We start from the raw sequence: 144179 nt of genomic DNA on the forward strand, positions 1-144179 counted from the left end.
TCAGTTCCAATAAATATTCTGACCAACCAAACCGTTGCTCAGAAATTCGATGGTGTGACCAATGCTGCATCTTTGTACACAAGTGGCAGATTAGCGATCCCATTAATGGCCATCTCTGTACAAACTGGCTGTATCAATAGCATCATTTTTTAGTTCCACTATGTACTAAGAGCCTGATACAGAGATGGACACTGCACCGTTCTTGTTTGTCTTTTGCAGGTCTAATGTTTGCACCTTAAAGCAAATACCGCTACAAGCCCTTCCCTGTGTATGGCTGTGCTTTAAAATGTACAAGGACTTAGACAAACAATGAGAACTGCATCATCAAAACTTGCACCAGTCCCATGTTAAGTGCAAATTCTCCATCAGACTATGGCCACCAACTATAGTGATAAGATGTCAGCGACACAAACCCCATAACATGCCCATGGGACAGAACTTGCCTGTGTGCGTAATGAGCCACCTCCCAGGAAAGCGCTGCCCATTTCTGCAATAGTGCGTCTCAATCTGTACTGTGAGTCTGTGACTCTGAACCAGTGGCCGCTGCTGCTACCTGTGAGCTGCAGCTCCGTCCACATAAAGCAGGAGGGGAGGGAGCAGGGGTGTTTTAAGAGAGTAGCAGGTCTGTGTGCAGCCTCCTCCATCCTGGCTCCCTCCTCCATGCCAGCAGTAGCATTGTGCAGCACAGTAGAGTGTGGGCACTGGAGTCTCAGATCCTACTCTGCATATACCGATCGCTGGAATAATGACGTGGCTGCCATTTTTTCCAAGGATTACCGTATCGAATACTCGCTACAATACAACTCACTCTTATTCAGGCCCCGTATTTGAAAAGTAAAGGGGTTTCTTTGATTCCGCACAGGGCTACTCCATAGGTTTATATCGTATAAGAAGTGGCCTACTATATTGTATTATATTGGGTAATCCCTACCCTGAATATTTGTGTGTTGGTGGTGCTCCCAAGAGTCTTAAGCCCCATACACACTAGGCGATATTGTTCAGAATATCGCTCAGATTGGGCTGAGCGATATTGTGGACAATATCACCCAGTGTGTACGGATGCCTGCGCACTGTTAACGACCCCCTCCCTTGTTCAGCATGTCCAGACAAGGGAGGTCCTCATTACCGCAGCTGCAGAACGGCCATTGCTCCCTCAGCTGGCTCCTAGCCGCCGTTCACCTGGTAGGCGGCATCAGCAAGTCTGTATGCCAGGTGTTCCAAATTTTTCAGGAATCACGGCACCCTAGAGTATAACAATATATTTCATGGCACCCTTAGAGAAATTTTGAAAATAATATTAAATTAAGTAAATTGTGTTTATATGACATTCTTAGGGATAGATGTATGAAGCAGTAACAATGGAGGAGAAGTGATAAAGTGCCTGGTCCTTCATCACTGGCCAATCAGCTCCTGACTGCTAAGTTACAGACTGGGTTTAAAAAGGGACAGTTAGGAGCTGATTGGCCAGTGATAAAGGACCAGTCACTTTATCACTTCTCCTCTCTTATCACTGCTTGATACATCTACCCCTCAGGGTCAGATATGTGGTGAGGGACAGGATTTGCTTCTCTTTGTTCACATATTTTATTATTGGAAGCCACAAACACTGTTTTTTTTCTATTACATTGACCATAAGTAAATTAAATTTGTCCTGGTCCACCAACTCAGGGCAACCCTGCAGCAAGTGTAGGGATTGGTGGCCAATCCGGGGATCGGCAGAATCCCTGGATTTGGCCCCAAAATCGCAGGGATTTCAATCCTGAGATTGAAGGTTCCAATCCCAGGATTTTGGGATAAGACTGTGATTCACGGCTGCATCCCCACCGCTCAATGCCTCCCGGCCATACAGCTCGTCTCTCTCCTGCGCACCCCCTGCCTGCCACTTGACTGCCGCTCCACTTGGGTCCCAGGATCCTGGTGTTTTTTTTTTTAATAGGAAAGCCAATCCTGATGTTGAAAAAATGCCCCGGGCACACAGTTTGGGAACCACTGTTGTATGCACTTGCCGAGGGGCGAGGGGCAACAGCAAGTGTGTATATGGGCTTTAGAGTAACTGTACAACATAATGAAAGTAGAAAGCATCTTCTTCAAAAGTTGAAAAAATTATGGTACTTATGTATTATCTGGGTGCCCAATTTTTTGATTGGGTCGGAAAAATCGGGTCGATCGCATCGCATGCAACCAAATCTCATGCGATGCGATTTTTCCATTGGATTTAATGTTAAATGGTCCCTGTTCACACCCCCACTATCCAAGTGGGCATGGAGTTGATTTTATATAGCGTGGCGAGCACAGCGAGCCACCGAGCCCGAAGCGTGGCGAGCGGATGCGGAATACATGTTAAGTAATCCGCATCCTCTCGTGGGGCTCGCTGCGCTCGCCACGCTTCGGGCTCGGTGGCTCGCTGTGCTCGCCACGCTATATAAAATCAACTTCATGCCCACTTGGCTAGTGGGGGTATGAACTGGGACCATTTAACATTGAATCCAATGGAAAAATCGCGTCGGTCACATCGCATCGCATGGTTGCATGCGATGCGATCGACCTGATTTTTCCGAAAAAATCGGGTCCATCGCATCTGATTGTATGCCTTAAGTTAAGGCATACAATCAAAAAATCGGGGTACTCTTTACCTAGCACGGCGCCCACGATCTTGATCGTGGGCATCGTGAGGTAAAAAATCGTGTCGGTCGCATCGTATGCGGGCTAAACATGCCCGCACGCGACGCGATGCTCACGATTTCCCATTGAAACCCATGTTAAACATGGACATCGCGTCGGTCGCGTCGCGGCCGGCTATAAATGTGCACACGATGGCCCCGACGCGATGCCCACGATTTGCCATAGGAATTAATGTTAAAAGACCCGATGGACACGATTTTAATGTTAAATGGCTCAATGGACCCGATTTTAGCATAGGAAACAATGTTAAATGGGCCTTAGAGCCCAAATAATTACCCTGAACTCTGAAATGGCCCCCCCAATTTTGTACGCCACCCCACGATCAACGTGAACCCGAAGCATGGCGAGCGCAGCGAGCCCGCGACGGGCGGCGGTACGCGTCCTCCGACCTTTTCATACCCCCACTATCCACGTCGGCGTGGAGTTGAGAATAGAATAGTGTGGCGAGCGTAGCGAGCCACCGAGCCCGAAGCGTGGCGAGCCCCGCGAGGGGACGCGGATACCTTCACAGGTAAACGCGTCCTCTCGCGGGCTTCACAGGTGTCTGCGTCGCCACGGACACCTGTGAAGCCCGCGAGGGGACGCGTCTAGCTGTGAAGGTATCCACGTCCCCTCGCGGGGCTCGCCACGCTTCGGGCTCGCTCGCCACACTATTCTATTCTCAACTCCACGCCGACGTGGATAGTGGGGGTATGAAAAGGTCGGAGGACGCGTACCGCCGCCCCTAGCGGGCTCGCTGCGCTCGCCACGCTTCGGGTTCACGTTGATCGTGGGGTGGCGTACAAAATTGGGGGGGCCATTTCTGAGTTCAGGGTAAGTATTTGGGCTCTAAGGCCCATTTAACATTGTTTCCTATGCTAAAATCGTGTCCATTGAGCCATTTAACATTAAAATCGTGTCCATCGGGTCTTTTAACATTAATTCCTATGGCAAATCGTGGGCATCGCGTGCACATTTATGGCCGGCCGCGACGCGACCGACGCGATTTCCATGTTTAACATGGGTTTCAATTGGAAATCGTGAGCATCGCGTCGGTCGCGTCGCGGGCACACATAAATGTACCCGCGATGCCCGCGATGGGCGCCGTGCTAGGTAAAGAGTACCAAAATCGGGCACCAAGATATTACATAAGTACCAAAATTGTTTTTATCCATAGTGATCCCGATGCCTTATGGCTTATTTTTGCTAGATTCTTGTGGGAATTGCCCTTTAGTTCATGGTGTCTCACTAACAATCAGGAAGAGTTGGTAAATATGGTTTAAATAATTCAAAACCTGTGCAAACTATTACTGACCATTGTCATGTAGGTGAATGCCTGTTACTAGGCAACAGTGAATGCAAGGTGTTTCCCAATGTTAGTTGACAGAACTCGGCTGTGACGTCGCGATAACCAGTAGCTGATGATGGCTCGCAGGATGGTGAGTGTGTAGCCGACATCAGACGATTTTATAAACTGACTGCAGCATAGCAGCATCTCTCTCCCTTGGGGAAAGGGGCTAGTAGTGACGGCAGCAGGCGACGTTCAGCCAAGAGCTGGGTTCTCCTACACAGCTGAGAAGGAACCAATCATCTGCCGGGGGTGTAGATGCGGCCGCAGCAATCTCTATCTGCATATGAGGCTGGGCTATTATCTCGCCGCTGAGCAGCAGGGAGGCCCCTGTGCTGCACATTCTTAGCCGTGGACTGTGGCAGATGCCTGGGTGTGGGCACAGCGGCTCCCTGCAAGCTTGCATCTTGCTAAATTGGAAGGCTATGGAGGTACAGAGGACGCAGCTGATCATTTCATAAAGGCGAATCTTCCATGGGAACAATGCCTGGGCTGCTCCATTCAGTGCATCTGCAGTGTGAGCCATGATCTGTCTCCCTGTATGCAGAGGCAGCATTGTCTCCAGGCACCGCTAGATCGCTGTCCTCCTCCCTGGGAAAAGCACACTATAAAGGGGGATGCTGCTGCTGCTGCTGAAAAGGACTGGCGGGGGAGTGACAGTGACACCTCCAGCCCCACGCACGCCTAGTGACAAATAGACATCTCATGCCCCCTATTGCACCTTACACTACTGCATGCACCATGCTGCCCATCGGGGGGATCTGACAGAAACAGCTGCAGGGTGGATTGTTTGGTGACAACAATCTGACCAGCGATTATTTTGCAGAGGTGTTGCCCGGCCATACATCGCCATGGCCAGTGCAAGGAGCATTGAGCTGGAACATTTCGAAGAGAGGAAGAAACGGCAGATGCCTTCCAGGAGAGGTGGGGGAGGAACCAGCGGCGGCTCAGTATCAGGATCCAGGGGCAATGGACTGGTCCCCAGCCCGGCACATAGCGCTCACTGCAGCTTCTACCGCACCCGCACCTTGCAGGCGCTCAGCTCGGAGAGGAAGGCCAAGAAGGTGCGCTTCTACCGCAATGGGGACCGCTACTTCAAGGGGCTGCCCTACGCCGTGTCCGCGGAGCGCTTCAGGTCCTTTGACGGGCTGCTGATGGAGCTGACCCGCTCCCTGTCTGACAATGTCAGTCTCCCCCAAGGGGTGCGCTGCATCTACACGCTGGATGGCACCAGGAAGATCACCAGCCTGGAGGAGCTGCAGGAGGGTAAGGTCACAGCCTGACTACTAGCACCACTTACTCACTAGTATAATATATCTATATTGTGATGTACATAATATGCTGTGTCTGCAGAACAACCTGTCTAATCACTTATCATCGGCATATCCAATCAGGCGCCCAGCTGAAGGTGGTCTCTCAGCAAAATGGCTCTGCCTTGGCTTTAGTGGTGTAAGCATTAGTATTCTGGGACTTGCTTCTGGCAGGAGTGAGTGACAGGCCAGGGAATACAGTATGCATGGCCCGGGTTCCACATGATTCTTTGGATTCCAGTGAATTTACTAGCTGCATGGGTTACATAAAATAGCTAGTCCTGAGATGTCACACAGCCCAGCTGCTAAGTACAAACAAGATGTTTCCTCCTGGGTTCATGTATGACTACATAGGTTTCCCCACACTCACCATGTGAAGGGAAATCAATAACAGGGAAGCCATAGCTAGATGCTGGTTTATGCACCAACAGAGATCCACTGACATCACAGGCAATTAGAGAAATCTCCAGTGGATAGTACAGATTAAACAAATCCATTTATGGGTCTTAAGCACTAATTGGATGTGGTACGTTTTTGCACTTTTTCTGTATTTCTTCCCATAGATAGCTCTTGCATATTGGCAGGCAGAAACCAGAAATGATGGTGTTTGTGCGCCTGGTCCTTTTTATCGCATCATGCTTTCCTTTTACTGAAACTTAACAAATCATCTTCCTGTAATCCTATAACCAGCAGGTGGTCCTGGAAGCATCTGTCAGCCTTTGTTTTTATATACAGAAGCTTACACTATCTCAATATGAACATTTTATATTTGTAATCTCCATTCATTGTGGCCATCAGGAAACACTGAGCTTCGTGTTGGGTATAGAGAAGTGTGAAATCCTTTAAGTCTCCTGCATATGTAATCTTTTATTTATATCTACATCAGTTATTTTCTTATGTAAAGGGTTTGTTCACTTGCGCCCTCTGACCAGACTACAGGAAACTGCAAAACCTTCCTTATTACATGGTGCGTGGACTATAACAAATCTGACCTTTTATCATTTGTCTGTTACCAGTGGTGGCTCTTCCCCTTGCGGAGGAGGGGGGCTACCGTGATGCGCCCCCCTCCGCTGCTGCCGCTGTGCTCCCTGCTGCTGCTGGTCCCAGCCGCCGATCTCCTGCACAGGGCCATCGCATGTGCAGCAACTTCATACATACTGTGCATGCGCTGGCCCAAGCCTCCATGGGCTGTCTTTGTAGCAGCCCCCGGAGGCTTAATCGGGTTCCCTAGTCCGGCGCATGCGCATTGTCGTCCGCGGTACTGCGCATGTGCAGAATCCGTTTTTGGGGCTGCCTCGCATTTGTGCACAGAGAGGGAACACCTCCCAATGGGACTGCCTTGAGTGACTGGCAGGTTGGACTTCCAATAGGAAGTCACTGCCAGTCACATTGAAGCCAGAGCAGGCTCACAGACTGCATCTGGCTTCATAGGCAGAGAACAGTGGCAGATTTTTCCTTAGCGGGGGCTGCAGCCCATAGGTAAAAGCCGCCACTGTCTGCTACCCTGTTTGTAAAGACCTACAGTAGCTATAGTAACCACAGCTTAAGACACATGCCAGTATGCAAGGCTATGACCACTATAGAGTCAGCCTGTCCCATATGCGGACAGAGGAAATCCCAGGTGGGCCAAACTGCATGAGGGCCATTTCCCCTCATTTATGGGTCATGTTCCTTATTCCATAAATACATTATTGTTCTATTAGAGCAGGGGTCCTCAAACTACGGCCCGCGGGCCAGATGCGGCCCGCTGAGGACTTTTATCCGGCCCGCCTGGTTTGCCGCTGCCCAAGCGGCAATCACTCTCACTTGCCTCACTTGCTGGGAGGATGGACGCCGGGCAGGCTGGCTGGCAAATGGACGGGCGGGTGAGTGGCCTGGGACATCAGGGGAAGCAGCAGTGTCTGCTGGTCCATCCTGTCTCCCTGCATAAGCTTCTCCTATGCGTGTGACGTCATCACGTCACACGCTGCGGCTGCAGAGAGGAGAGTAGCTTACAGAATCCGGAGAGAGGAGCCGGACGAGAAGCCAGCAGGGAGGGAGCAGTGGCACTGACTGAGCAGACACTGACAGTGTCCCAGTCCGCACACAGTCTACTCTTGACTGTGTTCTTATTGTTAGAGGTGCGTTTTTTTTATACTAACATATTTAAAATTATATATATATATATGTATATATATGTACATATATATATATATATATATGTACACTGCGCAGCATGCACTGTACATCCCCGCCCCTGTCTGTTGTGGTGGCTGCCGTTACTGTGTACAATTGTACACAGTAATGGCAGCCACCACAACAGACAGGGGTGGGGGATGTACAGTGCATGCTGCGCAGTGTACATATATATATATATATATATATATATATATATATATATATAAATATGATTGATTCGATCCAACCCTCCTGCGTTCGCCTTTCTGTTTGAAAAAAATGGCCATACACACCCAAGTCCGGCCCTCCAACAGTCTCAGGGACAGTGAACTGGCCCCCGATTTAAAAAGTTTGAGGACTATCAATAACTCCCCTCTTAAAACATTGATCCAGGGGATTTCGGGAGGGCACCTGGTATCTACCCTATACTCGAATATACAACAAAAATCGCATTCAGACCTTCTCCCCCTCATTAGGTCGAAGTGGGAAGCTGACCTGGGAACCATGACAGACGAAATATGGTCAAGCGCCTTGGAGGCTCACAGATTGTCCACAACTAGTATCAGATTCCAGCAGATACAGTATTATATTTTACACCGGGTATACATGACCCCGACATTACTACACCGTATAGGAGGATCCTCATCCTCGGTATGCCCCAGGTGCAATGCAGCAGAGGGTACCTTTTTCCACTTACTATGGTCATGTCCTAGCATAACTACATACTGGGAAGCTATCACTGACTTTCTGAGGGATGCGGGCATCCCCGGGAATGCGATCACCCCTGGTTCCTGCCTACTCTCAGCTTTTGATGAAGAGACCCTTACTGCTACGGATAGGCGGTTTGTGATAAACATATGTGCTCTAGCCAAGGTGATCATAGCTAGATTGTGGATGAGGAGTGAAGCCCCGAGTATATCAGCTTGGACCTCACTGGTCAATGAAACAGTGAGTCATGAAAAATTTGTTTACCTGTCCAGGAATAGTGAGAAAAAGTTCCACTCCATATGGTATAAATGGTTGGAGTCTACCTATTCAACAGGAATTACTCCCTAAAACCAACGCCTTGGGGCTAATGCCCTATTATACTGCAAATCTTCTAAAGAGGGTTGGGACTAACAATAATACTTTGTCGTTAGTTAATACGTGAATACACACCCCGTCTATTGGTTGTCGATGCCGAGTGCCTCCACAATTACAGATGCTCCCCAGGTATCGAGGTATTGTGGCCTGCCACAGAAAGAGCCCAACACATTCCTTGTACCTTTCTCTTGAAATACTCCCTATAGATTACCTGCACGCGGTGCGCCTAAACCACACCTGAAGCTAATCTACTCTCTAGAGATGTTTGTTGCTCTTTAACACCATGAACCTTATATTGATTGAATACCAATATATATACTGTACCACTGTATGTGTATATAGCTATTACCCTTTATATTTCTGTACAATGTAACCCTCTAATGGATGAGGGATTTTGCACTTATGTACTAAGTCTTGCTTGTATGTACGCGTTTGTTCTTGTTTTGTTTTTTGTTACTAATGCATATATAAAAAAAACAATAAAAAATTTATTGAATTAAAAAGTTTGAGGACCCCTGTATTAGAGGGTATAGGGTCAGTTACTTGGTAGTGCAGGACCATGGACTGGTGCTTGGCCACATTGCACTAAGCATACCCCTGCCTCCTGCATGCCCCAAATACATATAAAGGACTCTTTAGTTCTGCAGGATATATAAATGCGCATGGACAATGATTTCCAGGGACAAATGTAATCAACCTGGTATTATCCCTTAACATAGGAAGAATTGGTTGCAGCACAAGATATACAGTAGGTCGCGTGACTTCACTTATGATGCATACATGCAGGATTTCAGTATGATAAGATTTACCCCCCCCCCCCCCTGTCTAAACCCCAACAATGTAAATTTCCAGATGGTAACTATGAAACTAAGCTAAGCGTGTCAGTCTTAAGGCTCCCATTTATCACTTAATATTTGCTAATAGCGGCTGTGTTCCAGGGTTAGCAGCAAATATTAAGTACCGCAGGCATGTATCCCAGGGAAACCGTAGCAGGAATCTCCAAAACCCGCTGCAATACCTCCTGTCCTGCTCGCAGCCGCATCCCCCATAGGTTTCTATGGGGGATGCGCAGAGGGCCCCCGCTGATCGTGCATGTGCAGACCCTCTGGAACCTGGCTGAGAAGTCTGCAGGGTCATTTTGGAGCTCCTGTCCCTATGTGTGCTCCATTGTAAATGCCACCGATGGGATTGCATATTGCAATGCCATCCGGGGTGGTAAGAGCCTGCCCAGATCGCATTGAATACGCAATCCATGTCGTTTTCTGCTCTGGTGCTTCTAGCACATTCTGGTCTTGATCTGGTATTTAGATATTGACCAGAGTGTAATAAAAGCATCGGGGCAGAGATGGGATACCCCAGGCAGGAAAGAGGAACAAGTGCAGAATGCTAGAATGAACACTAGTCAAGATTTGATACATGTAAAATAAGAAAAAAATACTGCTGTCATTTGAACTGCTGGGAATCAACCAATCATTGCAGCACATTTTTTTTAAAACAAATTTAGAAGTCTGTCATTCTCCCTTTATATGCACTGATAGTGTTGCACCTGCTCTCTACATGACAACCTGCAAAAGTTATGTGAATGATGACATGATGAACATTTAATTACTGTAAATATGACCACACCTGTAATTTCACATTTTGGGCAGGATGCGCGAAGGTTAAGAACCTCCAAAGATGCTTTTTTCGGAGGTTTGTTCACCATGTATGGTCCAAGCCCTGGAATGCTGACAGGTGGAGGGCTGGGGCTGCATATATAATATATGATGTGCTTACCAAGACATATACCTCACCACTAGTCACCGAATCTTATTTTGTACTAAAGCAAGTTAAGAATTTTTTTATCATGGAAATTAAAAAAAAGTTATGTGAATATAGTAGACAGTGATGAAATAGACTAGAGTGGATTGGATTTGGTCCTGTCATGACTGTGATAGAAGACATGACACCTGACAGGTTAAGCTGCGTACCCACGGTAAGATATAGTGCACAATCTAGCACACTATCTAGCCAGTTTCGAATAGCATGCTAGATAGTGCACTATATCTTACCGTGTGTATGCACTATCCGACGTACGATGCGCGCTCCTGCAGGTCGTAAGGGAGGGAGCTGATCGGGTGAACATGCAACCCAATTCTGTCTAGAAAGCATAAGATAGTATAGTGTAGTACAGCTGTGACGTCAGATCGTTTGCTATATCTTATGCACATTGTACGTTATTTTAAGCACAAATCTTATGCTTTTTAACCACCAGGACTTTTCTGGGGAATTGTATATGATATCTTACGGAACATAAATCGTGCCGTGGGTACGCACCTTTAGTGCTATGAAGTCTGACGACTGCTGTACACGATTAAATGTTGCTTTTTCTGTTTTGATTTTCTAGCTCTGCTGATTCTACCAAAGACGACAGTCTCATATATATTACATGTCACACTGTATACTTTCAAAGATTTTTGTCAATTTATAAAATCGACAGATGTGACTAATGTGGGGTACACTCCAGGATGATTTGGCCCAAAATGAGCCAATTTAGATACAATCTCAACCGATTGTATGTAAGTTGGCCATGTTTTGGGCCATTTCGCTGCCGTTTTGATGTGATCCCGATTCGATGTGCGGCCACGCGGGTCGTTAGGTCTTTTCTGAGATCCTACCTGCAGCAGGTAGGATCTGAGAAACGACCATTGTAGTGGGTGCGGGTCGCGATCACATCAGGTGGCTTTTCTGTGCGGGTCGGCGGCTCTGTCAGCTCGTGAGCGGGTGGTACGTTCCTGTGACGACCCGCTCACGAGCAGCATCGTGCCGGTGTGTACCCAGAATTAAGCTGTGTACACACGATGCATTGTATTGCTCAATGTCCTGTTTTCTTCAGTGATCAGAGATGGTCGCTGATAAAAGGGAAACTCTGCTGAGGGAAACAGCTGATCGCAGGAGCATGCTCCTGCAACCATTAGGGGCTGAACAAGGGAGCACATACAAATCACTGGCAATATGGTCGCTCAGCGACCATATTGCCAGCGATATGTGCTTAAAATTGCCCCGTGTGTACACAGCTTTACATGAATATTATTCTTCTTTAGACTTTTTTTTTTTTAACAGAATGGGAATTTTTTTGTTAAAATGCAATGCTGTTTCTATTTCCATACGTATAATTGTGTGTGTGTGTATGTTCCACGATAACTCTTGAACGCTTTAACTAATCGTCTTCAAACTTTGAAATGTGAGATGAGTGCTGTGAGAACAGAAGGGAAAAGGGCCCTGCTTCAAGGAGCTTACAGTCTACAGGGAGGGGAGGGAGTATGCGCACTTAAGTGCATAACAAATCAATATTACAAGGTTGTCAACTCTTATTACTAAGTAAAATTAAATTTGGAATGTAGATTCCCAAATTTATAGTTTCTGGTTGCAAATTCAGTTTCGGGGTGTTGGTTGAATCATAACTCACAACTGACAATGTATTCTGTCAGTATCTTAAAATGGATATGTGAACAAGATGAGTCAGAAACACCTGGAGGATAGCTGCAATTGTTATGTTTTGTGTTGCCAACTAACTGAGCTCATTAATGCATACTGTTATTAATATAACACATTAATATGGTCCATTAGAATTAACTGCCTAGTTACATATCGTAATCATATTATTGAATGCGTTAAATATCCTGCAGATATCATCCATCTTCCCAATATCACTAATGTTAATCTCTTTGGGACCTGTTTTAGCAAGTCTCTAACACAGGAGATACTGTACCTTCTGCCTGAATGGCAGAATCACATACGCAGGAACATTGTAAGTCCGAAAAGCACAGCTAAATCTGGCCATACATCGGGATGACCAGCATCAGATCCTAGTGATCTATCGATTTTCTCCAGCAGCTTCCCAGACACATGATAGATCTTATGTGTGTCATTTCACATAAGATCTATCGTAAGATCTGGAACTCCCAGCATACTGATCATTATCAGCATCCTCAGATCTCAGGTACAACACATAAGATCTAGGGATCGACCTGCGGGCCCATGCATCGTACCATATCACCTCACAATTTGCATTCAAAACACACACAATATTTAGCACAACCTGTCGAAATCCTGCATTTGTGCCTGACATCGTTCTAATGTTTGATTAGCTTTAAAGAATATTGGGGCAGATATATTAAGCCTGGAGAAGAGATAAACTGGAGATAAAGGGGGGATGCTCTAACATCCGCTCCCCAGCTCTGCCACACATCGCCACACTTCGCATTCATAATTATTGCATATGCAATAACATATGCGATAATTATGGAAAAGGACAGCTCTTGCGTTAAGAGCTGTCCTTTGCGATAGAGTCAGCGGGTCCCATGGGGACCCGGCGGCTCTCCCCTCCTTCCCTTACCCGGCGCTGCTGCGCCAGGCTCTCCTCCTCCCTGCACCCGGAAGAGGATCAGTGCAGGGAGGAAGAGGTCACAGGTCTGGGCAGCACAGCGCTGTGCTGCCCGGACACAGGTGATAGAGGGGGCGATGCGAGGCGACGGGGGTCGGTGCGGGGTGGCGGAGGGTTGCAGTAGAAGCCCATTGGCTTCTATGGGGCATCGCCAGATTTTTCTGGCGATGCCCCCCGCCGCGGTAACCCGGTGAGGGATGCTTACAGCATCCCAAAATGCGGTAAAAACCCCGATAACAGGTGATAGAGGGGGTGATGCGAGGTGACGGGGGTCGGTGCGGGGCGGCGGAGGGTTGCGGTAGAAGATTTGCGGTAGAAGCCCAACCGCAATTCTACCGCATTTTTAGCTTAGAGAATCTCCCCCAAAGTGGAGATAACATGGAAGAGATAACGCACCAGCCAATCAGCTGTGTTTGAAATATGACAGTTGGGATCTGATTGGCTGGTGCATTATCTATTCACCAGGCTTAATACATCTGCCCCAATGTCCAAACTGGTTGGTTGGAACAAAAATCTGGTAATATCTGAATGACCGTTTGTCAGTTTTGCAGCATTTCGAAGCAAATGGTCAGCTGTCATTTTGTTCCAGCCAGCCACATTGGACAAAAAATCTTTAGGTGTATGTGCATCTGAATGTAATCTGTGCATCTGAAAGTACAAGCCCATCCCACCCACTGTTCTAGCATCCACAGATGCAGTCAGCCAAATGCTAGGTGTAAGGGATCCATTAAGCAGCCATCTTCTTCCCATACACACTACTCACAATCGCATAGATCTTCACATAAATACCAATTGCATTGCCACCAGAAATGGCTACTCTGTACATCCATGTGCTCTGTACATCCCGATCATCGACACCAGAAACACCTATTTCACACTGGAGTTCAACGTTTAGAAACTTCGTGCAGTACATGTGCACCCCATGGGGGTTATTCAGACCTGATCGCATGGGTGGAAATTCACAGGTCGGGCGATAGTCGATTGACTGTGCTTGCGTACAGCTCATAGTACGCATTCCTTGGCTACGCACACACTGCTCTCACTGGAAATATCATCAGATTGTGATTGGATTTCAGCTATCACATTGTAGCTTATCACAGCCTTGCACAGGGCGGATTTCACTCTGGTTGGGCGACGTATCACAGGGCTCTGCAAAGTAGCAGCTGTGAAATAAATACCCATGTTTGAAAACCGAAGATAACCCCAGCTCAAAATCAGGCCTATACTGATGAGTATTTGGAAATAATATTGGCCCTTATTCTGGTTGGTGCGGATATGTCCGCGTGCGTTCATTCCGCCGATGTTTTGTGTTTGCGCATGTGCAGAGGCATATCTGCGCATGTGCGAAAGGGACATACGTCCAAATTCCGCATGAATTGTTTACACTACGAACAGGGGGAGGAGAGGGGCGTGAAGGGCTGTTTGGCCTCATTAACATATGCATACGCCCCGCGTTTCATGGGCGTTCCCATGAAAACGCTGGGCGTACGTATGGTAATGCGGCCGTGACGCACGTGTAGGGGGCGGACATATGACATTGCCGGATGTCAGCTGCCCGCCCAGATCCCTGCTTTTGCACGGAGAAATGCCCGAGTGGTCTGAGCTCGCGGGAGCTGCCTGACCACTCGGTCCTGCATTCGATGGTATGCGACCATTGAATGATGGGGGAGGTTCCCAGAGATGTAGGAGGTGTATACATGAGAAATCCACTCGTGCTCCGTGCGGTCAGCGGCTTACCGCATTCGGATGGAGTGAGCGATCCGTACGGAAGGCTCAGTTTAGGACGCATGGTCCTGGCCGCATATTCGGCTCCGGCCGCACAGTCTAGAATAAGGCCCCTAGTGAGGAATTATATATTCAGGGCAGTATAAATCTTCAAAAAAATCTTATTTTATTTTATTAAACTGTTTGCCTTGCACTTTGGGCTGGGTTTGATGAAGTATGTAGGCAAAACCATGCCTTTTAAATGATTTCTCCTTTAAAATAATGTCCGGCATCTGGCAGGTCCACTGAGCCTGGACTTCATTTACATCTCACCCAGTGGTGGAACTTGTAGGTTGTGGGCCCAGGTGCAAAAATATAATTTGGACCCCCTCATCCACCCCAACCTAAGTTCACAATAAGCAACATTGCAGTGGGTGACGGGGAGAGGCAGAGGGTGACCAGAGCCGCAGTGGGCCCCTTAGTCCTCAGGGGCCCCAGTGCACTGCACCTACTGTACCAATGGTAATTCTGTTTCTCATCTCGCCCTATATTTTGGCATCTTCTATCTTATGGACAGTACAGAATCTAACACGTATCTGTTCAGCTATATCTGAAACTGACTTCACGTTGGGCTGAATTCATACCCGATTCGGGGGCAAATTTTCTCTCAAAATTATCAGCAACCACGCGCACTGCAGGTGTGGCAAATGTAACGTGCAGAGAGAGGTAAGCTGGCCATACCCTTACATGATTTGGGCCATTTATACCCAATTCTGATGGATTGAGCTGAGAAATTGGGTGAAAAGTGCCCAAATCGTATGTGCCTGACCTCTGAGTCCAATCTGATACGTGGTCCCGTGCCCATCGAAGCGCATCTGAAGATCTCAAGTGCTGTACATAAGATTTGTTGGATATGGTAGTACTTTCTGGGGGTCGCATACAATAGATTGTGTGTCCAACATGGTGGGAAGTTCTCAAAGTATCGCTTGCAAGGCGGGAGTTATTTTGTTTCTGTGCAGGGTAAATACTGGTTGCTTTATTCTTACACTGCAATTTAGATTTCAGTTTGAACACACCCCACCTAAATCTAACAAATCATGTTACATTGGCCCCACCTGCAGTGCACATGGTTTTGCTAATTTTGAGAACAAATTTTCCCTGTAATCAAGAATGAAATGAGGCCCCTTTATGGCAAGAGCTGTCCTTTTGCGTTAATAATTGCATATGTTAGTGCATATGCGATTATTAACTATGCGCTAACCAGCAAATGTTAGGCGGCAGATGTTAGTGCACCCCCTTATAACTTTACCGTCAGGTAAACACTGTTGATTTAGACCACATGTCTTCAACCGGTAGATGTTGATTTAGACCACATGTCTTCAACCTCCAGATGTTGTGGAACTACATTTCCCAGCATGCCCTGACAGTTTTGGCATGTTCTTATAGGAAAAAATGTGGCAATGCATGTTGGAACATGTAGTTTCACAACATCAGGAGGGCCATAGGTTGAAGACCCATGATTTAGACCCTTTTTTTTTCTTCTTAGCTCAGATGTTGGGTATGGAACTTTCTGTGGTGTGACTTTGTCCATTAAAGATGCAACACGCAACACCAAAAATGCCATATTGCTATAGCCCTGTCTTACCCAATGGAAACTACTTTACATGAATTACCCTATTAAAGAGGCTTATCCTCATCACAGCTAAAATGTCCTCCCATGTGGTCAGTTTAGGCTCTGTCATAACCAGCCTTACCATGGATCACTTGAAATAATGATTTCATCAACTTTTGTTTTCAGGTGAAAGTTATGTTTGTGCCTCAAATGAGTCTTACCGGAAAGTAGACTACAACAGAAACACAAGTCCAAACTGGTCTGTGAATGTAAGGATGGGATCTGGGCGCTCTCTTTCGTCGCTGACTACATTGAAGAATGACATGAAAGAAAGCAAGGATTTCATTAAACCGAAGCTGGTGACGGTCATCCGGAGTGGAGTGAAGCCACGGAAGGCTGTTCGCATCCTGTTGAATAAAAAGACTGCTCACTCCTTTGACCAAGTCCTGACAGACATTACAGATGCTATAAAGCTGGACTCCGGTGTTGTCAAGAGACTGTGCACTCTAGACGGAAAACCGGTAAGAGATATTTTAAAGTTGTTAATGTTGGTATTACTTAGAAATGTATTGGTTCTGCTCCAGTTCTTAACGTTGACACACAATTTATAACATATGAGGAAACCTTTTTTTTACATTTATGCTCATTATTAGGGAAAAACAGTTCTCTTGAAAGTTTTGCAGAATTCATCCCTCACGATTTATCACATAATATAATTAAGAACTAATTATAGGCATACCAGCCATCACTTGTGTATCAGATGACATTTTAAGTTTACGGTTATCCACCGTATACCAGGTTTAAGGTTAAATAATAAAGGGCTGTACATACTGATACTGGGGGAGTATGGATGGCGTAATGGTTAGCATTACTGCCTCAGTCACAGCACTGAGGTCATGAGTTCGACTCCCACCATGGCCCTAATTGTGCGGAGTTTGTATATTCTCCTTGTACTTGCGTGGGTTTCCTCCGGGTATTCCAGTTTCCTCCCACAATCCAAAAATATACTGGTAGGTTAATTGGCTCCCAACAAATCAACCCTGTAATGTCTGTGTACATGTGGTAGGGAACAGATTGTAAGCTCCACTGGGACAGGCGCTGCAGAATATGTATGCGCTATATAAGCAACTGTTAATAAATAAATAAATACTGGTGTTAAGCTAGTATATACCTAGAAATCCGATTTAGGATACTAACCATGCCATAGGCGCCTATGGCCGCACCAAATGTCCCAGGTGTTACTAAGAGCAGTGCTATTCTCAACGCTAAAATTGCTCTTTGTGGCTTTATCTGCCTCTGCTCACTGGAGAAGTTTTGTAATTTTGCCCAATTGTGAATAACGTTTTTTCACAAAAAAATATTTTTCACTGCAGTTGCTGTACATTGGGGACTAGATTCACCAGGCTTCAAAAAATTATAAAGTGGGGAGTGATAAATAACTGTATTATTTTTTTTTTATTATTATTTTTTACTTAGCTTATAACATGGTAGTTAGGAGCTGGTTGGCCGGATGTTTATTACTCTCCACTTTATCACGTTTTGAAGCTTGGTTCATCTGGCCTTGGGAGAGAGGGTTTTCAGCTGTTTCCATTGACGAGTGACATAATGGTCCCTATCCTCGGCAGTAGTATTCTCCTGATTTGCAGGAGCATTCGGTGAAGCATAAGTGGCTTTGGGCAGGGTGTTCTAACATCCGCTGCCCATTTTCGCCCCCCTTCGCCGGGCACCGCATTCTTAATAATCGCATAAGCGATTATTAACACAAGGGACAGCTCTTGCGATAAGAGCTGTCCCTTGCGATGCGGTGCCGGCACTGGACTTCCGGGTCAGGGACCCGGGAGTCCGTCTGTGCATGCGCAGAGTGACATGGACGGCGGGGGGCATGCTGGGAGGGATCCGTGACGGATCCCTCACAGTAGCGCTGCGGTAAGAAGCCCATAGGCTTCAACAGGGAATCACCAGCTATTGCTGGCGATTCCTTCCACAGCACTGTTACTGCGGAGGGCCATTGGAGCATACAGAAATGCTGTAAAAACCCTGATAACGGGGTTTTTATTGCATTTCTGCTTTAGAGAATATCAACCTTTTATCTCTATGCTAAGTGGAGTGCTAGTACATAGACCCCAATGTGAGGTGGGAATTCTTCCAAAAGGGCAGGTGCAATATATATATATTTTTTTTAAATGACCCTGAGGCCTAGACAGAAATGTGTCTTAAAACTTCATCAAGAGCCCAATCATTCCCCCCCCCCCCCCCCCCCCTTTGGTCATCAACACCACCATAGTTGGCTTTCATTCTCTGCGGTGTTCATTATGAGACCGTGCATTCAGGAGTATAATGTGCTTTACCTATTTTTTCTTTCTAGCTAATCAATGTTGCTAGGAGACAGTAATGAGAAAGGGGTCTCCTGTTTGCCGTTTTCAGATCATTCGGTACTTGTGTATTTTGGCGGCGCCCCCGATGTCCGTCGTACGACGAACAGATCGCATCGCATGCCATGCACCCGATGGCATACGATGCGATGCGACGCGATTTTGAGCCCCTATACGACCAAAAATCGTATAAGCACCCTAAAGGGTGCTTTTGAGCACCCAAATGGGTGCTTACAATGTTAAATGCACCCCCACGCCACCCCCCCCCCCCCCACTATAAACGTGAACCCGAAGCGTGGCGAGCGCAGCGAGCCCTCAAAGGGCGGCGGTACGCGTCCTACGACCTTTTCATACCCCCACTATCCACGTCGGCGTGGAGTTGAGAATAGAATAGTGTGGTGAGCGCAGCGAGCCACCGAGCCCGAAGCGTGGCGAGCGGACGCAGATACCTTCACAGGTAAACGCGTCCCTTCGCGGGCTTCACAGGTATCCGCGTCCCCTCGCGGGGCTCGCTGCGCTCGCCACGCTTTGGGCTCGGTGGCTCGCTGCGCTCGCCACACTATTCTCTTCTCAACTCCACGCCGACGTGGATAGTGGGGGTATGAAAAGGTCGTAGGACGCGTACCGATGCCCCTCGCGGGCTCGCTGCGCTCGCCACGCTTCGGGTTCACGTTTATAGTGGGGGGTGGCGTGGGGGTGCATTTAACATTGTAAGCACCCATTTGGGTGCTTAACATTGTATAAGCACCCATTAGGGTGCTTATACAATGTTTAATCGCATCGTATGGCATTGTATGCCATGTACAATGGCATACAATTTCAAAATTGTATGCCATCGTGCACTATCGTACGATATCGCGTCGCATCGCATACCATCGTATGCATTATGGTATGCGATGCGATGGGCGCCGCCAAAATACACAAGTACCGATCATTCTATAGCTAAATAACGAATAGCCAGTAGTTCTGTTGTTCTTGTCCATATTCTGCTATCAGCAAATAGAAGGTTGCTAAAGTGTAGGGCTGCATTTACCCACAATTACATTTTTAGTGTACTATGTAGTGACTGATATCTGTGAGTATAAATATTTCTATAACACACAATGTGGTGAACGCTGCTGGTCGTAGTATGGCACATAGTGGCACTATCTGGGCATCTGGAAGAAAATGTATCCGGTTAGAATGTCGTTCCATTCTGAATGTCATCATGGACATCATGTCAACAAGAAAAATACAGACATTCACAAATGTTGACTTGGTCTTTTTAGCCAAGTCAAAATTTGTAAATGCCAGCATTTGTTGTTGACACCATGTTGACAGAAAAGAATTGTGTAATTCTAAAGCCCCATACACATGGGGTAAGCCATCCTCCGTACTGAGCAACGGGCTTAAGCACGATCGCTCAGCATACATCGCAGTACACCAGCAATGCTGTGTGCTGAGCGATCAGGCTGAGCAAAGCCCCACGATCTAGCCGGCAAGCATCGGACACGCGCGGGTCCATGCATTGCCATCACTGCAGGGCATACAAACAGAGCGATCAATGCTCCATTTCTAAGCGATGTAGTCAGATCTATTACAAATGGGCTGAAATCGCCCCCTTGTGTATGCCACTTAGGTTTATAATAGTATTCAGGTAAAATAAACAGTCTAGTAACTAAAAGCTGCAAATAACCTTTAACTTTAGAGTACTAAAAAGACAGAGCAAAGAACACAAATAGAGGAAGGAATGTTTTGCTAAGAGACAGTATATTTAACCAAAGGTACACACCCATATCATGTCATTCACACTATATTATGTTCTTATGATACATAATGGGGTTAATGTATTTAGTGAATCACATATGCTGGCAAATGGTTGCTATAAATTATTTCAAGTTTAAAGGGCTCTAAATTTGTAAAGCAGTTACGTGATTTAGATTATCTCCTTATACTTGCTTTTCATCCGCCTTCTTAGGAGGTGAAAGGCTTGATTAGGAAATTTACAGATGCGTCCTCCTGCATCCTTGCTGCAGTCATGTTAAACAGCCCTTCTAGTTGCGCTCAGTTATTTAGTAACACCGGGCATCTTTTTGTGCATTCTTTCCATAAATGTGTCTTATTCGCACTACTATTTTAATTAGACACACAAGCAGACTCTGCTGATTAAAATGATATGATGCATGACTATATTCTGTTTCACCTGCAGCTTTATCTGCATATGAAGTGATACGTTAGTGTTTTCCTAGAAAATGCTCACACACAGAATATAGGCCTGTTTCACATAATTTTAATCAGTAAAGTCTGCTTGTGCATGCAAATATATAAATACAAATAAGATGCATTTTTGTGAAGAAGAAAAAAGAATGCTTAATGTTAGTATGATTGCACAGGAACTGCTGGCTCATTCATGCCAGGCATCTCGCGTTACAGTACTTAGAAGTAGAATGAAAAATAAGGTGTGTTTAAAAATAGGTGGCGAGCAGACCGTGTACTATAATTTGTTTCTGTATTTTTAATAAAGATTGCCACTTTCTCGCCACCTATTTTTAACACACCTTATTTTTCATTCTACTTATAAGTCACTACTGTCTTTTATACACTTCGCAGTTTTATCCAATTAAAATAAAAGCTCTCTATTAATTCTAATTGTATAAGGTGCACCACGCATATGACAGCTCTTTCTCCCATGTTTTCACATCTGTATTGTGAATCCCCTTACCAATGCCTGACAGACACCCTTTGATGCTAGGAACCGAAGCATTGCTCAAAGGGGGAGTGGCCATGATTATGCAAAATGCCCCATCATGCCCCCTAGTGTCCTTTCAATTAGACACAAGGTAATTTGTTCTGTAAGTGCAGCCATATGCCATACTTACAGTAGTGCTAAACTTTCAGATTTTTCAGTCCCTCAGAGCTGCATAGAAAAATCTGTGAGTTCTCTGTAAAGTGCTGTGGAGTATGTCTGCGCTACTGTATATAAGAAACTGTTAATACATCAATAAGATGAGATTGAGCAATGAGCTGAGCAACAGATTATTTGGCCTAACTTGTGCGTCTCATTGTCCACTCCTTTATATGTTTTTTTAAAGAAATTAATAAATTAAACAAAGCCAGAGTAAATTTCACACCGCGATCAATAGTTGTGTTGTGTTGTGGTGGTTCCAAACACAAGCACAATCATTAACAGTAACTGAAACAAGATTTAGGGCAGTATTCAATGCGGAGGACGAACTGCCAGCTCGCTGTCACAGTTCACACGGTCAGTATTTGGAGGGAGGGGGAAACGAGGTATGCGGCCGGTAAAACAGATAGCCGTGCGGCTAAATGCAGTGGACTTCCTGCATTAGCCGCAAGCCTATCTGTTTGGGGAAATCCTCGCCGTCCTCCGACAGCAAGGATTCCCCCAGAACCTTGAATAGGATTAGCGGCTGTCGCGGGGGTTAAACAGCGAGGATTGCTTGTTTTCTGTGATCCCAGACGTTTAATCACCTCCCCGGCCGCATTGAATACACCCCAAAATGTAAAAAAAAATTGTGTGAATTTCAAATGCTGTACAGGTGGTCTACAGGCAGCTGCAGTGAGACTTTCCTGAACTGCCACTGCTAAAATAACATACTGCGGTTGAAAACGTGATGATTTTATTGAGATAAGTCTGCTCTGTCACATTTGCCAGTTGCTGGCGGACTAGTCAGACACATTCCTGATACATTTGTGAAAGATGATGACTCCGTACGGCAGTACACTGCAGTTCTGACTTCTCACACAGGATAAGCTACTAGGCAATGGGGAAAAAGAAAATCTATTTATAATAATAATAATGCAGGGCCTGATATGGATGCATCTTTTTGCATAGTCACATCTACTTGTTAATGCCCACCATATTTTTAGAACTAGTTCCAGTTGCAAGAGCCCTCAGCTGAAAATGCTTTGGGGTGGATCCCTATAATTTCTTTTTTACTTCATATCTATACCAACTGCGGCTTGCCCTTAACACTCTCTTCTCTAATTGCTACCTGCCCCCTACACTGCCCCAGTTGCGGCGTTCAATCCCCATCATATGTGATGGGACCCACAAACAGTGGAGTACGACCTCAATTTTCTAAGGTGTGAGGTCCCTGTGAACAACAAATTGTTTCACTTAGTAACGCCTCATACATGCTGGCAGCCATGCGTCCAAATCTGAACTGTGGCTTTGTACATACAAATTATATTATATAGTTCCTGTGTGGAACTACAAGTCTCAGCATGGTAGCTCCTCAGTATGTTTAGACTAAAGGCCCATACACACAGGGCTATTTTCTAAGTGATCAGACTAGATTGCTTAGAAAGTAAGCCCGGAACACTCTGTGTGTACAGGGTATAGCGATGGTGATGCTTAGTCCCGTGGTTCGCCATTGCCCTCAGAGTAGACAGTGCATGCACTGTCTATCCTGATGAGATCTCAGTGTTTTGCCTATTAGCATAGGCAAAACGCTGCTCTGCATGGATCGCTCCGCACACACGGGGGCAGCGTGGTGTGTGCAGCAATGTGCACTGAGCGATCCGCACGATGCTCAGCACCAGCTCCTCCGTCGTCCCGTGTGTACAGGGCGTAAGTGTGTTTAGTCCAAGCCCCCAAATCCTTACCCCTTATATCCTGCAGATTGTGTCTGCAGAAATGTTATCCATGAAACAAAGTTAACTGCAGGACATCAGGAACAAGAATGTCAAAAATGTAACGGATGTAACCATGGCAGATGGAATCACTGCAGTACTTATGTGGACAATGGCCAAGTATGGTCTAGCATTATTAGCGTGTTGCTAGAAAAAAAAGCTATAATCTACTGCTTGGTTCTTTACTGAAATCTCTACTCTTTATATTGCTGCAGTATGGCATCAAGGAGGGGGAAATATCCCATTACTTCTATGTGAGCAGACACTAGCCATTTTGTGTCATTTTATGGTTATTTTTACTATAAAAAATATATAAAGTTTATGATTGACTTTAATGTCATCTGCAGCGGTCCAAGCTTCCTAGAATGGGTAGAGGTATTTAAAGCTCTGATTGTTTGATGGCTGGCATATTAAAGACCCACTGCAAAGCCTATACTTCCAATCCTTTATGATTAAAGTCCACACCAGAATAGATAGGAATTTTTTGAGCACTCTCCCGGGATACTGTATGTGTTTGCATATTCCCCAGCATATGCTCTGATCATGATCCAGCCAGGTATACTTCTGTTCCGTAATGTCTCTGGTATTAAAATGATAAGCCTGTCCTTATCCCCCGTACATTGATAATGAGATTATAGTCTGCTGCACAGCAAACTCTGTTTGAGCTTTGTGTGCGCTTTTATAGGCTGTGCACATAGCAGTGATCAGGGGTAATGTAATTATTAGAGCTGTACCCTACACCAAGGCCACAAGAAATGGTTTTCCATGATCTCTCTGAAAAATATAATAACCCTGGATTACATACACAAATACTTTAGGCCTTATTCTAGTTCACTCTTTCTGACAAAATCCTTCTTAGATGGACAAAACCATGTGCATTGCCGGTGGGGTAGATGTTACTTGTGCAGTGAGAATCAGATTTGGGTGGGGTTTTACTTTAAAGTGAGATCTATATTGCAGTGTAAAAATAAAGCAGCCAGTATTTACCCTGCACAGAAACAAAATAGCTCGCCCAAATCTAATTCTCTCTGCACATTTTACATCTGCCCCCCTGCAGTGCACATGGTTTTGTCCATTTGAGAAGGATTTTGTCAGAAAGAGTGAACTAGAATAAGGCCCTATGTGAGGACCATAATCAGCTGGCTAGACCCTCCTAAGTGTGCTCGATGTTGTGCATCTTACCATTGAACATGGATGTGCTATCACTGTAATGGGCCCTACGCACGCAGAGAGTTTGCTGAGCGATATGCCAGCGCTGTGTGCTGAGCGATCTGTCAGGGCCCCGAAGATTAACTTGATTTATCCAGCACACTGGATATTTATCACCAGGGCCATAGTGACCACCGGGGCTGAGCAACGCAATTGCCATGCCTCTACACACGGAGCGATGTGGGCACTGAGTGAAGTAGTAACATCGCTCAGAAAATGGCCTGACATCGCTACGTGTGAAGGCCCCAGTAGTGCATTGTGATTAAATGGCTTTTGTCCTTGGCAGGCAGGCCAGTGGCCATACTAGGAGGGTTGTCATCAGCCTCCCCCATACAATTAATTCACAGAAGTCCTGATTGATTATGCTTTCTCTCAATGCAGAGAAAAGGTTCAATAGAATCAGCTGGCACCTTTATGCTGGGCATTACTTTGTGGGGTCTGGGGAGACTTCTTGCAAGGTGTATAGGTTATTTATGCAGTTTTTAGTTTTAAACATTTTATCCTAGGGGTGCCATGACATAATGCTAATACTCTAGGGTGCCAGGATTTAAAAAAGTTTGGGAACCAGTGCTACAGTATATTTCTCCCTCGGCCAGCAGGGGACACTGCAGTCTTCACGTATGGGATAGAGTTGGTGTACTGGAGGAGTCGGCACTTTAAGAAAGTTTAATCATGGCTGGCTCCTCCCCCCTCTATCCCCACCAGACCTCAGTCTTAGAAAAAGTGCCCGGAGGAGTCAGTCTCCTGGGCAGGGTCTCCCTATGGAGACCTAAGTTTACCTTTTAATTTTTAATTAATTTTTTTTTTTTTTACTACAAGAGACAGGCACGATTGCCTGCTTCGTGGGATCCTGGAGGGGTCCGGTCGACACTGCACGCAGTGCTTCCTCCGGTACCCAAGCCACCTGAACAGCCGTTCAGGGGACCCGCCGCAGCTGCATGCGGCTATGCGTTACGGGTCCAGGGCTCATCCCCCCGCACTCCAGGAAGGCTACCGGTCGGGTAAGCGGCGCTGTGCGCCATGCAGGGGGGCGGCCAGTCGGAACGCGCTGGCCGAGAAAGGAGAGCGTTTGTCAGCCTGCAGCACGTAGTGCTCGCAGCGCTGACATGGAGGGCTGAGGCTGTTTGCTTCAAAAGTACCGCCCGTGAGCGGCGCGAAAAACACGCGCGCGTGAGGGGCGGAGCTTGTCTCTCTCCTCGCGGTGGGCGCCATTGCTCTCAGCCGACACGCAGCTCCAGCATCTCCATCGTACGCCTGCAGACCTGGTTCTCCAGTCCCTGCTCGCACCGCTCAGCGTTCTCCCCGGAGATCACAGGGGTACTGTGAGTCATAAGGGGATTACTTCTGTTGGGGTTTTCAGTTATCTGAAACGTCAATTGGGAGGGTAGTGGCTCCTCTCTCCCTATTGAAGCCAGGCCTCGGACTTATACGTCCTATCCTGTGGGTGATAACTGTCTGCCTGTGACTGTGTGTGTGTGGTTTTAACACTATATTGTCTGTTATATAAACTGCATGTACTATGGCAGGAAAGGCTACCTCTTCCAAGGCAGCTCAGAAGGTATACACATGCAAAAGCTGCAGGGATCAGTATACCCAACACAAAAAGGGTGTTTCCCTTTGTGAGACATGCTACGCTGTTACACAGGTGCCTGTGCTCATACAGACATCTGTACCTCAGGCCCCTGTGCGCATACAATCACCTGTACCTCAGGCCCCTGTGCGCATACAGTCTCCTGTACCTCAGCCTCCTAATCAGATGCCTGATACATGGCAGACGGTTTTAACAAACCTCACTGCTGAATTAGCAGCATCTAAGAGGGAAAGAGAGGTTTTTCAATCTCAACTAACACAGCTCTCTTCTACTGTGGATTCTATACAGCAGGCTATATTACCCTCCACACAGGCAAAGCCCTCTTCACCGGGACCGGTGAAAAGGAAGGTTGCATCTGTTTTATTTGTCCCCGATGAAGATGTACAGGCACAATTAGATGATGCTGACATTTATGCTGATGATCCTTATCAGGACCCTGTAGCTGATGATCAAGATGATCAGGACGCCCAGGGCGTTGAGGGGCTTATAAGAGAGATTCGTTCTACCCTCAATATAGCCGATACAGCGGCTCCCTCACAAGTATCCATCTTTGGACGGGTACAGAGGCAAACGTTAACTTTCCCAGACTCAGAGGAATTGGACAATCCCCTCTTTAAAGTCTGGAAAACCCCTGACAAAAAGTTTCAGATGTCAAAAAGATTCAATTCTTTATATCCTTTCTCAGCGGAATCCAGGGCAAAATGGGAGACTCCTCCCACTCCTGACGTCTCTTTATCCCGCCTCTCAAAGAAGACTACTCTCCCCATTCCGGGGGCTGTGTCCCTAAAAGAGGCCCCAGACAGGCGCCTGGATGGTTCTTTAAAGAACATTTACACTACAGTGGGGGTGATTATGCGTCCAGCCCTCGCCTCCTCTTGGGTGACCAGAGCAATGGAGAATTGGGCGGGCGACCTAATTAGGGGTTTGGAACAAAATACTCCTAGAGAGGAGTTATTAGCCTTGGCAGAGTGCATCAGAGACGCTGCTACGTATGTAGGAGAAGCAGCATCAGATGTGTCTATCCTAGCGGCAAAGGCCTCGGCTTCAGCCGTCCTGGCCAGACGCACTGTCTGGCTCAGATCCTGGCAGGCGGAGCCAGAAATTAAAAAAGCCGTAGAGGCACTCCCATACCTGGGAGAAAACCTGTTTGGGCCGGAACTGGACAAGCTTATTTCCCAGGCCACGGGGGGAAAATCTGCATTCCTCCCCTCCTCAGCGCCCGCGCCAAAAAGGCAGTTTGTTAACCCTACTTTTCGTTCCTTTCGAGGGACTTCAGGTTTCAGGGGTCGCTCAAGAGGTGGTTTCTCCTCCTTCAAGGGACGCAGAGGCCGAGGCAGACCTGCACAGGCCACTGCCACCTCCTCTCACAGAGACCCCAAGCCCACTGACAAACCAGTGGCATGACTGGCTTCCCGCTCACTTGGGGGATCCCAAGGTGGGCGCCAGACTGTTACTTTTTGCAGAAACGTGGAAAACTCATTGCAAGGATGCATGGGTACTTCAGATAGTCTCGCAGGGTTACAGGCTAGAGTTCACCACTCCGCCTCCAAAAACTTTCTTCCCAATAGGACTCCCATCCTCTACAGAGGCAAGATTGGCTTTATGCGGAGCCATCCAGATCCTCATATCGTCAGGAGTAATTATCCCGGTTCCTCCTCATCAGCAGGGCACAGGGTATTACTCAAGCATCTTTGTAGTGCCAAAACCGGACGGTTCTGTACGCCCAATCCTAAATTTAAAACACTTAAACGAATTTGTGTATTACCACAAATTCAAAATGGAGTCAATCCGTTCCGTAGTGGCGTCTTTGGAAAAGGGAGAATTTCTCCTTTCCTTAGACATCAAAGACGCGTACCTTCATATCCCAATTTGGGAACCACATCAGAGGTTCCTCAGATTTGCGATACAAGACCGCCATTTCCAATTCAGAGGACTCCCCTTCGGCCTTTCCTCCGCCCCTCGGGTGTTTACAAAAGTAATGGCAACCATGATAACAGCTCTTCGCCTCCAGGGTATAACCATCATCCCATACCTGGACGACCTTCTCCTGAAGTCGCAAAGTCAAGAACAGTTGGTAGCGGACGCTATCCAAACTTGCAGCTTTCTAGTACAAAATGGATGGATAGTGAATTTCAAAAAATCACAACTCAATCCATCACAAAGACTGCAATTTCTCGGCCTTATCCTAGACACAGTCGAGGAAAGAGTATTTTTACCAATGGACAAAATAAGGACGTTACAAACAAGGGTGAGACAGGTGTTACAGGCACGGAGGGTCTCGGCCCACCTGTGTACCCGGCTGTTAGGACTAATGGTGGCTTCGTTCGAAGCTCTGCCCTACGGCAGATTCCACTCCCGAACATTTCAAGAGAATCTGTTACTACAGTGGTCGGGTTCACACCTTCAGATTCAGAAGAGAATTACACTCTCTCAGAAGGCTTGCTCGTCTCTTCTGTGGTGGCTCCACACTCCTCATCTACTACAGGGGCGCAGTTTCAGGCCTTGTACATGGACCATGGTTACAACGGATGCCAGCCTCCGGGGCTGGGGGGCAGTAACGCTAGACCACACCTTCCAGGGGAGGTGGTCAGAGCAAGAGGCGAGGCTCCCTATCAACATCCTAGAATTGAGGGCCATCAGACTGGCTCTGTTACAAGCCCACAGTATTCTGCGCGGACGTGCAATCAGGATTCAGTCGGACAACGCGACGGCAGTCGCTTATATAAATCGCCAGGGAGGCACCAGGAGCAGAGCTGCCATGCGGGAGGTCCGCCCAATCCTGGAATGGGCGGAAGCTCATGCCTCAGACTTCTCGGCAATCTTCATACCGGGGGTAGAGAATTGGCAAGCAGACTACCTCAGTCGCCAAGACTTTCACCCGGGGGAGTGGGCCCTGCATCCGGAGGTTTTCCTCCAACTGACTCTGCGCTGGGGGACCCCCCAAATAGACTTAATGGCCTCCAGACTAAACCATCAGGTTCCGGTTTACTGTGCCAGGTCCATGGACCCTGCAGCAGTGGCAGTAGACGCCATGTCGATACAGTGGAACTACAGCCTGGTGTACATATTTCCACCATTCCCACTTCTTCCACGAGTTCTGAAAAAGATAAAGAGGGAGCACACATCTGTAATCTTAATAGCTCCGGACTGGCCAAGGAGGTCGTGGTACTCCGACCTCAGGAGCCTGCTGGTAGAACCCCCTTGGCCTCTGCCAAAACGTCCAGACCTACTCCAACAGGGGCCATTCGTCTACCCAAGCTTACATCATCTGCATTTAACGGCTTGGCTGTTGAAGCCGAATTGCTAAAAAGAAGGGGCATTCCTTCAAAGGTTATACCGACGATGCTCCATGCTCGAAAGAGTGTAACTGCAGCCCATTACCACAGAATTTGGAAGAGTTACATATGCTGGTGCGAAAAACACAAGTTCCCTAAAGCAGTTTTTAAGTTGTCCAGATTGTTAGAATTCCTCCAAGTAGGTCTGGAAAAAGGATTGCGTTTGGCTTCGCTAAAGGTACAATTATCAGCGCTATCGGTTTTCTTCCACCGTAGGTTAGCTGTCATACCAGAAATACAAACTTTCCTAAAAGGGGTGTTGAGACTTCAACCCCCTTTTGTCTCGCCCACTGAGCCCTGGGACTTGTCCTTGGTCCTCAGTTTTCTGAAATCAGACGTTTTTGAACCTCTAGATTCAGCAGACCTAAAACATATCACATGGAAGACCCTTATGCTCCTAGCATTGGCCTCGGCTAGAAGGGTTTCAGAATTAGGGGCCTTATCCTGTCGCCCTCCTTTTCTTATCATTCATAACGACAGAGCTGAATTGAGGACCAATCGCTCTTTTCTCCCCAAGGTGGTTTCCACTTTTCATCTAAACCAGCCTATTGTCATCCCTGTTTTCAAGGAAGATTCAGCATCTTTGGATGCAGTGAGGGCTTTACGTATTTACCTAGCAAAGACGGCGCCTTTTAGGAAAACAGACTGTCTTTTCATCCTCTATGCTGCTGAGCGCAAGGGATGGCCTGCGTCCAAGCAAACTCTAGCGCGCTGGATTTGTCTGACTATTAAAGCAGCTTACCTTCATTCAGATCTAGGAGTTCCGGCAGGAATTACCGCACACTCTACCAGATCCGTAAGCGCTTCTTGGGCCTTAGCAAGAGGGGCCTCCCTATCACAGGTATGTAGGGCGGCCACCTGGTCAGGTTCTAACACATTTGCCCGATTCTATAAATTCGATACTTTTGCTAGGTCAGAAACGGCCTTTGGCAGAGCAGTTTTGCAGGAATCCCAGCGCTCTCCCACCCGGGAGTAGTGCTTTGGTATTATTCCCATACGTGAAGACTGCAGTGTCCCCTGCTGGCCGAGGGAGAAATAAGGAATTTGGTACTCACCGATAATTCCCTTTCTCCAAGGCAGCAGGGGACACTGCACGCCCTCCCAGCGCTAGTCTTCCTGCCATGTTACATGTTGAGTAGTTTGCAAATAATGTTTGCCTTTGTTACACAATAATAGTGTGTTTGGTATTTAAATTTATATATATGTTTCTTGGTTTGTTTGTTGACTAACGTCTGTTCAGTCCTATAACTTTCAGCATTCTCCTCCTCCTATCGGTCGGTCTGCCCTATTACCTCGTCCTCACGGTCACAGTTTTTCTAAGACTGAGGTCTGGTGGGGATAGAGGGGGGAGGAGCCAGCCATGATTAAACTTTCTTAAAGTGCCGACTCCTCCAGTACACCAACTCTATCCCATACGTGAAGACTGCAGTGTCCCCTGCTGCCTTGGAGAAAGGGAATTATCGGTGAGTACCAAATTCCTTATATCCATAGTGCTGTGTATGGTGGTATACTAGTAAGCAAAATAAAGTTGTTGAACTTCATTTATGGCATTGTTGTTAACTTGCATTTTACAACAACTTGGATTCTAAAGTTCTTCAGAAACCAGTAATTAATGTTTAGTGTCTACTGAGATGAGGTGTGTGCTCTACTATGATTTTCACTATTTAGTTAAATTAGAGGGATGAGGATGCCATAAAATTAGCTTTGAACAGCTAATTCTGGCATCCAGCTAATAACGTGGTTACTGTGTTTTCATTGCTGCACGGTAACAAGGATTGCCATCCAGTAGCATCATTGAAAGTACAGGTAATATGCAAGGAAAGCTCGGTTAAAGTACAGTGGGGCAAAGGTATTAAGCCCGGCGAAGAGATAGAGTGGAGATAAAGTGGAAGGAGATAATGCACCAGCCAATCAGCTCCCAACTGTCATATTTCAAACACAGCTGGTTGGCTGGTGCATTGTCTCCAGCTTATCTCTTTGCCAGGCTTAATACATCTGCCCCAGTATGAGTAAAAGTAGCCGTGACATGCAAGTGTCACGGTATTGGGAATGGATGGCTGGATGTTTTCATTAATGGGGGAAAAAGTAAAAAAAATCATCACACATTGAATGATGTTATGGTTTAGATTGCCTGTAAGGCACAATAGAGTCCTGCTGATTGGCTACTCAGAACATATATTTTTTTTAGGTGTGGTAAGCGGTTATTGCATTATTGGTGCAGCATTTTCGGTTTTGTCTGTGTGTAGTGGCAACAACCACTTATGATTTGTGCAGGCTATCAGTTCATTTCATTATTAATGGAAGGTTAGTTATTTCATTATTAGTGGGGACATGAGTTCCTTTATTATTAATGGGGGCCTGAGTTCTTTTATTACTAATGGGTACAGAAGTCCTTCTATTATTAATGGGGGCATGAGTTCTTTCATTATTAATGGGTGCATGAGATCTTTTTATTATCATAGGGGGCACTGGTTATTTCATTACCATCCGGAGCATCCGTTACACCGTCTAGGTTTACCCCTCCCCTGTGCTTCCAACTTTATACTACTACATACTCTGCAATTTATTTTTTTCCACAGAGCCCCCTGATCCTAATCTCCCCCCCCCCACCCGCCACTTATTATCACATATAATAGTAAGCTGCTGCTTTGGGGATTTATACACTCAGCGAAGTTGCCAGTGACTGGCCTTACACTACTCCTATTTAGAGATTCTTAGCAGCAGAAATATGGTGATGTGACTCCTGGGCCCTTATTCTGATCGATGCGGATATTCCCGCTTGCGTATGGGCCGCCGATGTTTATCTACTGCGCATGTGCAGAGGTCACTCTGCGCATGTGCAGGCGAATTCGCCGCAAGGATTCTCTATACGCCGCACAGGGGGCGTAGAGGGGCGTGAGGGGCTACTTATCCTCATTACCCTATGCATACGCCCCGCGTTTCATGGGCGTTCCCATGCAAACGCAGGGCGTATGCATGGTAATGAGGCCGTGACGCGTGGGTACGGGGCGGGCATCTGACATCGCCGGATGTCAGCTGCCCGCCCCCATACAAGATTTCACACGGACAAGTGTCCGTGTGGTCTTGTGTTGCGGGACCTGGTGGAGCGTGCGGCCCTGCATTCGATGTTCGGCGACCATCGAATGCAGGGGCTGCTCCCACCATGGAGGAGGCGTATCCCCGTCCAATTTCATGCGGATCGCCACATATCCGCGTACGGACGGCAGGTGGCGATCCGTATGGAAGGCGGGGATTCGCCTGCACGGTTGCGGCCGCATATTCTGATCGGGCCGCACCGATCAGAATAAGGGCCCTGGTCACATCCCCAAAGGGAGGGGGTGTGCTATATCAGGCACAAGATATCCTGGGGTCCTATATTAGAATGTTGGGAGATATGATTGAAAGAAGTTGGCGGAATTGTTATTATTGGAGATGTATTTCGGGCAATGCTCTGCAGTGATGCGCAAATGAAAACAGGACATGCATAAAACCTTGTTGCAGTAGTCAATGCGGGAAATGATGTAAGAGTTGCTAATAGTTTTTGTAGCAGCTTGGGTACACAAATGGAATAGTCTGGTAATATTTCCAACATAAAGGGAAGAGCACTGGGATAGGGACTATGGGGAGGTGTTCTATATCCACACACATCGTGCTGGTCTAGTGCTCTCTGCTTTGCTTCTTTTCCGAAGCAAAGCAGTAGCACCGAGTGGAAACTGCCCTCTGACAATCCCTGCTAACCCACAGCGCATCAGCCTAGTGCTGGTGCCCTGTGTCTTCTCCCCCAGCTGGCTCCACCGGGCATGCATGAGAACTCTCTGCTATCATAATATTTCCTATGTAACCTGAAAGCCCACATCCGCCGCAGTCAGGGACATACTGTAGCTGCCCATTCTGTGGTGATGGGAAACACAACTGCAGCCGGCAAAATCGATAGTGCTACTGACCGTTCACACATGGCCTGTCATATCTGCATGCTATCTTGTGTATCGCATTGCCCTTTTATTGAACACACATCCCTGCAGTAAAACATGGGGGGAGAAGCGGTATCTGCACATTACTATGCCCCTGTAACACAAAATAATACATCTTACCTTGGATGTAAGGAATAAAACAGAGTGTAGAGTCCGGTATGACAGCAGGGCATCATGCACTGAGGAAATAGTATTGACAATGAAGGATATTTGTTTACTAAGGAGGTCACATAAATTCAGTTTTAGACCTGTGGAGCTTTAGATAACATTGGGACATCCATGTGGATATAGAACTACTGAGGAATGAGAGGGCAGCACGTGCCAGAAGTGGGGAGGGTTTCCTTGTAGGCAGAAGTGACAATTATTGGTTACCATACATGTCCAGTTGTTTTGTTTTTTGTTGTTGTTTTTTTAACATAATTTTTCTTATTTTGTAACTAGATATCCTAGATCTAGATCTTGAAGCAGTATAATTTTGGCTTTGATTCACTTCATTCTGCCTACTTTTTTCACAGTAGTAAAATATCCTCATGCTGCAGAATAAGTAATCGCCATTGATTGTGAGGGAGACATAGCATCTGTCATTTTAAAGGCACATCACAGCCCTGCTTGTAATTTCTGGTTTGTACGCATTGTACCCCACTGAGCTTCCTGTTATTAGTAGTTAATTAGCCTGTAAAACCTTCCCCACAGCTGTCGTGTCACATCAGATTTTGCTGGAAGCCTTTGTGTGATCATACTTTCATATTATTCAACATTTTGTTTTACAGAGTGGCCGTAGTTTCATACGATTCACATCCTACTGGGTCTAATTTAATAGGATCAGCTGATCTTTCTCTGCCTAGTCTTTTAGCCCTCACAGGCATTTTGCATGTTAAGTGAAGTCTTTGAAAGGAAACTGTCAACATGATTGTAGGGAACTGTGGGAAGTCCGCTGATACATACTGTAAATTGTATATTATTATATCCGTGCATGGGGGAAATGTGGAATTTTCCCAAATTTGTCTTGGTGAAGCCTTAAAATGGGGTATCTAGATGGCTCCAAGACCATGGCGATATTGATAAATGTCGACGTGGCAATTGTTGACACATGAAAAGGTCAACATGAGGGTTTACACCTTTTTTTTGGGGGGGGGGACTTTTTTTTTCATGATTTACCATCCACGTGGACTCCATTTGGGAATGGAAAAGTGTTCCGAGCGCAGCAGTAGCAGACCAAGGCACCTGACCCAAACGTATAGTGAGTAAAGCAGTATACTATTTGAGGACCTATATACTCTAGTGTTCCTTCTAGGAGCTCTAGCGGGCCGCTGTTACGAAAGGGGCATGGCCGGGCCACGGTCTCTAAAAGGGGCGGGCCCAGCCGCCGTCATGAAAGGGGACGGGTCTGGCCCCGCCGAAGACTCTAAGCTTCCGAGGTAGCACCGGGCATCGCCATCTATGGTGGCGCTGGGCTTCCCCATGCACACCGGCGGGGACAGGCTGCAGGCTCTTTTAGCGGGGCGCTGCTACAGGGGCAAGGCGCATTTTGTCCTTTAAAAATTGGGCAGGGCGCAGTACCCCGCTAAAATAGCCTAGCGGGAACACTATACTCATTAACACCAAAATAAGACAAAAACTCATGTCCTCCTTTTCCATGTCAACATTTTGCTTGTGTCGACATAGAGCATGTTGACCTTTTGTCAGTAACGATCTAGATATTGTCTGTGATCTGATCCACCCCCTCAGTTAGTCGGGTAACACATTGTTTTCTTTGCCAGGGTTCATGTTAGAATAATACAAACACGTCACACAAATAAATATGTACTCCATAATATGAAAAAATCAATATGTGATGCCCAATATTGTCTAAGTCAAACTTAAATGAAGGCCCAAGTAATTAAGTGGCCAGAAGCCTCAATGTCCTTAGCTAATGATCTGTTTCCATACATTCGTTAAGCGTTTTGATTTGATCAGGACTGTACATTGGTTGAATGTTTTTCGGTGAGTACTTGATTGCATAGCTAGCAAATGTTCTTCCTCAGATACATTACTGGTATGTGCTTGTTCAATCCATCCCTCTTGTTCCTTCTTAAGCGGTGTACACACGGAGCAATATGATTTTGGCCGCCGCCTACGACCTGCTGCTCCATGGGATGCCGCAGGAGCACGCTCCCGGTGACAGTCGCCCCATACGCATGGGGATCTGGTTGCTCAGGGACCATATCTCCACCGATTCTAGATAGAATCGCACCTTAATCACGGGGCTTAAGTTGCCAGACTTGTGCATTTGTCTGTGACTTAGCCCTTTTCAAACGAGGCGATTGTAGCCTATGTCGCAGGGATATTGTCGCTTAGGGCCTTATTCTAGTTCACTCTTTCTGACAAAATCCTTCTTATATGGACAAAACCATGTGCACTGCAGGTGGGGCAGATGTTACTTGTGCAGAGAGAATTAGATTTGGGTGGGGTTTTACTTCAAAGTGAGATCTACATTGCAGTGTAAAATAAAGCAGCCAGTATTTACCCTGCACAGAAACAAAATAACTTGCCCAAATCTAATTCTCTCTGCACATTTTACATTTGCCCCCCTGCAGTGCACATGGTTTTGTCCATCTAAGAAGGATTTTGTCAGAAAGAGTGAACTAGAATAAGGCCCTTACTGACAATATTCCCATGGGGAGGTTGCAGGAGCATTCTCCATGCCCCTGTCATCAGCTGTTTCACTGGCAGAGAGTCTCTTTTTTATCAGCAACCATCTCTGGCCAGACTGTGCAGGCAAGTCATACTTCTGCTTTGGGGCCAGATGCACTAAGCTTCAAAAGTGATAAAATTGAGAGTGATAAAACACCAGCCAATCAGTTCCTACCTGCCATGTCACAGACTGAAAAATGTCAGGCAGGAGCTGATTGGCTGGCTGTTTATCACTCTCCATTTTATCACTTTTGAAGCTTAGTGCATCTGGCCCTTGATCTGCTATATCAAAAGCAGTATCATGCTGCCCAATGCAGCCCCCCCCCCCCCCCCCCCCCTGCGGCTGTCTGATCGGCCGATGTGTAAACCCCATTAGTGACATCCTCATTTATGATAGGTGCAATTTTGCTTGCAATTCGATCATGATTACATTGGGATCAAATCAAACGGCAAGCAAGTATGAAGTATGAATTAGATTTGGACTATATAGTGCAGAACTGGACTATATAGTCTTGCCTGTACAGTCTATTTTACTGTTCGGCTTACACTAAACCGGAGCGCGATGTTCATTTGATTTTGACTATATCACTGATCAAGATGTCACCGTGTACACACACAATCGCACCGTGTGTACACAGTGACCTCTTGGAACCCAAAACGTGTGCAATACAAGGTATAAAACACAGCGGACAATTTAAGACGCCACTGTTCCTGAATGCATGAATGGTGTATTCCTTGTGGTGTAAGTGTACAGGCCGTTGATATGACTGGAGAGGCAGATGGCAGAGAAGACACTTCATTTAAAGGACACACAATGCAATGACTGATAAATTCCTCCCGTGAGACCCCGTACCATTGATCATTTTAAATTTTACCAAACAGATTGCTAATTTTGTCTGACAGACTTCCAGTTGTTTGTTTTTATGAGATCCAAACTTGATTGACTATATTGTATTTAGTTTTTTGGGACAGAAATCTCCTTTATATGCCATGGAGATTGGAGCTATTCTTTATTTAACATGTTAATTGGCTCTTGCCGTTGGATTATCTCATGTGGGGCTTGGTGCTTACTCGGCATAGATTGTGCTCTGTGCTTTCAGCTGTGCTAGGCCATGGCCTGCCTTACCAGCTGCATTGGGCCGCAGCATACTGGCAGAGTAATTCCTATTCCTGCCATGTAATATTGGAAATTGCTTGGTTCATGGGGCCTTATTTTGGTTCATTCTTTCTGACAAAATCCTTCTTAGATGGACAAAACCATGTGCACTGCAGGGGGGGCAGATGTAACATGTGCAGAGAGAATTAGATTTGGGTAAGTAATTTTGTTTCTGTGCAGGGAAAATACTGACTGCTTTATTTTTACACTGCAATATAGATCTCACTTTGAAGTAAAACCCCACCCAAATCTAATTCTCTCTGCACAAGTAACACCTGCCCCCCCTGCAGTGCACATGGTTTTGCCCATCTAAGAAGGATTTTGTCAGAAAGAATGAACCAAAATAAGGCCCTTGGTTCCTTTATGAATAGGATATCCTGTTTACATGTTTAGGATATTGGCTGTAGGGCACACTTAGTAATATAATGTATACATCAATAGATGGAAATGAAGTAAAAGGAATTATATTCGCTCTGTTTCATACTCTTTTTAACGCTCAATATTTAGCAAATAGATTTTTGGTTCAATAATAAAAAAGGCTGCATACTGAGTACAACTGATTAGCCCCTCCCCAAATGTAATGCTGAGGCCAAAACTAGAAGTATTCCCAGAAAATAGCATTTTGTAAAAATAAATAACAAAAAATGGAAGGTCTGATTTATATATGCAACATAAAGGCGCTGCACACAGTGGTTCTCGGTATACGTTGCGATGTTCGTTATTTTTATTTCCATTTCACAATTGCCATAAAAGTTGCAGAGACATTTGTTTTGATCATTTCAAGTAAAATTTGATATCTGTACACCGTACATCATTTATAAAGTCACATGTAAATGGCGGATCCAGAGGGGAGGCTGCAGCACAGCCCAACGTTTAAATAGGGGAGCCCCACCAACTGTTATTGAGTCAATGTTTAGCAGCTGTTGTAGTGGAAGTTAGTGGGGCCCTCCCTATTTGACATTTTTACTGTGTTGTACCCTAACCTGGAGCCACCACTGCATGTAATAATGAAGTCATTTAACCCTTTGCAGTCCAAATATTTTTTTGCAATTCAAACAGTCTGGTTTAAATGTTTTTTGTTTTTTAATGGTCTACATCAGTGACGTCAAACTCATGGCCCTCCAGCTGTTGTGGAACTACATGTCCCAGCATGCCCTGCCACAAATTTTATATAATGGATTGCTAAAACTGTGGCAGGGCATGCTGGGACATGTAGTTCCATAACAGCTGGAGGGCCATGAGTGTGACACCACTGGTCTACATGCATGAAATACCACCTATTGGCACATGTCGGCTAAAAAAAGTGAAAAACCCATGTCAACAACCATTTGACTATCGACCTTCCCTATGTCAACCTAATTTATGACCCTGCCGACCTTAGCCATAGTTGCCTACCCTCCTGCATTATGCAGGAGACTCCCTGAAATAGCAGCAATCTCCCTCTCTCCCTGATTACTCTAGCAATCTCCCTCATTTCACCTAGCCCACATTACACTGTGGGGAAAAAATTACACTTTTGGGGAAAAAAGGAATGAGAGAAAGATACATTTACATTGAATCAGCACCATTTCCCAGCACTTTAGCAAATATAGCAGCTCTTACTAACTGCTTTGGGGATCATCTACATTTGGATATAATTCATTTTAAAAGATTATGCACAGATTCCTCACACACCCACGCTTCTAGGTGCCATGTTCACAATCTCTTTTGACAATCTTTCCATATATGGAACGAGACACACCTTTTGGGTGGAGCATGACACGCCCCCTCGGCTCTTAATCTCCCTGAAACTAGTTTTGAAAAGTAGGCAAGTATGACCTTAGCCATGTCTACCTTTTCGTCTGTGTCATTCTAAGGCCTGTCGACCTTCAGTGGTCAATATATTTCAACCTAGTTGTGTCAACCGAACGACTGTTTCCCAAAGTCTGACGCACTCTGACCCATGTCATGCAGATTTCTCTCTCTGTTCATAGTCTTAAAGAAAGCTCTTGAAGAGACTTGGGGAAGGCATAGTTTCCATCTTTGGAGGGGCTTACAAGTAAATGACCTTGGCCACTGCTAACACAAGTAATTTATCCGAATTTCCATTTCCAGAATAATTTAATTAAACTTCTTTAAATTTCGTTTTAGTAAATGTAAAACCTCTTTGCCTATGAATCCTACATTTCACATAGTTAACACTGGGTCTCTTAATTTTCATTATGGAGAACAGAAATGGCTGCTCCTTGAAGATCTTTTGAAACTAACCGTTCATGTATAAGCCAATCGTTCTTTCCTATATATTGTAGGGCCATTTTGCCTGTCCCTTATCCTGCTCAGAATTGCACACCATGAGTTTTCGGGATCAATAGTAAAACATGACAATCAGGGCTTTCACCTCCCTCACTCTGATACAATGAGCAGCACGGACAGTATATTGGCTAGCGTTACTGGCTCATAGGACTGATGCCATGGGTTTGATTCCCTGTTTATTTCTCTGTTCTTATAGTGGAGCAAAGCATGCTGACACAACATTTACTGTACACCTCAGCGGGCAATGGGCCTTATTCAGTATTGCCCGCAGTTGTGCGAAAATCACAAATGGGCGTTTTCACGCATCTGCACATGCATTCCCACAGTCTGAGTGATGTAGTGTTGGGTGGGCGCAGCAAAGACACACTTCCATTGTGTTTGGGAGGGCTGCATGACCACATATGCAGCAACTGAGAGCAAAAATATAGTGGCCCAGCTCCCGGGCAGCTGCCTGCCCCCCCCACCTGCACAAATTATTATTAATATTATTACCATCATTTTATTTATAAGGCGCCACAAGTGTTTCGCAGCGCTGTACAAAGGAACAATACAGGGAGACAAAGCTTGGCATAACATTGAATAAATAACAAAAATACATTACAAATAAAGAGCGCCACAGATCAATACACATTACAGCTTAAATGCAAGTAGTGGGGACTCAACCAACATACAACTAGAGGCTTGAGGCCAATGCTGGAGATGAGTATGCAGACGAAGATGGTCACTGAGTGTTTGAGTATAGGAGAGCTGTGAGTGAAATGTGAAGAGAAGTGGGCTTTGACAACAGGAGGGAAGAGGGCCCTGCTTGGAGGAGCTTACAATCTAGTAGGAAGGGGAGACAGACAGATTACAAGAGGTGCAAGCGAGTGGGTGGTGGTTAGATAGCAGGATGTAAACAGGCAATGGGTCGGAGAACCAGCTAGTTTATGCAGTGGAAGGGTATGCTTTGATGAATAGGTGAGTTTTCAGTGCCCGTTTGAAGCTTTGTAAGGTCGGAGAGAGTCTAATGGAGCGAGGGAGTGCGTTCCACTGAAGGGGTGCAGCACGGGCAAAGTCCTGTACTCTAGCATGGGAAGCAGTGATCAGGGTGGAGGAGAGACGACAGTCATCAGCCGACCGTAGAGGGCGGGAGGGTGTATGAATGGAGATGAGGTTAGAGATTTATGGAGCAATGGAATTAGAGATGGCCCTGTATGTGAGTGTGAGGTGTTTGAAGAGGATTCTGTAGGGGAATGGGAGCCAGTGCAGATTTTGTTAAAGGGGAGTGGCAGAATTAGAGCGGCGGGAGAGGAAGATAAGCCTGGCTGCAGCATTGAGGACAGATTGGAGAGGAGCCAGTTGGGATCGAGCGAGGCTGGTGAGGAGAGCATTACAGTAGTCAAGCCGTGAGATGACCAATGAGAGGATGATCAGCTTTGTTGCACTCTGTGAGAGAAAGGGCCTGATGCGGGCAATGTTGCGTAACTGGAACCGGCAAGAATGGGCCAGGGCTTGGATGTGGGGTGCAAAGGAGAGGGAGGAGTCAAGAGTGACACCCAGGCAGCGGAGTTGGGGAACGGGGGAGATGAATGCCCCCACCCGGTGGCCAGGCTGGCACAATACACAGTGCAGCATGCAGAGTGCCGAGCCTAGGATACAGAGGGGCTCGGCGCTCTGCAGGCTGCACTGTGCAGTGAGTGCTCCAAGCCCTGAGGGGGGGGTGGGTTGCCGGCACGCGAGGGGGGGTGCCCTGGGGGCCCGGGCTAAGGTCCGTCCCGAGCCCCGACATTACTAGTGGCGGCCCTGCAGCTGACATCACCAGACTTCCTTCTGAATGCCCACACACATCTAAGGTTACCTCAGAGTAATCTTAGATGTGCGTGTGCCTTCCACATCATTTAGTGGTCGGAGACCATCGTATGATGTGGGTGTTCCCCCACAGCCCGCGAATGGAGGTTAAAACATTTGCAGCCCGTGTGCACGAATGCGGCGTGTGAGGGGGGGGGTATGTGTATCAGCATTCTCAGGGCGGCGTCTGGTGGACTCGCAAGGCTGCGAATTCGCCAGAAGAAGGTCCTGTATCCTGAGGAGCATGTGGTAATGTCTTAGAAGACCCTTTTTGTAGGCATTCATTTCTCCGGTGTCAAGTGAATGCTGTATCGTTTGAGTCAATTTTTGTAATTTAATTTTAGTAATTTTTGACATCTACCACAAAATGCTTTCTGCGTGAATATAACTTTTGTCCAAGACCTGCTCTCTCCTCCTCAAACTACTTATGCACAAATAATGAAATACAATTGTACAATTCATGTAATTATGATGCAGAATAGGACTTGATTGGTGTAATCAACAATCCACAGCTGGATAGTTTCTGCAAGAATAAATTCATGTTACCCTTGAAATCCAGCTTGAATAGATGGCGGAGATAATGTTATACAATATAAGAGATGGCATGCAAAACATTTTTTCTTTATTGTGTATTACAAAGTGCTGGTGATTTTCCTGTTCTCTATCCATAGCAAAATGCACATATTGTTTATTAAAATGTGTGCATTTTTGCGTTATGCAAGTATTGGGGATTCCCATAGAGAAATCACTCTCGTGGAGGCAAAATAGTAAAATCTATTATTCCTGTGTGAGTGGTAACAGGAGCGTTTTTTTCCTAGCAACTTTGTTTTCCACATTGCTTCCACATAGTTCCAAAACTATTCAATGAAATATTTTTATTGTATACGCCCTTATCTGGCATTTCACAATGGAATGTTGCATGTTTCATCATCCCATTTTGGATTTTACTTTCTAGCCCTACCCCCCAAACACACCAGACTTATTAGGCAGTTGTCATTATAGCTCTACCGCAAAATGTAAATAAAGAAATAAAAAAGCAGAATAGCAAATCAAAAGCCTAAATCTAATGGGTATATTTACAAAGTGCAGCTTTGAATTCAAAATGGAAATCCAAGTCCAGTGTATTTTGCATTTTAATATGGGTCAATATTCAGTCTTCCACTTTTTTTCCCCCCAAAAGTCTATTCTTCCACAAAACTCAATTTCCATGAACATGTGTTCTTCTGGATGATTTATTGTTGCAGTTTGTTTCAGATTGGTGTCTTGTTGGGGGGGGGGGGGGGGAATAAAGCAATGGACACTGACAGTAGTTTTCCTGAGAATTTCAGAGTCCTTTTAGAGGTTTCATTCTGTAAAGGTGCCCATACACTACAGCGACTTCTAGGGAAGGAGAAGTCGCCCACAATCCCCCTTGAACCCCCTTTACTCCATATGTAGTCTTTTTGCATGGGATGTATTGTATGCGAGCCAAGCCTGCTCTGAGGCTTGGCAATGTGATTTTTAGCTATAGTGCTGGATTGCGATCGTGGAGCTCCGATTCCCGCGTATCGCATTGGACCTGATGTCAAACACATGCGATTTTGACACTTTCTATCCATTTTCTAGCTGGAATCTGATGAAAAGTGACCACATTGCAGTGGGATGGCCCTACAGTATGGGCACCTTAAGTCCTATATAAATTATATTTTTATAAAGTACACACTTTTTTTATGCAGTGCCATGCACTGGTGAAAAAGTACTATATTCTATTAATTCGCTAGATTTACCTTTTCTGATAACCAGCTCTCATTCCCACCTACAAGATATCTTCCGTGCTGCTATCGACTTGATCAGACTTTTACAGCACTGAAATCTTAAAAAAAAAAAAAAAATTATATCTATCACATTTGTACTATTGCTTCTGTACTGGTGCCCACACTGTTTCATTCGAGCAGGACATCCCAATCCTGTTTTATTTTGTAGACCTTTTATGTCCCTGTTTTGTGTATGCTTTATAATTGCCCAGCACAATGGATGTTTAGAAATCCATAATAATCCCATTTGGATTGCTAGAGGACACTATTAGGGTATTACTAGTATTCGTGTCATGCTTTGTGAACTCTTACTGACACTACCACATTCTGTCTTTTGTAGAAGCACAGGCTAGGTGACCGATACAGATGGTTTATGCCAATATCTGGGGCACTAATGCAGTGTAGATAAAGGGCTGAACACCTTTAGTGATTCTGCTGCACATCAGAATATTCTCAATCTACAAAACCTATTATACCCCTTTCACACTGATGCAAAAACCCGGGTTATTACCTGGTTTACCTGTATTGCAGCTCGGTATGAAAGGGTTACCCTGTGTTCAGTGACTCAGGCTGGACCTGGGGTTTCAGTCTGAAAGTGGCCATATTGAGTTTATACAGTTTGGCCCTTATTCTGATTAATTTGCAAAGGCAAATTTGTTCTCAAATGGACAAAACCATGTGCACTGCAGGGGGAGGGGGGGGGGGTCAGATGTAACATGTGCAGAGAGAATTAGATTTGGGTGAGTTATTTTGTTTCTTTGCAGGGAAAATACTGGCTGCTTTTTTTTTACACTGCAATATAGATCTCACCTATATTGCAGTATAAAAATAAAGCAGGCAGTATTTTCTCTGCACAGAAACAAATAACCCACCCAAATCTAACTCTCTCTGCACATGTTACATCTGCCCCCCTGCAGCGCACATGGTTTTGTCCATCTGAGAAGGATTTTTCCTTTGCGAGTTAACCAGAATAAGGGCCTATATGTATTGAAAGTGTTCAGCTTTGACATGAAGTAAATCACAGCAGTATTCTAAACACAATCCATTTCTGCAAACATTATGATAATGTGGCACTAATAGGGGTTATTAGTATAAAAAAAAAGATTGCCTTGAATTTATAAAGTTTATGAAAGTCCGGGAAATATTGCTGCCTTGCGTATATCTTGTATATCCTTTTATATATACTTATTAATATAATTGGCACCAAGTGTGTCTCTACTGGCATTGCCAATAGAATATGGAACAGGTGGCAACCCTGAGGTCACACCGTCACAGCGCCGGATATCTTCAGTGGCTGTGACAGTTGTTACATTACGGCACACAACAGACTCCAGAAGACTAACAAGCCCTTCACTCATGGATGCACAGACACAAAGGATGACCTGCTTTCCCCGCATCAATTTTCTTAGCTCTTGTCAAGCCCAAATGTTAGTTCTGTCTTTAATTTGTTTCAGTAGGCATACATTTTTAAAGGCCACTGCCTCACTTGAGAAATGCTTTGCTATATTTAGATATATTTCAGCTTGGGTTATTGGGTTATTCTTCTACACACAAAAATATGTTTTCCTCACCAATATATAGTGGGAGAAAGATTATAGGAAAGAAGGTTTGATCGTTTTCCCAGTTTATCTTCAAATTTGACATACAGCTTTCGATGTTGGGAGTTTAGTGGGTGGAAAAAGGTTGAAAGTTATCTTTGCTGGGAAACCCTATGTAAGTTCATACCATTCCTTTGATAGATTATACTGTACATATAATTAATATACATGTAACACATTTGATAAGTGAGTCCATAGCATGCACACTTTGGAATGATCTGAGAAAGCTAGGACACAAATAATATTTGGAGGATTTTTCTTCAAGCCATGTGGCAAATTTATTGAGGATGAGAAAAATGAGAGGTTTGGTAAGAAATCTCCTCCAGTTTGATTTAGCACCGTAAATGATTGCCGCTTTTTAAAATCTTACCAAATATCTCACTTTCTAAATCTCTCATCCTTTTGTATTTCACCCTTAGGGAGGGATGTACTAAAGGGAAAATGCGGTAAAACGGGGGTTTTACCGCATTTTCCTATGTACCATTAGCCGTCCGCCTGGTAGGGTATCGCCACCCGCGCGCCCCCCCCCCCCCCCTCCCGTCCTCCATCGATCTCCTCCTCCCCCAGCAGGTGTCACAGCCGGGAGGACATCCGGCTGCAGGGGGGAGGAGGAGACGCAGGGGGACACTGACAGCCGCCGGGATGTGACTGAGACCCCCGCACACCACATTACAGGTATCGCGGGGGTCTTCGTCACCGCAATCCGATGCTAGCCGCATATGTTAGTACATATGCGGTGGCGGCTGGCAGGCGAAGGGCGGCGATGTATATTAATACATCCCGCTCATAGTTTGTGAAGGTTCTTTGATGACCCAGTTTATTGTACAATTGTACATTTTGTCATACAGTAACTTTATTTTGTGCATTCAAACAGGTTGGAAAGTCAAAACATTGACCAAAATATGTCCATGCCAACTTTTTGAACGTCAACTTTTTGTGTCATTGTTTGAACTGTCTAGCACAGGTTTATTTGTCTAAAGCTGGATGGTTTGGGACTTTTTAAAATCGTTCACATAACCCATGAGTCCGACGCATCTTTAGGTTGGACGTGCATGCACCTCAATCTGATGATATCACTAATGTGCAGTGTGTAAATTCTACCTAGATTTAAACCTGATACATTGTTAATTACCGAATACAATATATTATTAGGTCATTTGTAGGAATGCACATTGGACCTTATTCTCGTTCACACGCAGCACTGCTATGTTCGTAGCTCTGTGTGAGATTTTAACACCGCCCGCCCCCCCTGCACAATATACAGTTATTTTTAGTTCCTTGGGTACTTGTGTAGTTTCACGGCGGCAGGCTACGCTACGTTTTTAGCATAGGCTAAGGTACGTTGTCAACGTAGCCCAACGGCTGCCCTGCGTAGTCAGCGTACTGTCCCCGCCGCCCCTGGCAAGCCCAGTGAGCGCCTCTCACACAGCACCGGTAACCGGCAGATCCCCTGTGATCCCGCAGGAGCGTCTCAGACGCTCGTGCGTCTCAGTAATTATTGCGGCAGGGTACGGCAACCCTACCTGTGTCCGCTTCAGGGAGACAGACAGGGTTAGGGGTTCGGTAGCGCATGCGTCTCCTGCTCAAACGGGGGGGGGGGTGCCCATTTCAAATCCCCACAAAGTGTGGTGATCACATACTTTATGCGTATTCCGCGTCCGCTCGCCACACTTTATAAAATCAACTCCACGCTGAGGTGGATAGTGTGGGTATGAACAGGTCGGGAGGATGCATACCGCCTTCCCTAGCGGAGCTCACCACGCTTCAGGCTAGCGTGGATACTGGGGGTGTTTCAGGAGCACATTTACACCTGTCATGTCAGGCAAGTTAAAATGGTCAATGGTTCCCACACAATGTAATAAGTGCTGACTGACTACGCTAACTGCATAACGCTGACTAACTACGTAATCTCCGGCTGCCCGCGAATGGGTGGGAACACTACGCTGATTCTGGCGGGGACACTAACTACACTACACAAGTACCGTTCCTTGTTTTTAAACAAAAAATTCGGTACTTATGTACTAACTGGGCTGCCGATTTTGAAATCGGGTCCATCGCATCACATCCGACCATATCGCATGCGATGCGATGCGATGGACCCGATTTTTCCATAGGATTCAATGTTAAAATGGACTGAGCCCATTTTAACATGGAATTCAATGGGAAAAGGGGTCCTTTTCATACCCCTACTATCCAAGTGGGCATGGAGTTGGATATAAACTTGTGGCGAGCGTAGCGAGCCACCGAGCCCGAAGCGTGGCGAGCCCCGCGAGGGGACACAGAATACCGTCCCCTCGCGGGGCTCGATTCGCTCGCCACGCTTCGGGCTCGGTGGCTCGCTACGCTCGCCACAGGTTTATGTCCAACTCCATGCCCACTTGGATAGTAGGGGTATGAAAAGGACCCCTTTTTCCCATTGAATTCCATGTTAAAATGGACTCAGTCCATTTTAACATTGAATCCTATGGAAAAATCGGGTCATCGCATCGCATGCGATATGGTCGTATGCGATGCGATGCGATATCGCATCACATCTGATTGTATGCCTTAAATTAAGGCATACAATCAAAAAATCGGCAGCCCAGATAATACATAAGTACCGAAGAAAATAAATTTCAGATTTTTTGGCTAGCTAAAATCCAGTCATACCTATTCAATGCAGCTGTTTTTTCATCTGGCTTTTCTGCCAGTCCAGGTTCGAGTCAAAAAATGGCACAGATTGAATACCCTCCTTAATCTCTTCATTAAACACAAAGGTGCAGAGGAGGAATCCTTCATCTGGGTTCTGGGTTCTTTCAAGTGATTTTTGTAATTCTGTGAATATGTTCTTGATGACGCATAAAAATAGCGTTATGGGAGCATAGAGTCAACATGCACAGGGTCAACGTTGACAAATGTCGACACATGCCCAAAATCGACATGGAAAATGTTGACAGAAGTTTATGAATATTATAAAGATTTATACCCACTGATGACAAAACACATGCTGCTATTAGTGTATTTCACTTCTGTTAATAGTATATAAACACACATGAACAGGACCCATTGATCCCAATGATTCTGTACCCACTATTATTTGCATTTTTACCTGTGAATATTACAATTTCAGAATGTTTTTCTGAAAATGTCTTCGCCATTTATTTGTATTCTCAAATACATTTGGGCCAATTCAATGTCCTTCATTAACCCGTACCAGCGAACCTGATTTTCTAGGCCACGGCAGCTGGTTCTTTACTGTAATATTTGTAGTTCAGGTGTATTTTGTTAGGGTTAAATAATTGTTGTTGCCACTCTCTTGGTTGTCCAAAGATCCATGTTTTGAATTGGATATAGGCTGGCATATTTCCATCATAAAGTGTACAGAAGCTCAATTACTGTATATCAGGACATAGCGTGATTATATTGTCGCAGGCAAAGGCCATTCTTAAGCTCTAGGTTATAGGGTCACTTATACGGCCTACACACATGCCGATATTAAGGCATTTTCTAAGCGATTTTGCTTAGTTTGGCAAAGTTGCTTAGCAAATGCCCTCACATCGGTGTATGTGTGGGGGCTATATCGGCATCCGTGCGCGTCCCCGCGCGTCTTTATCGCTGGCCGAGATTGATGGACAGTGTCCATCAATCTCGGCATCGGCAGTGTTGTCCCACCGGAGAACACTGGCGCTGTCTGCTCGCTTAGCACACAGAGCTGACAGCTCGCTCTGTGTGTGGGCTGTCAGCTCTGTTTGCTAGGCGATAGCGGCGCAGCACAGCCCGACCTAGCATAGCTAGGTAGCCCTGCACACATCGCAATGTGTGTAGGGCCCATAAGGTAATGAAAAACGGAAACAAGCAGGAAGTGATACAGTACAGTAAAATGTAAATAGCGGAAGGGCCAGGATCCCCCACAAGCACAGTCATGTGAGCATTAACCTGATATAGGGAAATTGGATCAAACACAATACTGCATGAAAGAAAGTTCATTCAATGTATTGCAGTACATGTATTACAGATACAAGCAAGCATCACGGCAGAACAAAAACAAAAAAGGACAGGTGATAATATAATTTTTTAATAGTGTTTTTTTTCTACTTAATAATTTCCCATTTGTGGACTTCCCTTCCTTTCCTTCCTTCGTGTCATAAAATTGACAATAGCTTTATCCCTTGTGCTTCCACATCCTGTTTAGCTGATAGAAAAGCAGTTTTACAGCTAGTGACCGATATCTGATGTAAGCTGAAGGATTTGACATCCTGTTGAACGATTATAAAACACAAATTCATATAGTAAGGGTGTGTCGCACTTCAGTTCTCAGAGCATTTGTTAACATCTTTACGCATGCCAGAATTGCATAGTGCTGCCTTCATATTGTTCCGATTTGCTGACAGGTCGTCAAAGTCAGCTAAATGGTGGGGTTGGCAGAGTACAAGCAGATCAGCTAAGCTCCCATGGGTGGGATATGTACACAGTCCCACACTCTGCTGGCTAATGCATTCACCAAGGCCCTGCAGCTGGATTGAGTCAGCTGTTTTTTTCCCTTTTTTAGATTTCTTGGCAATCTGCCTCTCTGGGGTTCATTTGTTAGGTTTTGTCCAAGCGGAATGCAGAGGAATATTCTTAGAAAAGAATGTGTGATGTCTCAACAGTTCCTTTCTCTGCTGCTGCTGCTGCTGCCGCCATGGAAATAATCATGTGTGCTTTATATCAAGAAATATGACCCACGTATTGCAACAGAGTCACTAAAAACACTTCATTTTCAGGAATGTTGGTTCAGAAGCACACATGGCTAAATATTTCCCATGCCTGTGCAAAGTATGCATGGGAATGTCATATGTATTCGCTTATTAGCTGATTTGTGATGGAGTTTAGTGTTCAATAGATCAGTGCTGTCAAAGTGTGTGTGTGTGTGTGTGTGTGTGTGTGTGTGTATATATGCATAGTTGCCTACCCTCCTGCATTCTGCAGGAGACTCCCTGAAATAGCAGCAATCTCCCTCTCTCCCTCATTAGTCTAGCAATCTCCCTCATTTCACCTAGCCCACATTACACTGTTACATTTTTTGGGAAAAAAGGACTGAGAGACAGATACATTTACATTGAATCATCAGCACCATTTCACAGCACTTTAGCAAGTATAGTAGCTCTTACTAACTGCTTTTGAGGCTCATCTACATTTGTATATAAGTCATTTTAAAAGATTCCTCTCAGATATAGTATATATCTAGGTGCCACGTTCACAATATTTTTTTCACAATCTCTCCATATATGGAACTAGACACGCCCTTTGGGTGGAGCATGACAATAGGGCGCTTTTCAAAATTATATTACCAACTATAATCTCCCTGAAACTAGTTTTCAAAAGTAGGCAAGTATGTGTGTATGTATATATAATATATGGGTCTGATCAGTATTTATTTTTTATATATGTATGTACATTTTACTATTGTGCCCTATCTATAATGCTTGTATGATTGTAATACCTTTTTGCATGTAAACCAACTGTCATTATGATATGGTGTGAAAAATGGACCTATCAGCATTCTATTGGTCCATATGTATCTAGGCTATCTATTTATTCATTAGCACTGCATTGATTTTCAGATATCGTTGCATTTTTTAAGTGGAGCATCACAGGGTCATCTGAGTAACAACGGTGACCACACCTCCCTAAATAACTCCTAAAGAGTGCACTTCAATATATATGTACTTAATCAAGGTATAAAAAGTCCATAGGTATGTGTATTTGATATACCCCCTTTTTTCTCACTAAGGTGGACCTGGGAAATTTTGGTCTGCACTTCCATTTATAGTTCCATGTGAGGAACTATCCACCCTCTTTTCTCTCCTCCTGTTCTTCTCATTTGTTCTTTCTTCCAGCCTTCTATGTCCTGAATTATCTTTTAAACCTGCTCTAAAGTTCCATTTCTTTACAGCATTGTTTCACCACCTTTTAGATCCTGGTGTATTACCCCTGAGGAAGTCCCAAGTGGACGAAACACGTAGGGTTTCTCGCATGATCATTCTACACCTATGGTCGAAGTTATATTGAATCACAATGATCCACCAACAATCTCTGTAAACGATTTCAAACAAATGTATTTTAAATTGTTTTATTGTGTGAAATAAATATTTAGTATTTTTACAATTGTGGACTGGTGAAACCACCTTCTGAGCGCACCTCTACACCTTCTTTATATATATATATATATATATATATATATATATATATATATATATATATATATATATATATATATATAGCAGATACATTGATGCATGCATTTCTTATTGTTACTTATATGTGATATTTTATTGAGCTTATTTGTTATATCTAGCTGTATCTTAGTGTATTGTCATACCTCAGTGTAGCACAAGCGATGTTCATTACTATTTATTTTTCTTCCATGCATACAAGCGTGTACTTGACTGTTTATATTATTATTCTTTAGGTTACATGTCTTCAAGACTTCTTTGGTGATGATGATGTTTTCATAGCCTGTGGGCCAGAGAAATACCGCTATGCACAGGATGACTTTCTTCTGGATCACAGTGGTAATTATATACATTATTCTATCCATTTTTCTGATGAGGTCTATGAGCAGTAGTGTGGTTATTAGCTGCCTATAGGCCGTGGTTCAGCCAGTAGAATAGAACTGATGTGAATACAAAGTCATCTATAAGTAGACATTGGTTATAAGTAGACCTTGCTTATTGCTTGTCTGCTATTTGCATTTGTCCTGTTTGTACAGTAAACTTTGTTGTTCTTGCCTCAATTTTAGAGTGCCGGGTAATGAAAGCATCATACTCCCGCTCCCCAAGACCATCAGGTTCCAAGAGTCCTGGGCTGTCACGGCGCAGCAGGTCTCCAGCAACAGGTAATAGTAATGGCTATATCCCTCACAAGTATGAAAACGTATGCTATAAGTACCTAATAGGCAGGTAGAGCTTTTGTTAAACCAAATGATGGGAAATTGTCCCAAAGAGCCATCTATCCATATATGAGAGGGCAAGAATTCATACACTGATATACTATTATCCATGATTGCTGGTAATAGACTCTCTGAAATCCCTGAAATCAGCTCAGTTTTCCAGTGAACCTCTATGTTTTCAGGAGAACACGTGCTTTTTATTGGGTGATCCAAATTGGGTAGTCTGATTTAAAATACAGATTAAAAAATTACAAAAAGTTATCCGAACTGGATGTTTTATTGGGAATAATAGGATAATGCTGTTCGAATGGGTCATTGGAAAGTGTACTTAGTTGCTGGGGTGACTAGTGGCACCTACAGTACCCTATATTATACAGTCACAATGATTATGTTTTGTAGTTACTTATAAATTGATGATGTTTTAAATGTTATGCTACTCCTCTTATGGCATCTGTCACATCGAGTCCTGCACCAAATAACATATGGACACTAGGGGGATAATTTACTAAGAGGGGTATTCAATCCCGCCGCTATCTCCGCCGGGCAGAAATAGCAACCGTCTGTATTCAATCCCTGGGCGGAATGTTGTAACATCCACAGCCCTGTATTGCCGGGCATCGCATTTTTAATAACGCATATGTTCTAACAAATGCGGTTATTAACGCAAGGGACAGCTCTTGCGATAAGAGCTGTCCCTTGCATTGCGGTGCCGGCGCTGCACTTCCGGGTCTGTGACCCGGGAGTCCATCTGCGCATGCGCAGAGTGACGGCGGAGGCCGCAGGGCATGCTGGGAGGGATCCATGACGGATCCCTCAAACAGCGCTGCGGTAAGAAGCCCATAGGCTTCTGCAGGGAATCACCAGCTTTTGCTGGTGATTCCCTCTGCAGCGCTGCCACTGCGGAGGGGTGTTAGAGCATACAGAAATGCGGTAAAAACCCTGATAACTGGGTTTTTACCGCATTTCTGTGTTAGAGAATCACCCCCCTGTCTGGAATCCCCTGCAACAGGTTAGCCTCCCTACGGAGGTGAGTCTGTATTGTCGGAAACAGATGCTGGATTTTCGAATCGGCAGCCATTTCAGTGCCCGTTTTCACTGATGCTGGGACTTTACGACTGTCAGAATATAGTCTGCCAGTCAGAAGAACGGAGCCCGCATTGAATAGGTTGGATGACATTTGACCTAATAATGTCAGAAAGGGCCGCTATTTTCACCCGGTCAAAATAGCGTCTGGGATTAAATACTTCCCTAAAGCTTCTAATGTAAATATTAGTAATGTTACCATAACAACCAATCAGATTCTAGCTATCATTTCTATATAGCTTCCTAGAAAACGATAGACAGAATCTGATTGGTTGGTATAGGCAACATCCCTGCTTAAAAACATAGTAACAAAACATTTATTTTGGGGAACTCTTCCTCTAGCACATATTGTGCTGTGTATATTGTGTGTGAATTAGTGCGGAGTGAATTGTGTGAAGTACGGCCAAAATGTTTACTTGCACACACAATGCTAGAATGTGGTACCCTAACATTACCAATTGCCCTGCACCTTCTGCAGGTTGCAAGAAGAACATTATCAATGTTGGTGGCAGCGTTTCAATTGTACCAATTACACTTTATAGCCATTACCCCTTAATTGCAACCAAAGGGCATACAAGCATGTTTGTGCTATATGCATTAGTTGTGTGATATTGGTGCCACTTGTACATCACTTTTGGGGGTTAATCTGGTTGATTCGCAGCCTTGCGAGTCCACCAAAACCCGCCATGCAAATGGTTGGCTGGCGCCTCCCATTCGGAAGGACGACTCGCTCACAGGGGTTTGTGAATGGATGTTACACAGTAACATTCATTCGCAGGGCAGGGGGAACATCCCACATCTTTCAATGGACCATCGAAAGATGTGGAAGGTGCACGCATATAAAAGTGACTTTCAAGTCACTTACATATGCGTGCACGCTGGGAAGGAAATGGGCGGGCAGCTGACATCCGGTGATGTCAGCTGCCCGACCCCCGCACCCGCATCATGGCCTCATTAGCATGACAACACCCAGTGTTCTCATGGGAATGCCCATGAAACGCTGGGCGTTCCCATACGCTAATGGGGCCGCCAGCCGCCCCTCTTCGCCCACCTCCCGCTGTCCTGAGTGTGTGCATCCAGCGAACAGTCTTTTCGCCATGGGTGCACGCACCCTGCATATGCACATGCGCAGAAATGCACACAGCACCACCATCGGTCACGTGCGAACGCAGGGTGGTTGCGAAGCAACCAGAAATAGGCCCTTGGTCCATTAATGCTATAGTGTATTTAATTCCCCAATAATGAGATATAATAACCACAATCATTATGGAATTAATGGCAAATATTTCTACAGAAGATATCCCAGATGCTACTTGTTGATTTCAGTATTTATGTATATTAGAAGTGAACTGCTAATTAATGTATTTTCTTGCTGTCTCTACCCTTGTTATAAAATGAATGCAGTAAAGAGGACTGGCTACTACTCCAGTGCCTATTCCACAGCAAGGTCCCCAGGTGAGCCATTCTGATTGTGGCTTTCTCTCCCGGCTTTACCTGCTCACCTGCCAACTCACTGTCCTGTCCAGCTTCATGAACCTGTTCTCTGCAACATCTGAGCTTAATCATCCAAGCACACACTGGGGTAGATGTATGAAGCAGTAGTAAGGGAGGAGAAGTGGCCCATGGCAACCAATCAGCACTGAAATAACATCTATCATTTGCATAATATAAAATTATACAGCACAGGTGTATAATTTCCATGGGCCACTTCTCTGGCTCACTTCTCCCTTATCACTGCTTCATACATCAACCCCCTTGTCCCTTACTGGCTATGGGGGCATTTATTCCTCCTCTATGGGGCCTATTTATTAAGGGTTGCACAAAAAAACATGTTAATTACGTATTATGTCCATTATTTATAATGAAGACAGGTGACTTAATGGGGTATTTTAAAATTGACTTAATTGTTGTCGTAAAGCTTGAAAAACTTTAATAACTCAAGTCAACCTTTTCCTGTGTCAACCGGTTGCTTGTGTTGACCTTGTCCACTTTTTTTGGTGTCGTTCTTTTTTTTATGTCGACCTATTAACTGTCGATCTAAATCCTGTCGATCTAATGATTGACACCTGATGCTTGCATATGCTGTAACAGAGAGTCCTTAGGCTAAATTATCCTTCTTGTTGCTTCCTCCTCTATATACTGTGCAGTTCCTGTTTATGTGCACAGTATGTATCCATTTCTTTGGGTCATTAGTCAGCTGGGCTTGATAGGGAGAACAATTTAGCCAAGGATATGTTGATACCTTAATTACTAGGGGGTATCCAGTTACCCCCAATAAAAAAAAATTGGGGGAGCAAATAACTTTAGTTTTTAGCTCTCTTGTTGCTTGATGTTTCACTTATTTATTTATTTTTTTGTATATTATTATTATTATTATTTTTTGTATAACCCCCCAGGAGAAACGATTTCCCTGATAAGCGGTGGGCCAACTGCCCACGATCAAAGATTGTAGAATTGGGCTGTGTAACTGGACAGGGAATGATTCTAGGTATAGCCGCATACATTAGTCTTGGTGACTGGTGGAGTAAAAAAGAAAGAGAACTGCTAAAAGATGCCAATCGTGTCTAGTCTCCCACATTTCTGGCCAGTGTTTCCATAAAGATCAGGTACCACAGTAGGGGCTGCTGCTGTGCTGGAATCCAGAGCTTGCTGCAAAAATGTATTGTTTGGTGTGTGGAGAGCAGTTTATGCCTTACAATAAGATTTCTGCATGTTGATTTTTTATGTTTTTTTTCTGTAATTGTTTTATATCTTAGTCAATGGAACGCCAAGCAGCCAGTTATCCACTCCAAAGTCTACCAAATCTTCTTGTTCGTCTCCAACAAGTCCAGGAAGTTTCCGTGGCCTGAAGGTAAAAATATTTGCTATTTGGAACAAATCAAGAACCATCGCCAAATATGTGTTTGTAGAATGCATAAGTATAAAAGTTATACAGTTGTATTACTTAAGGGGAATCTCTTGTGTGAGCTGTTGAATTGCTGCCTTAGCCAAATCTGCTGTTTAACGTCATGGCAAAGATGCATATTTTTTGGCATTACTTTCCAATTTGAGTTTGAGCATCAGATACCCACAGATGTTGCATGCAGTGCTATATTCCCATTTATGTTCTCCTCCATTTAATATCTGTGCACCAAATCTGCAGTAGCTATATGTGAAACACGCATTGCTAAGCATGCCCTAACCAGTACTTAATTTTTCCTCCTCACACACCACAGTAACCTGTAGACCCCTAACAAATAAAGGCATTCTCTAGTAATCCTCATGCCTGTAAATATACCAATATGAAGCTAGTGCTAGTTCCCTATTTAAACCATTGCAGGTCAGCAGATCTCTGTATGATGTGATGGCAAAAAATAGGTAAATCTGCGTAAAAATTATTAGTTTGAATAGTGTGTGCCCATCTTAAGGATAAACTAAGCCAGAGTTCTGGTACCCACTACTCACTAATATCCCTTAAGCCAGAGTTCTGGTCGGAATACTATAATATTCCGTCTTTCCTTCACATACAGCAGGTTGAATGCCAAATCGTCCAGCTGACCACACAGCCTGGCAAACTGGGCAACGTTGATACGAGCAGGGGAGTGCACAAATAACCCATGCACACTAGCCGATATAGATGGTTTGTCATTACAAAATGACAAACCATCCCAATATCACTCTTATGTGTACCCAGCTTAACAAATACTGTACATTTGTACTTTGTCTTTATGCAGTGGTTCACATGAAAGGTACTACTTTGTAAAAGTGTACCTGTTCCCTAGCAACCAGTTAGTCCCATATTAGTTTCCTTGTCACAATCCAGTCAAAACCTACTTTACCAAATGTAAAAACTTTTTTATTATAATCACAGCGGTAAATAGTTTGCAGTGCAGCCGGTGCATCCATCGCTTATACCCCCTAAGCGTATACCATCAGAAAGATCCACCCATTTGTGTGGGTGGAATTGTTATCCGGACACTTCTGCTGCACTGCACCTCTCCAAGCTCCCTAAGGATGCTCAAAACAGCTGTACAGCCTGCATAGTGGGTGGCCAGAATGTTCAGAGGACACAACGGCCGGGAACTGCAGCAGAGAGCCTGGCTGCAGGGTACAGAACATTGCCCTTCTAGTCACACGCAGTGGCAATAAGAGCGCCGACTCTTACACACCTCCCTCGTAATGGCCCTGATGATGATGATTGTGAGTATTAATTCTAAAAACAACTTGTTATCGGAGTTTTAGGAATAATCGGTTTCAATCTAAACATGTCATTTTGGATATACTAGTTAAAACTAAAAGCCCATAAAAATGATGGCTTCTGTGATGTACTTTCACTTTGAGCTGTGATACTCCATGGTCCTTATTCTGGTTCACTCGCAAAGGCAAATTCCTTCTCAAATGGACAGAACCATGTGCACTGCAGGGGGGCAGATGTAACATGTGTATATAACCAATATAGCTCCGTGGGACCCCTACATATATATAGACTATATGTTTGTGGACTACTACACAATTTGTGTTTTTTTCTGTTTTTATTTGCATGTAACCATACGAAGTAATACTGGAAAGGACACAGTCCAGGATTTCAAGTTGATAAAATACAATCGTTATTCAATTTATCAATAATATCCACAGTAGAGCGCTGTCCTCCCAAAAAATTTTCTCTGTGATATAAGCAAATTGCTAGTGTCCGTATTACTATTAATCATATGCTTGGAGCAGTCTTATTTGCTTGGAATCTAGAACATGCCCTTTCTTTGTCATTTGTATGCCTGATATACTGTATAGCCATTACATTGTAGCAGAACCGAGGCCTCCATCACTGCGACCTTCATAATCTGTTTCTTAAAATATTCTGTTATAGTGTAATTTAGAGCAAGTGTTCAGCATGTCTTCTGGCTGCGATTCCGTGTCAAGCGGAACTTGCCTAATAGGAGAATGGGACATCATCCAAAATGTGCATTGGAATAAGTGAATTCTGCATTGCTGAACTTGTAAATACTGGATGTTTTCACACATAACCAATTGCAGCATATTTCAGAATACACTCACATCTATTACTGCTGCCATTCCTTAACCCCTTCCCGACATTTGACGTACATTTACGTCATGGTCGGGAAGTACTTCCCGACACATGGCATAAATGTACGTCATGACTTCTAACTGTCACTGCGTCTAGAGACGCAGTGACAGTTAGGTGATGTCTGCTGTCCCTGACAGCAGACATCCCCCCTCGCCGCCCAGGGGGGGCAGGGGTGCCCCCCCCGGTCGGCGATCGCTGTGATTGGCTGTTCAAATCTGAACAGCCATTCACAGCGTTTCCTGTGTTACCGGCGGCTAAGCCGCTCGGTAACACAGGGATCGGTGGTGATCGGTGCTGTCAGGTACAGCACCGATCACCACCGATGTGCAGCCCACCCCTCGCACCCGCCGGGCACTCACCCGGCAGCAGCAGCGGCTCCCACGGCTCCCCCGGAGCGTCTGGAGCGCACGCAGCGCTGCCCTCCTCCCCCCTCCCCCCCGCAGCAGCAGCAGCAGCATCAAGCTGCTGAAAAAGTTATAAAATAAAATATATGCACTGAAAATATATGTATGTATATATATATATATATATATATATACACACACATATATATATATATATATATATATGTGTATACAAAATGAATGTGTGGCGCCACCTGTGCGTCCCCAGCTAACGTAAATATTGTAGGCAATGTCCCCCTACTTATTATATGGGGTGTCAGCCAATCCTCAAAGTCCAAGTAATGGTGAGTTACTTAAAAGAAGAAATGTGTTCAATAGATGAAGATGCGGCGACTATTGCTCATTAAAAGATACGTAAACAGTAATGTAACCTGCCCTAGTCAGAGCGTGGTGTACCAATGTTTAAAAATAGACCTAGAAACTTTATGAATAAATTAATGGGTGCGATTAGTAATTAATAGAAAGTGATCACTAAATATGAGTAAAAAAGTTTTTCACATTTATTAATACAATATAAAAAGAATAATGATGCAGTACAAAAAAAGGGGGGGGGGGGGATCCGTAAAAATAAAACAATTTCTATCCTAAATATACTATTTAAGATTACAATGAAGAGACAAATCTAAAAAATATATATAAAAAATATAAAAAATATCAAGGTGCAAAAAATAAGTAAGGTGCTTATCTTTTAAATGAGGCAGGAGGGCTAGAGTGTCCCAACGCGTTTCGTCCTTCTGACTTTATCAAGGGATGCAAGTAGACTGAGACCTGACCTGTATTTATACTGGTGTAGCTCCTGCTTCCATTATGACATCACTTCCTGTCATCTTAAATTAATTTATATCAATCAAGGTTTCCAGACCTAATATATAGGGGGAAGGCAGCCCATGCTGTAAAACGCTAATATCGCTACTTAATTATGCATAAAACTGGTAAAAAAACATATTAGAAATTCATATACAGTTAATAACATTATGTGTGCGGTACTTCCGCCACACATCCGGTGTCCGTTCCGGGCTACTGCGCATGCGTGCGCGTTTATGTCCTCTTCTTCTAATAGCCGATTTCCAGGCTAACAAGGAATCTTTCAAACACCCGATTTCGCGCTACTGCGCATGCGCCCGCTTCCTCGTGTATGTCAGTTCAGACCCTCTAGTGCTCCGACTGCAGTCTGCATCAGGGAGTGGTGTGGTTCTTCCCCTTTGTTTTCTTATAGCGGCCGCCATTTTACCAGAGACTGTGGTTCTTTTTAAGGGTTTGTAAGTTGCGGTGGCCATTTTACATGGGATTTTCTCGTTTGGCAATATGAAATACAGAAAAAGAACACGTAAATACACTTATAAATACAGACTATTAATTTTTACAACGAAAGCTGCTGCAACTCGTTTTTTTAGGAGATGATTAGATATTTGGTGGCAGAGTTAGATTTAACATAACCAACGAATGAATCACAAAAACTGTATCAGTGTTGACATAATAAAGTGGTTAGTGCAATTAAGTGACAGGAGTAACAGTAACCACTGTGTGTTTATTTCAATAACCATATATTCTATAATTATTAAGGTGGTGGGTAGATAGTGCTATGATGTGAAACTGATTGCATAAAGGGCAATTGTGTAAAGGAACAGGTATCTGTGATGTGCAATTTATTAGTGAAGAATAAAAAACTGCTAACAATTTGATGTACTTCAATACTTTATTAGTGACCAGATTGTGTTCAAAACCTCTCTTAGAGACCGCATTCAATTATATAGAGACAATTTGACCAAGGTTTTCATCGCATCAACTACAGCACTGAGTCTTCCCAGGAGGTCTCCCATCCCAGTACTAATCCAGCCCAGTACTGCTTAGCTTCCAAGATCGGGCGGGATTGGGCGTATGCCAGAATAGTGGTATGGCTGTAGATGCGTGAGTAGGTCAGGTCTGAAGGTGTCCTAATCCATGGTTCGTAAGAGAGGCCATGCTAAAGTGCTTGTGCTTATTTACATAATAAATTAATAAATTAGGTGGTGAAGGTGGTAGGGAAAATAAATACGACCTTATAAAAACGGGGCAATTTCATAACTTTCATTAAAACCATCTGGATGCATTGTTTTGAGCTCAAAAATCCAGAACATCTCTCTTTGTGAAAGTTTGTTAGCCAGGTCCCCTCCTCTTGGGCCCAGTTTGACGTGTTCTATTGCCTTAAACGTGAGTCCTTCAGGGTTGGCATCATGATGGGTTAAAAAATGTTTGTAAATCGCATGACTGTCCAGTTTATTTTTTATGTTTCTGCTATGTTCTTGTATGCGCAGTTTTAGCATTCGTTTAGTTTTCCCGACGTATTTAAGGTGACAAGGGCATTCCAACAGGTAGATCACTGAGGATGTGTTGCAATTTGTGAAGTCTTTAATTAGATACTCTTTACTACTATCTGCGTTGGTGAAATTTTTTCTGTTTGGGTGCACGTGCTTACAGATGTTGCATTTTCCACATTTGTAAGCTCCCTTGCATTTTGGTCCAATCGGATTGTGATTCTGTTTTGATGTAAGGAGACTGGGTGCTAGGATATCCTTTAGGTTTCTGGATTTTTTGAAGATGAGTTCAGGGCGCTGAGGGAGTATTTCTTTTAGTACTGGATCCATTAGCAAGATGTTCCAGTGTTCATTCAGAGATTTCCTTATAATAAGGAAACCTAAAGGATATCCTAGCACCCAGTCTCCTTACATCAAAACAGAATCACAATCCGATTGGACCAAAATGCAAGGGAGCTTACAAATGTGGAAAATGCAACATCTGTAAGCACGTGCACCCAAACAGAAAAAATTTCACCAACGCAGATAGTAGTAAAGAGTATCTAATTAAAGACTTCACAAATTGCAACACATCCTCAGTGATCTACCTGTTGGAATGCCCTTGTCACCTTAAATACGTCGGGAAAACTAAACGAATGCTAAAACTGCGCATACAAGAACATAGCAGAAACATAAAAAATAAACTGGACAGTCATGCGATTTACAAACATTTTTTAACCCATCATGATGCCAACCCTGAAGGACTCACGTTTAAGGCAATAGAACACGTCAAACTGGGCCCAAGAGGAGGGGACCTGGCTAACAAACTTTCACAAAGAGAGATGTTCTGGATTTTTGAGCTCAAAACAATGCATCCAGATGGTTTTAATGAAAGTTATGAAATTGCCCCGTTTTTATAAGGTCGTATTTATTTTCCCTACCACCTTCACCACCTAATTTATTAATTTATTATGTAAATAAGCACAAGCACTTTAGCATGGCCTCTCTTACGAACCATGGATTAGGACACCTTCAGACCTGACCTACTCACGCATCTACAGCCATACCACTATTCTGGCATACGCCCAATCCCGCCCGATCTTGGAAGCTAAGCAGTACTGGGCTGGATTAGTACTGGGATGGGAGACCTCCTGGGAAGACTCAGTGCTGTAGTTGATGCGATGAAAACCTTGGTCAAATGTCTCTATATAATTGAATGCGGTCTCTAAGAGAGGTTTTGAACACAATCTGGTCACTAATAAAGTATTGAAGTACATCAAATTGTTAGCAGTTTTTTATTCTTCACTAATAAATTGCACATCACAGATACCTGTTCCTTTACACAATTGCCCTTTATGCAATCAGTTTCACATCATAGCACTATCTACCCACCACCTTAATAATTATAGAATATATGGTTATTGAAATAAACACACAGTGGTTACTGTTACTCCTGTCACTTAATTGCACTAACCACTTTATTATGTCAACACTGATACAGTTTTTGTGATTCATTCGTTGGTTATGTTAAATCTAACTCTGCCACCAAATATCTAATCATCTCCTAAAAAAACGAGTTGCAGCAGCTTTCGTTGTAAAAATTAATAGTCTGTATTTATAAGTGTATTTACGTGTTCTTTTTCTGTATTTCATATTGCCAAACGAGAAAATCCCATGTAAAATGGCCACCGCAACTTACAAACCCTTAAAAAGAACCACAGTCTCTGGTAAAATGGCGGCCGCTATAAGAAAACAAAGGGGAAGAACCACACCACTCCCTGATGCAGACTGCAGTCGGAGCACTAGAGGGTCTGAACTGACATACACGAGGAAGCGGGCGCATGCGCAGTAGCGCGAAATCGGGTGTTTGAAAGATTCCTTGTTAGCCTGGAAATCGGCTATTAGAAGAAGAGGACATAAACGCGCACGCATGCGCAGTAGCCCGGAACGGACACCGGATGTGTGGCGGAAGTACCGCACACATAATGTTATTAACTGTATATGAATTTCTAATATGTTTTTTTACCAGTTTTATGCATAATTAAGTAGCGATATTAGCGTTTTACAGCATGGGCTGCCTTCCCCCTATATATTAGGTCTGGAAACCTTGATTGATATAAATTAATTTAAGATGACAGGAAGTGATGTCATAATGGAAGCAGGAGCTACACCAGTATAAATACAGGTCAGGTCTCAGTCTACTTGCATCCCTTGATAAAGTCAGAAGGACGAAACGCGTTGGGACACTCTAGCCCTCCTGCCTCATTTAAAAGATAAGCACCTTACTTATTTTTTGCACCTTGATATTTTTTATATTTTTTATATATATTTTTTAGATTTGTCTCTTCATTGTAATCTTAAATAGTATATTTAGGATAGAAATTGTTTTATTTTTACGGATCCCCCCCCCCCCCCCTTTTTTTGTACTGCATCATTATTCTTTTTATATTGTATTAATAAATGTGAAAAACTTTTTTACTCATATTTAGTGATCACTTTCTATTAATTACTAATCGCACCCATTAATTTATTCATAAAGTTTCTAGGTCTATTTTTAAACATTGGTACACCACGCTCTGACTAGGGCAGGTTACATTACTGTTTACGTATCTTTTAATGAGCAATAGTCGCCGCATCTTCATCTATTGAACACATATATATATGTGTGTGTGTGTATATATATATATATATATATACACATATATATATATATATATATATATGTGTGTGTGTGTGTGTGTGTGTGTATATACCCCACCGATCGCCAGCCGCCCCCCCTCCCACCCGGCAGCCCCCCTCCCTCCCTCCCACCCACCCGGCTGCCGCAGCGCCAGCACCCCTCCCACCCCCCCGCCAGCCGCAGCGCCAGCCCCCCTCCCAAAGCTGGTGACTAAAATGGGGTCACTTGTGGGGGGGTTCCACTGTATTGGTGCTTCGGGGGTCTTGCTAATGCGACATAGCACCCACCATTCATTCCGCCACCAAAAATCACTCCTTCCCTTCTGAGTCCTGCCATGCACCCAACTGGTATTTTTTGGTCACACGTGAGGCATTGCCGTACTCGGGAGAAATTGGGGCACAGATTTTGGGGTGCTTTGTCTCCTTCATTCCTTGTGAAAATAAAAAATTTTGAGCCAGAACTGCATTTTTGTGTAAAAAATTACATTTTTTTACACAAAAATGCAGATCTGGCTCAAAATTTTTCATTTTCACAAGGAATGAAGGAGACAAAGCACCCCAAAATCTGTGCCCCAATTTCTCCCGAGTACGGCAATGCCTCATGTGTGACCAAAAAATACCAGTTGGGTGCATGGCAGGACTCAGAAGGGAAGGAGTGATTTTTGGATTTTGCAGCACAGATTCTGGTTGAATGACCCCCAAAACACCCATACAGTGGAACCCCCCCACAAGTGACCCCATTTTGCTAACTACACCCTTCAGGGAATTCATCAAGGGGTATAGTGTACAATTCAAACCCCCCGGGGTTTCACCAATTTTGATACAACTGAGCTGTGAAAATGAAAAATTAATTTTTTTCATTTTCACTGCCCAGTTGTACCACAATTGGTGAAACCCCTGGGGGTTTGAAATGTACACTATACCCCTAGATGAATTCCCTGAAGTGTGTAGTTTGCAAAATGGGGTCACTTGTGGGGGGGTACCTAACTTTTAGCATCTTATGGTGCCTAGAAACCTACATGGTGCCTAAAAAATAATCTCATAAAAAGGAGGCTCCAAAATCAAGTAGGTGCTCCTTCTATTATGAAGCCTGTGGTTTGGTCACCGTGCACACTAGGGCCACATATAGGATATTTATGAAAACCAAAGAATTGGGGGAATCAATTTTTAGTCACATTTCTCTAGTAAAATGTACTGTGTTCCTTAGAAAAATGTATTAAATTTGCAAATCTGCAAAAAAAATGAAATTTTGAAATTTCACCTACACTTTGTTTTAATTCCTGTGAAACACCTAAAGGGTTAACAAACTTCCAAAATGCTGTTTTGAATACTGTGAGGGGTGCAGTTTTTGAAATGGCATCATTTATGGGGGTGTCTCACATACAAGTCCCTCAAAGTCACATCAGAACTGAACTGGTCCCTAAAAAAATCAGTGTTTGAAATTTTCTTGAAAATTTGAGAATTTGCTATTCATATTTGAAGCCTCCTAGTGTCCAAAATAATGAAAAGGAAGTTGAAATAATGATGGAAACATAAAGTAGACTTATGGTCTATGTTAGTTATTAACTATTTTGAGTGGTATGATTATTTGTCTCACAAGCAGAAAATTTAACATTTTGCAAATCGCTAAATTTTCCATTTTTTCACGACATTTTGGTATTTTTCACAAAAAAACACAGACTGTATCGACCCAAATTTACCACTAATTTGAAGTACAATGTGTCACGAAAAAACAATCTCAAAATCACTGGGATAAGTAAAAGCAAAAAAAAGTTATCCCCACTTAAGTGAGACATGTCAGATTTGAAAAAAATGGCTCTGTCAGGAACGCAAAAACTAGCTCTGTCAGGAAGGGGTTAAACATATGCAGAAGCCGCTGTGAGCAATAGTCCGTGCTATAACCAGTTTCTGATGTGAGGATACATGTGGGACAAATAACTGATTTGGTGCCAGCAGTTAAGACGTGCTTGACCAATGTTGGCATCAAAGAAAGGTCCACTTCTATGCAGTTGTTGTGCTGTATGAAAAGCACAGCCCCCTTTTATCTTTCCCGTGTTTGTACTGCATGGAACACATTTTAGGGTTTTGTTTTCGAGAAGAAACATCAGCTGAATGTATGGTCATGGGTATGGGACATGCATTGTGTCGACACCTGAAAGAGGTTGACACAAGCATTAGGTTGACAATGGCAAGGTTGACCGTTAAAAGGACGACATGAGTTTCTCACTGCCACCCCGCCCCCTGAATGTTGACAGTCAACATGGACACCATCAAAGTGTACCGTCACTGACCCCAACAAAGTGTGCACTCAGCACATTATTCTATGCTCCCTCCACGCCCCAGGGGACAGTAGGTCATGAAATGAACACCTGTTGGCACATGTCAGCTTAAAAAAAAAAAAAACATGAAAAACGCATGTCGACCTTTTCACTTGCCATTGTTGCCCTAATGCTTGTGTCGACCTTAGCCATGTCAATCTACATTGACATGGCTACATTTCTGCTTTCGATTAAAATTCAATTCTAACTAAATAATTTTGAATACAGGTTGAGTATCCCATATCCAAAAATCCATTATCCAAATGATTCCGAAAAACCATAGTCTCCAAAATGTACTTTTATTTTTTATTTTTTGCTAAAACCCAACTGGCAACATCTGTAACCGGCACTACATGTATTAATGTGGCTATTAGATTAGATTTCCTTATAAACATATCCCTGACTAACTGTCCGGTCATGTCTCCTCTCAGCCCTGAGATCGGACAAGTCACTTAGTCATAGCGACAAATGCAGACAAGGAAGTGGGATGTCTGTTCTGAATTATGGGAGAACATCTATGTACAGACATTGCAGGCTTTCGGATTCTCAATTGTACAGTTTTTGGGCTAGTCATTGTTTTCATTTTTATTTCCAAATCAATAAAATATTTTACAGCCCTGTAACAGCGGCGTAACTAGATTTTCTGCGCCCCCCTGCCAACAATGCAGGAGGCGCCCCCCGGTAAAAAAAAACGGAGCGGAGGGGAGCCGGGGTACGGCAGGGGGGGGGAGGGGGGTTGTGTTTCTGTGTGTGTGTGTGTTTGTATGTATGTGTGACGTGTTTGTGTGTATGTGTGTGTTACCTCTGGCCGGCGTGGCCGCTTCCGTCTGCGCCGGGTCCCGGGCGGCTCTCCCGTTTACTGCTGCTAATGAAAAAGTGACACTTGGAAAATGGCTGCCCCCATACTGCAGACGAAAAACTGTCTGCGGTATGGGGGCAGCCATTTTCCAAGTGTCACCTTTTTGTATTAGAAGCGCTGCGGCTGCCGGGACTCGGGAGAGCTGGGACCCAGTGCAAATAAAACCACCGGCGGCAGAAGGCAACCAGTGAGTAACTATCGTCCCGCAGCCCCCCGGCGCCCACATACCCTCAGCGCCTCCCCGCCACCGCGGGGGCTGCGGGACGATAGTTACGCCACTGCCCTGTAACGTTATGATCCAAGAGTTGAAGACCTCCTGGGAGGGTAATTGGCTTCTGATTGCACTAGTGTGTGTTTCTGCAAGAGCATATTGGGTCTGATTCAGCTTGGATGGCATATAACAAGTAGCTTCTCATATGCGATCCTTAAGCAATGCAGATGTAGTAGGAGGTGTATACAACCCCATTACCTGCATTTGCAATCGCACTAAACTATGGTGCGATCTTAGCTTAGAGTAAACATTCTATGTATAGGTCTCTGTTATATGCTGGAATAAAGCAAATGATTAGTAATAATATTGTGTCGTTGCTAATCATGTTTATAGCGTAGTTACCAATATTTTTTCAACTTTTTAGATTCCACCTCATTGTGGATCCACATCTAATGTGAATGGTCTTCCTGAAATCCTTAACAGTCCAGAAGGTAAGTTTACTGGTACCTCAGAATGAAAGCAGATGTTCCTAGTTGTCCTGTATGCCATGTAAATGTCACAAGCTCAAAAATTCAAAGGCTCTCACCTTCCAATTTATCCGATCAGCATCTTGTATGCTACATCAGGGTAGACAGCATGCGGCACTTCAGCTGCTGGGAGATTGCACACGTGAGAAGGCCCTGCCGCAGTTCTGCTATTAGGGCATGCGGAATCTATGGACTGACATGCTGCGATGTGTACTTCAATGGCAGACGGTGCCTACTCCTGTGACACACAATTTAACTAAAGCCAGATGCTTTTCCTCCCCATCCCAGTGTACTACACATTTTGTGTAATTACTGTAAATACATATACAGATATCACCTCCTACATCTAGCCTCAATGTACCACACGGCATGTCTGGAATGAGTGGGCGTAACCCCATAGAAGCCTATGGGCTGCGCCACGTGACCCGCGCCGCCCTCCTCACCTGTGTCCGTGCAGCCTCCAGCTGCCTGGACCAGTGACCTCCTCCTCCCTGCACCACTTCCAGGTGCAGGGAGGAGGAGACGGAGCCCTGGCCGAGCAGCAGCAGCTGGGTAAGGGTCCAGGGAGGGAGGGGGGACCCTCTGCACATTGCTGACCACAACGCAAAGGACAGCTCTTAACGCAAGAGCTGTCCTTTGCGTTAATAACGCATATGTTAGTGCATATGCAATTATTAACAATGCGAATGCCGGCGATATGTGGCGGATGTTAGAGAATTCCACCCACAGGATGAGGATATTTCTGTAATTTGCATAATTCTAACGATATAGGTCTAAAATGTATTTCCCAGTGCCACTATGTGGGGTGATAAGCAATTCTAAGTAGCTAGGCTGATTTCTCAGTAATGATAAATAAGCCCCTTTGTGGTTTTAAGTAAGATTTAATTGCGAAACTGCCCAGTGCTTGATGACTACTTATAACCAATGAGCAATTAAGCGAAGTCCTGTGGAAAATACTAAATTTTCCATTACTCGTAAGGGTCTGATTGGTGCAGACACTACTATCATGACTATCATTTCTTTCTAGGACTGAATGGAAATAGATTTCCTGATGCTTCCATTATCCTGGATAAATATAAAATAGGGAAAGTAATTGGAGATGGCAATTTTGCCGTTGTTAAAGAATGTGTTGAAAGGTACGTACAGTATTTTATTGTTTTTTCTCTCTATTTTGTTCTTTTATTACTGTAATATGTGCTTCTGTATGGGGCATCACAAGGCGGTTCATCTTTTTTGGGAAACATTTTCAATGACCATTTTTACTAATCCATATGGTTACTGATTACATGAGACGAGTTATAGGAACATTTCTAAAACCATCAATACAAAAATATTGGAATTAATCTAGCGTACTTACCGAATCTGAAGGATGTACTTGCTCTACCTCTGTTACTTTATCACTCATGATACAATAATGTTACTTATTCTTGAGACTTTACAGCAAAATAACAGTATATTTACTAACATTTAGCATCTCCGGCACCCATAGGCGTCCAGTATGGAGACTAGTGAACCAGCACTGTGCTTCATTTGCAGAGGACTTATCATTAGTTAGAGGTTTACAGCTGACTGTATACAGTCTCTGCTCCATGTTAGGAGAGTTATGGGTCATAATGCAGCAACTCTCACTGTCGGTAACTTAATTAACATAGAATAAGACCAAATATGCTAATTGCGTTTGACTGACACAGTAGTATTAGCTAATGAATCATACAGCTATATGCCCCTATTATGGCCTATAGCTTCATATTAATCTCAGCACTAGGAACACTAAATATAGACCTGCTTTTAGAGAAGAGACATAGTTTTATAAACCATTGGAAACTGTCTTATGAAAACCAAACGGTGTGAGTCACACACACAAGCTGCTTCTAACACGGCATAATGTGGAAGTGATAATTAGTAGGAGCACTGTAACCGAAAAATACTAATTTAAAACACAATTAGCATATTATTTTCTTTGTAGCTTCTTTGTTAGATGAGCTTTGCAATTTCATTATATACGCATCAGAATACCATTCCTTAGCTAGTCACTGAGTTATGGTAAACATTTTCCGAGATGTAACCTGATCTTGAAGAAGATCTTTAAGAAACAATCGGCCCGATTCAGACCTGCTCTCTAGGCAGCGTATATTTGCTGCTTACCGAGCAGGTAAACCCCGTCCTGCCAAACGCACGAGTGCCAGATGACTGCCCAACAGTCGGGATTCTGATGGTCCGTATTCCGACATCGGAATTCGGACTGTTTAAATGCCCAACAGTCAGAATCCCGACTGACAGAACCTGTGGAGAGCGCAGCGAGCCACTGAGCCCGCAGAGTGAACGCAGTGAGCCTGCAAGGAACTTGTTTGCGCCCACTCCCCTTGTCAGACCGCCATACCACACCCCAAACACACGCATCCTCCTAGCGAATCACCGCGCTAGCATGTGAGCAGATGTGTATGCTTTCACATCTGCTCACATGAGGCTGCACAGAGGAAAAATCGTTTGATTGTCGCACACCATCGAATGATTTTTTCCAGGCTTCGCTCTGAAAAGGAAGTCTATACTTACTTTTCAGATGGCCGCTATCTGCCGAATTGGGGGCAGGCGCGGACGTCATGTGACATCAGCCACCCGGTCCGAGGATGCATGGACACATCTGAGTTTGCAGGGGTACGCCCAGCGTTTTAAGGGCGTGGCCATGCTGATAAAATGCTGGACTGTCCCCTGTGTGTGTGCACCCTGCCCACCTCCTTCCAGCCCACCATTAAGAGAACGCCCACAGTGAGTGGATAACTCGCCGAAGGTCGTCACTCCAGGGGTTTGTACATGCACATATTCACATATGCACAAAACCCAACCATTGGCCGGGGGGGGGGCGCAAATTTGGCCCTTACCGATCACATCTGAATTGCCCCCTATGTATCCTGTTGTATTAAACACGGTACTGCAATGCGGTGTTGCTTAGTTCTTACATAATGTATACTGCAGTTACTCATTTGTTATTTTTCTCTTCCCAGATCAACTGGTAAAGAGTTTGCTCTGAAAATTATAGACAAGGCAAAGTGCTGTGGAAAGGTAATGGTGAGCCGTGTTATGGGGGTTAGGATTATGTTCTGTACTGACAGAGTTATGTTTTTAATATGATTTATTTATGTTGCTGCAATCTTTATTTGCCCTGCCTGAAATTACTGCTAGTGGCCTAGGGAATTACTTTGAGTGAATTTGTCAAAATAGAGAAAATTGGCAAGCAAACATTTTTATTCATCATCATGACCTGTAATGTTTATCTTATATAGGAAATATAATATTTTTTTATTTAACATTTTTTATTTAAATTTATATAACTTATGTGCGCTACACTGGCATTTTTAATGGCTATTTGCACATCTCACAGAGATGTTGGTTAAGCACCTTAGTTTTGCACTAGGGCCCAAATTACTTAAGGTGCCCACACACTAGAACGATTTTTGGGCCGATTTCCGATAAATCGGCCGATATATCGTTAGATGTTTACCGATAATCGGTCGAAAATCGTCCGATATCGGTCCGATGCGCGCTCCCGTGGATCTTTAGCTGAATCTTCTGATCTTACGTGCTGCACAAAAGATCAGAAGATTTAACAAAAGATCCATAGGAACGCACATGGGATCTTAAGAAAAATATTTGGTAAAAATGTGCGCTTGCCTGAAATCTTTTGTCCAGGATGGACAAAAGATTTCAAGGCTAATTTATGTGCACAGATCTTTCTAGTGTGTGGGCACCATTAAACTTCTTTTATGTTGATGTTTTTGACAAACTGAGGCAAGAAGGGGCCGTAATGTTGTATAATGCCCCAATAGGACTCCATCCATTTCTGCATTGTCCCAGGTTCAAATGTTAAGGATTTTTGAGGAAACCTATTTTTCCAATTCTCTTTGATCCATGATGATACAGGGTGTATAGACGCACGTTTCTATACTCCTAATTTTATCTCTAAGCTATGCATCCAGTACACATCCTTCTCCTTAGATATACTGGGCCTTATTCTGGTTGGAGCGGCCGGGCCGTACGCGTACGTCCCGGGATTTTTTATGATCTGCGCATGCGTACATTCGCTAATGCGCAGGCGCGACCACTCACCAATGCTTACGGACGGGTCTCTACGTGCGAAAAAACCTGTACGCGAGTGTACGGGTATTGGGGGCGGCATAGGGGCGTGTTGAGGGGAGCGGCCGAAATAATGAGGGAAAATGGGCGTAAATATGGGCGTACACGGGGGTGTGCACCAAAAATGAGCGGTGCTACTACCGCACGATCGACTAAAGCACCGTTCATTTCGGACACAAAACAGGCGCCCGCCAACCGACATCTCAAACCACCCCTACAGATACCGCATGCCAGCGTGCGCCTGGGTTAGCTAATTTACGCGGATTACTACTCAAACACATACACCTGAATGTAATAAGCAATGCTGCAGTCTATTAAGTCAAAACCATGAATTCACTACCTGCAAGCCACACACAGCACTCTAACACATTGGAAGCTTATCTTTCTATACTTCTCTACATTTAAAGGTTTGTTTAATTTAAGGTAAGAATCTTTGTAAGACCTGCTTATATATGCTAAGGTAGGTATTTGTTAAACAGTTCGACACATTCACTACGTGCTTTCATAGACTTTACACAGTAGCACACTCAATCTACACAAGTCGACATGTGTCAACGTGTTCACTCTAATACTAACATAGGTTTTGTATTTAGGATACAATAACATAAACCACATCTAACACCTACAAAGGATGTTTCAGCAATGTTTTAAGCCCATGCCCACTATTTTGCACATTAATTAATTCAATCAATTAATTAATTTTCATAATTATAGTTGAAAGGCAAGATTTGCAGGTCCATATATATGAAGGGTATGTCAGCGTACACGGACGTACGCTCACTCTCACGAGCGGTGACATAAGCTGACTTTTCTATTGAAAACAATAGGGACCCGTCCGTGCAAGCTGGCGTACGCTCAGATAGCCGCAAGAAGTCGGTGGGAAGACGGCCGAGAGACGTCCGTAAACGGTGGTGTACGCTCAATTGTACGCCAGTTGTCGGAGTGTAAGGGCTGGCCCGTCCTTGTACGTTGGCGTACGCTCATTTGTACGCCACTCCCCTTCTACGTTGTTTATGCCCGTACGTATGCGGCTGAGTTGTGGGGGGACTTAACACCAACGGCCGCGTACGGCTAGCGTACGTTAATAGTGAACATACGCACGTTTGGCCGCACCGATCAGAATAACCTCCACTGTTATTAGTTAAATGTACTTGAGGATTAGCATCTTTCCACTGGTCATGACCTCATGCACATATCCATTGATGTAATATATTGGTGAAAACAAAATTCAGACACCCTCGTTATAAAGATACCTTCATGTCCTCCATAATCTCATTGTCATAATAGTATAAAGTATGTGATGAGGGAATAACTTTTGGTTGTATTACTAAATGTAGAATAATCCACATTCCTAAAATGAAATTAGAAGTGAAGGTATCACATTCACCGATTACACTAATGCTTAACATTTGATATCTTGAAAAAGTGAATAGGACACAAAGTAAGACACTTGAGCAGCGGAGTCTTTGTGACCTGTCTTTTGCTACTTGCACTGGAATACTGATCATGTGACACCAGTCTGTTGCTCAGCTGGAACCGTGTTTGTGTTCTGTCTGTGTACCTGTCATCGAGTTTAATATGCCATTTATACCACATGCATTTTAAGAGCAGTAGTATTTATATAAATGTTATTATTCTATAGACTTTAGCGTGCAAGTCTTGCTTTTTGTTGTATTTACTGTATTTGTGTATCTACATACATATAATTGAACTTTATGTCTGTATGGATGGTCCACTATAACTCTCCAACGCTGTAACTAATCATCTTCAAACTTTGCACACTACCTTATCATCTTAAAGGACAATCTAAGTTCGGAGATGGGTTTAATCGAATAAGCCCTTAAGGTTGCTGTCATCATGCTATTTCTGTTGTTTTCATGCATTGTGATATGTCGTTGGAAAGCTGACTTTCTGAATACAACACACCGGCGTGCCACAGCTTGCCGTCTCTATGCGCTCTTTATGGGGCGCACGTGCGAGATGCTTGCATTCATGGCAATGGGAAGCGTGTGCATGTGAGACGCCCCATGTTTTACCGTCTCGGTTTGCCGAGACTGAAAGCTATGGCACGCTGACGGGTTGAATGAGCGCTAACCCATCTGTAATTGTAATTTTTCAAACACGGCCTGTAACATGACAAGCGCTGATTGGCTGGACGTTTATCACTCTTTATCACCCTCTCATCATCTCTATTTAAGGCTTTATACATATGCCCCTGAACTACTGTACTTTTTTGTGATGGCTAACCTAGTTCAACTTTCTTTTCTTTTTAATTATTATTTTCACATGAAATAGTTATAATTGAAGCCTTAGTAATATTTTAGTCACAGGTTTCATTGTCACAATTTTCCATTTTGATCTTTTGTTTCCATTGAAATATGGGCACATATTAATGCCCTTTAACTAACAAAAGCGCGTACATACTGTAGCATAAAAGGCATCACATTGAAAGAGCCGGTGCTGCACAATTATATCACTTTTGCGTTGGCCACAATAGCTGCAGGCAAATACTAACATAGCAGAACATCCAAATACTGTGCACTCTGTAACTGTGAATGTTTTCATACGGTGAATCCGAATATAAATCACATTTATTATCTGCTATTTAAAAAACAATAATAGTAATGATTGTCATTATGTTATTTATTAGTCATTCGGATGTGGTTGGAGGTGCAGAGTCCGTCACAAAGTACCAATTATTGGCCTCAGTTTATCCAAATGGGGACGAGCGTGGTCTGTTCGCCGTCACAGGATGGAGATTTCCTGACCTCTAGGTAGCAATTGTTTTGCCATGGATGATCCCAGAGTGTGTCCGTGGATGCAGTTTGGATCAGTAATGCATGGCTCATGCTGCATTACCATAATAGTGCTATTGCTGTAAGCAGCGGCGACGGCATCTCCAGCCACATCTGAATTGCGACTAGAGCCCAGTTCCTTATGAATCATTAAAACAGTTTCTCTTGAAGAAATGGAATCCATTTCAGATCCCATTAGTAAATTGAGATGTTAATACATGTTGGCGCTGCTGCTTCCTGTCTCAGTAAAGAGCAGAAGCAGATAGCGTTATACCCACATTACACGTGCAGGTATAATACATCTATGAGTTTACAGCAACTGATAAACATCCAACACAATGTGTGAGGACATACCTGTACATGTATGTTCGGAGGCACTTCTGTATTAAGATACTGTATGTGTGACTCCGCTTACAGTAGTATGTTATAGCATCTGAATAATTAAAGCATGTACCATGATGCTGATAAGATGCGTTTCCTCCTCCACTTGACAAGACAAATCATTTTTTTTTATTAAGCAGCCCAGAGTCTCCATGAAAAAGCCACACGCAGCTCCACAAGCAGTATTTTTATATATATATATATATATATATATATATATATATATATTATATATATATATAAATGTCCAGTAAGCCGGCACCCTCCAAGGGGATAATCAGTGGTGCAAGTATGGCGGTACGGGGTGGTACGGCGTACCGGTAAAATATATACTGCCGGTACCCCGTACCGCCATAACAAATGCCCCCAAAAATGCTCAATGCGCATGCGCGCATATGGAAGTGACGGGGGCGTGGCCTCCGCCGCCCCGCCACAGCTGATAGCGTTCGGAGGGGAGGGGAGCGCATCGCTCGTATCTCCTTTCCCCTCCCTGTGTCACTGTGACACAGACGCCTGCTCTCCAATCAGAGCTCGCGGGCTGGCAGCCAATCAGGAGCCAGCCCGCGAGAGAGACTGCAGGGCTGGAGAGTGGAGACACGGAAGATGCGCTCCCCTCCAGTCCCCAGGGAAGATGCAGGCAGCGGCGGCGGGGAACTAGAGGAGGGGGAGAACACGCACCTGACGGTGAGTTGCTGCTGAATACTGTGGGGGCATTCATGTGTGGCACTGTGGGGGCAGATCTGGCACTGGGGGCATATGTGCGGCCCTGTGGGGGCAGATCTGGTACTGGGGTCATATGTATGGCACTGTGGGGCATATGATATCTGGCACTGGGGGCATGTGTGGCACTGTGGGGGCAGATCTGGCACTGGGGGCATATGTGTGGCACTGTGGGGGCATATCTGGCACTAGGGGCATATCTGGCACTGCTGGGGCATAAGTGGCACTTTGCTGGCATATGTATGGCACTGTGGGGGCGTATGTGTGGCACTGGGGGCATACTTAGCACTGTGTGGGCATATCTAGCACTGTGGGGGCATATGTGTGGCACTGTGGGGAATATGATATTTGGCACTAGGGGCATATGTGTGACACTGTGGGGGCATTTATGTGCGGCACTGTGGGCATACCTAGCACTGTGAGGGCATATGTGTGGCACTGTGGGGGCATACTTAGCACTGTGGGGGCATATCTGGGACTAGTGGCATATGTGTGCCACTGTGGGGGCATGTGTGGCACTGAGGGCATACTAAGCACTGTGGGGGAATATCTGGCACTAGGGGCATATCTGGCATTGCTGGCGCATATCTGGCACTTTGGGGGCATATGTATGGCACTGTGGGGGCATATGTGTGGCACTGGGGGCATATCTAGCACTGGGGGGCATATGTGTGGCACTGTGGGGGCATATGTGTGGCACTGTGGGGGCATATCTGGCACTGGGGGCATACTTGGCACTGTGGGGGCATATATGTGTGGCACTGTGGGGGTAAATGATATCTGGCATTGTGGGGGCATATATGTGCACAAGCCCAAAAAGAAATGTCATTGTGTTTTAAAGTTTTGTCATGTAGCCACTCCCCCTCGTGTCATATGACCACGCCCATGACCACGCCCATTTTTCACAGTACCACTAAGAATTTTTTTCTACTTGCACCACTGGGGATAATCAATTGCCGCGGTGCACAGCTGAGTATACATATACAGACCAGTCCAGATCAGCGGCACCCGTCGGGCTTCTCATGGAGGAACAACACACGGTGTCCGTGTGTTGTTCCTCCGTGAGAAGCCCGACGGGTGCCGCTGATCTGGACTGGTCTGTCTGTGTGTGTGTGTGTGTGTGTGTGTGTATCTATGTATGTATGTATGTATGTGTGTATATATATATATATATATATATATATATATATATACCCAGGGCTGTGGAGTCGGTAGATAAATGTTCCGACTCCTCGTACTTCTAACGCCGACTCCTCGACTCCGACTCCTCTGTATTAATAGGCGAATGTATTTGATACATTCCTTGAAGGAAAGAAAGGCAACATACATATTATTACTACAGAAACTAGAGGCTGGGAAGCCAACAGTCTACTGTATTGAACAGTTTAAGCAAAGGACAAACACAATGAAAACAAAGTTTTATTAATTTTTTTATTAATTAATTAAATGGCTGGATAGTAGCAGTAGGCATAAACATCAGGGACAGGAACTTTACCAGTTCAAAGATAAAAACCACATTATTTGGTTGTTTTGGGAACAAAAACAATAGGAAAGGTTCAGAAGTGTGGAGCATGAGTTCCGCATGCTTTGTGACGACAACAAAAATCAACGAACCACAATCTCCGCTGGTTTGCTTGCTTGTCACCGTTCAATTCATGGACACAAGGAACGATTTATTTACCGAATCGTTACTGGCGACGAAAAATGGTGCCTGTACATCAATATGAACCAGTGTAAGGAATGGCTTAGCCAAGGTAAACAAACGACCCCGCGCATGAAACAAGATCTTCATCCGCGTAAAAAGATGTTGTGCGTATGGTGGGAGAGCTTGGTTGAATGAATTTTTCGAGTCTACACCAGGTGATTTCTACCAACTAGGTATTGAAAACCTAATTGAACGTTGGAAATAAGTTGTAAACTACAAGGGAGAATACATTTATAAGTATTGGTGCTCCGAATTGTGCGTTGCGTGCCATATAGTGAAGCACATGAAAAGCATGCTTTTTCACGGTCACTTAACGTGTATATATATATATATAGACCGTCGCTCCCCAAAGTATATAGACCCGTGTCCAGCGGGTATTAGATAGCTGCAGAAGTGGAAGGACAATGGGGGCGCCACATAGTGTAGTATTTTTAATGTAAATCACAATTAACAAGTTTGCACACTTAAAACAATCAATAAATTATGTATGATAAATTGCTGTTCTGTTATATATATGTGGGATTGCGATGTGCTACTGTGGGGTTATGACATGTAAAATCTCTCTAGGTTTAAAAGACGGGTCTAACATGAATCTTCATCTCTTAAATGAAGTATTATCTTTCACTTCCTAATAATAAATAATATGCCTGATATTAGAACATGTCGGATTTGGCTAGTTTAAAATTGAACGAGATAAGCCTCCGTAAAAAACTAGGATTATGTGATTATATCACTGACTTATTAATATAGAACCTCCGATGTAGATAAATACTTCTCATCTTTTAGGTTTAAGTTTTATGCTTAATATTTTTTAAAAAATATAACTGCGGCTAATTGCTGCTAGTGCTCTGTTTTTAATGGACTGTGAATACTAGTGCCCGGCTTTTCAAGCTAGATAGATTGCCCGGAGAAAACCGGAGCTGATTGGCTGTAATGTGGAATAAGGATGACGATGAGCGTCACACAGGACAGCCCACTGACAAAGTCTCAATGACGGTGTATAGGAGCAGGTAATGTGTTAGATCACAATTGCCTTCAAGATTGTGAAGGCAATTGTGATCTAACACATTACCTGCTCCTATACACCTCACGCTGACGGAGAGAGAGGCTACAAGTGAGAAGCCCACGGGCATATATATGAATCTACATCTCTACCACTGACTTTTGTTTCCATCTACAAATTGGGTCCTAACCAAATAATCAAGTGCAATATCTTTATTTTCAAGTTCTGGACTCTGCTTATTTCCACTTCCAATCACCCAATATGCTACAATTGGCTACATACTGAATGTGTGGTTACAAATACCCCAAACAACAAATTGGCCATTGGATCGCATAATGTCAGTGTTCTGAGTTATTAATTGGCAGTCATTGGCTAAAGGACACGGTTCTTTTTTATGCTCTTTTAATCTGATTAAGAGATTAATGTACAAATTGTATGCTTAATTACATATATTTTTTTAGTATTAGATGTTATTTTATTTATAATTAAATAAATTTGTACTTTTATATGATTAAAACTTTGCAGTGTTTCTTGCGCTCTCTAGAATAATATTCTGCTCGTTTATTGTATTTAACTTTATTAAGGACCACAGAGAGCCTTAATTGAGAGCAGCAAGTCACACTCTTTTTCTGAAAATCTTTATTGATTTACTGATAAAACCGATTACTGTGCGCCCGATTATTTGGTCCTCTTCCACCCCCCTCTGGTTGTTTTTTTTGGGACCGTGTGTCTAAATATATCACACGGGTTCCACAGATCATCAGAGTGGGTGATTAGAGGTCCATATTTGTGTTTAGTTGTGTTTCGTGCTACAATGCACCTTAGTCATGGCCCATGACTAAGGTGCATTGTAGCATGGAAACAGCCTGTCGAGCATCATGACTGGTTGTTGGAGGGACGACGTGGTTAAGATGCAAGTGATGCCTATGCTATGTACACGTTCCCTCTGTTTTTTTTGCTTTTTTGACTCACCCACACCTTGACAAAGGGGCGTGCCAGCCCCGAAACGTTGGCTTTTGTGTACAATACACAGTTTGAAAAATCCCAGTGAGTGCCGCTGCCTGCTTCATTTCCTTCCTATCCACTGAACCAGAAGGCACCAGGGTAGCTGTCAAGATCAAGGGAGTGCCGAGCCTCTACAAACCTGTGTGTGTGTATATGTGTGTATCTACATTTATCTGCTACAGCACCCAGGAGGGCACCCGGGCAAGTACTTTTTCAGTAAAAGAGTGGAGTGCCAGCTTTCACCATTTTGTGTGTGTGTATGTATATATGTGTGTGTGTGTATGTATATATGTGTATGTATGTATATATACATATATATATATATATATATGTATATCCAGCTATACTGTACAACGCCTATGTGGCAAATGTCCGTGCCCGGTCATCAATATTGTAGAGAATATACATCCAAAGGCCAGGGGAAACTCCTCCTCCTTATGGATAAAACCTGCAACATCCAAGCCTTGTAGAGGCAATAGAGAATGGCATGACAACAAAGTTAGAGCATCCTTCAGGCAATAAAACAGTATACTGTACTGTATAGGCTTCCTAGCCAGGCGTCCCTTGACAGCTGCTGTTTCGGTGCACTCACGCACCTTTCTCAAACGGGATTAAAGGCCTATATTTCCTTTTATACCCTATATTCCCTTTTGAGAAAGGTGCGTGAGTGCACCGAAACGGCAGCCTTATTGCCTGAAGGATGCTCTAACTATGTTGTCATGCCATTCTCTATTGCCTCTACAAGGCTTGGATGTTGCTATTTTTAATACACTAATTTTTGCAAGTTACAATTGCATCCTGTGCTGGTTTTATCCATAAGGAGGAGGAGTTTCCCCTGGCCTTTGGATGTATATTCGATATATAGATACAATATATAGACTATATAGAGAGCGCTGATGTTAACCACCACCTGATAGGTTTGACCAATGTCTGCTAGAGGAGCTCATATTTAGATTCTCTTCAGGCATTGATTCCACCCTGTCAATATTTAAATCCTATGTGACCCATTATTTCAATCTTGGCATAGAACTTCCATCGAACTATATGCTGATTTTTTAAAAAGGATAGTTGGAAGTCTCCCACTAGTTTGCGCAAATGTATAACTATGCAGCCAGTGATGGGATCGAAACCTAAGGTGTCCCCACACCTTGTAAGTGATCGGAAAAGGGTTTAGTGTATTAATACACAGAGTGGTAAGACCCCTCCACCAGCGCAGTAAAGTAGAGAAAAGGTACGTCCCTACTATGGAGATGGCGTCTCCTCTTCTCCGCCTCCGAACCAGGGATAGGAACGCTCAAAGTTCTCCCTGAAGTCTTGTGCAGGAAAAAGAGCTTACTTGAAACGGTGAAATTTGGGCGCTACTAACTGTGTGTGAAGGAGGGGTATTTTATGTAAAAGGAGGCTTATACTCCCCTGTTTATGTCCTCCTGTTGTCTTCCTTTTCACTGTCCCCTTCCGCGTTTGTGCATGTAAAGAGACAAGGGAAAAAAGAGAAAGAGGGCAATGTCCCTCGTGTAATCCTGTTTTGACTAAATTTGTCAAACATAAAAATATTCTAAAATTTTCCAAAGGACAAGGAGTGATAATATATACATATAAATATATATATGGGTATTGGAGGTTTTATCCCCCTTTTCCAATACACTCACAATGTATCAATTTCAATAATGCTTATCACAAATCATATACGGTCACTTGTAGACTTCAAACAACGACTTTGTATTGGGGGTAGATCCCCCTACTCAACGTACTCACTCGACGTCTGGTACAAATTCGTATATTATATGGGTCTTTTAATCCTCAGGATCCTCTATTCTAGGTCCTGTAACGTGCCTCCCAGATTTGAGAAGAAATAGCAAAAAGAACACCGCGAGATACTGTATATAGTAAAAAACAAGTATCTCTTTATTTCAAAATGGTGTCTAAAAAAACATACAATGCTATATAAACATGTAACCACTCTGGAGTCACTGGTACTACTGTAAACCGGTCAGACCTGAGAACCTGAGATGTAAAAACAGTGGGCAGGGTAATTGGGGCCCCGTTTACCTGACCACTGGTGTCTTGCAGGTGTTCCCGTCCAATAGACCATAGACATCCAAAGGGTAAAAAAGTGTAAGAGAGGATCGTCCACCGACGCGTTTCGATCCAACCGGATCTTTTTCAAAGGTGCCTTTGAAAAAGATCCGGTTGGATCGAAACGCGTCGGTGGACGATCCTCTCTTACACTTTTTTACCCTTTGGATGTCTATGGTCTATTGGACGGGAACACCTGCAAGACACCAGTGGTCAGGTAAACGGGGCCCCAATTACCCTGCCCACTGTTTTTACATCTCAGGTTCTCAGGTCTGACCGGTTTACAGTAGTACCAGTGACTCCAGAGTGGTTACATGTTTATATAGCATTGTATGTTTTTTTAGACACCATTTTGAAATAAAGAGATACTTGTTTTTTACTATATACAGTATCTCGCGGTGTTCTTTTTGCTATTTCTTCTCAAATCTGGGAGGCACGTTACAGGACCTAGAATAGAGGATCCTGAGGATTAAAAGACCCATATAATATACGAATTTGTACCAGACGTCGAGTGAGTACGTTGAGTAGGGGGATCTACCCCCAATACAAAGTCGTTGTTTGAAGTCTACATGTGACCGTATATGATTTGTGATAAGCATTATTGAAATTGATACATTGTGAGTGTATTGGAAAAGGGGGATAAAACCTCCAATACCCATATATATATTTATATGTATATATTATCACTCCTTGTCCTTTGGAAAATTTTAGAATATTTTTATGTTTGACAAATTTAGTCAAAACAGGATTACACGAGGGACATTGCCCTCTTTCTCTTTTTTCCCTTGTCTCTTTACATGCACAAACGCGGAAGGGGACAGTGAAAAGGAAGACAACAGGAGGACATAAACAGGGGAGTATAAGCCTCCTTTTACATAAAATACCCCTCCTTCACACACAGTTAGTAGCGCCCATATTTCACCGTTTCAAGTAAGCTCTTTTTCCTGCACAGTTTCTATAAAAGGCTTGGGTGTGTCCTTTTTCAACTTGAATCATAAATACAGGCAGCTTCCACCGCGCAGATCAGTGTAGACCCCACTTCTCTCCTCCCTGAAGTCTATATTCAGGTCTCTATCGTCTTTCTCCTGTATATGGGCTCGCTCCCCAGGTGTGTTAGACCATGGTGTGCAAACAGGGATAAAGCATAGGTAGGACCGGATATAGTGTAGTAATTTTAATATATACAAATAACACACAAATCACAATAAAATCACAATAAAATTGGCCAAGGTGGTGGAAAACTGGGTTTAGGCAGCTCTCTAAACTCGCATCAAGGTAATGGGTCTCACAGGCAGGTACCGGTTTCCTCTCCTGTGATCCAGATGGTGTAGGTTGTCCACTTCACAGTTCCCAAACACTCTCCTCGGCTTCCACCAACGCGTTTCCACCTCCACTGAGGTATTTTTCAAGGAGTGTGTGATCTGAAGTTCTGGGTTGAGTTTTATCCCGTGGATGCCCAATCCAGCGGTCTCTAGCCCTCCACGTGATCGGCGTCTCCTCTTCCGGTTTCCAGAGGTCCCGGATGTCTCTTTGCCGCACTTCCGGTAATCGCTTGCCCCACTTCCGGTGCACACGAGCCATAGGTGTCTATCATCTGTAGCTGTACGGGGTGTGTTTTCCTTCATCCTCCGCTGTGGAGTTGCTGGTTCATATCTGTTCCCAAGTTCATATAGTGCGCTCTGGTCCTTTATTCACCGCTGAAACTCCGGGCGCCATCTTGGTTTTGGGAAAGATATGCCAGTACTTCATTGCCACTCTGTGTATTCATACACTAAACCCTTTTCCTATATGCTGATTTTTATCTTGAAATCAATGTGACAGACCATCTTGCCGTACAAACCTTTCTAATAGATCTGAGACACTCCACCTCTTTGTAGATCGTTGGATGTTTTGAAAAAATCTGTCTTAAGGATCTATTTTCATCATGTTTCTGATTCATTACCCATTTGTCTAAACCCCTGATGAAGTATTTTTAAAGACGAAACGCATATGGTTAGAACCATTGTCTTGAAAGGAATGATCAGATGTGAATCATGAGATTTTAACGAAGAATTTTAATAAAAATACAATTTGTGCTGTTATCAACTATACCTATCCCTCTGGATTTATCCAAATCATTGTAATAAAGTGGTAGATAATATTAGCGCTGTCTATATATTCTATCTCTACCCTCACCTTGTCTCCCACTAACAGGGGGGATCTAAAGAGTAGCTGATTGACCATTTAGGGCGCACTTGGGGTCATTCTTTGTTTTATATATATATATGTGTGTGTGTGTGTGTGTGTGTGTGTGTGTGTGTGTGTGTGTGTGTATGTATATGTATTTAGCGATGATCTAGATTGTATCAGTTGTGACTGATCACACATAGATTGTAGCCACTGCTAACTAATTATAGTGACTTCTATACTCTGAGCAGTCAGAGTGTAGCTGCTGTGTGTTGGGTAGTCTGTGACGGACCATCTGACCTATAGTTTATGATGTGGCGGCATAAAAAGGGTTATGCGGCATCTGTAAATATATTTTTTTTTTCTCCATAAGTGTTACAAACTGAAATTAAAAAGAGGTTTAAATAAAATATTTTTTTCATGATAAAGGTGCCCATACACTAGTAAGATTTATCTGCAGATCTGGCTGGTTGGAACAAAAGCATGGTAATGGATGAGTGACAGTTTGTCAGTTTTCCAGCATTTCCAAGCAAATGGTCAACTGTCATTTGTTCTCATCCATAACCATATTTTTGTTCCAACCAGACAGATCTGCAGATAAATCTGCGTGTGTATGGCCACCTTAAATGTAGTTTTTATTTAGCAGCATGTGGCTAGGGCTAATAACGATTTTTACAAGACTTTATTGACCCCTGGCAAACATATGTATGCTGGAACTAGGGAACTGGAATTACAGATTTCTTTTTTTGATAAATGGAGTCAGCTAGGGCTGTGTCACGTTATGACAGGAAGACCCCTACAGCTGGCTTTCCTGTTATAGCGTGACCAGCAAAGAGTTTTCCATTGCCTGGTGCTAGATGCAGAGAATAGGGGGGAATCCCATGCTGTTCATTCACGTCTTTGCATTATTGATAATTAGTCCAGGTCATATGAGTGCTGATGTTTTAGATTAATTTTCATGTAAGGACATCATATAATTGCACCTGTACTTGTTCTCCACATGTCTGCTCTTTCCCTCCTGTCCCACTACTCTAAGTTGAAAGAACTGCAAGTGTGTAAGACATACAGATATGCATATGGCCCTGTGCATGTTATTCTTTTGTGCACGTGCATAGAGTGGAAATGTGCAAAATGGATGCCTGCAACAGGCCCAATGTTCCCTCTAATTTTACGAAAGCTGTATGCGGCAAAAGATTTTGGCTGTGCAACTTTGGAAGGAAATTGAACTTTTTGTGCATCACTTATATATAACTGGAAAATGACATTCAGCATTTGTGTTAACTTTACTTCAAAATGATATTAAACATTTAAACATTCAAAACATAGCAGACAATGTAGTTAATGGGTGAAACACACATTAATTGAGTCCACAAAACTGCAAAAACGGACCACTGCTGCTGTACGCTCTGTTGTAATGTCTGTGCGCACACTCGACGAGTTGTGTGCACACGCGCACAGCTTAGAGGGAACACTGAACAGGCCCACATATCTTTGCCAGGAAAATGGATCACAGTGAGTGACTTAGGGAATATGTACTAAACCTTCAAAAGTAATACAGAAGTGAGGGATAAAGTATCAGCCAATCAGCTCACAAATACCATGTTACAGGCTGTGGGCTAGATTCTCTAAGCTTCAAAAGTGATAAAATGGAGAGTGATAAACAGCCAGCCAATCAGCTCCTACCTGCCATGTCACATACTGTGCTTGAAAAATGTCAGACAGGAGCTGATTGGCTGGCTGTTTATCACTCTCCATTTTATCACTTTTGAAGCTTAGAGAATCTGGCCCTGTGTTTGAAAATGGACAGGAATTGATTGGCTGGTACTTTATCTCTCTCTACTTTATCTCTCTTCTAGGCTCAGTATATCTGACCCTAAGTTTACGTTTTATAGTGGTTCTTAAAAGTACTGGAGATTTTAAGCAAATTGATTCGGGATCCCTGACTGTCCAGAATACCGGGATATTGTCATTCTAGAGAAGGAAAGCCATAGGTTTGGTTGCACAGGTTTAGAAAAACACTAAGGGGTATAGTTACTGAAGGTCTCTCTTAACTGATTTTGGTTCGATTAAAACCGATCTTAATCAAACTTTGGCATCCAGGGTGAAAACATGCATTGCCTTACATTTAAAAAATAAATATAGAAACATCTGTTAGTAAATGTGCGGTTTAACCCAGGGGACCCAACATTGATTAAGATCTATTGTAATTGATCTAAAATCAATGGAAATCGATTTTAAATCAATCTTTAGTAAATATACAGTACCCCAAAATCTTTACAATGGGATCTGAATATTGTGGGACAAATGACCATTCTGCAATGTCCTAATTTGGGTGGCATAGTCCCATCTCCATGGCAATGCATGCCGTCTCTACTGGTAGGTTTCAAGATATTTTCCCATTTAACCCAAAATATTTTTTGCGAGTATGCAAGATCATGAAGTCCCTGATACTGGCAGTAAAGTCCCTAATTAACTACTTTGTATGTTTTTTGGCAGCATGCAGTCGGATCTGGCTCTTCTGTTAGGCAACTTTAGGTAGCGTAGGGAGTCGTCACGCACGCACCACGCCATGCCACTGTGTTTGCCTATCACAAAATGAAGGATGATTATTAGGAAGACAACCTTGTTGTACTTAATGCAAGTGGCGGCTGTGGAACTTCTAAGAAGTTAAAGTACTTTAACTTGAGAGCTGGAAAGAAGATATTGGTGGCAGTGGGGGTTGGGGCAGTAGGTTGACGTTTTGGCTAAGGTGCCGCTATGATTTACACCCACCCTGCATGCACTGCTCCGTGTAATAAAAGCATGTCATGACAAAGGCAAAAACATCCTGATTACCAAACAAACGTATAAAAAAATACTTGAAATAGTAAAAAAAAAATTATGTCTTGTAAATATAACAGGAGTCTGACAACGAAACAATACGTATTTGTAGAGTATTATCCACTGTTTGTCCCTACAATAACTGCACAGAAAGTTTTACATTGGATGATCTCTAATGAAGATTTGAAATTAACAGGAACATCTGATTGAGAATGAAGTGTCAATTCTGCGCCAAGTTAAACATCCCAATATTATAATGCTTATAGAAGAGATGGACACTACTACAGAGCTTTATCTGGTGATGGAATTAGTCAAGGTAAGAGGACTGCTCCGATTACTTTAATCATGTTTGGACATTCTATAGAGACCGTAATAAGATTAGAGGATTTTAAATTGGATCCTACAGTATAGCTAATGATTATGCTTGTAACCCACTAATTGAAATTGTTATTTAAACATTGCAATTGTAGAAGTTCAAATAATATACTGAATAACTAATGCAAATGTTTTATATTTAACTATCTTGTATTAAAGAATATTGTTGGCCATGCTAAGTTGCATTTCTACAGATAAAAAAAAGACATGTTTCAATCCATATTCACTTTCATTGTTCAAACCCTGCAATCTAATGAATTGTACTTTTTATAGTCGTTTTAAACAGCAATATATTTTAGGGGACTTTAGTTATCATTGGACCAGTAAGCGACCATAGAGTACATTTGCTACATAGCATCACACTATAAGGACTCTTGTAAATATACCTATTATAGGTATCACAATCTCATGTAATACAATTGCAGGTAATAGTGTAGTGTTAAAATGAGAGAAAAGCAATAACTACTGTATATTGGAGTGTTCACAGTACAGTCTATGATATGCTGTTTATCCAACACAGGATTATAACTTGTGGAGCAGGTAGCTCCAGGGCCTTCCTTTTGTTCATCACCAATTAATAAAGTTTTATTTGACCTATGTAGTCTATTTTATTTGGTGGAACCCTACCTATTAGGAACTATTGTACAGACCAATGTGCACTGTTTCATCTAATTTGCCACTGGGTTTTCCAGCAACTCTACAACAGGGGGTCCCTGCGTCATATGTGAGATCAGCGGCGGGGTCTAATAGTTCTCATCTGCCGCAGGGACCCCACCACTGATCTCACATATGCCGCAATGACCCCCTGCCCGCAAGCATGAACCCTTTCGTGCGATGCCCAGGTAGAGGGGGGGATGCCTCCATGGGGGGTGGGGGGAGAGAGGATGCCTCAGTGGGGGGGGGGGGGTTTAAATGCCTTCCTCAGGGGGCGGGCTTGGGGTTTTGGAAATACCTCCGTACAGGTCTAATGACCGCAGTGCATATTTAATGAGCATGTCCCCGCCCACTCCTTAAATATTCACTGCACTGGATCCCGCTCATTAGATATGCACAGAGCGGGACCAGCTTGTGCTCACTATTGGCTGGGTCCTAAATACTGTTTCAGACCCGTTCAGACTGAAATGGGTAGGACCCTGCTTTTCTACTGTTTCCAAATACCGTTTTTTTGGGGAAACTGTAAAATCACTGTGGACTTTTCAGACCGCACATATTACCGTTTTGAAACGGTAAAAAATCTGCAAAATATCGGGTAGTATGTGCGGTCTGAAAGGGGCATTAGTCTGGTACTTTTATCTCTCGCAATTTTATCTCTCTCCGCACTTTGATTAATGCCCCACTAAAACATCTGTGTGTAAATGTATTTTTGTAGATAATATTTAAACCTGTATTTTGAATCTTTGTATTCTCAGCTATATTAATGACCACTTACCCAACTTCTGTATGTCTAGGGTGGGGACTTATTTGATGCAATCACATCTTCAACAAAGTATACAGAGCGCGATGGCAGTGCGATGGTATATAATCTTGCTAGCGCTATGGAATATCTTCACAGCCTTAATATAGTTCACAGGGATATCAAACCTGAAAACCTACTGGTAAGTACCAAATGATGATTCCTACCAAATACTATGTTTGATACATGATCATAAGGATGTTCAAGAAACTTTACTTATTCTCATAATAAAATTGTGTCTGTGTATGTACTGTATATATGTGTACGTGTGTATGTATATATGGGACTGCTGGGTACATCTCTAACTGAGATTCTCTCTTCTTAATATTTATCATAACATTTTGTAGATTGTGAGAAATATCAGGCATTTCATCCTTTATATTAATTTTTCAATACGCCAAGCATGATGTGTTCCAGACTATGCGTGACATCCTGCAGACAGGTTACTTTGATAAGCTTTGGCTGTGTTAAAGTGCTGAACTAAAGTGACAGACTGTAAGAAGATAACTGGCGTTGGTTTTAAGTAGCGCTAATACCATTTTAGAATGGAATAGTAAATGGATTATTTAGAGAACAAGTCTGGATTTATTCTCGGTGATTGGTATTTTGGAGGATAAAGCAAGGATCATATTAATGATAGTAAGCTGTCCAGCAGTGATCTCCCGAGCTAGTCTATTTAAGGGAATCTTCTAATCTGATCTGGAGCAAATGAAATGGTTATGTTGTATGGGTTAATCTACTTGTGTGCTACCGTACCCACATTTCCCACATGGAGGCATTTACTTTTTTGTTAATGTTTTTTTAATTTGCATAGATTTACATTTTCATCTGATTCATTTCATACCTCAGTGATACAATAAAAAAAAGTGTTCATGAAAAGACCTTTTTTACTGCAACACAGGGAATACAATCCAGACGCCTACAATGTGCATACAATTTGTTGAGAAGAATCAAACCTTCCTAAACATTGATTAAATATTCCCTGTGGTGCTTTTATGTAATACAGTGTAACAAGATAGCCATATTTTACATTTCACATAGTTCTTGTACATTGGCTGTATGAGGCTGCAAGGAGGGGTGTTCTGGGTAGACGTCACTTGTACTAAGTTTACGCTAATCAGATAAATCTGTAAAATATTTGGTGACATTAAGTTACAATAACATTGTGCAGATTAACATGTCATGTTAACCCCTTCCCGCCGCAGCCTGTTTTTGCCTTCCTGACAGAGGCCTTTTTTTCAAATCTGACATGTATCACTTAAGTGGGGATAACTTTTTTTTGCTTTTACTTATCCCAGTGATTTTGAGATTGTTTTCCCGTGACACATTGTACTTTAAATTAGTGGTAAATTTTGGTCGATACAGTTTTTTTTTTTTTTTGTGAAAAATACCAAAATGTCGTAAAAAAATTGAACATTTTGCTATTTGCAAAATGTAAAATTTTCTGCTTGTGAGACAAATAATCATACCACTCAAAATAGTTAATAACTAACATAAACCATATCTAAACTTTATTATTACATCATTATTTAAACCTTTAATTTTTTTGGACACTAGGGGGCAGCAGAGTCTAAATTTTACACATCACACAGTTTAACGCTGCTTTTGGCTGTTCACGTTTGAACAGCCAATCGCAGCGATCGCCCATGACGGGGGGCATCGCTGCCCCCCCTGGGCAATGAGGGAGGATGTCTGCTGTCAGGGACAGCAGACATAGTCCCTCTGTCACCGCGTCTATAGACGCGGTGGCACTTCAAAGGCATGACGTACATTTATGCCATGTGTCGGGAAGTACATCCCGACCATGACGTAAATGTACGTCAAATGTCGGGAAGGGGTTAAAAAGCAAATATTTGTCTTCTACTTAGAGCAGGGTATGCAGTGTTTTTCTATTTGAATAGAAAATTTTGAGGACAGAGGTTGTTATACATTTCCAGAGTGCCATCACCATTAAGCTGGGTACACATTAGACAATATGTTGTCGTGTCTGGCGTATCGGACCGGCCTATTGGGCACATCGTCAAGTGTGTACCTGCATTCACGACTGATGGAAGACATCGCTAGCTAGGGTCATGCTGTTGTGGCGGCATCAGTAAGTGTATATGCACTTGCTGCTGCCTGATCCCGTTGCTACCGATTTTGCTGGGTACACACATCATCTAATGTGTACCCAGCCATACAACATAGAAAAAACATTTACAAAAAGAGTTCTCCAGTGTGGAGAGGATCTAACGAGGCAGCGTGCTTAGTAAGAGAGGTGCTTAAAACACCCTGGAGTGCCTCCTTGTGGTTCTAGCACTAAAAGGTTCATATGTGTACTATTCAGTAAAGTATAGGGATAAGTTAATATATATGAATACCTAGGTTACTGTGTGTAATTATTATAAATGCCATATTTTTGTTTTCAAGTTAGGTTTTATAAAAAAAATAATAATAATAATTTTATTTTAGGTATGTGAATATGCTGATAAAACAAAGTCTCTGAAACTTGGAGATTTTGGATTGGCTACAATAGTGGATGGGCCCTTGTACACAGTCTGTGGGACACCAACCTATGTTGCTCCAGAGATAATTGCAGAGACTGGGTAAGGTTAAGTTTAGCAGCCTCTCAACTGCATGTTTTGTTTGCTTGTATTTGGTTATTGAAGGTTGAGATAAATGTGCGCTAACTCGTATGTCTTGTACAGGATACTTTCAAAGCAATGTGATTGTTGACAGCATAGAAAATGTTGAAATAGTTTGTGCCCTGATATTTATTGGACAAAACCTACAGTATTTGAGGGTAGATGTATGAAGCAGCAAAAAGGAGAAGTGATAAAGTGCCTGGTACTTTATCACCGGCTAATCAGCTCCTGACTGTTAAGTTCCAGGTTGGGTTTTAAATGGACAGGTAGGAGCTGATTGGCCGGTGTTAAAGTACCAGGTGCTTTATCACTTCTCCCTTATAACCGCTTCATACATCTACCCTTAAGTGTGTTGCAAACATTGTGTTCAAAGTACTCTTTTGTACAGAGTACAGCATAATGAATAATATAGGTGTGGATTATTATTATTTGATCAGAATTAGGTTGACAGGGTCAAACGTAGGCAACTGAAGATGTTGACATGCACATGGTTGACACAGCAATGCTAATTTGCTAAAATGAAAACTGAGATCCAGTGATTCTTAACTAAGCATAAAGACAAAGACTATGGGGGGTATTCAATCTGGGATTCCAACTATCAGAACGACCCGATTAATCAGAATCCCGGCCGTTTTTGCCGGCTTCCAACACTAAATCCTCTGTTGGTATTCAATGTCCAGGAAAGTCCTAAAATCGGTGAAAACGGCCACGAATTGTCGGAATTCGACAGCCCGCGGCAGTTTCCAGCAAAGCATACAGCATTGAATAGGCGAGTGCTAATATCTCCCCTGTCGGGAAATTTTGGTATCCCCTAACATCCCCTAAAACTAAATTTTATATCCTTGGATTTGAAGTAGAATTTTAAAGAATTTTTTTGGTACTCTTTACTTAGAAGGGCGCCCATCTCAGCCATCTCGGGCATTGAATGCACTAAAAAATCAGGTGCGATGCGACAGACGAGATGCCCGAGATTTCCCATAGGGAACGATGTTAAATGTCTCAATTGACCCGATTTTCCTGTTCAATGCCTCAATTGACCCAATTTTTCCATAGGAAACAATGTTAAATGGGCCACAGAGGCCAAATAGGCACCCTGAAGTGAATAATGGCCACCCGAATTGTTAACGCCACCCCACGATCAACGTCAACCCGAAGCGTGGCGAGCGCAGCGAGCCCGCGAGGGGCGGTGGTACGCGTCCTACGACCTTTTCATACCCCCACTATCCACGTCGGCGTGGAGTTGAGAATAGAAAGTGTGGCGAGCGCAGCGAGCCACCGAGCCCGAAGCATGGCGAGCGCAGCGAGCCCCGCAAGGGGACGCGGATACCTTCACAGGTATCCGCGTCCCCTCGCGGGCTTCACGGCTGTCCGCGTACCCTCGCGGGGCTCGCTGCGCTCGCCACGCTTCGGGCTCGGTGGCTCGCTGCGCTCGCCACACTTTCTATTCTCAACTCCACACCGACGTGGATAGTGGGGGTATGAAAAGGTCGTAGGACGCGTACCGCCGCCCCTCGCGGGCTCGCTGCGCTCGCCACGCATCGGGTTGACGTTGATCGTGGGGTGGCGTTAACAATTCGGGTGGCCATTATACACTTCAGGGTGCCTATTTGGCCTCTGTGGCCCATTTAACATTGTTTCCTATGGAAATATCGGGTCAATTGAGGCATTGAACAGGAAAATTGGGTCAATTGAGACATTTAACATTGTTTCCTATGGGAAATCTCGGGCATCTCGTCGGTTGATCGCACCCGATTTTTTAGTGCATTCAATGCCCGAGATGCCCGAGATTTTTTACTAACGATGCCCATGATCAAAATCGTGGGCGCCCTTCTAAGTAAAGAGTACCATTTTTTTTCAGCAAAGTCCTTTACAGTATAATTTAAATGGTACTTGTTTCCTAGCACGGCGCCCACGATTTCTATTGTATGCCATCGGGTCTGAAAAATCGGTCGCATCGCATGCGACCAAATCGCATGCGATGCGACGCGAACGACCCGATTTTTACATTGTACCCAATGTTAAATGGTCCCTGAGACCCGATTTTACATTGGGCCCAATGTTAAATGCCCCCCAGACCCCAATTTTCATTGTATACCCACCCTGATGGGTCAAATGCCACCCCATGATCAACACCAACAGGAAGCATGGCGAGCGCAGCGAGCCCGTGAGGGGTGGCAGTACGCGTCCTCAAACCTTTTCATACCCCCACTATCCACGTCGGCGTTGAGTTAATTTTATATAGTGTGGCGAGCCCAAAGCATGGTGAGCGCAGCGAGCCCCGCGAAGGGACACGCATTACTTCACACGTATTACGCGTCCCCTCTTAAGTTAAGGTATGTGATGGGACCCGACGGGCGCCGTGCTAGGTAACAAGAACCATTTAAATTGCAAAAATTATGACTAAAACATTAACTAAAACTATAGACTTAAATGAAAACTGAGATCTACTGACTAAATCTTGACTAAAAACTAAAATGTGACTTTGACTTTTGACCAACTACAATTTTAAGTAAGTGACTTAGACTAAAACTATTTTGCAAATCCTTGTCAAAACAAACACTGTGACACAGGGTTATTTTTTGTCTGTCATTTTGTATATTTATTCATCTAAATGTCAAAATTAGTGGAAACATAAACCTTTGTGGGCTGGCTTCATTTGCTATGGTACAGTTACTAGACCCAGTTATAGTCCATGTGGTTAGTAAAATATAAAAAGTAAAAAAAAAAAAAACTTGTTGACTATTTGAACATCCCGACTTTTTGAAAACGTTGAACTTAAGTACCTTTGCATGTTGACATTTTGTACCTGGTGACCTAATGTATATCGGCCATACGGAGTGGACACATTGACCTATCATCCGGACACCAGAATGGCAAGTTAATGTAGTTTAATGTATGTTTGTTTAGTTGACTTGGAACAGCCATATGTGCGGTCTGTAATATCCGATCTCGCCTAGTGCTACTTCTTGCCTTATTCATTTATACACGCAGACTTCTTGACATAAACATTATGGGACGGAAGCTCCAAAGAAATAAGCAGCTTAAATGATAAAACTTTCAGTCGAGAATTTACTAGCAAATATATTAAAGTATCCTGAGAGTTATACTAACAAAATCAACTTTCCAATTTATAAAACATTTTAATGATCATTCCATTGTGAATGTAGGTGGCCAGAAATTCCTCATACACTTGCTTTGTTTTCCATAATTAGGTACGGCTTAAAAGTTGATATATGGGCAGCTGGTGTGATCACCTATATCTTGCTGTGTGGATTCCCACCTTTCCGCAGGTAACATTTATTTTTATTCTGCTTACAAAAGAAGATGCTTTATTCTGGGGTTATGTTGACTTGCTAATGTATGCAATTACTATCATAAAGATTGAAAATATTTAGTACAAAAATGTTCTTTACAATGCATACAATGAAAAGTCGTTTCAATTTTGTACTTGTAGTATTAAAAAGAAAACTATTCGAATATTAGCAGTAAGGACCCTATATTTGCCCACTGACCTATAGTATTTATATGCATTTCTACTGCCTTTTAACAAAGTATACAATGTTTATTTTTACTAAATCAATCAGCAAGCCCAGATAGAAATGTCCTAGTATTTCCTGTGCTGTTTTACGACCAGTGCTTTTTAAACTTAAAAAAAAAAAAAAATAGGACATGGAGAAAAGGCCCCTCTAACTTTCTGGAGGTGGGGGCACAAGTGTCCGTTGGTGTGTGTGTTGGGGGGGGGGGGGCCGCAGCAGTGCTGCAAAATCGCCGGGAAAATTAGGCCATTTTCCCAGCATTTTGCACATGCACAGTCAGAAAATCACCATTTCGCCATAGACCTGCACATACGCAGTAGACTGTCACAGCTCCAGGCGACAATTGCTCAGATTCTATTGCGGCTAGAGAGGAGAGGAGAAGGGCCCAGACAGAGACTGCACACGGACCCCCTTCTCTCTTAATATGCCCTTAGTGCTATGGATATAGTAGTAGTCGATTTTTTTGTATTTTATTCTTTTTTTGCTTGTCTACATGGATTAGTAAATAAGCTTTTTTATGATGTTATTGTTTGCACCTATCTGAGCAAATCAGCCTGCAGCCATTTCAGAGCTGATTACCTGATCTGATTACTCAAAATCGCTGAACCTGAACTGAACCCAATTTATAATGGGTATAAACCAGTAGTCTGGGTGTTACAGGGATGTTTTAAATACAAAAGGACATCTCTAAGGGGAAAGTGTAATGATTTTCTGTATTTAGATAAAAATGTCATAGTCTTTTGCGGACCATTCTGATCATGTGCTTTTCATCCTCTAAAGTGAGAATAACCTACAGGAAGATCTCTTCGATCAGATTCTGATTGGGAAGCTGGAATTTCCCTCCCCATATTGGGATAACATCACAGACTCTGCTAAGGTTTGAGATTTGAAATGTTTAACCTATGTATTCTGGATGTAAGGAAACAAGATTCATATACCATACACACTCATACTGGTGATGAATAATAATTCACACAAGAAGACACAATGAGTGCCAAATGCACTTTACTGTAGGGCCTTAGAAATTTCTAATAGAGCAGATTATTCCCCATTCGCATTCTGCTTGTAGGGTGCATGACACAGTCTGTAGCCTCAGTCACTGATATGAGGGTTGTCTGTAGATGTGATGTGACATCTCTGACCTCAACCAATTAGAGATCCCATATTTATGAGGTGCCTTGAGGAAATAATGGTCGCAAATGGACACTGGCCGTCATTAGTAATTGTCTAATAAGCTATTACTTTGCAGCACTGAGTCGTCCCATTCAGTTACCGATTAGTACTTACTAATTTGTCCTGTTTTTGTTTCTTTCAATCCGTTTTATTTAAACTTTTCAAATTGATTTAAAGAAGCATGTAAAGTTTAACCCCGGCAACCTACAATAATGACATAACAAAGAAATTAGCTCTCTTGTCACTTTATGTAAACATTGTGCTCAATATTATGCCAGTTATACACACACACACACACACACACACACACACACATATATATATATATATATATATATATATATATATATATATATATATAGACTTGGTGGGGTAGACACAGCACTCCAGACGCGTGGAATCTCAAGAATATAGAGTTTTATTGAAGACAGACGGCTGTCTTCAATAAAACTCTATATTCTTGAGATTCCACGCGTCTGGAGTGCTGTGTCTACCCCACCAAGTCTACATACCTACCCGACACCGGCACCCGACCAGCAACGCTCCAAGGGAAGCAGTGCCCGGCCTACCTAAAGTCTATATATATATATATATATATATATATATATATAATTGGATAGATGTACAGGATAGTGCAAAATTCATGCTCTGTCTTGTCTGCCATTGAGCCAATTGATAAGAGACATCATAACTTGATTGTGTAGTAGATCAGAAGTCACGGAATTGGCATCCTCCCTGTATCCCAGCTATAATCGTGTCCTTTCTCATTGCAAACCTAGTCCTATTTGTTTTATAAATCTTCCCTACAACAGTGATGCCATGTACTTATTCAAAACCAAAGTTTCTCGTTTGAATGTTTTCTGTAGTATTTTGTTTTTTTTTATGTACATTTCAGTATCAATAGATTAATTCAGGGACTTCCAAACTGGGTGCTTCAGAGCACTCACAAGGGTGCTCTATGTTAGTGGTTCAGTATTAATTCAAAATATGTATAGTCAATGTAATAGGCAAAACCAGAGCTGGTGACTTCCAATCATAACACAAATGGACAAACAGAAGTAAATTCTGTCCCTCACACCATAAATGAACCTAACAATGACCTATAAACACAGTTTGCTTAATTTAATCTTTTTTACTGAGTTTCCCAATAACCTTTTGGCCATGAGGTGTAGTGAAAAAATGTCTGATACTCTATGGCATCGTGATTCCCAAACATTTGGAAAAATGTCCTCATCTTAGTAATCGCAATACAGACATTTAAGTATCCATTATGATCACTTTTTCTCTTTTGTGCAGCAAAATAGTTTAGTGCAAATTCTTCATTGAAGGGGGGGGGGGGGGGTGTTACAAATGGATGTGTCCTTGGTGTTTTTTTAGCCTCAAAGCATCATGGGATAATTGGCCATCCCATGAAAAATTGTGCGGTCGAAATATCTTTGTCCGACCTGTAATTAATTTCATGTGCTGGTCATTCTCCACAGTACTAGTGGTTACAGAAGAGTACAACATGTTAACATAACAGTTGTAGGTTCTTCGTATCAATCGTAAAATGAATCTAGTCCCCAAACACTGAACTCAGCTTTGCGTGCAATGACTGTTCTGTTTTCTTCCTAGGAGCTGATTAGCTGTATGCTACAAGTGAATGTAGAAGAAAGGTATATGGCAGAACAGATCCTCTCTCACCCTTGGGTGTCTGTAAGTACAGTCTCTTACCACTCTGCACATTTCTGACAAGTTGTAAAGCGAGTAGGATGGTGTATTTTATATCCCCCTAGTTATTACCATTATCTGAGATACATATGTGTGACCGGTGTGTGGGATACAGAGGATCCTGACAAGGGCTCCTTACGTACCCTAACCGTCTCCCTCTACTTCTAATCATCCCCACCTGCAGCCTAACCCTGTTAAGCTCTCATTAGCTATAAGTGATCTAGCAGTTCCTCCCATATCCCACATTTTCCAGCTGATTATTACACCCTATATATATATACATACGTTTGTATGCACCACAACACTAAATCCATATGTACTTGTTGCCCATCTTATTCCAAGCCAAAGGTATTAATACAGAATTGAGGAAAATACTATTCACTAGGAATAATCAGGCGCTTATACTGAGACTGAGTTCCCAAGAAAGCTGCTGCTCATATGTGGGGGTAGTCACTCCCCACTTTTGAAAAGGAAAAAAGGAAGGTGACAAGCCAAAGGCTCCAATGAAATGATGATGACAATTATTTGAAGCTGTATCACAATTTTACTCAATCAAATAGCATATAACAATAAAAACAATGTTACAATAAATAATACATAAATGGGTAAAGGAAGGGAATAAAAAGTAAATTGGAATGAATGATAAAATCAATTAGCCAAGCCTTGAGGGATGGGTGTGGTATTGGTATTGTGATAGTATCACTGGTGGAAAAAAGGTAAGTGCACGTTACCGAGTGATGGGTTCAATACTCTCAAAGATGTCCAAGTGAATGTCCTCACGATGGTTACGGTATGTATAATAGCCGCTGGAGGATCAGGGGTTAATTATTATGCTCACCAGAGTGTTCAGTCCTCCATGAAGGGTGAATAGATGGTAATTTATATCAACGGAGGAATCCAGAGTGTTCAGTCCTCCAATAGGGGTGAATGGATGGTAATAGGTATCACCGGAGGGATCCTGGGAGCGATGTACCCCAAGAAGTAATCACTGGATGATGGTGGTGAAAAGGCTTCGGTGCACAATGATCCTCATGTGGATAGGTGAAGGATGGAATCCGATAATGTTCACCTGTATTTGAGATGTGCACGGTGTCCGCCAATGGTGAAGGATGAGAGTAATGGGAGTATGATACATATGTGTGACCAGTGTGTGGGATACAGAGGATCCTGACAAGGGCTCCTTACGTACCCTAACCGTCTCCCTCTACTTCTAATCATCCCTACCTGCAGCCTAACCCTGTTAAGCTCTCATTAGCTATAAGTGATCTAGCAGTTCCTCCCATATCCCACATTTTCCAGCTGATTATTACACCCTATATATATACATACGTTTGTATGCACCACAACACTAAATCCATATGTACTTGTTGCCCATCTTATTCCAAGCCAAAGGTATTAATACAGAATTGGTCCCGGTTTATGGCTATAACAGCCTCCATGACTCTGGAACGAATTTTATCTAGATTAAATTGCAAGAGCACCGGCGGCTATTTGATCAAATCATTTGCAAGATAATTGGTGTTTTGGGGGAGTACCTGCTTCTTCGTGAGTATCCCCCGAGGGACAGCAGCAAAGTAGTCAGATTATTAACTATTCTGGAGCTTCGCCTGGCAAATAAGAGCTACAATCCACAGAATATTTCAGGAGAGGGATCTGTAGGTCCCCCTCCGCTGCCTGCTTGTACATGTGCCTACCGATGTTGGCGAATCTGCATTTGGCAGAAATAAAAAGTAATGGGGATCACAGTTGCGATCAAATTACTTGTACTGATCACTGAGACCGGATCCTATCATAGCCCCTCTCCCGGTGACTCCCTAATAATACATTTAGGTGAATGAGGGTTCCGTATTACCATGAATTGTTGGTACTTATTATTGGGGGCTGGCCGCGTCCATTAATAAATATGCCCTTAGTGATGCAGGACATGATATTGGCTCACAGTCTACGTTCCAGTTCACAGTGCAGTCAAATTCTTCCACCTCAAGCTCTGCAATCTCTATGTATTATGGACCTTTCTTTATACACAGGAGCATTGTCACACTATAAAGGGAATGCGTCTTTCTCAATCTGCTGCTACAATGTTGGAAAACAAAATTCTCTAAAATCGCATTAACATTTCCCTTTGCTGGAACGAAGGGTTCCAGGCCAAGCAATGAAGGAAAAAACTCCAGAGCATTATTCATCCTCCACCAAACATTACAGTTGGCAGGAATCATGCTCAAGGCATTTACTAACCCCAGATTCATTCATTCAGTTGCCCGAGGCAACTCCAGTAGTTGATAAATTTGACAAAGTTTCTTTATGTAAAGATGGCATTCTATCACAGTGCATGTTAAGCCCTGTACACATGGGGTTATTTTAGCCAGTACCATAATGCCCCAACTCTTAATGGTCACAGGAGCATGCTCCTTCAATTATGGCAAAAAATCGCTGGTGCACAATGTATTGTGTACCAGCGATTTTTAGTTAAAAAAAGACAGAACTGCTTTCAATTTTCCGCCAAAATCGATGGTTGCTGATGAAAACGCTGAGCAATATACTGCTGATAGAGATAAGTCAAAATTGCTGAGCAACCGAATTGTACCGTGTGTACTCACCATACAAAGTCACTGACCATCTTACTGCTAAAAACTTTCTAGGCTGTGCGGGTGCGGTCCGGGGCACCCTGCAAACCAAATGCACAGGCCACAGGGAGCTATTTGCTTGCAGAACTGCCCATAGTGTCATTCTGTGCTCAGGACTGTCCCCTACATCTGTGGTCCTGGCCCCTCATTGTAATGTAATGATGTAACCGGTTTAGGGGTGGGAGTGACACGCTGAGGTAAATCACCATGTTATAACTCTGGATTTTGTCAAAGATTTCAGACGTGCATGTCAAATAGAATGTATGTTGTTGTAAATATACAAAGTGTACATTATCCTCCCCCATTTATGTCTGTAGAGAGGTGGCATACTATGGGGGATGTGTAAAATAAAACAAGTACTGTACTTGTTTGTGTGTGCCTAAAGAAATGGTGTGTACACACGGTACAATCCAGCATAAAATATTGACTATATAGTCAAAAATCACATCGGGGTCGCGTGCAGATCGTATGCAGATCGCACAGGTTTTTTACCTTGTGATCCCGATGCGCGCTCCCGGGACAGCACAAATCGAAACCCAGATAGACAGAGCTGCAATGACTATATAGTGCAGATCTGCACTTTATAGTCAAAATCGCATGCATGTCGGGTGGCTTGCTGTGCGATTCGATCCCGATGTGATCTGATCACATCAGAATGGAATAGCAGCCCCCGCAGCACATCGCCGGCATTAGCATTGTTAATAATCGCATATGCAGTAACATATGCGATTATTAATGCAAAGATGATGAACGGCGATTTGCAACGGGTCCCCCCTCCCTCCCTGAACCCTTACCCCGCTGTGAGGGCTCCGCTTCCTCCTCCCTGCACCCGGAAGCTGTGCAAGTGTGCAGGGAGGAGGAGGTCACTGGTCCGGGCAGCACAGGGGGTGGCTGCCCGGACACAGGTGAGGGGGGTGCGGCGCAGGGCGGCAGGGGACGCGAAGAGAATCCTATAGGCTTCCATGGGGTTACGCCAGGCATTCCCAACCACGGTCCTCAAGGCACACCAACAGTGCAGGTTTTAGTGATATCCAGGCTTGAGCACAGGTGACTTAATTAGTACCTGAGTGATTCTGATTAAACCAACTGTGCTGAAGCCTGGATATCACTAAAACCTGCACTGTTGGTGTGCCTTGAGGACCGTGGTTGGGAATGCTTGGGTTACGCCATCTAGAACTGGCGTAACCTCCCGCAGTGAAGCCCCGGCGGTGGGGCTTTGCTGCATATGAAAATGCGGTAAAAACCCAGAAAACAGGGTTTTTACAGCATTTTTTGTTTGGAGCATCTTGCCCCCTATGTCAGATCTGATATCGAATTAATCATAAATACTTAGTACTGCAGTACTCATGACCTAGCCAAGTAAGGTGTAAGGTACATTAACTGCACTGATTGCATTAAGGCTGTAGTGGAAACCTATTATTTGTTCCTTGTTTTCCCCTGTTTTCCCCCAAGTGATGTGTGTAACACATTTAGAGTTAAACATTTGTTGCTATATACGGTATTAACAATTAATGTACTGTACTTGCACAGTCATATCAAATATAAAGCTTTTCTGATAAAAATGCAATAATAGTTAAATAGATGATTAATATCTTGGATTATGCCTGTATGTTACGCAGGATGATGCATCACAAGGGAATAATATGCAGGTTGAAGTCACAGGTAAATTAAAACAACATTTTAACTCAATGCCCAAAGGGACGAACACTACTGCTGCAGCGACTGTGATCATGGTGAGTAATGTTTGTGTTTCACTACTACATGCCTGTTCATTCATAAACTGATGCATGTGACAGTGTTATTACACAATAGTTTAGCATTTGAAATTTAAAAATCAGATCAAATAGTACATTGCATTTATTGTGAACCATATAAAAATTATTTTTTTTTTATTTGATCCTACATGATACAGTAATTGGTTGCATTCACAAATATTTTTTTTTAACTTCATGTATTATAATAGGACCTAGTTACATTACCACCTAACTGGAGAAGGTTCAAGTTAACCAATTGGCTGTCATGGAAGTCAATTGTTTCCTTTGTAGTGGGAAGGCCCATCAGAATGCACAGTTGTTGATTTCTGATTGGTTCTCCAGTTCGGTGGCCTTCGGGAACCCATCGGTCAGTGTTTTAAGAGTCGGGATCCCGACGTCGAGTAAATGACTGTCGAGACCCCGTCCGGCACCCGGTCGCTGCACCTCTCCTCGGTATTCCATTTTCCTGCCATTCTGAACAATACAGTATGTGCCCCCTAGTGTTCAGACTACTGCGCTGCCTGCCGGCTCGAAAGGCTACAGGCTACACGGGTGCCTTTGTGTTTGTTTTTTTATCTTAGAGTTGATAATTTAAGAAATCTCTTCAGACTGTAAAATGCTGTTTACATCTCATTTCACAGTTTGAGTTTGACTTGTAACATGGAACTTCTGCCCTACATAAGGTGTCTTGCATTATTGGGCCGGTGGAGATGAGAATGAAGCAGAGGCCTGGTATAATGATCTATTGTACACTGTGATAAGAGCTCTGCATGCACACTTATCTCATTCCTTTCACACTGCTCCTCACTTCTTGCTGGTGGAGGTGTTCAGCTTGGCTTCCGGCACAGCGTTCTTTTATGCCTCTGATAAGACTTCTACTAATCTTACAATGCTATTGACAGGTTACAATGGATTATAAACTGCTCAACATGTATAGATAGATAGATAGATATTAATCTGGGAATTAATTTAAAGTGTGTGCTTCAAATATTACAAGATATATACACTGGAGCTGACGCAGGATTGGTCTCATTCTGCTACACAAATTCAGATGCATGAAGAAAAGGCTACACTATGGGGACCTGCCAGGGGCTGGCTGGCAACTTTTAGCCCAGGGGGCAAGTCCAGAGCACTGGCCCATAAGTAACAGCGCATCATTAAAATGGAGGTTTTTCGACACCACAGGCTTCTCCCCCTGTATAATAACAGGACACCACAGGCTGCTCCCCCTGTATAATAACAGGACACCACAGACTGCTCCCCTGTATAATATCAGGACACCGCAAGCTGCTACCCGCACAAGGATCAGGGGAAGCCAGGCACTGGCACACACAAACTCACAGTAGCCGGCGGAGGGCTTTTGCACACACCACTCCACCCCTCCTGTCATGCTTACAGCTGGCTGCAGATGCTTCCGGATGCTCTTACTGTCATAGCTAGTCAGCTCCGCCTCCTTAAACAGCTGAGTAGCTGAAGGAGGCGGAGCTGCTCACCTATGGCAGCGAGAGTGGCCGCAGCTGCCACACGCACAGTCTACTGCAGCCAGCCTAATTTATGATGCAGGGGGACTAGTGACACTACCCCCTGGCCTAGAGCACATTATTGTCATGTGGCTCCAGGTTAACTGAGATTTTGCGCTAGTGCAGAAGCTCCGATTGTGGCAGCCGAGGTTTTATATGTATAAGCCCGGCTTAGTAGGAGAATGGCCACTGAGAGGGGTGCGGGACACGGCACACTGAAAATTTGCCTGTCTTCCAGGCGTCCCACTCCGCCCCTGCCACAGGCTGCTCAGCTGCATAAAAATAGAAGAGGACACCACTGGCTGCTCTCCTGCATAAATAACGATCTGGACACCACAGGCTGCTCTCTTGCATAAATAAATAACAGGACACTACAGGCTGCTCTCCTGCATATATAAAGAACAGGACACCACAGGCTGCTCTCCTGCATAAATAAAGAACAGGACACCACAGGCTGCTCTCCTGCATAAATAAAGAACATGACACCACAGGCTGCTCTCCTGCATAAAGAACACGGCACCAGAGGGTGCACCTTTGCGTAAAAGACAGGACACCACAGGCTGCTCCCCCTGTATAATATAATAATAGTAATGTCATGACACAAATTATTATACAGGGGAAGCAGCCTGTGGTGTCATGGCATTATTATTATACAGAGGGAGCAGCCTGTGGTGTCATGGCATTACTTTTATATTATACAGGGGGAGCAGCCTGTGGTGTCATAACATTATTATTATACAGGGGGAGCAGCCTGTGGTGTCATGGCATAATGCCATGACGACACCACAGGCTGCTCCCCCTGTATAATAATAATGCCATGACACCACAGGCTGCACCCTCTGTATAATAATGCCATGACACTACAGGCTGCTCCGCCTGTATATTATAAAAGTAATACCATGAAACCACAGGCTGCTCCCCCTGTATAATATAATAATAGTAATGCCATGACACAAATTATTATACAGGGGGAGCAGCCTGCGGTGTCATGGCATTATTATTATTATTATACAGGGGGACACCTCAGGAAACATCAGAAATATATTTTTTTTATGTGTGAGTTTGATTCTCACTTACTCCCAGATTTTCTATATTTCTTGCTGATCAGTCCCCCAATTCTCCAGCCTGCCTGCCGAGTGCCTGCTTCCTTTCTCTGCAGTGCAGACGCGTGGGTGGGAGGCGTCATCTTCATTACGTCCACACCCAGCGTCTGCTACTGCTGGGTGATCAGAGGGAACAGGCGGCCGGCCCGGGCCCTCCTCCACGTAGCTGTGGAGGCCGGCGGCCATGTTCCTGTAGCCGCAGCCCGCAGACATGTTTAAAAGACTACAGGAACATGGCCACCGGCAGTGTAAGCATAGGTAAGGCGGCCACGGCCCGCAGCAGTCCAGCCAGAGCGGCCTGGGGGGCACATGGCAATCTGCCCCCCGGCCCAGCCCGCCCCTGGGACCTGCAATGATGTGTGTTAAATGATTCTTAGGTTTTACGCCAGGAGAAAACTGTAAAATATATGTCCCGGGTTAACACCAGGAAGTTGTTCCTGCCATGTTTACAGATGAATCCTAGTTCATATGCTCTGCTGGTAGCAGCAAACGTAGATAAGTCAGCGCTATTAGTGTTCCCACGGACGTGTGTGTTCATTGTGCACACTCCTGTGATCTATAGGATCACATGATGTATATGCTCCCACAGACACATCTGTAAGCCTGAAATCTAAAAATGTATTGCTTTCAATAGCAAAACAATACGTTTAAAATAAGGTTGGATAAACATTTATTGGTTAAAAACATCCATAGGTACAAATAAGAAACATAAGCTGTTATAACCATAGGTTGAACTAGATGGTCGCAAGTCTTTATTCAGCCTCACCTACTATGTAACAATGGGGCTGTACTGGTTATTGCCCTTGCTTACACGCAGTGTAAGGTCCGATGGACCATGGCCACTAACATGCATCCAACATGCAGTCACTGGAACAGACGCGTTTGCCACTTGTAGCCACCATCTCCCACCTCCTTGTTTACCATCCAGAAATTCATCAAAATTACATGACTCGCCCATGCAATTTCGATCTGCGGCAGATGCTTTACCTGCGCCTGACTCAGACTCATCCCATACCTACCTGAGCATGAGTATATGGTCCCAATGTCAACTTTATGCAGTTTGATCAAGTATCTGATGTACTTATCTAATGCAATAAATACAGGAGTCCTGCTATGAAAGAGGAAGCAGTTATTTCACTTCTTGCTGAGTGTGAATCGCCACCAGCATGTTCCAGCCTCCCATGTCTGTCTCTGCTCTGGCAATATCCACTGCGGTTGAGTTGAGATCCCCCACTTTGATCGTTTGTCTAGTGGTTCAGTGTTGGCCGCAGGCATTAACTTGTGACCAAGGCAGGCAAGTAGTAAGTGGCTTCTAGATACAAGAGCGCATTGCCTCTTTCAGACCACAATAAAAATACAAATGTGGGTGCTGTGCATTCCTCCAGAATAGGTGAATGTGAATGGTAAAGAACACTATATACTAATAAATCTTTTTTCTATAATGCAGAATGTACTGTATATACAATGCTGTTACTGTTCTGTTTTGATGTTGCTTGTAGTAAGTCTAGTTTCTATCCCTTGCTTCTTTCCTCCATGCCTCCTGTTTCCAATTGCCTGCCTTGCTTCCCTCTGCATAGCTCCAGGACAATGGTATGTACTAATGGCACGTGCAATGCTCTGTCTGCTGCACAGATAACACTATAACCTGTCCCACTGGAGAGAGAGAGGAGATGTAATAGTGATCCTACAGAAAAACTGAGATCTGCAAGCAATTAAAAAAAATGCAATTAAATATTTAAAAATACAACAACAACATCCTCTCAAATCCTATTCTAAGCGCTGCCTTTGTCCCTTGTGGAGAAGGTAGCAGCTGCAGGCCACATTCAGATGATTAGACTCTGTAATCCTAGTGCTGATCCCTTTTGTGCATATGATTCCCTCTAGGTCAGGTGACAGTGTTGGCAATTTAAATATCATCCTTTGCATGTCACTTAAAAAACTAAGTAGCCTTTATGTATTGCACACATTTTCTTTTGTAGCTGTGATGTTTGCTTTAAATAGTGTAGCATGTAGGTGTGTATCACTCCCAGGGCAGCCGAGAGGGGGGGGGGGAGCAGGTACTAATTACCCGGGCCCAGGATTGTTGGAGGGGCCCCGCAGGGGCCCTGGTCTGACCCCTCCCTTCCCACTTCTTCCCTCCCAGGTAGCAACAGCAGCACATACTTCTACAGCATGTGCTGTGCTGACGGCAGGCTCAGCATGAGTGTCTCACTGACAGCATGAGAGGTCATGCTGAGCCTGCTGTCAGCACAGCACATGCTGTAGGTGTGTGCTGCTGCTGAGATTACAGTTTTTAGAGTTTTCTTTCACCCTCCTCTAAATATTTTGGGGGCGTGGCCTAAGTGCGGGAGGTGCCCACTCCTCCCACACTTAGGCCATGCCCCACAAATTTTACCGGGGCCCGGCATTCCTCTCGGCTGCCCTGATCACTCCTGCTACTTAGTACAAACCATTCTTAGCAAGCTCCTGCGCACTCATTCAGCAGTACCCGCTAGCAAGCCCTGCTATTACAGTCCAGGTTTTACATTTATCCATGCTTGGTCACAGACTTAATTAGTGCCTTCATCGATTTTCATTTAAACATCTGCACTCAAGTATAGTGATCCTTAATACTAACGGGTCTATTCATTGGCTGCAGTGATGTCGCAGGTGAGATCATTTACGGCGGCCTGAATTCACGCAATGGCCCATAGGGCAGCAAGCAATATTGGCGCATTGGGACTGAAACCAGCCTACAAAGGGTTCGAGATTGAGTGTAATTGCCCGCATTGATACGCCATGGCAACTGCACATCGCACCCTTCACAGCTAATAGGATTGACCCCTTGGACTATAATGGGAAATTCTGATATGAATATACTTTTATTGTCCTTTTCTAACATTTTAATAAAATATATATTTTTTTATTATTATCCTAAATGCACTGAACATTATGGTTCCATAAACCCTGAGAATCCTATCTGAAATCTATTCTCAGAAACCTACCCCAGAACTGTGTGATCATGGTTACTTCTCCATTCCTCTGCTTAGTGCATGCTTACAATTTGAGTGTGTTATATTAAGCAGCATTACATGTGTACCTTAAGTTTGACTTTTCATTTGCAGAACACAGCTCTTGATAAGGAGGGCAGGTTCTTCTGCAGTAAACGCTGTGATGAAAATTGCACCACTGACGAGAAAACCAGCACAGTGACTGCAAAGACTGATGACCTTCACCTGGACTTGGGGTCTACAAAACTGCTGTGATGAATTGATGTGTGCAGCAGACTGCTGTGTCTACCGGGCAGTGGGAACAGCTATCATATGGATGACTGATGAACCAAACACAGTGGACCACGACTGCTGCCCTTCCGATGAAATGATGCTTTTTTTTATTGCCGATACAAACTACAGGCTGCCTTTTACGGAGCCTTCTATCATTTTTCATTCCATTCAATAAAGAATAAATTAGCGTTAGACTTGGACTTGACCATAACTTATTAGGACTGCTTTGCCATTAGTTCTAACAAGAAGACACACTTTTTCATATGTTGTTCTATTATTTAGAGTTGGCTCTACTGATCAAATGACTACTGATTTTGTTAACACTACTAAGATATTCAACAGAGGATCTCTACCGTACATTGTAAGGTCAATGCTGAAAGTGGTAGCGTTTATATATTTTTTGGGGCGAGGGGGGGTTGGGTTGTGTTTTTGTTTGTCTTTTGAAAAAACATTGAGGAAATACGGATTCTTGTTTGTTGTTTGTTTTGGGTACTACTGAAAAGAAAAATGCTACCATTGGCTTAGTTTCCCAATCCGCAGTATTTCGGGATTCTGTTCCTCAAGCACTAGTCTGGTGAAATGGCTGATTGACTAGTTATTTATTTGAAGAAATATCATCTTATTACTACTGTGTTTGGCTCCTACAATTATATGAAATGATTTGCTAAGAGATTTCTTACAGGATGGAATGTACTTTGCTGCATGTCAAAACAATTCGGAGGCAATCCTTACAGTAATCTAAACAACACAAGGTGCAAATAAACAAAAAACCTGAACTTTATAGAAAATTTCATTCCGATTCTAGATAAACAGAAGGAATGTACAATTAAGGTACTCTGTTTACCTTCCATAATCATGTTGGAAAGGGAGATTATAGTGTTAAATGTAACCATATCTACATTTCCTTCCTACATTGTTTCATGGGGGTTTTTGTTACTTCTCAACAAAAAGTTAAAAAAAAAAATCACACGCATGACTATACAGGCAACAACTGGTGCAGGCTGAGTGTGTTATGCTGTTCAATGTATGGCGAAGTTCAATAAACAGATTCACAGACTGTTCCACATACAGTAAAGGACAGGATGGAGTCTCCCCTAATATTATATATATATATATATATATATATATATATATATATATAATAACTAATATTAAATCAGACATGTTTGACTGCTGAACTAATGATCCTTTTTTTATATACACTTGAATAGTTTGGCTTTCACCATGTGACGTTCTGAAGTCATATGACAGCCCCAGTGAAATATGTATTGCACAGCATTGTGGCACAGCATTGTGGCACAGCTAAACATGTAATTGCAATGCACCAAAACATAATATTGGGAGATAAATCAAATCTGATAAAAATGATAAATTCAAGCACATGGATATCTTATCCCCTTATAAGCAGCATTTGGTGGGGGTTGGTACAGTTTAATATACCAGCTCTTAAAATCTGTATTTTCATACAAGGTATTTGGGATACTTTACTGTGAAAGTATATTGTAAAATGTAACGGTCAAAGCTTTTAACAGAACCGGCTCATACCTAGGGGCATTGAAAAGCAATATCTCAAAAGCAAGGACAAAACGTTTGTGTGAGCGTCAATGCTTGTGAACGCTGCTGGCAACGTTGACATTGACGCGCAAAGGAACACTTGTCAGAAAGTGTGTGGATATATCTACATGTCCGTTCACTCACTTGCTTGGCTTATCCGTGTAAGAACACATTTACCAAGCTTTAAAGAATGCGCGCTGAATGTGAATCACTACCCTGTCTTATAAACCCTTAGTCTTATTTCTAAAAAAAAAATCTGCTGTTGCCTAAAAAGAAAGAATTTGGGAAAAAGCATCTAGAGATGACATACGCATGTCATTCTTTAGGGGTGACACTTTGAGCTCCAAAAAATATATTTTCTAGGTCTCTACAGCCAATGCCTATTCTTATACCACTTTCACACTGCCTAAATGTTTAAAAAAAACGGTATTTTTAAACGGTATTTAAAACGGGTCTGAGCCTTGACATTGCAGTAGATTACCGTTTTAAATACCATTTAAATACCATTCACATCAGTCAACCCGTTTTAATCCCCTCAACACGTTTCAAGGCAGAATGCAGGGGACAGCCTATCACAGGTCTGTAATCTGTTGTTTTTTGCTAAATGCCGTTTCAGAGCCATTCTCACTGCATAAAACACGGCTCTGAAACATGTAGGACTCTGCTTTATAAACGCTTTGAAATACCGGTTATCTTAAACCAGTAAATCAACTCTGGCACTTTCCCACTGCAGCCTTAAACGTGTTGAAATGTGAAAAAAACGGCACTATACCGTTTTACAAGTGCGGTGTGAAAGGGGTATTAGAGTAACCATACATAATAACACAGAATTAGGGAGTGCAATTTTGCCTGACTTTGCCTAAAGTCTAAAAATGAATGTCATAGTTTTTTGTAGTTTCGTTTCTTTGTTTCTCAGCATTGCATTTTTCATGTGCACGGATATATTTTCACATAGTATGACTTTTAATGTATTTGTTTCTAATTATTTTCTGATCATGTTTTAGAGTCTCTTAATATATGGTTTTCATTTTGTACTAGAAGTGTAAAATATTTCCAATAAACACCCTCTTCATGGAAAACTGCCACCATGTGTTTACTTGCTGATTATTTTGGATGAGTTCTTAGAATATTTGTGTCCTTTGTTGCTAGTAGTGATGCCCGATGTTGCAATAAAAACACTGACCTAAAAATATGAATAATTCTTTCATTGTAAGCAGAGTAAGAATGTCTCTGCCGGGCAGTCATACTTGTCCACCATGGGGCACTGTTTTTTATTGAATAATTATATTTAATTGAAAAACATCTGTCTGCCCTAGAAGCAAGTTGATAAAATTCTCATGTGATTCTGTGGCAAATTGAGAATGGGGTTTCCTTGGAGACGAGGAGACCTTTGGGAGAATTGGTATGTACCACTCGCACAGGGAAACTGCACTTGCCATAAGGATTGTGCACATTAAAGACTTCACAAACAGATTCTGTAAGTGGGCTTCTCAGTGTTTGTTCATTGGAGGTACACAAAGGAAGGACTTTGTAGAGGCACTTACATAAAGTTGCCGATGGGCCACCATCAGTATCTGCAGCTGTGAGCTTTTCTGCAGCCTCTCCTGAATCAGGCCCTGAGCACCCTGGTTATACTTGTAGGGAATATAAGAGATGATAACATGTTTGTATCATTTGTCCTTATGGGGGAGTCCTGTCTTATTAGCCTTTAAAATGTATCATATTATTTTTGGTGGGGTTAGAGGTTTATCATGGAAGAAAGCTACAGCAGGTTTTACATAGGTAGTAATGGCAGCATTTGTGCAGTTAGCTATGCTAGTTGTGATGGAGATAATGGCAAATTACTAAGAGTAAAGTTATGGGCCCCATACATCAGCAATTAATTGTGACAATCCTGAGATCTGGAGATGATTGTCACAATTAATTTTAGATGTGTGGGCTCCCCCTTTTGGCAATCCCAATCAAAAATTAATAGGGATCGCCAATCGATTGCTTAATCAGATTTTTAAACATGCTTAATTATCTGCGGATCTTTTTTATATGTGTGGGCATTCCCAATTCGTCTTCTTCATCTATTTACATTATGAACAGCTGAAATGACAATTGATTGGGCAATTTCCAGATATGAAGATGCAATCTTTAGATGGAAAAATCTGCCGATCACTGAAATAAATCTGTAATGTGTGTGCAAGTCAAATAGATTGTAGAATCCATTTATCTGGCCAAAAAATCTCTGGATCTGGAAATCCATTAATTGTGATTGCTGATGTATGGGGCCCATAAGTTGTTGGATGGAGTTTGTGGCTGCTGTGATGGACAGCTTGCATAGTACCATGGGTGCTTCAAGTCCCCTGATTGTGAGTCATTGATACAATGCCAAATCCTGTCCATCCCCTTCCAATCTGCAAAGTGATACTCACTGAAGGGGTTCGCACAGGGAGTTTGTGCATGCGCAGACCCCCACCATCAAAAACTGGGCAGAAAATCGACCCCATTCAAATGGGTCCGGATCAGGCCAATGTAATCGCAGCCTAGCGAACAGGTAAATGCCACCCAGCTGAACGCTTGCACTCCCCACGAATCCTGTTGCTAGCATGCGAGGGCATGTGTACGCATCCCCTCGCATGAAAAGTAAGTCCATACTTTGCAGATTCCCACAGATCGCCGAATCGGGGGCGGTTGCTGATGTCACGTAGAAGATGGGTAGACTGTATCCATAAGGCAGCAACAATACTTTGGTACGCTTTTGAAAATCGTATAAAATAATATTACATATGGTCTAATTTGTAAAACATTAACTGTAAAATTACACCACAACTGTTGATGCAAGGCAGGATGGGCCCAATTGTTATTATTGCCAGGTTATATCCCCACAATCAGCATGCTGCCACAGAAATTGAGATTTGTCAGACCAGGCAACATTATTCCAATCTTAACTTTTCAAATTCTGTGCCCAATGGAGCCTCAGGTTTCCTGTTCTTAACCACAGTAACTGAAGTGGAACCCATTGTGGTCTGCTGCTGCTTCCTATGTTAAATGTGTTGTGGATTCTGAGATTTTCTTCTGCATACCACTGTTGTAATGTTACTTTGCTTCATGTCAGCATAAATCCCACTTACTATTCTCTTCTGAGTGCTCTTATTAACAAGTTTTCACCACTCTCTCGGTAGGAAAAGCTCAGGAGATCAGCCGTTTCTAAAATATTCAGTGCTCCGTCTGGCACCAACAATCATTCCAATGTCAAAGTGACAGATCACATTTTGGTATTTGGACTGAACAATACCACCTGGCGCCATGCTTCCGTGCTTTGAGTTGCGCCCACATAATTTGTTTAATAGACATTGGAGCAAGTATTCTTGTGTACTTAATAAAGTGTCCACTTCGCATGTGCATATATACATATACTCATATTTGCGAGCCACCATTCAGGAGATCGCATGTGTCCTATCATCCAGCCATGAACTGTGTATGCTGCTGCATCGGAAGGGGTGTATTTGTCATCTAAGGTGTACCTGGCTGGCCGTGTGCTGAATGGGGCAGGGCGAGTGAGAAAAAGTATGTCTTTGTTAGAGCAGGCCATGCACATATTATACTGACCAGTCATAACATTAAAACCACTTGCCTAATATTATATAGGCTCTTCTCATGCTGGCAGGACCTTTGGAAGTGTCATCTGCAATTTGACAGCAAGAATTTAGCAACAAATATTGTAAGTTGCAAACTGGGCCCTCCCTGTTAGGACTTGTTTTTTCGGCACATCCCACAGACTGGGTCTGCCAGAGGAAGGCCCCAAGATGGGCAGAAACTCGTTGGAGCTTACATAAAAGATCAAAACCCGCATCACACACTGGATTCCGCTAGTAATGTGATTTAAACCACCCAGGACATTAAACAAAGAAAGCAGGTTTAATGTCTTCTTGGTCTTCTGACCAAGAAGAACTAAGAAGCGCATGCAGCAGCACACGAGGTACGAACAGAGGATAGACAGTCAGGGCTGATAAGTAAAGCAAGGTCTGTTGGTAGGAGAAGCATGTGGCGATTAGCAGCAGTCCAGCTGGGGCCGCACACATCAAACACTAAGACTGCAAGCAGCAGAACTCGAGCATCGCACCCAGGGAGACCAGTGGCTGAGCTGACCTGGTGACTGCTAGGTCCGGACCGACACAGCTTCAATTTACCTTCCCCTCCCCCGCAGTCCTACCTGGGTAGCTAGGACACAACATCCCAGATCAAATCTGACTGACCAATTAACATCATCTGGATGCAATCAACTAATGAATAATATCTAGATGCAACTGATGGGAAGCCGCAGTCTGCACCAGAAACCAACACCAGCCATTTACTTATTTAAATACTTTGATGGACACATAAACTTTCAAAATGTTATACTGTACCTTTACAGTAAGACGGATAGCTGCTTGTTATTAATACTAATGAGCCACTACCTGCATGTTTGATCATTAGCATTTTTACAAATCCTCAACTCCCATTTTTAAATATATTTTTATTGTTTTAGTTTTATAATTGAGTTCTAATCTTGCCTCAATACTGTTTGCATTGTATATATGTATATGTGTACTGTTTTCAGATATAGACCATTTTTTAAACAAGTAAATATTCTTTCAACCAGCAGTCAATCTGTAGTGCTAAACATTTATCATCCCCTCCTAATCACAACAATCAGGACTGTTGACTAATTCAGATACGGGCAACATTCACGGAATGTAACAATACACTGTTTCATTCTGAAAGTTATAGAAACTTGTGACAGATTATATTTAAATTGTATTTATTTTGTATTAATAACATACTGCTTAATTACTATCACTCCGCACCACTACAGCATGTTAAAGATAATGGATTGAGCGCTGTGTCCCACAACAAACCCTTTCCATCCCACACACAACTGACATTTGGGGAATTTGGTGGCCATATTTGGATTATTTTATTATCATGTTCTTCAAACCATTTCTGAACAAACTTGGCATTGTAGAAAAGGTGCATTATTCTAGGTAGGTGGTAAGTGTCACAGTAACATCCTGAATATCAGGACTGTAGTTTCCCAGACAAATATTGGGCCTTATTCAGATCGCTTCGTTCGAATGCGTGCACGGGCTGAAGTGAATGTCCCAAACCCTGCCTAGCAAATGTATCGCCCACGACTCCCATTCGCATGCAGAATTCGGTCACTCGGCATGCGAACGGATGTTTTATGTGAACATCCATTCGCATGCCTGTGGGAACCTCCCCCATCATTCGATGGTCGCCGACCATCGAATGATGTGGAAAGCTCTCACCCATGCATGAGTATACTAACATATGCGGCTGTCATCGCGGTGCGGGCACCTCCCAGCCGGCTCCTGCATCCCTCACGCGGCGTCACGCTGGGGACAGCTAAGCAAGCTGTCCCCGGCGCCTCCTCCTCCCCCCTGCAGCCGGAAGGATGTCCGGCTGCGTCACTAGGGGGAGGAGAGGTTTACCTTCCAGGGTCCAGGAGGACCCTTCTGGAAGGTAAGCCAGAGGGGGGGGGAGTCGGCGAGGCGGCGGGTTTGCGTCGGCGGGCGGCGAAAAGAAGCCCATAGGCTTCTAAAGGGTATCGCCACCCAAAGGTGGCGATACCCTTCACTGCGGTATCATTTTTGATACATAGGAAAATGCGGTAAAACCGGGGTTTTACCGCATTTTCCATTTGATACATCTCGCCCAAGGGGTGGGACGCCTCTCCTTGTTCCACGCATACCCCTCACTACACCCACAGCTGCATTAACAGGCACCCGGGACCAGGACGCAGCCCACGCACCACAGGACAGACTCTGACCCTGCTGCACACAGGGGGAAACACAAGAACACTTGCCTCTTATGGTAGAAGGGGATCTGTTGATCACCCCCATCCCCGCAAGGGTTCCCCCTGCACACAGCTGAGATCCCACTACACTTTAACTCCAGGACCACACGCTTGGTACCACATCCTCGCACTGCACCCACAGTGAGAGACAAGGAGGCCACCAACCTGTGGGTCCTAGTGACTACTCCCATCCCCCACCCATCCTCAGTTGAGGAGATCCACACCCCTACCTTTACCAGCACTCAAAATAAAATTGATTGTACAGCACTGTACAAATTAAATTGATTACCCTGACTTATTTTATTTTCTTTATCTCACTACATCTTACATCTTCCCATCCACAACCCACATCCCAAACCCCCTCCCGAGTGCGCAGTCCACCCAACTTAAACAAGGACCAGAGTATAGAAAAAGGGGGGAATAGGCTGCTAAACACTATCACACTCTTTATAGTGTTTAGCATTCTTTTGCTGGCGCAGCCCATCCCCACCTTTTTCTATACATTTGCATCTTATTGTAAACTAGCAAGCGTGTACTCTGGGCTGCATCTGGCAGTGGGGGGGCCTCTAAACACCATTTGCCGAGGTGTGTTCATTATTACCACATCCCTTTTTTCTTAGTGTCAAGGGTTTTTCTTTTTAAGGATCAGAGTATGACACGGATGTTGGAAGGACTCTCCATGGACACCTGGACAGCAAGACCCTGAGAAAATAATGCAGCCCGGTGCAGTGCTCGGCATTCCATGCAGCGCTGAAGACCCAGTCGCAGGTCACAGAAGCGCTGCAGCATGGGTTCAGACAATTGTGCTCTTGTTCCGCTCTTTTCCCTCTAAGCCCACTGCAGTAGTACTCTGCCCGAGTGAGTCAGTATAATAGTAAACACTCTTAAAACAAAGAGTTGTAGAATATCTCAAAACCAGCAATATACAGGATCCAAAACAGCATGGGTTTACTGGGGGAAGATCAAGTCAAACAAATCTTATTGACTTTTTTGACTGGGTGACTTAAGTAATAGATCAAGGTGGGGCTGTATCTAGACTTTAGTAAAGCTTTTGACACTGTCCCACATCGCAGACTGTTAAATAAACTTGACAAAGCTGCCTGGAGCAGCGAAACCGGTTAGGATTTCTCACCAACCTTTCCAGTTACTACACTCATATCAACAGGAGACCCTGGGAATATTAACCCGCTCATTTTCCATCCGGACCCCGTCCAATTTGGATACAATCACCCAGCAAAAAGGTAGAGGTTGAGGATACCAGCCCGCTATACTCCATCTAGCGGAGGGAGTCGGTTATTCAAGCCAACTTGGGCCGCTCCTGGACATTATATCTGGTCCTCCCTCCCTATTGCCTAATTGGGGACACTACCTCAGCTCCGTTTGGACTTGCGGGAATATCCAGGTCACTCAATCTCCTTGGTTGGTTGGTGAGATACGAACATTTTATCCATGTCTTTTTATATAATCATGTATTCTGGCTACATGTCATTTCCTATTTTAGAGTAATAAATTTTTGTACTAGATCTAACCAATCTTCACTAATTTTTTATCACAATAATACTTTATTCATTTTTTACTGTACATAGCGCTGCTCAAACACCCCCCATTTTCCTTTTTTGTTAAATAAACTTGAAAGCTTGGGATTGGATTCTAAGATAGTATAAATGGCACTATAATGGAAACTACTGAGGAAGAGAGGGATCTAGGTGTCACTATTTCAGGGGACTTAAAGGCAGGTAGGCAATGTAACAAAGCAATGAAGAAGGCAAGTCAGATGCTTGGTTGCATAGGGAGAGGTATCAGCAGTAGAAAGAAAGAAGTAATAATGCCACTGTATAGGTCATTGGTACGACCTCACCTAGAGTATTGTGTTCAGTTCTGGAGGCCATATCTCCAGAAGGATATAAATACATTAGAGACTGTACAAAGAAGGGCAACTAAAATGGTGCATGGCCTACATCACAAAACATACCAGGAAAGACTAAAAGATCTTAATATGTATACTTTAGAGCAGAGAAGGGAAAGGGGGGACATGATAGAAACTTTCAAATATATCAAGGGCTTTAACAAGGGACAGGTGGGAGACATTCTTCACAGGAAGAGGAGCAACAGAACACGAGGACATGCACTGAAACTAGAGGGAGGAAGATTCAGGGGAAATTTGAGGAATAATTACTTCACAGAAAGAGTAGTAGATAAGTGGAATAGCCTACCATCAGAGGTGGTAGAGGCAAATACAGTAGTACAATTTAAACATGCTTGGGATAGGCATATTGATATCCTTACAAAAAAATAAGGATCAAATATGGTTTGGGGTAACATGTTTAAAAAAGGGGCAGACTAGATGGACCATGCGGTTCTTATCTGCCGTCAAATTCTATGTTTCAAGGATGGGCTCCATTTTCCCCCTCCTGCTTCTTTAATGGTTACAGTAATAGGGGGTATGCCCCCCCCTTTTGTTTTCTGCTCCAGCTGTGTATATGTATAGTGGGTTGGGGTCCTCTTTATGTTCTGCTGCATATGATTGGTGAAATATAGAGGGTGAGGCTGCTAGTATTGGTAAAGAATTTGCAGAAGAATTTGATGGCAAATTCAAGCTTACCCTGAGGACCTGGGAATTATATGCTACGTTTTCTACAGAAGGATGATAATTCACAGCAGCTGGGACAGAAGAACAAATAGGAATGATGTGTATGAATGAGGAAAATTGATGATGAGAAGCAATTTAGAGTAGGAATGATGATGATGATGATGCAAAGCAGCCTGGTGGGGATGAGGAAGATGAGAAATGCAGGGGAGTAAAAAGAAAGAGGAGGGGGAATAAGGAGGATGAGCTCTACTGGGGCATTATGTGTATAAGCAGCTCTGCTGTGCAGTGAAATGTGCATAGGGGGTACTAACGAACAGTGTAATGTGGATAATGGACATTACTATGTGGAGTAATGTAAAATAACGGACACTACTGTGTGGTGTAATGGGAATTGGTACTTATTTGTGGCCATGCCATTTCCCATGAAGTCACACCACTTCACTTTGGTGCACACATGCGGAGCGCACTATCCTTGTTTCGAATATGGGATGGGGCAGCTAAATGTCTAGTTACAGCCCTGTTAATATGGTCATTTCATAACTAAATGATAAGTTGATAAGTAAAATTATATCGGTATTATATCTTGGGTCACTGGAATGAACTTCATTGTGAGGTAAACACTACATTGTACAGTACAGTATATGAAATAGTTCTCTTGCTAGGTATATATTACATTTCCTTGTGATCCCTAGTTTAACCATTACAGCAGTAGTACTGTTTATTTCCTTAACTATTACTACTTATTCTTTAATGAAAACGCAGTCACCCATTAAGGTTAGAGGAGAGGAATGCTCGCACCAAGCGGAGAGAGGGTTTCTGCCTTCTAGGAACTGAGCAGGGCAGGGCGGTGCTGCACGGGAGCAACATAAAGGGGGTCGACCGGGCCCGCCAATGTCACTGTTGTGGGGGGGCCCGGGCCGCCTACATCACCAAAGGGGGCGGGTCTGGACACCCACATCACCAAAGGAGGTGCCTGGTACCAAAGGAGGCGGGTCGGGACCGCTGCATAATCAAAGGGGGCGGATCTGGAAACCCACATCACCAAAGGAGGCGCCTGGCACCAAAGGAGGTGGGTCGGGCCCACCGACATCATCAAAATAGCGGGCCTGGCCCTGCCAAAGTCATGCTGGGAAAGCACTGGGCATCTACGGCGGTGCTGCTGGGCTTCCCCATGCGCACTGGCGGGGACAGGCAGCAGGCTGTTCTAGCAGGGTGCTGCTAGAGGGGCAGGGCGCATTTTGCCCTTTAAAAATCAGTCTAGCGTGAACACTAGTTTCTTCACAGTAAGGGCAGTTAAGTTATGGAATACTATGCCAGAGAAGGGTCTGATGAATACGTTTAAGAAGGAATAATTGTTTTGGGGTCGTCATTTACACCGCAAGAGATCTTATAGGTTAAACTTGGACTTTTTTCAACCTCCACAATTATGTTACTACAGATGGATCTCTCATCAGAGCAGATCCCGGCATGCCATTCAGCGCACCATAATGCAAATGAGGCGCACATGTGAGATGCTCGTGCGCACCATTCGTGGAAATGGACACACAAATGCTTGTGAAGTTCGTGCGGCCCTGTCTCAGCGAATGGCATGCCAGGACAGGAAGATATAGCACGCTGTCGGGATGAATGAAGCTGGCTCCATCTGTATGTACATCTTTCTGTCCCCAATCCTCCCATCATCATTATAATGGATTCGGTACTTGTGTATTAACGCAGCGCCCTTCGCATCGCATACCTTAATTAGTGGTATGCGATGGGATGCAATGCGATATTCGGGTGAAAAGACCCGCAATGCACAATAAAATATCGCATAGCATCGCATGCCAGCAAAATGGCATGCGTTGCGATGCGATTTTTAATTGTACAAGCACCCTGATGGGTGCTTACTATGTTAAATGCACCCCCATTGTCAACGCCACCCCCACTATCAACATCAACCCGAAGCATGGCGAGCCCGTGAAGGGTGGTGGTACGCGTCCTCCGACCTTCTGATACCCCCACTATCCACATCGGCGTGGAGTTCATACTAGATAGTGTGGCGAGCGCAGCGAGCCACCGAGCCCAAAGCGTGGCGAGCGGACGCAGAATACATGTCAAGTAATCTGCATCCCCTCGCGGGGCTCGCCGCGCTTTGGGTTCGGTGGCTCGCTGCGCTCACCACACTATCTAAAATCATCTCCACGCCGACGTGGATAGTGGGGGTATGAAAAGGCCGGAGGATGCGTACCGCCGCCCCTCGCGGGCTCGCTGCACTTGCCACGCTTCGGGTTGGCGTTGATAGTGGGGGTGGCGTTAACAATAGGGGTGCACTTAACATAGTAAGCACCCATCAGGGTGCTTGTACAAATAAAAAATGCATGTCATACAATTTAAAATCGCATCTGATCGCATCGCATTGCATGCGATCGCATCGCATTGCATGCGATCACATCGCATGCGATGCAATCAGATGCCCTGCGATGAAAATCTTGGGCGCCGTGATAATACACAAGTACCATGAATTCACCTCAGTGACAGCAGCCGGGTGCTATTCTGTAACATTATGTACAGCACCTGGCTCCTGTCAATGTGCTGGAACTACATACTGACTGGTCCCTGGTTGCAGCCCAGCATCTCCGGAACCCACAATGATGTAATCTGGGAATTTGAGCTGCTACCTGCAAGGGTCACTACTGATCTGGAGTCTGATCTGCCAAGGACAAGTGTATATAGACTACAAAGCTATGAAAGAAAGATATAAGCTTTACAATAATAATGAGAGAAGGGAGGTATAATGGGTGCCGGACGGGGTCCCGACAGTTGGGACCCTGACAGTCATTTACGTGACGTTGGGATCCCGACTGTTAAACTGACAGTCGGGTTCCCGACGGGCACCGGCCATACTCCCTTGTGGGGGTCCACGTCACTCCAAAACTCCCCCCATCGGTCACTGGTCTCAGCCGCCGGTCCCCGCCACAATCCTCCCTTTCTCAGCTTAGTGAAGTTCGGGGTGACTCCGGAGTGCTTAAGTGTTCGTGTGTTTGGACGCCCAAAAACATGAATGAAGGAGTGCCTGAGCGCCTGAGCACACAAACACCTGAGCTCTCTCGAGCCCCCCCTGAGTGGCCGCAAACTTTACCAAGCGGCTGCAAATAGCCAAAGCTGGCAACAGCAGCCATAGGGGAGCAAGGGCTTCTGCAGAAGGGTAGCGGCTGCAGCTTGAGTGGTGAGTATTTCTGGGGCAGGACAAACCTGCTCTGGTAGGTTTATCATGCCCCAGGGAAACCCACCACTCAATACAGATAGTAAAAGCCAGACAAAGCAAAAAGAGCCAGCTCACATTTCTGGCTGAACAGTTAATTGTAACTGGAAAATCTTATAAAATATTGGCTATTATATTATATAATTTTAATTTTATTGTTCAAAGCTCCACTGGGTTAGTGTAAATCATTATGAGCGTATTGCACATAATCAGAAGCACAATTACCAGGAACTGAGAAATACTAACCATGCTTTCCTGACTGCAATTACTGGCTTTCTGATTTATGAATGTAATATGATATGCAGCATTTCTGTGTGGTGTTGGTAGATTTGCATTTCCAGGTGTGGTTTGTGATCGGTGGCTTTGACAAGCAGCTTCTTAGTAATTCTACCCCTCTATGGGGAGGGGCCAGGGGTTAAAGTGAGGGGGAACAAGGTGGAACTGAGTTCCACCACCTTCAATGGTGAAGGTGGGACATTTTTACCTCCACATTGGTCTTGCACAGTAATTCTCAAAGAAAAGCATTCTAGTTTGTAGGGGGTACCAAATACCCCACCACTGACCATGTCTCTGCCTAATCGGGGGAGGGGGGTAATTAGGTGGCATAGAGAAATGAGTTCCCCCACCTCTGCATGACCACTTTAAGCCCTGGGAGGGGCCCTAGACTGCACACCTTATAATGAGACTTATAGTGCCACACACAGGGAAAGATGCACTAAAGGTCCATACACACTGGGCGACTATGCCCAGCGTGTATGGACAGTGATGATCGCTATCATCGCTAGGGGGAAAGCCGCTCAGTGCATACACACTGAGAAGCTTTCCCCTTGCCCGGGGCTGACGGCAAGTCAGAGCTATGCAAAGCCGTCCTCAAAGCCGCTCATCTGCTGGTAATACCAGCGGATGAACAGCTTTCCCGATGATGCGGGAGCGCGCAGCAGCGCTCATTGCCGGACCATACACACTGGGTGGCTTTGAGCTGAAAGCTGCTCAAACAGGCTGTTTTGAGCGACTTTCAGCTCAAAGTCGCCCAGTGTGTATGGGCCTTTCGATTCAAAAGTGATAAAATGGAGAGTGATATACAACAAACCAATCAGCTCCTGCCTGACATTTTTCACGGACTGTGACATGGCAGGTAGGAGCTGATTAGCTGGCTGTTTATCATTCCTTATTTTATCACTTTTGAAGCTTAGTGCATCTGGTCCACAAAGAGAACAAAGATGCAGGTGCACTATTCAAACATTACTAATTAGAATAGTAATTAGTAATACATTTTACAATATATTTTGCAATAAATAGAGTTTCTTTGTGTAATCTTGGCCAGCGTTATAGACTTGTTCTATCCGTATCTGACAACTTTGTTGCTGCCGCCTCTGGGAGGGAGAAGCCAATGGCGTAACTAAAGCACCGCAGCCCCCGCCACCGCGGGGGGGGGGGGGGGGGGCGCTGTGCATATGGGGGCGCCGGGGGCTGCGGTGCTATAGTTACACCTCCCCCCAATCCCCCGCAGGCTTACCTATTTCGCTGGTCCCGGCAGCTCCGTTCTTCTGCTGAGGACCACCACAAAATGGCCGCCCCCATATAGCACACAGTTCTCTGAAACTGTGTGCTGTATGGGGGCGGCCATTTTGTGGTGGTCCTCAGCAGAAGAACGGAGCCGCCGGGACCAGCGCGAAAGGTAAGGATGCGGGGGTTCGGGGGGTTTGAATGGGCGGCGGGGGCGACCCCCCCTAATGGCGGGGGGGCGCCCAAAACGTAGCTACGCCGCTGGGAGAAGCTGTGTTGGTGTCACAGGGAGCTCTCAAATTGGGCACGGCATGGAGACACCAATGTGTCATCATGGCCCTGACCCTTGCTATCCAATGCTTACCTTTTTGTGGGTCTGAAGGGCCGTGTGATTTTTGGGAGCCTCCCAACCATTCCAAGAGAGTAGGCAAGTATGGTTCTGCCCTTGTGGATTCTTCTAATGGCTGTACAGTACTGTGGCCCTTATTCTGATCGGTGCGGCCCGATCAGAATATGCGGCCGCAACCGTGCAGGCGAATCCCCGCCTTCCATACGGATCGCCACCTGCCGTCCGTACGCGGATATGTGGCGATCCGCATGAAATTGGACGGGGATACGCCTCCTCCGTCTTGGGAGCTGCCCCTGCATTCGATGGTTGTCGAACATCGAATGCAGGGCCGCACGCTCCACCAGGTCCCGCAACACAAGACCACACGGACACTTGTCCGTGTGAAATCATGTATGGGGGCGGGCAGCTGACATCCGGCGATGTCAGATGCCCGCCCCGTACCCACGCGTCACGGCCTCATTACCATGCATACGCCCCGCGTTTGCATGGGAACGCCCATGAAACGGGGGGCGTATGCATAGGGTAATGAGGCTAAGTAGCCCCTCACGCCCCTCTACGCCCCCTGTGCGGCGTATAAAGAATCCATGCGGCGAAATCGCCTGCACATGCGCAGAGTGACCTCTGCACATGCGCAGACGATAAACATCGGCGGGCCGTACGCAAGCGGGAATATCCGCACCGATCAGAATAAGGGCCTGTATGTGCCTTTTGCTATGTTTCTGGTTTTCAGTAAAGTATATTTACCTGAACACACATATTTTCCTCACCTATTAATATTATAAAATGAAGGTGAATTAGCTGAATTGCTTGTTCTGTTCTCTGTATATGTAAAAAAAAAAAAAAAAACCACTACTTCCAGCTTGTAGAGAGAGAGAGGTCTCCGCTTGGGAGGACAAGCACCTACATGTACTGTCGTCCGTCCCCCCCCCCCCCCCCCCCCCGTCCCCCCTGTACTGTGATTATTGGTTTCTTTTTTTCCTCACTTTCCGTAATTTAAACATATGTACTATTTTCTTGATTTTTTTTTTTTTTTAAAGAGTCTTTTTTTTTCTGTTGCATAATATTTTCCAACTGTTCCTATGTACATTTTCAGTGGTTATATCAAATCGGAAATGGGTTTTCCTGTACATGCTATGGTTATCATGCAATTTACCATTTTTAATTTTTACTGAAAAGCTACCTCGTGATTTACATTCACTCAGTCGTCCTTATTAAATGCAGCAAACTTCAAACTGTCACATGCAGCCCTATCATCACTGACATATCATGCATATCCTGCCCCACCCCTAGGAAGGGGCAGGATTGTGTAACCCCCACAGTGTTTGTTCACAGATTGTAAGTCATATGCGTACAAAGTTTGGTGTAAACTGCTCCAGTCATTCCAGAGTTATGCTGTCTGCTGAAATAATCTGTGCTGCTGCCTCACCCCTAGGGGTGCTAGGGCTGTGTTACCCCCACAGTATTTGTTCACAGATTATAACTGATATGTGTACAAGTATGGTGTAAATTGCTCCAGTCACTCCAGTGTTACAATGTCTGCTGAAATACTCTGTGCTGCTGCCTCACCCCTAGGGGTGTCTTACCCCCACAGTGTATGCTGACAGATTGTAACTGATATGTGTACCCCGTTTGGTGTAAATCGCTGCAGTACTTCCTGAGTTATGCTGGAACATACATATGAGCGTACAGCAAAATTTTCCTTTTTACTTACTAAAAAATTAACCGTAATTAATTTTGATTTTGAATTTTTTAGTTGCCTTGGCCGTGTTTTAATACGCTCATATGTAAAATGTCACGATATTCCCTTGTACACTGCTTATTTGTATAGAGACAGACACATATTCACTTTTATATGTTAGAAAATATAGATAGATAGATAGATAGATAGATAGATAGATAGATAGATAGATAGATAGATGCAACCGTAAATTTTGCTCAGTTCAGAGATTATCGGCAATCAGTGTGAGTCGCACTGTGCATATGTAGTGATGGGCTTATATCAGTGGGTGTGAACGGTGACCTTGGTAATCAGAATGAGCGTAAAGCAAAAAATGTGGTTTTCAATGAATTAAAAATTAATAGTAATTCATTTTTATTAAATTTTTTGGTTGCCTCCGCCATGTTTTAATAAGCTCTTGTGTAAAATTTGGTAGTAATGCTGTGTACACATGGTGAGATTTGCACTATCGATTTCGACTAGATAGTCAAAATCGCATAGCACCTAGTGCAAATCGCACCGTGCTATGTAGTTCCTAATACCAATTCGATCCTGATGTATAGCATAGTCTGCTTCTACTATCTTGGAACAAGGGCTATGCAGCTCAATGCAGCAATGCAGCAATTGTCCATGGGCGGGATGCGCTAAACCGAAAATGCGTTAAAAACCCCGTTACCAGGGGTTTTCCCGCATTTTCATATGCAGGAAAATCCGCATCCCTGGTTTTCACTGCGGGAGATATCGCTAGCAAAAGCTGGCAATACCCCATAAAAGCCAAAGGGCTTCTTACCGTGACCCCCACCACCCCGCATGGACCCACGCCGACCCCCACCATCACTTTTGTCCAGGCAGCACAATGTTGTGCTGGCTGGACCAGTGGCCTCCTCCCCCCTAGCCCCTACATCCCCTTCCGGATGCAGGGAGGAGGAGGCGGAGCTATGGCCGACAGCCAGCAGGCGGGTCAGCCAGCAGCCGGGTAAGGGAGGGAGGGGGAGCCGCTGGGGACCCGCTTCACATCGCCAGCCACAACGCAAACGTCAGCAAGAGCTGTCCTTTGCAATAATTATTGCATGTGTACATGCATATACGATAATTATGTGTGTGGTAGCCGGCGATGTGCTTGTTGCACATTTGCAGCTGTGAAATAAACACATTGTCAATTTTCTAGATGTACTGCTAAGTGAACAACGTTCATGTATCGGAAATGAAAGAATTCGCCATACAGTTTTATTGCTGCTTATGTATCTTCCAGCCTGATACTGTGCAATTTCATCATTTATATAATAGAATGTATAGAAAAACATGCGCATATACGAATGCAACGTTGTGTCCAAATTTCAAAGCAATCGGTGAAGAACTTTCGGAGATTTAAGGTTTTGAACAAACGAACATTTACATTTTTATTTATATAGATATCTAGAAGCATGGTAACTTAGGCCTAGTGGTAAACACATTTCTGTCCACTGGATGGCAGTATTGCCTCACAAAGACAAGCTACATGTAACTCAAGGAAGTACTGTAAATAGCAAAGCAATGTTTGTCAGTTAATTTACACAATGGCTACATTTGCCATTTGCCCACAGTTTGTCAGTTAATTTACACAATGGCTACATTTGCAAAAAAATACAGTACAATAGTAACAGTAAAATCAAACAAAAGAAGCTTACAAGTTACAATATAACATTAGAATATATAAAATATTAAAGGACACTAATTTAGAAGGATGCCAGATTGTACTTCTAATTAGTGCTGAATCCAGCCATTAGCATTCATAGAAAAAAAAAAATCATCAGAGCAAGGTGTAAGCAGAGGCGCTTGCTGTGGGAAAATCATGCAGGGAACCAGGAAAAACGTGGCATCTTACTTGTCAGGACTGCAAAGAGCAGAAGACAAATGTGTGGTCACCAGGGTAAATCACAGCCAATGACTCTAAAATGAAGCATCAATATTCTGAGCAGAAGTCTGACTGGGAACATCCAGCATCCTGTAATAGGACTGGCTTCTAAAAGAGTTGAACTCAGGACAGTTGTCAGTGAAATTGGTTTGAAATATCAGAGGTGCTGACAGAACAAAAGATGTCTATTGTTTTCCCATGTCTACATTGGGTCCTTGTATGGCTCACTTCCCACAGTGTAACCTTCGTAGTGCGCCCAACATGGCTGCCTCATTGGGTACACTTGTGAATGGGATGAAAAATACATGGGCCTGGTGGTTTTGCAGGATGCGGACATTTGGTCTACAGCATGATGGTCGACAGTCATTAGGTCGACATGGGAAAAGGTTGACATGGGAAAAGGTTGAAAGGTCATCAGTTCGACAGGCCGTTAGTTTGACAGGTCATTAGTTCGACAGTCAAAAGGTCGACATGAGGTTTTTCACAGTTTTTTGAGCCGACAGGCGGTATTTCATGCCCTACCATCCACTAGGGCGTGGTGGGAGAATAAAATAGTGTGCCGAGCGTAGCGAGGCACCGTGCCTGATGCATAGCGAGCGCAGCGAGCGAGGGGATGCGGTGCACTTTAAGCTGTGTACATGTCGACTGTGTTGACATTCAGGTAAAAAAATGAAATGAAACAAAAAACTAATGAATTTTCAGCCTAGAACCATGTCGACCTTTTACCATGTCGACCTAGACCCATGTTGACCTAATGGTGTCGACCATCATGCTGTAGACCAATTGATGCCTACCCGGTTTTGCTGGGACCGTACTCTGAGCGTAAGGACACTGCAAACAACCCATTCTTTGCAATCCTATATTATGCCTACGGTGCATTAAATGTTTTCATATTATGTCAGTGTGGTTTGTCTATTGCTGTATTACTTAAATCTTCTGTATTATGCACATTGTTTCTGATAGCGCCTTGAGTCTGGTTGGAGAAAGAGCGCTATATAAATGAAATTATTAATATTATTATTTTGACTTTCCTCTAGGATGCTCTTAATCTCCCTAAACTTTCACCAACCGATTCACTGGCACTTTGTACAGACTGGAATAAGGGGGAAGTTCAAAGAGCATCTTATTTTTGCTAATGGACATTGCCCTGGGCCCAGACAGTTTCACTAATAGTTTCTACATTCATTTTCAGCCTGAACTGGGGCCTACCCTTACAGCCTGAACTGGGGCCTACCCTTACAGCCTGAACTGGGGCCTACCCTTACAGCCTGAACTGGGGCCTACCCTTACAGCCTGAACTGGGGCCTACCCTTACAGCCTGAACTGGGGCCTACCCTTACAGCCTGAACTGGGGCCTACCCTTACAGCCTGAACTGGGACCTACCCTTTCAGTCTGAACTGGGGCCTAACCTTACAGCCTGAACTGGGGCCTACCCTTACATCCTGAACTGGGGCCTACCCTTACAGCCTGAACTGGGGCCTACCCTTACAGCCTGAACTGGGGCCTACCCTTACAGCCTGAACTGGGGCCTACCCTTACAGCATTGCATAATGACAAACAAACTGGATATCCTGCAGAAATGTTGAAAGCTAGGATATTCCCAAATCCAGCACGTACTCCAAGCCCATCAATCTATTGCCTATTTGAGTAATCAGGAGCAAGGGGGATTTATTCTGGACAAACAGACCAGTGATAACACAAGCTGGGCCTTTCATTTGCTCAGTTATTTCGATAAAGCCTCAGTCCATCTGCTTCTCCCATCATTAGATGCTGAAAAAGCATTGATTGGCTTCATTGGTTGTATTTGACCAGGGTCCTCGCCTAGTTTTGCATGGAAGGATCCTTTCGTGTGAGTAGAGACATTGGGCGGTATTCAGTGTGGCTGGTAAGGGGGTTTGTATGGCTTTTCCTCGCTGAACACAGGCCATCCTCGCCATCAAACCCCCTCGCTGTATTCAATATAAGGGCCAAATCCTCGCCGTGTCAGGATGGTGAGGATCCTCTTATACAGCGAGGTTCGCTACAAATGCAGCGAGTTGGACGCATTTTGTGCGTCTCAGGGAACAGGGGAGGTGGAATGATGATGACGATAATGTTCTTTCTGGCACATGACACCAAAATGGCTCGTAATGAGGATACTGTAGTTTGCAGGAATCTATGATCTGCAAACTGTCTTTATTATTTTTTGGAATAGGATTGACACCTAGAACAACTGGAACACCTCAAGATCAGGGGCAGATTGGTACACTGAAAACATGGGACAGTTCCTAACGGGCTGCTTTTCTCACTCATTGCTTCCCCCACATGGGGCTGATTCTTAACTGCCTCAATTGGAACTGAGGGGCAGATTTATTAAGCTCGGTGAAGTGACAAAGGGCAGTATTCAATGAGGCCAATTCGCCATGTTTCATGGCGAATTTGTGCTATTTTCGCTTTTGAAGGTGATTCTTTGTGTCAGAAAGTGAATCACCCTATTCAACGTGCACTTTTCGCCTACGGTGAACAGTGAATGACGGACAATTCACCGTCTGATACTCTCCGCAACTCGCTGTGGTTTTTCAATGGGTTTTTCAATGTGATTCGCCATGAGTGTATTCAATGAGAAGATGGCGAATTGCTTTCTAAGTGATTTTCGCTGTGTGTCACCGTGTAGCAATCGCCATCTTTTCATGGTGAAGTGGAATGTGAACTTTTAAAATAATGTTGTTGTTTTTTTTTTAAATTTGGTGTAAAAAAATCAGGAATATTATTCTGAGAAGGGGCATGCTATTTTTAGTCATGTGCTTACAGCACATGAATATATATTTAATTTTAAAAATATATTATTTTTTTTACACATAGCAGCCAGCAGGGGGCCGGGAGCCGAGAGCCGCTCATTACATATTCATATATTCACTGCTCCCGATCATTAGATATGCACGATCGGGAGCAGTGAATGCCTGGTCCCCTGCTGGCTCTCCCGGGGGGCAGCTTGTGCTGCCTGGCTCCCGGGGAGCCCACCTCCCCCCCCACATATGTTCTGGGGCAGGCAGGGAGACTTCCAACTCCCTGCCTGCCATTGTCCCCCGGCTCCCATTCGCCGTCAGGGGCAGCGAGCCCCTGCCTCATTGAATAGCGTGTAAGTGAGGGCTGGCAGCGAGGGCTCCAGCCCTCCGGAACACGGCGACTGTGCATCGAATCCTAAACAGGATTCGCTGCACATCGCGATTAGAGTCATTGAATACTGCCCTGAGTGTCTGTTTTTTTTATCACCAGCCAATCAGCTCCTAACTGTAAAGTTACAGGCTTGGTTTGAAAAATGACAGGTAGGAGCTGATTGGCCGGTGATAAAAACCAGACACTTTATCACTTCACTGAGCTTAATAAATCTGCCCCTTAGGTCCAATTGGATAACATTCTAAGTTTCTACGGTGTGTAATGTCCCAGAACTCTGTCCTGTGTGGCATCCCTCTTCAGGTGAGGTTTCTAAGTGTCCTGGTCCTAATGGGGTGCCGGACGACTCACCGACCGTCATTACTCCGGCATCGGAATCCCGCCTGCTCCTTCATAGAGGTTCAAGACCCCCATAGAGGGAGAATAAAATAGGTGGCGAGCACAGCTCGCCACCATGCCTGCAGCGTGGAGAGCGCAGCGAGCCCGCAAAGGGCTTCATTGCGCTCCCCCTGCTGTGCAGTCGGGATTCCGACGTCGGGCTAATGACTGTCGGAATCCCGACTGTCGGTGTGTTATACCACACCCGTCCTAATGGTTTACACTTTTGAGCCAGAGGTGGTCCAGATTTAGGGACACCACTTTTGGTCACCTCTATCGGTAGGCCGAAATAGTTCTGCCTACACTACAGCTCTACAAATGTCAGAGCTGAATGCACATTCTGCCTATGTGGGAAAGGGACTCTTCAGGGGAGTCACAAAAAGAGTCTCAGCATAGAAGATGTGGCACAACCACCTGACAGCCTGTCTCCCCTCACACACAAAAACAAATTTGAAGGAACCTATCTGGCACTCTTTTAAAGGCAGTCCTTCTGTAATAAATCCAGACGGCAGATTTTTCTTCTGGCTCCTAATCGGAAAGACCATGCAGTGTAACAAAGAAATGGATATGGTGTAACACAGTTTTTAACTTTATCCATTTCTTTGTTACATTGCATGTTTTATTCGATTGGGAGCCAGAAGAAAGATCTGCTAGATAGGTTCCTTCAAAATTGTTTTTGTGTGTGATGGTTTTTAGTGGAGGGGACTTGGACACCTCTACATTGTTAGAACCAGTCAGGCTGCTCTGTTGCACAAGGTTTATTTTTCCTTCAAAATTTACCTTACTGTAGCCTGTCTCCCCTCCTGTGGCAAGAACCAACAAGATGAATGGACGAGGCACCATATGGAGCATCTAGCCAGCCCAGTAGAAGAAGGAAGGGAGTGGGAGTGGCACAGGAAGAAGACAGGACAGGTTGATGACAATGAAGGGGTCCATGGCAGGATCTTCACAGTGGAGGGGCACTGTGCTGGATTATGACATCGGGGGAATAAAGGGCAGGATAATGACAGGTGTAGGAGCACATGGCTGGATGACCGCAATAGTAGGATGCTTCAGAGTGTGGCTGGAAAGATACAAGCGATGGCACTGGAGAGACTCATGTGGTAAATCAGCACTGCAGAGATGCAGGGGGATGGCACCTGAGATATACTTGATGGTGCTGGAAAGACACAGCTGGTGATGATACAGTAGTACTGGAGAGATGCAGGTTGGTGGCACTGGAGAGATGCAGCTGGATAGACTCAGGAGGGGGAGAGGTTGAAAAGACACCAGGGGATAGGTCTGGAGGGATGCATGAGAGGATAGGTCTAATTTACAACTAATTATGTTTTATATTCCTTTTAACCAAATACTTTTTTTTTTACAGGAATTGGAAACTGCAAGATGAGCCTGTGAAGAGAAGCAACTAGCCAGGGAAGGGATCAAAAAGAGAAGAAATAAGTAACTATACAAGTGAAGAAATAAGTAGTTATGTGGTAGGATTGTATAAAGAGTGTGATCTGCTGAGGATATAAGATTATATCCCTCTAAATCATACACATTATCAAGCATACACATACATGTACATTATGCGTACATACACATACCTCCCAACTTCTTCTGATGCAAAATAGGGACACCGCACGAGCATCCAAAAAGGGGGTGTGGTCTATGCTAATGAGGCCATAATATATACAAATTCACGTCATGCTGGGGGACTCCCAACTGCCGCCCCACCCTCTCCCGCCGCCTGATACTGCCGGCCCAAAAAAACGGGACGGTCCCGCGAAAGGTGGGAGGTATGCATACAATTGGCAAGCTTCCTGGGTGTGTGAATGCAGTGTCTGGCTCAGTGATGCTGGGGGACCCAATGTTGAGTAGCTTTTACCACCCTTATGTTTCCAAACCAAACAGACTCATTGCTCAGATAATAGCGCTAGTACAGGCAGATTATGTCACAAGTTTTAGTGAATGCAAAAGTACATCACATCCCGTTTAGGGTCTGATTCAGACCTGATCGCACGGCTGTGAATGACCACAATGGCCGATTATCGATACATTGCACATGCTTACAGTTTGCAGTACTCATGTGCAAAGTCATCCGGCAATGAAATCCTGCAACTTATTTTATGTGCACACCATTCACAAGATGATTGAGAAGAAGTAGGCGTCTGGGGGTGGAAACCTGCTGTTTAGTGGGAGTGCTAAGAAAAACACAGGGGTGCCAGAAAAAAACGTTTGGAGTGTACAAGACATTTCTAGGAGTGCCTGAGTGTTTCAGTGGAAGGTTATCACGTCAGCTCCAAGCCGGATATGCTTTTATACATTGCACCGTTGAGTAAGTTCAGGGCTTTACGCCACTTGCGATGACTTGTGTCTATTGTAACGATCATTGGATGGTGAGCCTGTTACCATAGGTTTCGGACATATTTGCAAGGCTAAGAATGGGTGTGTAGCCGTACACATCAGTTTGCACAGCATGCACATTATTAGCAAGGCTTTCACTCTAGCGGGCGGCGTCTTAATTGAAAGCTGGTCGTGCAAGTTTGTGACCATATGATCAGGTCTGAATCGGGCCTTTAGTTCATACCTTTACAAACCTTTTTTAAACATGTTCCTGTTGTTGACCACTAGAGGAGGCTACAACCCACTTAATCATTCAGTGATGTTTTCAGCACATTGTTATGGTACCAAGTGCAGCTCTTTCCTGCAATTCATATTAGTATTATTACTATTATTATTATTATTATTATTACACATTCAGGTGTCTGGTTGGTGGCTAAGAAGTTAATAGAAACAATGCATGTACAGCAGTAATGCATAGAAACAGTCTCCTTTACTCACAATGATTTGCAGACTCATCCTGGCATGTCCATGTTTTTGTGCTGCTCACCATGCTAATATGGATATGTATTATACATATAGGAATCTTTATATCTGAATCAGGTCTCCCATCAGTTTGAATCAGAAAAATAAACAAGACACCCATGTGCTGCGCAGAGTGTTTCAGCTCTACGATCCCGTGATTTGCTAAAGCTGAGCAGTCATTTTCCCACTAATCCTTTTATGAAAATAAGCATTCTGGTTTTACAATTCCCAGCAGCACAGTAATGGCATGTCCTGGAAAACTAGAACACATGAAAGTCCTAATGTTAATATATTCCAGCATAGCAGTATGTCCGGAGCACAGAGTCCAGCACCCAGACATACTGTATATGGGATGAATTGTGGGAAGCACACTTGTGTTTATTGTCAAATGTTTCTAACATAAAAATGAAGAGAGGTCAATTTAGAATGACGAACATGGGGAAATAGGATCAAATGGGAGGTATGGTGCTCTCATTTCACCTAAAGCAGTGGTCCCCAAACTTTTTTGCACACTAGATTATCAGAATATTTGTCACGGCACCCCTAGGTGCAAAGTTTTCTACTGAGAATTTCAGAAAACAATATTACATTAAATAAGTTGTGCTTATCTGTCATCCTTAGGTCCAGTTATGTGGTGAGGAACATAATTCACTTCTGTTTAGCCACATATTTAAAAACTGGAAGCCACAATTGACAGTGTGGTCTGAGGCCCATAGGCTAAAATGGGCTACCGCCATCTCAGAATGGTGGTGCCCAGGGACCTGAAGCGATGATTCCCGATGTTGATACATCGGCCAGCTTTGCATCCCCTGTAGTAACCTGCAGTGCAGTGCAGAGGGATTGCAGCAGGGATCAGAGATTCCTGCTGTGGTCCCTCCTGATACATTCAGGCTATAATTAATATTTGCGGCTAAACCTTCAGGAATTTAGCCACAAATATTAAATGATAAATGAGCCCCTTAGTTTGTAACATGGCAGCCAGGAGCTGATAGGCTGGTACTTTCTTACTCTCCAATTTATGTTTATTTTTGAAAGAGGTTGGTAAACACAGTGGGTTGCTTAGAGACACACAGGTGAGGATGAAGAAGAAACACACTGAGACTGGTGTTATGGGACAGGGTGGGAGGATTAGACCGAGACATGTTAGGAATGAGGCTGAGAGACACCAAGGAGTGAGTCGAAGATGAGTGGATGGATTAGGCTGGAGCGATATTATTAAGAAGTGCGGCTAAATAAATGGGGATGAGTCAATGATCAACCAGCCTGTACCTACAGGAGGAATAGGGGCCCCAACAACATAAGTGTATCAGCCCTCAAGTACAGGAGGAATAGGGGCCCCAACAACATAAGTGTATCGGCCCCCAAGTTTTCTGTTTGCCTATTTTCCTGTCCAGCTGCATTATCCGCAGTTCCACCAATATGCACTCATGAACTGTCTACATGATCATCGTAATTGTAGATGCAATAGAAATGTGTACACCTCTACTGTGCATTACCTACACTTGTGTACATACAGGAGCATGCATAGTGCAAACTCACACAAGCAGAGGCGTAACTAGAACTCTTAGGGCCCCATAGCAAAATCTTGCTATGGGCCCCCCTCCATATAAAAAGTGACTGTGACTCCAGGCCTGCAACTTGCTGCAAGAGCTTCTTTATGTACTGTGCTAAACAAGCCTGTGAGTCAGGAGAACCCTTATCTCAGGAGTTACCATCTATTTCAGCATCTCTGAATGCCGGAGAGAAAGGAGGGTATGGCCAGGAGGTAGAGAATGATGGAGGGTAGACAGAGTGCCAGGTAGAGTGACAGAATGGGGGGGGGGGGGGGTAGAAAGAGAGAGGGGTGAAAGGGAAGAGAGGGAGGGGACATGGAGGAAAGAGATAGTTGGGGAAAGAGGTGGGAAGGAGAAAGAATAGGGGCAGAGCAATGGAGGGGGAGAGAGAGATAGAGCTTGTTACCTCCACATCGGCGCCGGGACAACAGCAGCAGTGGATCTCCTAAGTGGCTTCCCCTCCTCGGCAGCGGATGCTCTCATTGGCGTCCCCTCAGCGGCAGCATATGTCTTCAGTGGTGTCCCCTCATATCTGGCACCACCGGGTCTCTTTGCCAGCGCCAGCAGCGCAGCATTCCTTTTTCGCGCCGGGGCTGGTCACCAGGTAGTGACATTGAGCCCCGGCAGCATCAGGGAGACAGGGGGGAGAGCAGAGGCTGGATAAGCCAGACCAGCTCCTCCCCTTCAGGCAAACCAAAGGTGCTGCTGGCGGAGGGGAGAAGAGGAGGTACGGCGCGCAATGATGGCAGGGGAAGAAGCTGGAGGGACGGCGGCACTGCGGCTACCTACTAAGAAAGGTCTAATGGGTGCAGGGGATGCCTGCTTAGCCCTCGGGCCCCCCAAAGGCCCGGGCCCCATAGCACCCCCTGCACCCTCCATAGTTACGCCACTGCACACAAGTGTATACTCAATACTGTACCAGCCCCAGCATGTACAAGTAGCCTCCACAACAACTATAAGGAAGTCATTATAGATTCAAAAAAAGATTAAATTTAAAAAAAGTAGAAAAATATTAATACTTTACATTATTACATGATTTTTTTTATTTTATATCCAGGGAGAATAAGGTTTCCTTTCTTTTGTGTTTATAGCAATAGAATAACTCACTGCTAACTCTCCCAGAGAAACGCTCAGCGTGATGTTCAATTGTTCATGACTGCGTTGATAGATGTAGGCAATAGAGTGTTATAAATAATGCAAGAGAAACCTAGGATGAGAGTTAAAACATTTTAAAATATTAAATAAGCCACACATCTAATTACTTCACAATGGAATTCATCATAAAGTGTTCTTTCATATTTAGTATACCCACTAAGACACAGCATTGCCTTTTCTTTGTGATAACCTTTGTGTAGCACAGACCACACACTGCGTACTTGTTTAGTGTATACACAGGCTAGAATATCACAACTAACCATTACTCTGAAAAATTACTTTATTGGTTTTTCAAGCAATCACTTTTTACTGCGAGAAACAGCAATTAATGATGACAAACCAGCCGTGTAAAATACAGGAGAATAAACCAGGAAAACTGATACAAAAATGTTGTATAACGTCCAAAGCTTACATAGGATAAGATAGTACGGACAGAGTATAAAAATAAAATAACCCAACACTATTTGGCTAGGCTCTCCAAGGTGCTCTCTCCGAAAGATTATGATAATCCGTTTGACAATTTGTTATTAAAGGAACATTCTTTATTCAAGGCGATCTTTGTGCACTATTCATTCCTTCGTAACCCTCCAAATTATGATACCCAGCAAACCGGAATGGCACAATGGAGAGACCGGTTTCCATCACTTTCTCTCATTTGAATTATCAGTTAAACTTGTACCCGCAACTTCTTATCCTGAACTATTTTTAAATACACTTCACTGAACTTATCTGTCGCCACATCGTCGTTATCTTATGGGAATGTTACCAACTCATTTATGTCTTAGGTGTGGATCCCAGAGGGCAGAATTGTGGATCCCAGAGGGAAGAATTGCTAAACTGCTTATGGAGTTGCCCAATAATAAGACGGTTCTGGGTTCAGATTTGGTCCTATGCTACCCAACATTTGGCTAATTATTTACCCCTGACACCTGAATGGGCAATATTTGGTATCATCCCGGAAAGGTCTCAAATTGCACAGGGGATGGGAAGTTACTTATAATAATATCTGCAGCTGCAAAAAAAGTGCATTCTTCAAATGTGGATACAGCCCACAGGCTGGTCCAGGGTGTCCAGATACTGCAAACGCTGCACTCACATCATTATACTTACTGCTACATCAGCCCGGTGCTTGCTGCAGAGCTGCAAATAACATTGGAAAAATGGCCTTCGTGGCCATTTTCGGTGATTTGCATGCGCAATACAGATATTCCCAGGAACAATGGCAGGGTCTACAGCACTGCTGGAGAGAAGGGTTTTGAAAAAAATCTGTATTTACATTTACTAAGATGGGAGTTCTACTTAAGACAGGATGTTGCCCAGAGCAACCAACCAGATTCCATCTTCAATAGAACTCCCATCTTAGAAAATGTACCCCTCAGTGTGACTGAACATTACTCTTCTATTCTCATCTTTTCTGAGTAAATGCAGAGACATAGGGCCTAAATCAGATCTGTTCTCAAAATGGGCAAAACCATGTGCACTGCAGGTGGGGCAGATGTAACATATGCAGAGAGAGTTAGATTGCAGTATTACATCAGCCCTAGGGATGCCAATCCCGGGGCATTTTTTCAATCCCGGGATTGAAAAATGCTCATTCCCGGGATTCCCGGGATTGGCCTCCTTAATAAAAAAAAAACCTCCCCTCCCCCAGATGTCAATATAAATTTCTTCTAAAGCTGCACCCCGCACATCCTCCCCTTGCCCATCCAGGGCAGCAGCAGGACATCTATCTCCGGTGGGTAGGCGGAAGGCTGGGGGCGTAACAGCGGGCGTCTGTCCGGCTTTGGGACAGTGTGCTGTGCTGACAGGCAGAGCAGCGGCCGGGCTGCGCAGCGTGACGTGATGTCAGGGGTCACGCTGCGCAGCCTGGGCGCCGCCATGCTTGTCAGCACACAGTCCCTCCCAACTCCCGACAGCAGCACCGGGGGTAAGGAACAGTCAGCCGGCAGCGTCTGAGCCATATTCTGGTGCTCAGCGCTGCCCGGCTTTAAACAAACTCTAATGGGGTTACTAATCCCGGAATCCCGGTATTGGAAGCTTCAATCCCGGGATTGAAATCCCGGCGATTTTAGGCCAAACTCCTGGGATCCCTCGATTGGCCTCCCTAATCAGCCCCCAACTGCAGTGCACATGGTATTTCCCATTTTAAGAACAAATTTGTCCTGCGATCAGGTCTGAATTAGGCCTATAAATAGGACCCTACTATCCTTTGAAAATTATGTGAAGTCTTTGTAAGCCTTAAAAATAAAATATAATATATTTGACAATAACTAAACAAAATGTCAGAAGTGCTGTTATGTATTAAAATGCATTAATAACAAGCACTATCAGTGCATTCAATACAAAATATCTAAATACAGCTATAATTACAGCATTATCATATTGGCCAGAGAGGGACATAAGCTACATGATTTTGCTATAAAATAAGTGCATCAGTATGCAGCAAATACACACACACATTTCTATCAGAATGTCAGCATTTAGAATTATTGGACTTTTAGAAGTTTCTCCAGTTGTACGTGTACATTCCCTTGTTGTTCCTTGGACACCATCTGTGCCCTGGAAGTGTCGGTCTCTCTGGATCACTTCATTTACACAACATGAGTATTTGGGCTGTTTTCTGCTGATTTGTCCTATGGAGATGATTCTTATACCTTGTATTATACTATTGCAGAGGTTAAATCATTGCTGTATAATTTGAGTCCCTGTAAATTTCATTTATTTTACATTGATCTCCAGAGAACTATATAATGTGTATATATACCTTAGCACACTACATATTATGTCATGCTGAGCCTTGGGTGTCAACTATACGATTTCAATACTGTAAAAACTACTACTGAAAATAATAACGAATGTAGGAAAAATGCCCTGTGAAATACATGTGAAGAGCGCTGGAGAGGGACAGTATGAACAATCATACAACATACTGTCATTGCTGGCTGAGACCAATGACCACGTTGTTACAAGTGTGGATCAGTTGGTCACCAGCAAGTTGGTGAACAGTCAATAGGTCGACACCATTAGGTTGACATGCATTTATGTCGACATGCAGGAAGGTCGACATGAGTCTAGGTCAACATAGGTTAGGTCGACAGGGTCATTAGGTCGACATGGGGTTTTTCACTGTTTTTTTTTCCCCCAACACAGTCCACATGGACACATGTTAAAATGCAGCGTGTGCGCTCGCCATACTTCTGGCTCGGCACACTGTTTTATTCTCCCACCACGCCCTAGTGGATGGTAGGTCATAATATACTGCCTGTCGACACGTTGGCTCAAAAAACAGTGAAAAACTCCATGTCGACCTTTTGACTGTCAACCTAACCCATGTCGACCTAGTGACCCAGTCGACCTAACCCATGTCTACTTAGACACTTGTTGACCTAAATGCATGTCGACCTAATGGTATTGACCTAATGACTGTCGATCAACTTGCTGGTGACCCGACGACCGTATCCCGTTGTTACTAGCAAAATAAAATAAAAGACTCTGGCTAAATATTCTTGAATGAATGGAATTAGGTTTAATTCATAACATGACAAATGAATTTCCCAAATAAAAACAACCAAGAGAACGACTGTATAATGTGGACTCCTCAATGTGCACCCGGGGCCACCTTTTCTTCATGCTATAGCAAAGTCAACTTAATCATTTTGTGTCATTTCTTTCAAATGACCATCTGTGATCTCATTACTTAGGAAGTAGAATCAAGTATGAGGAACAAACCGGTAATCTCTGTTCCTGATCAGCGTTCTGCCATCATGAAAAACATTCCTTATTTTAACATCCATGAAGCCCCCATGATTACAGCAGTAATTTCAGAAATCAGTGTCCCTTCTAATTTGTGCCTTTCTAATCTCACTGGCCTTGCTCTTTCTCTAGCTGCATGGAAAGTTCAAGTCAAGATATCATTAAAGGAAAAAGTCACATGTATATGTGTCATGCTGGTCAGGGGCAGCCGGGAGATAACCGAATTAGGAAAAATCTAAGATGAATCAGGTTATGTAGCGTTGCCGGTAATAATCACTTGTTTCTTTATTCAAACAATGGATAAAGGTATTTTCAGAAACAATGAGGAAATAAAGTTTGACCTGGACTAATGGTGTGTACACATGGTGGGGGTATTTGGGCTATGGAGTTTGACTATATAGTCAAAATCGATAGCAAGTTAGTGCAAATCGCACCATGTTTGCCGGCACCCAATTCAATCCCCCATGCACGGCCCCAGTATATTTCTACTATGTCGAAATGAGGGCCATGCTGGATATGCGCGAGTATGGAGTATGAAACAGAAGAGATGATGATTTAGCCATTGGAATAATAACAGGCACCTAGGTGTGAAACTCCTCCATCTTTATTATCAATAGTAAATATAATGATTGCTTTAGATGACAAATGAGAAAACTGTAAGTGAAAATTGTCCTGACTACCGTAGACCGAAGAACAGGAAATAATGAAGTAACTGGACCGGTTCCAGAATAATAGGTGGACTTGAAAGTTGTGATGAAGACTTGAAATGACTGGAATCAGAGAAATAACCGGACTTGGAAGCTGTAGAATACTTGAATGGTAGCCGGACTGGAATCAGAGGTATAGCCGGAATTGAAAGCAGTAGAATTCTAGCTGAGGATATAACAACAAGGAGTACAGAACATAGCTACATTGTGGCAGTGACATTGTACTGACAATTTGAGCTAGTCGCAGGCATGGAATTTATAGGATAGAGTCTGCGCTGGATCATTTTATTGGAAATTGCACTCAGAGTGCTAATGGTGAGTCAGGTGGGCCAATACTGGAGCTCTGGAGAGTTCTGCAGGAGATTGCATCCAGGGCCGGTATAGTGGCAGTGCGGACAGTTCCTGAGATGCATTAAGAAGGAAGATTGCACTGCAATCCCATCATTACCTGCAGACAGTGTGAGCACCTCTTAACCAAAGGCCAAAGTTCCATACAGGAAAAGCACTGCAGCGGTAAGACAGTACTTTTAAGTTTAGATGGTGACATGGGAGACCAACTTGGCACATCTGGTAGCATAGCATCCCCCATAGAAACCAATGAGGTCTGCAGCTGCAGATGGGAATATAGGGATCGTAGCAGACACACATTTGGAATATAATATATATATTTGAGTAACTCAGGTCAGAGGCGGCCTTAGGCATAGGCAAACTAGGCAATTGCCTAGGGCATTTGGAATGCCTAGGGGCATCAGCAGCTTCTGCTGATTAAAATGATATGCAGCATGCCTATATTCTGTGTGTGAGTGAGGCTGTATCTGCATATGAAATAGTGTATTCATGGAAATCACTGTAACATAGCATTCCGTATGTAGGTACAGCCACAGTCGCACACAGAATATGGTCATGCCACATATCATTTTAATCATTGGAAGCTCCTTATGTGCCCTGTTCACATAACAATGCAAATAAGATGAATTTTCAGCAAAAAAGGCACCCAACGTTAGCAGAACTGGCCAGGAGCTGCATGGACTATTGAGGCAAGATGTATGAGGAAACATCTGTATCCAAGCCGAGGCAGAGGTCACAGTGTTAGCGGCTGTGCGAGTGCTGTCTGCGGGTGGGTAGGTTGTGCAATAGTAGTCGGCATATGTGTAAGGGGCATTATGCGTGTCATGTACAAATGCATTAATAATGTGCGACATATGTGTAACATGCATTATGTGTGTCATGTGTATAAGGGCATTAATAATGTGCAACATATGTGTAATGGGCATTATGTGTGTCATGTGAATAAAGGCATTAATATGTGCAACATATATGTAAGGGGCATTATGTGTGTCATTATGTGTATGAAGGGCATTAATAAAGGTTGGCATAATGTGTAAGGGGCATTATGGTTATAAGGACATTAATAATGTGTGTCATGTGTAAGGGGCATTACTGTGTGGTATTATCAGGGTTGCCGAGAGAAAGGGGTAGGGGGTACAAATTACCCAGGCCAAAATCTGATGGAAGGGCCCAGTGGGCCCCCTCCCCTTAAGTGACAGCAGCAGCTGCAGCTCTTCTCCTCTGCCCAGCACACACTGCTTTGTGCTGGGTTGCAGTGGGCCATGGAGGTGCTTAAAATACAATATTTTCTCAGGATTTTTTTCTAAGGATATAATGTGAATAATGTGAGGAGTAATGTATATAAGGTAAAGTGGTACTACTGTGTGATGTAACGTGATTAAGGGACACCATCACATGATATAATGTGAATAAAGTTGCACTACTGTGTGGCATAATTTGAATTGGGGGTACTATTGTGTGGCCATGCCGCTTCCCAGCAAAAACACACCCCTGTTTGGGCTGCGCACCGAATGTGTGCGCTGTTTCTATTTAAAATATTGCGGGTTGGAGCACCAAAATGAGGATTGCTATGATGAGGGTTGATGGTGCTGGGAAAGGGGAGCAGGGTCAGAGGCAGAACTAGGGGCGGTGCTAGGGGGCACCAGCCAAAATCTTGCCTAGGGCGTCATTTAGGCTAGGGCCGGCTCTGACTCAGGTGTAAGCCTCTAATATTTAATTATAAATGAGCAACAAAGGCATAATCAACCTAAAGCTCACTCAATATTGCTAAAATGTAAGTGCATGTGTTAATGATTATATAAAATAGATGCTGTCTATATTACAGCAATTAACTAGGCATCCAAGCAGACGAATAGAAGGTTCCAATGAAGATGCTACAGTACAAAGCCTTACACCAAAGCAGGGCCGGATTATATTGGGGGCACAAGGGGTCAGTACCCCTGGGCCCCCTGTGGTTGGCATGTATTTAAAAAAAAAAAAATCTTTTTTTAGCTAAAGGTTTTGTGCATGGGAGTCTGGCAGTGCTGCAGCTTCACCTATCTGCCAATGTAACAATGATTAATGGTGCTGAGCATCGGGAGCCAAGTGTGCAGTGCATTACTGGGAGTTGACTATGTCCCATGACACTTTGCCTCAGAGGGCAGAGGCTGAGACGTTTGTGCCGAGCTCTGATTGGTGGAGATCATTACATGCTTCTCAGGCCCATGGAGAACAGCAGCAGCAGCCTAGTCATGGGAGTGTTTTTAATCAGAGGCAGCACTGGGACTGTGAGGTCTCCTACAGAGTAAGGTGCAGAGGGACAAGAACAGGCTTTTCATGTGGTATGTATGTATGTATGTATGTGTATACATATATATATATATATATATATATATATATATATATCTATCCCCTACAGTTACCCATTGACCAAGTTTATACTGCCTTTACTCTGTGTTTTGACAGTGTAGTATTCCCCCATGCAGTTTGCGGCCAGTAATGACAAGTGCAAGCAGGCCCCCCTGTCTAAAGTGCCCCAGGGCCCCCCGAAGGCTTAATCTGGCACTGCACCAAGTAAGATTTTTTTAGTAGCGGCTCCAGAATCATGCACTGCCAAGCTGTGCAGGCCAAGCTACTGCAGATCCAAGCGTGCACCCATTCTGAAAACAATGCTGAGAATTCAATTCTACTGTGAAATGGCACAAAACTGAAAAAGCCTAAGAGCCAGATCTATCAGGAGCTGATTGGCTGGCTGGTTATCACTCTCCATTTTATCAATTTTGAAGTTTAATACTGTACATCTGGCACTAAAACATGTGCTACAAGAGTCTCAAGATACATAAGGACACACTATGTAGAGCAAGTGGTGTAAGTGGTACTTTGTCATGCAAGCATGACAGAAAAGGGGGCGTGGCTTGGCCGAGTTTGTGAGCGGACGCAGGGTAAGTGAGCTCCACTGAAAATCTGACATATATTCTGCCTGAAAGACTGTAGGCACCCCGGACCTACTCACTGGTGCCCCTAAAGCTCCCCTGCACCTGGCCCGTTGTTCGGGGTCTATCCGGATGGCCTCCTGTCCACATGCCTGTTTAACCTCAGCATTTACTGCCGGCCGAGGCCATTTTGTTATTTCAACAGGGTTTCAACCTCTGTCTGATTGTTGTGGAGCACTATGTAAGGCTACAAAGCTGTCTGACCTATTGCCTTGGAGGACCCTAATGCTGCGGCAGCACTTCATGAGGAGCGCTTGCACTATTACAGTATATAAGGACGCCTGCTATGCTATGATTATTTTTTGAAGGCTTACTCCACGTACTACCGTCTATCCTGAGATAAGAATACCAGCATAATCTCTATTGAGCCTACATACTTTACCTTTCTTCCTGATGTGCTGACCAACCTTTGTGGCGTGCTAGCAGTTACCATCTCCCTGCTGTTTGTGGCCAGTGTATAGCTGATGGTCTGTCTCTTCACTGGTTTTCTGTTTAGTGTGGTACATTACATATTGGACCATGTAGTCCTTTGTCCAACATATACTACATGCGGTTTACGCCTCTACCACCAGGCTCCTTTGAAGGATGGATGAAAAACAGGATATCCTGTCCTCTACTTAAACCCCTGACTGGTATGTGGAGATTGTTGAGGATGCCCTGCCTATACCTATAGATACTGTGACTCTTGCTATTCCCATACAGGCTCCTACCATGGATAAATCCTTTCCTATGGTCCGGCCAAAATTTAATTCACTTGTTGCTCTGAATCTGAATGTTGTGCTGATGCCATAATTCACCTACTGATTACTTTTTCTCTACCGATGGAAAAGATTGGATCCTGAAATCTGTTGTTTAAATATCCTGGATGCTCACCTGTTTATCCTCGAGTGACTGGAGATGAGTCTCCTAACTGCTTTTTCGAAGGATCGATTGCTGGCCAGACTAGTCTTTTATATGCCATTATAATTTAAGATTCTTTCGCTGTTTGCTTTTATCTTTTTGTTCATTTATATTTTGCAGGACATTTATGACTCCTGTCTGCATGATGTTATATTTGTCATTCTTTATTGTGCTTTCCATGACTATATGTTATAATACTGATGGTGGATCCTGGTTCTACATACTTTATGGCCATTGGGTTGATATCCTAGTTTGTCCATAGGTCTACTACTTGTATATTGGTGGGAGGGTTATAATTTAATGCTGCTGATATAATATATCCTGATGGTATTTAGGTCACTGCCCCAACTAGCCCATATGTCCTTTATCCGTCTCAGGATGGGTGGGAGGGTTGGGTCTTAGGGTAGGTATAGATAATTAGTATTGTTAGTTGGGGGAGTTAGGTTGTTTGGGATCCAGGTATACCTAGGTTGGGGTTAGGTCATACAGGGTGGGTGGTTTGGGGTCCTTTGGTTTTTTATTTTCTTTTCTTACTTGGGGGGGTTTCATTTATTTTCATTCCCCATTTGAATGGACACTACTTTTGTAATATTTGTCTTTAGTTTGGTGGTATATTCTTTTTTTTTTCTTTTGCAAACAGCACTAGTGAGTATACAAGAATGTAGCAATGGTTACACCATGGGCCTTATTCCGATCTGAG

The 144179-nt window shown here is 43.9% G+C and overlaps 1 protein-coding gene and 2 pseudogenes across 4 annotated transcripts; 2 read left to right on the plus strand and 1 right to left on the minus strand.

The window, feature by feature from the left end:
- Window positions 1-4076: 4076 nt before the first annotated feature.
- Window positions 4077-109655, plus strand: DCLK2 (doublecortin like kinase 2). 4 transcript variants are annotated; one of them, XR_014470221.1, is made up of 18 exons: window positions 4077-5275; window positions 16488-16822; window positions 51184-51286; window positions 51514-51609; window positions 54151-54201; window positions 55503-55597; window positions 66977-67043; window positions 68107-68215; window positions 70082-70139; window positions 86078-86197; window positions 87705-87851; window positions 90161-90294; window positions 93546-93623; window positions 94650-94746; window positions 96657-96737; window positions 100996-101109; window positions 101772-101862; window positions 106858-106995. XR_014470221.1 is itself a non-coding variant. In XM_083171481.1 (18 exons), the coding sequence occupies exons 1-18, from the start codon at window positions 4861-4863 to the stop codon at window positions 106869-106871; spliced, it is 2127 nt and encodes a 708-aa protein (XP_083027607.1). In that variant the 5' UTR covers window positions 4077-4860; the 3' UTR covers window positions 106872-107009. The 4 variants fall into 4 exon arrangements, 3 of the variants coding, with proteins under 3 accessions (XP_083027607.1, XP_083027587.1, XP_083027597.1); XM_083171481.1 differs by lacking the exon at window positions 101772-101862 and adding an exon at window positions 105331-105343 and having other exon boundaries at window positions 106858-107009; XM_083171461.1 differs by lacking the exon at window positions 101772-101862 and having other exon boundaries at window positions 106858-109655.
- Window positions 59996-60118, minus strand: LOC146037592 (5S ribosomal RNA; annotated as a pseudogene).
- LOC146037603 (5S ribosomal RNA) lies at window positions 61539-61661 on the plus strand (annotated as a pseudogene).
- Window positions 109656-144179: the final 34524 nt, after the last annotated feature.

Source organism: Crinia signifera, chromosome 1, assembly GCF_055691185.1.
Source record: "Crinia signifera chromosome 1, ASM5569118v1, whole genome shotgun sequence".
NCBI classification, from domain to species: Eukaryota; Metazoa; Chordata; class Amphibia; order Anura; family Myobatrachidae; genus Crinia; species Crinia signifera.

Excerpts from the sequence above, each read along its gene's own strand:
- DCLK2 (XM_083171461.1), top strand. The coding sequence starts at position 4,861 with ATGGCCAGTGCAAGGAGCATTGAGCTGGAACATTTCGAAGAGAGGAAG. Across the intron at positions 51,287-51,513 it reads CTTTCTTCTGGATCACAGTG|AGTGCCGGGTAATGAAAGCA; the intron begins GTAATTATATAC and ends CCTCAATTTTAG. Across the intron at positions 86,198-87,704 it reads TGGTGATGGAATTAGTCAAG|GGTGGGGACTTATTTGATGC; the intron begins GTAAGAGGACTG and ends CTGTATGTCTAG.